At 45.0% G+C, this 144179-nt stretch overlaps 1 protein-coding gene across 1 annotated transcript; it reads left to right on the top strand.

Moving 5' to 3' along the window:
• The first annotated feature begins 41353 nt into the window (after positions 1–41353).
• LOC141051189 (uncharacterized) lies at positions 41354–143097 on the top strand. Its single transcript, XM_073548053.1, has 14 exons — positions 41354–41539; positions 45963–46118; positions 46248–46427; positions 46510–46633; positions 46715–46812; positions 47011–47098; positions 59474–60422; positions 73123–73258; positions 111921–112067; positions 112197–112376; positions 112459–112582; positions 112666–112748; positions 112879–112969; positions 141269–143097. Exons 2-14 carry the CDS (start codon positions 46035–46037, stop codon positions 142063–142065), a joined length of 3081 nt encoding a protein of 1026 aa, XP_073404154.1. The 5' UTR covers positions 41354–41539; positions 45963–46034; the 3' UTR covers positions 142066–143097.
• The last annotated feature ends 1082 nt before the right edge of the window (positions 143098–144179 follow it).

Genomic DNA, 144179 nt, shown 5'->3' with positions numbered 1-144179 from the left:
AACACAAACACAGACAGAAAGATAGGCTGAGCAAATGATGGGGCCCAACTAACTAGATAGGAAAGGACAGAAAAGATGCTGGCTGCAATCACGCAAAAAACCCTGCCAAAAATAATGTCCAACACGTCTGATAGAAAAGGCCCTGAAGTCACTAGACTTCAAAATCACTATATCAGCACTCAGGTATATTCTGAAGACAGAGCAAAGAGATCAACTGATCAGAGACAAAAATGGAGTTCAGCCCGTCCCAACCAGGGCAGGCTGAACACAAACACTAAGTAAACAGACAAAATCTCATGGAAAAATAGCAGAGCAAAAACTTAGCTTTTAGTAGACAAGAACTAAACTGGATGCCAGAGCTCAGAGCAGAAAGGATCACCAGCAACCCTGCAGGACGTCGGCTGCCTTATATCCACTCAGAAATTCCGGATATCCAAACACACTCCACCTGTTCAGATGACAGGTTCTTCCTATCCAGATCAATTTCACTACCTCCTTTCACCAGCAGAGGGAGTTCATCAGACATCAGAGGTGAGGGAGAAAATGAACTCATAACAGTGCACAGCCTCGGCCGGTATCGTACACACGTCAAATTTTAATGTAGGAGAGACGGAGTTGACACCTCCTGATAGTGCACAGCCTCGGCTGGTATCATGCACACATCATATTCTAATGTAGGAGAGATGGTGAGGACACCTCCTGATGGCGCATAGCCTCGGCCGGTATCATGCACATGTTATATTCTAATGTAGGAGATGGTGATGACACCTCCTGATGGTGCACAGCCTCGGCCAGTATCATGCACACATCATATTCTACTGTAGGAAAGATGGTGACAACACCTCCTGATGGTGCACAGCCTTGGCCGGTTTCATGTACACGACATATTCTAATGTGCGAGAGACAGTGACGACATCTCCTGATGGCGCACAGCCTCGGCTGTTGTGAGTTCATTTTCCCCTTCATTACTGAGGCCCGAGGAACTCCCTCTTCTGGTAAAGAAAGGTAGTGAGCCTGATTATCAAACACCTGAGGCTGATTATGATGACTGGCTGAGTGGAGTTACTGACTGGATATAAGGCTGCCGACGCCCTTCTGCCCTGCGGGTGATTTCTCTGTGGGATCCTTGGAGACCAATCTGAATTCCTGCTCCTCTAAAGCTAAGTTTGCTGCTCGGCCTTTTGCTTTGGTGCTTTGACTTTGTTTTGCTTTGTTTTTCTGGATTTCTGCCCAATAGGGAAATGTTGGCCATGAAATGGGCATTTGAGGAGTGGAGACATTGGTTGGAGGGAGCTAAGCATCAAGTCGTGGTCCTCACTGACCACAAGAATTTGATTTACCTAGAGTCGGCTAAGCGCTTGAACCCTAGACAGGCTAGGTGGGCCTTGTTTTTTTACACGTTTTGATTTTGTGGTTTCTTCCTGGAACAAAGAATGTCAAGGCAGACGCCCTCTCTAGGAGCTTCTTTGCTGATTCTCCTGTGGTGACCAAGCCTGCTACCATCTTAGGCGAAGGGGTAGTTCTTTCTGCCATCTCGCCCGATTTGAGACGTGCTCTGGAAGAGTTCCAGGAGGACAAACCTGAGCGTTGTCCCAGTGGAAAGTTGTATGTTCCTGACCAGTGGAAGAAGAGAGTGATGTCTGAAGTTCATTGCTTTGCTTTGGCTGGTCATCCAGGTATTTTTGGTACTAGAGATCTGGTGAGTCGGTTTTTTTGGTGGCCCTCCTTGTGTCGTGATGTCAGGAATTTTGTGCAGTCCTGTGGAACGTGCTCCCGGTCTAAATCGTGTTCTCGCTCTAGTGGGTTGTTGATGCCTTTGCCTGTCCCCAAGAGGCCATGGACCCATATTTCAATGGATTTCATCTCTGATATGCCTGTCTTTCAGAGGATGACTGTTATTTGGGTGATTTGTGATAGGTTCTCTAAGATGGTTCATCTTGTACCACTCCCTAAGTTGCCGTCTTCCTCTGAGTTGGTGCCCCTGTTTTTACAACAGGTGGTTCGTTTGCACGGGATTCCTGAGAACATTGTATCTGACAGAGGAGTCCAGTTTGTGTCTAGATTTTGGAGAACTTTCTGTTCCAGGCTGGGAATTCAGTTGTCCTTCTCCTCTGCTTTTGACCCTCAGACCAATGGGCAGACAGAGAGAACAAACCAGACCTTGGAGTCATATTTGAGATGTTTTATTTCTGCTGATCAGGATGATTGGGTTTCATTTTTGCCCTTGGCTGAATTTGCTTTAAATAATAGAGCTAGTTCTGCCACTTTGATGTCACCTTTTTTTTGTAACTTTGGGTTTCATCCTCGATTTTCTTCAGGGCAGGTGGAGCCCTCTGCCTGCCCAGGTGTTGACACTGTGGTGGAGAGAATGCACCAGATCTGGGACCAAGTGGTGGATAAGTTATCTCTCTCCCAGGAAAAGGCCCAGCGGTTTTCCAACCGACATAGGACCATTGGTCCCCAGTTTAAGGTTGGTGATATGGTGTGGTTATCATCAAAAAATATTGCTATGAAGGTGGCTTCTCCTAAGTTTAAGCCTAGATTTATTGGACCTTACAAGATTGTGGAGATTATTAATCCGGTCTCTTTTCGTTTGGCTTTTCCTGTCACATTTAAAATCCATAATGTGTTCCATAAATCTTTGTTGAAGAGGTTTGTTGAACCTGTTGTTCCGGGGGTGGCACCTCCAGACCCTGTATTGGTTGAAGGTAACATGGAATATGAGGTAGAGAAAGTACTGGATTCCCGTCTGGCTAGACGGAGACTCCAGTATTTGGTTAAGTGGAAGGGTTATGGTCAGGAGGATAATTCCTGGGTCTCTGCCTCTGATATTCATGCCAAAAAATTGGTGCGTGCCTTTCATCGGGCTCACCCTGATCGCCCTGGTGGCATAGTTTAGGGTTCGGTGACCCCTCCTCAAGGGGGAGGTACTGTTGTGAGTTCATTTTCCCCTTCATTACTGAGGCCCGAGGAACTCCCTCTTCTGGTAAAGAAAGGTAGTGAGCCTGATTATCAAACACCTGAGGCTGATTATGATGACTGGCTGAGTGGAGTTACTGACTGGATATAAGGCTGCCGACGCCCTTCTGCCCTGCGGGTGATTTCTCTGTGGGATCCTTGGAGACCAGTCTGAATTCCTGCTCCTCTAAAGCTAAGTTTGCTGCTCGGCCTTTTGCTTTGGTGCTTTGACTTTGTTTTGCTTTGTTTTTCTGGATTTCTGCCATTCCCTGCTGGGGTGTGCTGAATTCATTTAGCTCTGTCTTCTGAAAATACCTGAGTGCTGATTTAGTTTTTGAAGCCTAGCTGCTTCAGGGCCTTTTTCATATCAGCTGTTGGCTTATGTCTTTGATAGGGTTTTGGCAGATTGCAGACAGCAGCCTTCCTGTCCTTTCCTATCTAGGTAGTTTTGGGCCCCGTCTTTGCTCAGTCTATCTTTCTGTCTGTGTTAGTATTTTCATCTTGCTTCACCGTCATTATATGTTGGGGGCTACCTATTGCTTTGGGGTCTGCTCTGGGGCAGTTTAGATTTCCCCTTTCTTTAGGCCTATGTAATTCTCCGGCTGTGATCGAGGGGTCTAGGGCTTCGTAGGAACCCCCCACGGCTACTGCTAGTTGTGTTGATAGGTTCAGGGGTCTGCAATCTGATAGTTGCCAACTTCTCTGGTTTTCTGGACTTAGCTTGTATTTCTGCTTTTGCCTCCTACGGTGACTCATTCATAACACTCGGCCACTGCCATTCACACATCAAATACTAATGCACGAGAGACGGTGACGACACCTTTTGATGGTGCACAGCCTCGGCCAGTATCATGCACACGTCATATTCTAATGTACGAGAGATGGTTACAACACCTCCTGATGGTGCACAGCCTCGGCCAGTATCATGCATAAGTCACATTTTAATGTAGGAGAGACGGTGACGACACCTCCTGATTGTGCACAGCCTTGGCCAATATCATGCACACGTCATATCCTAATGTAGGAGAGATGGTGACGACACCTCCTGATGGTGCACAGCCTTGGCTGGTATCATGCAAACGTCATATTCTAGTGTAGGAGAGATAGTGATGACGCCTCCTGATGGTGCACAGCCTCCGATGTTATCATGCACACACCATATTCTAATGAAGGAGAGACGGTGACAACACCTCCTGATTGTGTACAGCCTTGGCCGATATCATGCACACGTCATATCCTAATGTAGAAGAGACGGTGACAACACCTCCTGATGGTGCACAGCCTTGGCTGGTATCATGTACACATAATATTCTAATGTAGGAGAGATAGTGATTACGCCTCCTGATGGTGCACAGCCTCCGATGTTATAATGCACACGCCATATTCTAATGAAGGAGAGATGGTGACAACACCTCCTGATTGTGCACAGCCTTGGCCGATATCATGCACACGTCATATTCTAATGTAGGAGAGACGGTGACGACATCTCCTGATGGTGCACAGCCTTGGCTGGTATCATGCACACGTCATATTCTAATGAAGGAAAGACGGTGACGACACCTCCTGATGGCACACAGCCTCGGCCGGTAACATGCACACGTCATATGCTAATGTCGGAGAGATGGTGACAAAACCTCCTGATGGTGCACAGCCGTGGCCGGTATCATCTACACGTCATATACTAATGTAGGAGAGATGATGACAACACCTACTAATGGTGCACAGCCTCGGCCGGTATCATGCACACGTCATATTCTAATGTAGGAGAGAAGGTGATGATTACTCCTGATGGTGCACAGCCTCGGCCGGTATAATGCACACGTCATATTCTAATGTATGAGAGATGTTGACACCTCCTGATGGTGCACAGCCTCTGCAAGTATCATGCACACGTCACATTCTAAGGTGGAAGAGATGGTGACGACACCAACTGATGGTGCACAGCCTCGGCTGGTACCATGCACATGTCATATACTAATGTAAGAGAGATGGTGATGACACCTCCTGATGATGCACAGCCTTGGCCGGTATCTTGCATTCGTCATATTCTAATGTAGGAGAGATGGTGACGCACAGCCTCGGCCAGTGTTATGCAAACATCATATTCTAATGTAGGAGAGACTGTGACGACACCTCCTGATGGTGCACAGCCTCGGACGGTATCATGCACACGTCATATTCTAATGTGAAAGAGACAGTGACGACACCTCCTGATGGTGCACAGCCTCGGACGGTATCATGCACACGTCATATTCTAATGTGCAAGAGACAGTGACGACACCCCCTTATGGTGCACAGCTTCGGCCGATGTGTGCAGGCATAACTTCAGCTGGTAAAAAGGCAAAATGAGCAATTGTAAGTACACAGTGTTATATAATATGTTGATTTCCATATATTAAAAGAATAACAATTTTGATAGGAGGAGTGTATCTTTAACTACTTAGATGCAGCAATCAGTAGAAACCATTGCATCTAAGCAGTTTCCATAAATGAATATACAATATAAGAGAAGAAACTTTGTAAAATATCTGGGAAATCAGTTTATTTTATACAGGTGGCATTTGTGCAGATTTATCCAAGTGCCATACTTTTCAAAGTGCCAGGGCAGTTAAACATGGCAGTGGGACAGGTGAGGAGACAGGTAAGTGTTAAATATACTTATTTTGTATAAGTTATTTATTCAGGTCTCTTTACCAGATGGGATACTCTAAAGAAAATGTCACAATGTTTCTTATAAAAACTGTAGTGGTTTCTTGGATTGTCCACCAAAAAGCATCATTGCAGCAAAACTAAAATTGGTGAAATAGTTACGATGAGATTGTCCATTTTTCCACATCAATGCTTGTTCCCCATCTTTCCTGGGATCCTGAATGGTCTGTCTGTGTCAATAGCATGGATATCAGCTGTTCAGCGTTGTACAACCTGATGTCCATCTGGTGTCTGTGTTAAGTGTGTGCCCCCCTTTCCTGTGGGTCACATGGGTTATATATGTCCCACATAGCACGTGTTCGCTCATATCCTGACTCTGCATTTAAATATTATAATAAAACCACTACAAAGTTGCACTGGTTAAAGCTGCACCTCTTACACAAAGAACAACTCTGCACAGTCGTCAGCAACCCTGGCACATGCTGCAAACACGTTTTCTCCTGCGGTGCTCCAAGTGCACCAAACATCTGTGGAGAAAATCCAGTCTGGCAGAAGATTTCATCCATTATAAGTTTATGCTTAAAATATACAACCTCGCCCTTCATTTCTCTAAACAAACCTACTTCAACACCCTTATCACCGCACTAGCCAACAATCCTAAACGATTCTTTAAAACTTTTCATTCTCTCCTCAATCCAAGAATACAGGTTCCCACCACTGACCTCAGCGCTTACAATCTGGCCAGTTATTTCAAAGAAAAAATTGACCATATTCAACAGGAATTTTTTGCCTAACCCTTAGGCTACTTTCCCACATCAGGTTTTTTCCGACAGGCAGGATCCGAATATTTTTAGAAAATCCGGATCTGGCAAAATCTGCCGCCGGAACCAGTTTTCTCTCATTGAATTGTAATGTGACGAACGGGGGTCCCGCTGCCACCAAAACGCGAGGGACAGCGGACCCTGTGTCACCAATATGTCACAATCCCACCACTGATACGGGTGCATCAGCGGACGGAGGGACGCGACACACTGCCGGCACACGGCTATCACAGGCACAGTGGGGGCTTATCTTAGTTATCCCACCACTGGCATCATGTGACAAAAATGCAGCAAGCTAACCTTGCTCTAACAATTTACCGCAGGGGGGTTATTTTGGATGCCCCACCACTGCTAACAACCTTCCAAGAACTGCGGGGATTTATGTATATCCCACTTTCTCAGTTCCACTTTGGAACTCGCAGCTCTCCAGCGCCCCCTTACCCTCAGGTCAGTCAGGGAACTGCACCTAGGATAATTAGTCGGACGGGCTGCTTGTTGTGCACGGACAATTAGGCTACCGCAGTAAGGGAATTATCAATGCTGTGGCCGCTGCCCCCTTTAGCAATATAAGACCCTTCTGTCCTGCCAACTAGCCTAATCAATTGCACACACCACGCTGCCACCATCCACGCTTTTCTAAATTCACAAAGTTAAATTAAGAGGGTCTGTGGCAAACCCCTGAAATCAGTAGCGATTATCTAAAAGAGGCGCATAGTTCATTTCTTAGAGCAAGGAGACAAACTGATAATTTTACGATTTATTCCCAAAAGGGCAGTGATTATACAGATAAAAGTTGCTATAAAGATGAGACATTAAATATGTACAAATGCAAATATAAAACAAAGTGGATAAAAGAACAGAAAGTAACACTCATATGTGTTCAGTCGGTATCAGGCGGACCATGCGGCTTGGGGGATGGGCAGCAACCAAACGTCCCAAGACATGGGGTAGGTCTGTTCAGCAACAGAACTCCAGCACAGTGGCTCAGTGGTTAGCACTGCACCCTTGCAGCTCTGGAGTCCTGGGTTCGGATCCCACCAATGACAACATCTGCAAGGAGTTTGTATGTTCTCCCTGTGTTTGCGTGGGTTTCCACCGGGTACTCCGATTTCCTCCCACATTCCAAAGACATGCTGAATTTAGATTGTGAGCCCCATCAGGGACAGTCATGAAAATGTGTGCAAACTGTAAAGCGCTGCAGAATATGTTAGCGCTAAATAAAGATTATTATTATTATTAGTGCCGGATAGCGCTGCATGGCCTTCCGTTTCTTCCGGTTTTCACCGGATCCGGCTAAAATTTTCATTCCAGCGTCTAGAAAAAACGTCTCAAGTAACGTTTTTTGTCTTCGGCGAAAAACCGGACAGCGCCAGATCCGGCGCTTCCAACTTTTTCTACAATGCAAGTCTAAGGGCGGTGAATGTGTTGGATCCGGAAAAAGACAGGTCCGGCCAACGGATCCAGTTTTTTTTAAGTCTGAGCATGCTCAGATCCAATTAGCCAGCCCCCAGGAAACAGATAAACAATGTCAGTGGGGCTAGACGGATCTGGCGTAAAAACAGATCTGTTTTATCAGTTTTCCACAATTTACGCCAGATCCGGTTTTTCTAAAAATAACCATATCCTGTCTGTCGGTAAAAACCTGATGTGTGAAAGTAGCCTTAATGTTATGCATTCTCCTCCCTCCTGCACTGCATCTAGCTCACTGTCTTTGAATCCATCACGGAAGAAGTAAACAAGCTCCTTGAATATTCTCACCCTACTACCTGACCGAATTCCCTCACCTTCCCTTCAGTCCCTTACCCCGGCTGTCCCCAGTCACCTAACTAAAATATTTAATCTCTCCATCTCATCTTGTTTTTTTCCCTCATTTAAACATGCCATCGCATACACCCATTACTTAAAAATACAACCCTTGACCAGAATTGCGCTGCTAACTACACACCTGTCACTAATCTTCCTTTCATCTCTAAACTCCTGTAACGCTTGGTCTACAACCGTCTAATCTGCTATCTCTCAGAAAACTCTCTTCTCGACCCCAAACGATTTGGTTTCTGCTCTTTACACTCTACTGAAACTGCGCTCACTAAAGTTTCTAATGATCTACTAACAGCTAAGTCTAATGGTCACAACTCCCTACTGATTTTCCTGTATCTATCTGCAGCATTCGACACTGTAGATCACCAGCTTCTCCTCACTATGCTCCGCCTCAAAGATACCATTCTCACCTACTGTAGTTCTCCTTCTACCTCAGTGACTGCTACTTTATTGTATCTTTTGCTGACTCCTCTTCCATTTACTATTGGGGTTCCTCAGGGTTCCATCCTAGGCCCCCTCATTTTCTCCTTATGCACTGTCCATATTGGACAAACCATCAGTAGATTTGGTTTTTATTACCATTGCTATGCTGATGATGACCAATTAATACACCTCTATTCCTGACATCACCCAGGCATTACTACAAAATACCAAGGACTTTCTTTTGTCTGTAACATTGGGTCCTCACTTATCTAAAACACAATTTGACAAAAACTGAACTCCTTGTGTTTCCTCTCTCCACTAACCTATCTATGCCCAATATTGCCATTTCCATATGTGGTTCTACCATTAATCCCCTGCAACAAGATGCTGTCTTTGGGTCACTCTTGATTCATATTTTACATTCACCCCCTACTTGCATTCACTCGCTCACTCATGTCTCCTACATCTCAAAAACATCACTAGAATTCAAACTTTTCTTACATTTTGCCTCTGCAAAATAGTGTTGCTCTTATTCATTCTCATCTGGACTATTGCAACTCTCTACTGATCGGTTTCTTACTAAACTCTTCCGCGTACACCCGGCTTCAGAGACTCAATGTACTGCGGGAAAGAAGGTGCGTGCCTGTGAGAGATTTATATAGCACTGGTGATGATGCCGGTGCTTGTAAGTCATGTTATCACATAAGGGTATGATAACTTGCTAAGCGGGCAGTCTATTCTGGGGACACTGAAAGTAAGAAACTCAAATTGTGAAGCTGAACGAAATTTATTGGTTGCTTAAAATTTTTGTGGAAAGTCAAAAACTGAAAAGTGCGGTGTGCAATATTATTCGGCCCCTTTAATTTCAGTGCAAACTCACTCTAGAAATTCATTGTGGATCTCTGAATGATCCAATGTTGTCCTAAATGACTAATGATGATAAATATAATCCACCTGTGTGTAATCAAGTCTCTGTATAAATGCACCTGCTCTGTGATAGTCTCAGGGTTCTGTTTGAAGCACAGAGAGCATCATGAAGACCAAGGAACACAACAGTCAGGTCCGTGATACTGTTGTAGAGAAGTTTAAAGCCTGATTTGGATAAAAAATGATTTCCAAAACTTTAAACATCCCAAGGAGCACTGTGCAAGCGATCATATTGAAATAGGAGTATCATACCACTGCAAATCTACCAAGACCCAACCATCCCTCTAAACTTTCATCTCAAACAAGGAGAAGACTGATCAGAGATGCAGCAAAGAGGCCCATGATCACTCTGGATGAACTGCAGAGATCTACAGCTGAGGTGGGACAGTCTGTCCATAGGACAACAATTGTTAGGCGTTGGATTTCTGTCACTGCACAGTGAGAATCCCGAACCTTGCCTCTGACGGTCTCCCATTCCTCTCCAGCTGCAGAGGAGGTTGCTCAGCAAACTCGTCGGTCCCAGCGCTCTGCCCAGACCAGCTCCGTGGGTTTGTTTGCTGCTGCCACCTCTGGCACAGCTATGGCAATCCATGCTGCTCAGCAGCGAGATTGTCCAGGGAGCATGCCCGTGGCGTGATCTCCCATTGGAGATTGAAGGTCACGTGCTCAGGTCCTGCTCGTGTTCGGATTGGCCCATCCGAGAAGCAAGGAAGGTCCCGGATGCTCGCGGATGTAAAAGGTTCGCATGGCCGCTCGGCCATAATTTCAGACTATGAGGAGTGAGTGGTGTATGCACGTATGAATGTCTCTGGTGACTGACTCATTAAGAAACCCCTACCGTTGGTACGCATGTGTTGTGCAGCCTAGCCTGCTAGCGCCCAGGCTTAGGTGTAGGTAGGTCAGAGTTGGAGTCAGGCTTTAGTCCACACCAGTGACTCGGCACGCCTCAGTGTGAGTGCACCACACTCCATAGCCAGTGTCTTTAGCGGCGCTCGTGGCAGCGACGCTGTGCACTCAGTGTGCCTAGAGAGACTCTAACCCCATGTCCTTGGGGTAGAGTTCTGTGGCCGTTCACTGTGCGCTCTTTTGGCCAGGCTCTGTTTGCTAAACAGGCTCCGGCATTTACTTTCAGCGGTAGTGCGGCTCTGTGAGTTAACAGAGTTTGCTACTGTTCACATTGGGTGACGTAACCCACGTGTGACTGTTTTCACACCACTTAAGTCTCCCACCATTATCTAGCAGCAGCATACCACCTCTGCACGGTGGACCTCGGGCTGCGAATGCACCTACTACTATTTTATAAGTTGGTGCGTTCTGCCAGCCATAACAACAATCAGTCGTACACTGCACAAATCTGGCCTTTATGGAAGAGTGGCAAGAAGAAAGCCATTTCTCAAAGATATCCATAAAAAGTGTAATTTAAAGTTTGCAACAAGCCACCTGGAAGACACACCAAACATGTGGAAGAAAGTGCTCTGGTCAGATGAAACCAAAATCGAACTTTTTGGCAACAATGCCAAACAATATGTTTGGCGTAAAGGCAACACAGCTCATCACCCTGAACACACCATCCCCACTGTCAAACATGGTGGTGGCAGCATCATGGTTTGGGGCTGCTTTTCTTCAGCAGGGACAGGGAAGATGGTTAAAATTGATGGGAAGATGGATGGAGCCAAATACAGGACCATTCTTGAAGAAAACCGGTTGGAGTCTGCAAAAGACCTGAGGCTGGGACAGAGATTTGTCTTCCAACAAGACATTGATCCCAAATATAAAGCAAAATCTACAATGGAATGGTTCACAAATAAACGTATCCAGGTGTTAGAATGGCCAAGTCAAAGTCCAGACCTGAATCCAATCGGGAATCTGTGGAAAACTGCTGTTCACAAACGATCTCCATCAAACCTCCCTGAGCTCGAGCTGTTTGCCAAGGAAGAATGGGGAAAAATTTCAGTCTCTCGATGTACAAAATTGATAGAGACATACCCCAAGTGACTTGCAGCTGTAGTCGCAGCAAAAGGTGGCGCAACAAAGTATTAAGATAAAAGGGCCGAATAATATTGCATGCCCCTCTTTCATTTCACTTTCTTAAATTTCATTCAACTTCACAATTGTGTCCCACTTGTTGTTGATTCTTCACCAAAAATTTACATTTGGTATCTTTATGTTTGAAGCATGATATGTGGGAAAAGGTTGAAAGGTTCCAGGGGGTGAATACTTTCGCAAGACACTGTATTTCAACAGTTCATTAGTCTGGGGACACTAATGCCACATCGACTAATCAAAGACTTCTTTTACATATCGTAAAGAGACTTTAGAAATACTTTTTCTAAAGATCTGTATATGTGTTTAATGTAATACAGAGACTGTTAGTCAAGGTATTTTGATATGTAGACACAACTGCTGGTGGTTCTGGGGACTTGACAGGTTCCCCTTAAAGGGAAGTTAGCGTGTTTGTAGATCATTAATAAACCAATGTAATGTAGCATTACATGCTGTTATAACCAAGTTTTGATTGAATTTGAAACATTTTGTGTGTTATAGGAGTTTAAAGAAGGCACTGGGGCTGACATCTTGCTTTCACAGCAGCAGGACACTTTCAGTGTCATAATACGGCACCACATGGTCATAGGAGACCACAGACTGACACCGACCCTATCAAAATGGAGAAGTCACTGCTGTGAACTGTTGTTTCGGGGTATTGCCCTTCATCAGTGTGGAGTAAGAAACTGGCTAGTAGGAGCAATGTGTGAACCGAATCAGAAGAAAGACCCGAATTTTTGGTCAAAAAATGTAAAAATTAAATAAAATATGTATAAATAATAAAAAAGTCATGAAACATATAAAAGATTAAAATACCTTTATTGAGTAATAGTAATACAAATACATATAAAAAAGGTGTGTGCTCAAAAGAATTTTAGATTATATATACACCTATATAGGTTAATAAAGCACAGCGTTCCCCATTGATAAACAGCTATATTTTATCCCTCTATACATTGGCTCCTTAATGGAGTGACATAAAATATACGGAGCCCATATAGGCTCAAACAAGTGTCTGTGCATAGAACCATGTGGTGATGCAATTAAACAGTCAACAATGAAAGAGAAACCAATATGATGGTATAAAGTGCAAAAAGTGCTAAATCCAAAAATAAGGAGGTGAATATGGGGAAAAGGAGGGAAGAATAGAGGTTATATACCTTAGAGGAACGCTGCTGGATGAGCTACACAGGCCCGACGTACGTTTCGGAATGAATCCTTCGTCAGGGGGTGGAGTGTATAATCACAGATCTCCCTAAATACTCCTGTGCAAGTAACATGTGGGAGGATTAAACCTATCACGGCGCGCGCGCCGCCATATTGGCCGGAACATAAACCCGCCCTCCCGTCATGTGACCGGTAACCTAGTAACAGGATGCCAGACACAGACGCAGGAATAGGGAAGCCGGAACTCAGGCTGCGCGTGCGCACAGGCCATCCACTCACATGGTATAAGCACGCCTCCAAATGCGGAAGGGTAACTGGATTAAGCGGCGCATGCGTAGCCAGCAAAACAAGAGGTACCCGACCATGTCCGAGAAGCCCAAAAGGGGATTCCGATGCATGTGTCGAGAAACACCGAGTCCCTAGCCGCGCACGCGCATATCCAGCTCCCAAACAAATTTTTTTTTACAAAAGAGTATATATATATGCATACTTACAAAAAAAACATAGCAATAAATATATAAAAGCCACATAATAGAAATATATCCATATGCATCTGAACTGCTTCAATCGAAGAATACCGTTATAAATCCATATACAAATAATAATAGAATGACAGCAAGTATAAAAATAATATGTTATCACATATTATAGTGGTGTATAGTACATACATTAAAGGTGTCAGGAATGGATTATCATTCAAGAGTACAAAAACAAGGAAAAAGAAAAAGAAAAATAATAAAGAATATGAAAAAATATATATAATATTAATAATAATAATAAAACAATAATATAATAATAAATAATGATGAAAAAAATAAAAATAAATAATAAAAAATAATAAATAATGAATAATAATAAATGAATAATATAATGAATAAATAATGAATGAATAATTAATTAAATAAATCTTCTTCCATGGATTTGCACTAGGCATGATGAACAGTCACAGGTATGTATTTCTTCATGCATCAAATAATTCCGGATCGTCTTTCATCACTCAAACCATAAGAAGGGAAGAAACATAGTTCCTTAATAAAAGAAATATAAAATATTAGTGAGACATAAGGAAAGGAGGGGTAAGAAGGGAAGAAATGGGTAAAGCAAGGGGGGTCCACAAAATTAAAAAATAATAAAAATAAAAGAATAAAAATAATATAATAATATATTATAGTTTACAGAAAAGGCGCAAAGCTAAGATTTTCGTTAAGACCTAGAGGTGAGACTGTTTTGAGGCTCCAAATCCACTTAGCTTCCAACCGTGCTAAAGGGGCACTTATTCTACCACCTCTAATGTTTGGTTTTACCATATCAATGCCAATTATCCTCAATTCGTTGGCGTTGCAGTTGTGGAAAAGTTTAAAATGTTTCGGTATGGTTTTCAATGTATTTATATCCTCAATTTCCTTTGCCGCTAAAATTCCCAAGACATGTTCCCGAACCCTTACCTTTAGTTGACGGGTTGTTAGTCCAACGTAGATTAGGGAACAGGGACAGGTGGCATAGTAGACAACCGCTTTGGTTGTACAAGTTATTGTATGAGTGATTTTATACATACTTGAGCCATCCGAACTAGAAAATGTCTGGGCTTGATCAATATTGGAACAAGCCACACATTTACCACAAGGTTTACAACCCCACGCTGGTTTGGAATCCAAAAAGGACATTGACTGGATTGGTTCTGGAACATAGTGGCTTTTAACTAATTTGTCCCCCAAATTTACTGGTCTCCTATAGGTTACGCTTGGTTTGGATCCAATATAATGAGATAAAATTGGATCAGTATGTAGTATGGGCCAAGCTTTTTCCAACAATTTTATCATCATTTTCGTCTGACCATGATATTGGGTAATATATCTTATTTTCCTATCAGATGTTGGTGGTCTCGAGGAATATAGAGCCTGATGTCTTGATACATTTTTTGCTCTATTGAATGCCCTTTTCACAGATCTGTGGCTATAGCCACGATCAAGAAATCTAAGTTTAAGATCATCCGCTTGTTTTAAAAAGTCTTCCTCATTTGAACAGATCCTACGTAATCGCAGGAACTGTCCAATGGGAATAGATTTCACCAAAGCTGGGGGATGCGCTCAAGTTGCGTGAAGGAAAGAATTTACTGAGGTACTTTTCCGAAATAAGTCAGTCTGTATGCAATTCTCCATATCTCTTTTTACTTTTACATCCAGAAAGTCAATCACATCTTTATCAGATTGATATGTGAGATGTATGTTCATAGCATTATCATTTAAAGTTAAAATAAACTCTTTAAGTGTTTCAACAGATCCCTGCCAGATCAAAAATATGTCATCAATGTACCGCGTCCAGAAGAGAACGCAGTGCATTGATGACAAACGATCCGACAAGAAAAGGTCCCTCTCCCACAGCCCCAGGAAAAGATTTGCATAAGCCGGTGCATAAGATGCGCCCATCGCTGTGCCCTGGAGCTGCAGGTAGAAGGACCCTTTGAAAAGAAAAAAATTGTGAGACAGTGCAAATGATAAGAGTTGCTCTACAAATTGACTCATAGATGGAGACATGGTTGAGAATTGCAAGTAAAATTTAGTTGCATTAATACCATCAGAGTGAGCAATATTCGTGTAGAGTGATTCAACGTCACACGTCACAAGTAATGTGTCCACACCAATATATAATCCATCAACTTTTTTAAAAAACTCATTTGTATCTTTAGTAAACGAGGGTAATGTTTCTACTAGTGGTTGTAACTTGGAGTCTATAAATTTATTGACATTTTCCATAAAGTTCCCACACCCTGAAATAATGGGTCTACCTGGAGGGATATTTTGGTTCTTGTGAATTTTGGGTAGCAGATAAAGGGTGGGAATGGATGGTTCATCTATCTGTAAGGCCATAAAGAGTTCCTTTGATATAGTGCCATTATCCCTTGCATTACTTAGGATGGACACCAATTCAGATTGATATTTAATCAAGGGATTGAATGTCAGTCTTCTATAGCACGTGGCATTTTTAATTTGCCGAAATGCTTCATTCTCATATAGTGATTTTGGCCAAACCACCACATTCCCACCCTTATCTGCAGGTTTGAAAACCACATCTTTCAGATCCTGTAACCCCTTAAGACCCAGCCTTTCTTCTCTACTTAGATTATTATTGCTGGGATAACGTGGTATTTTTTCAAATTCTTTACTCACTGTCTTAACAAAAACATCAATTACTGGACATGATGATAATGGTGGGAATTTCCGAGAACGTGGACGAATTGATTCAGGGATCTTACCTTTCTCCAATGTATTATGATCATTAGCCAGATTATCAAGAATATCTAGCGCCTCTTGTTCCGCCTCTGTAGGGAACAATTGAAAAATAGTCTCGTCATGAAAATGCCGTTTAAATAATAATTTCCTTGCAAAGAGGTTTAAATCTTTGATTGCCATAAACTGGTCAAAGAATGGAGTAGGACAAAACATGAGACCTTTATTGAGCAAATTAATTTCAACAGGTGAAAAAATGTGAGTACTCAAATTGATTACCTTAAGATTATTGTCAGGAGTATATCTAATAAGTCGTTTCATCGGTTGGTACCGTACATCACGTTTTCTCTTGGGTGTAGAGATAATAGAGGTTGATACAGAGGCGGAAGTAGAGGCACCAGAAATATCACTCACAGATGGATTGGAAGACATAGATGGATTACGATTATGTTGACGGTCACCGTTACTCTCATTAGTTGCATTTTTACGCCATCTGTACACTCTACCCAAATTGAAATCTCTTTGATCCCTCATCAATTTATTGCTCTGATTAACTTGTATATCCTTAATCCATTGTTCGATATGTTTATCCAATTGTAGACCAATCAGTTGCAATTGGTCTGCAGATAAATTGGCTTTCGCACTAATATATGCCTCTTCAAGGGCCTTATCAATCTCAGCCAAAGAGTTGATGTTCAATTTAATTAACAGCTCCATAAGTTTCTTAGACGTATCATTACAAACGCTTTCCCAGTTTGAAATAAATTCTTGGTCACTCACTATAAAAGATGGAGTGACATGGACTCTCAGGCCTCTGGGAATTAATTGTCTCTCAATATAGTTTTCCAAGAAAGCCCGATTCCACCAAAAGCGGATTCTTTTATGTGTCAGATTCTTAATCACATTAAAAACAGAATTAAATTGTGAACCACTTGTCACCATTGTTGTGGTACCACTATTACAAAAGACTTCTTTGACACGTCCTTGCCAGGATAATTCCCTGGCTTTGAAATCCATATTCAGGTAGAAAAACCTGTGCAAAACACAGACAATTAGTGATAACTCAGATTAACCTGATTTTGAAGCAATACCACAAAAAACACGATAAAAAATATAACAATAAATAATAGAATGGTTATAATTCCATTAATATACCATTTTCAACGTGTATAAGTGTATGCCGCTGGAAGAATGGTAGACCATTCGAGAAAAGATTTGTGAACCGAATCAGAAGAAAGACCCGAATTTTTGGTCAAAAAATGTAAAAATTAAATAAAATATGTATAAATAATAAAAAAGTCATGAAACATATAAAAGATTAAAATACCTTTATTGAGTAATAGTAATACAAATACATATAAAAAAGGTGTGTGCTCAAAAGAATTTTAGATGATATATACACCTATATAGGTTAATAAAACACAGCGTTCCCCATTGATAAACAGCTATATTTTATCCCTCTATACATTGGCTCCTTAATGGAGTGACATAAAATATACGGAGCCCATATAGGCTCAAACAAGTGTCTGTGCATAGAACCATGTGGTGATGCAATTAAACAGTCAACAATGAAAGAGAAACCAATATGATGGTATAAAGTGCAAAAAGTGCTAAATCCAAAAATAAGGAGGTGAATATGGGGAAAAGGAGGGAAGAATAGAGGGTATATACCTTAGAGGAACGCTGCTGGATGAGCTACACAGGCCCGACGTACGTTTCGGAATGAATCCTTCGTCAGGGGGTGGAGTGTATAATCACAGATCTCCCTAAATACTCCTGTGCAAGTAACATGTGGGAGGATTAAACCTATCACGGCGCGCGCGCCGCCATATTGGCCGGAACATAAACCCGCCCTCCCGTCATGTGACCGGTAACCTAGTAACAGGATGCCAGACACAGACGCAGGAATAGGGAAGCCGGAACTCAGGCTGCTTGTGCGCACAGGCCATCCACTCACATGGTATAAGCACGCCTCCAAATGCGGAAGGGTAACTGGATTAAGCGGCGCATGCGTAGCCAGCAAAACAAGGGGTACCCGACCATGTCTGAGAAGCCCAAAAGGGGGGGAGCAATGCCTAGTAAAAGACTGAAAAATGAGAATGAATGAACTCATGGAGATCAACATCCAACACTGCAGAGACACCATCACATGTTTCTCAACGCAGTGATTCTAGAGCAATGCCCCCATCCCTTATGGGAAATATGCAAAAACATGCAAAACACAAACCGCGGAGACACCATCACATGTTTCTCAACGCAAGCAATGACTAGCCAGGTCTTTCCCCGGGAAGGAACAACCACGGGAAGGGCAGTCTCCAATGAAGGTAACCACCTATGCCAAAACATTGTATCCATCCACAGACAACTGTTTCGGGGTATTGCCCCTCATCAGTGTGGAGTAGGAAACTGGCTAGTAGGAGCAATGCCTAGTAAAAGACTGTGAAAAATGAGGATGAATGAACTCATGGAGATCAACATCCAACACTGCAGAGACACCATCACATGTTTCTCAACGCAAGCAATGACTAGCCAGGTCTTACCCCGGGAAGGAACAACCACGGGAAGGGCAGTCTCCAAGGAAGGAAACTGTTGTGAGTTCATTTTCCCCTTCACCGTCGATGTCTGATGAACTCCCTCTTCTGGTGAAGGAAGGTAGTGAGGCTGATTACCAAACACCTGATCTGGTAGATGATGACTGGGTAACAGGAAATTCTGACTGGATATAAGGCAGCCGATGCCCTTCTGAGTCGCTGGTGATTTCTCTGCTGGATTCTTGGAGACCAGTCTGATTCCTGCTTCCCAAAGATAAGTTTTTGCTCTGCTATTGAACTTATTAGTGTTGTTTTGTTTACCTTGTTTTTTGGAGTTCAGCCATCCCCGGTCGGTGGTGTGCTGAGTTCCATTTTTGTCTCTGATCAGTTTGTCTCTTTGCTCTGTCTTCAGAATTTACCTGAGTGCTGATATAGTCTTTTTGAAGTCCTAGCGACTTCAGGGCGTTTTTCCTATCAGACGGTTGGGACATTTTTTGGTAGGGTTTTTTACGCATTGCAGACAGCAGCTTTTCTATCCTGTCCTTTTTAGCTTGGGCCCCATCGTTTGCTCAACCTTTCTTTCTATCTGTGTTAGTGTTTTCATCTTGCTTCACCGTCATTATATGTTGGGGGCTGCCTATTGCTTTGGGGTCTGCTCTGGGGCAGTTGAGATTTCCCCTTTCTTTCTTTAGGCCTATTTAGTTCTCCAGCTGTGTTCGAGGAGTCTAGGGCATCGTAGGAACCCCCCACGGCTACTGTTAGTTGTTGTGGATAGGATCAGGGGTCTGCAATCCGATAGCTACCAACCTCTCTGGTTTCCCTGGACTTAGCTTGTATTTTTGTTTTTTCCTCCTTCGGTGACTCATTCATAACAGGAAACCATCTATGCCGAAACATGGTATCCATCCACAGACAGCTGTTTCGGGGTATTGCCCCTCATCAGTGTGGAGTAGGAAACTGGCTAGTAGGAGCAATGCCTAGTAGAAGACATGAGAAACATGATGGTGTCTCAGCAGTGTTGGATGTTGATCTCCATGAGTTCATTCATCCTCATTTTTCAGTCTTTTACTAGGCATTGCTCCTATTGGCCAGTTTCCTTCCTACTCCACTCTGATGAGGGGCAATACCCCGAAACAGCTGTCTGTGGATGGATACCATGTTTTGGCATAGGTGGTTTCCTTCATTGGAGACTGCCCTTCCTGTGGTTGTTCCTTCCCAGGGAAAGACCTGGCTAGTCAGTGCCTTGCGTTGAGAAACATGTGATGGTGTCTCCGTGGTTTGTGTTTTGCATGTTTTACATATTTCACATAAGGGATGGGGGCATTGCTCTAGAATCACTGCGTTGAGAAATATGTGATGGTGTCTCCGCAGTGTTGGATGTTGATCTCCATGAGTTCGTTCATCCTCATTTTTGACTGCTTTGAACTGGGCACGCCTCTGTGGGCTGCACAATTCACAGTAGTGGGAGTGTTCTGCTGCCATTTTCATGAAGCCCTCAGATGTGCTAACATAAGCAGTACTGTTTCCAGCAGAACAGATCCTAGATTGACAGGAGTAAAATGCAGGAGAAAATCAAGGGCAGAGTATCAGGGACTGCAAAGACATCAAGGAGGAACAGAGTACCATCAGCATTATTTGAGAAGAAGCTGTGATTCATCCCTCAGTAAGGTAAGGAGCTGCAGGTCTGCAGTGAATGGCCGCATTGTGGAGGGGGTGAGAGATACATGTAATCTGGGTGAGAGAGACATATGAAGTCTGATGGGAGAGATACAGTAACTGCTGATGATAGCAGATCACAGGGCAGTCACCCACAAACTGGTGCTACCATGTGATGCTACTTTCATTCTGCCCCAGGGATACTAGAACACCCAAAAGGGGGAGAGAAATGGTGATGTCAGAAATTACTGCCCCAATTTCTCCAACTAACAATAAAGCTGGTAAGTCTTACTATAGCTGCTTGAGGTCTAAAACGGAAAATGCTCCCCCTAGTGGTAATTATATATATTTTTTAAAAATTATATATTTTTCATATAGAAATGTTTGCAAACAGTGCAAACATTGCATTAATACATTTAACTACTATTTTAAGCTTAATTTCACAAAAAACTACAAGAAAATTGGTGACACCTTCCCTTTAAGTGTCCAAAATAAGGCAATGTTTAAATAACTAAAATGAAGATTCCAAAAATCAATGGAGTTCTTTTAATATGGTAGAAGCTACCAGGACAGAAAAATGCCACCATATGAGGCAACAGAGTACAGATTGAGGGCGGATTCAGGAGCTAAGGCAAGGTACATGGGTTCAGCATCTTCATCATCAGAAATAGTCCGGGGAACAGGGCGAGCTAAGGCACCCCTAGTGTTAGGGACAGGGAAGGAGCCCCTGGTCCTGGGACACCCAACAGAATCGTGACAGTCATTAGGGATATTGTCATCTTTTTCTCCCAATTTTTTACCACCATGGCAAGACTTCCAATTATAAAACCTCTGCCTTTTTTTCTCCAGTCCTCCCATCTATCCTGCTGTCTTGAGGGGGTTTCCTCCAGATGAATCTTCTCTTCCAAAAGGACTTCTTGATGGCTGGAAAGGACAGATAAGGGAACCCTTTCTTGATGTCCTCAGCCTTCTCCAGAACCTTATTCAAGGCTGGGCCAAACAGATATTCTCCCTCACTTGAAATGGAACATAACTTTGATCTTGCCTGAATATCTACCAGCGAGCACTTCAACCAGAGGGCCCTAAGGGTCGCATTTGAAAGTGCTGCTGAACTGGTAGCTAGTTGTACAGAGTTTGGGATTGTGAATAAATCATTGTCCCTAGCCACCTTCTCCTTCAACTGTTCTAGGCAATCTAAACAGATCATCAAAGATCTCATAGTACATGTTGCTATAACTGCTTGTTTCAGGCCTCTAGCTGAAGTTTCCCAAGTACCCTTGAGAAAAGTGGCTTTCTACGATATGGGATCTTTAGCATCCCCATATGTTCAAAGGGAAGGGCAGATTTTTTTAGGCGCTTTCATTATGACCACATCAAGCTTTGAAGCCTTAGCCTAGACGGACAAGGATATTCATCAAAAGGATATTTCCTTTTACACAATGGGGGGAAGGGAGCCTCTCTTCTCTAGGCTCTTCCACTCCTGAGCTAGTGCCTGGATCCTTACATTAAGAGGAAATGTTCTATGTTTCCTTTGATCTAGGCCCCCAAACATGATATCTTGCACAGACTTTTCAGGTTTTGAATCAACTATCCCCATTGTGGCTCTGACTGCTTTCACTAATTTATCAGTATTCTCTGTTGTGAAACAGTGAAGCCCTATATTGCTGTCTGATGAAGAAGCTGAAGCAGAGGAATCTGAGAAACCGTCATTATTTGACCTACTGAAAGCATCTGACTCATAATCATTACCTAGCCCTTTCTTTTAAAGCCCCCGTTACACACTGCGATATCGCTAGCAATATCGCTGTAAAGTCACCGATTTTGTGACATAGCAGTGATATTGCTAGCGATATCGCTACATGTGATACTTACCTCCGACCGGCTCCCCCGCTGGTTATCGCTGGTCACCCGAGAAGGTCCTGGATCATTTCTCGTTGGCCACTTCCTGCTGGGCTTCCTGTGGCGCCGACGAGCGACGCGTGGACGCGGGCGGGAGGACGTCAGGATCGCCGTGTCTGACAGGTAAGTAGCGACCCCCGACCCCAGCGATGTCGCTGGTGAGATCTGCCTGTGTGGCAGTTCACTAGCGACCACTTAGCGATGCACCAGCGATCCATATCGTTGTCGGGATCGCTGGTGCATCACTAAGTGTAACGGTACCCTAACTCTGATCCTCTCTCTGGGTCAGGGATCTCAGGAAATCTTTAACTTCTGCTCTAATGATGGACCTTAGCTCAGTGGCAAACTTAGTGATCTCTTCTGCTACAGTTTGCACTATACAGGACTGGCAAAGTCTTTTTTGGTAGGATTTGGCAACCCCATTTTACAAAGTGCACGCTCCTTGTGCTTAGATTTTGACACACATTTCTTTCCCTGACATTTCTTTCAATTTACTGTTGCTCTGCTGACTGTACTTGCTACCCCTCGCAGTGGCACGTCTATCACCTGCATGGCTCTCGCCGCCACTGCCACGGGCTCAACGCCGCTCCACCTGTTCTTGGGGCTTTCCATGTTGCTGCTGCAGCACCTGCTGCTGCTCTGTGCGTAGCTCCATCTTTTTGGAAGGACAGCCGAAAGCGCCAACCAAGTGGCCCTACCTCACCTAAATGGAGGACCTGTCTGCTATTACCCACCCTTCCAGACCGCTTTTGGTCTCCCAGGAAGTTCTGGGTACTATGTCTCCTGCATGGGTGTCATTTTGGCATGCCTCTCGGAGTGCTTGTCAACCAGGTGTGCACGTGCACAGATAAAGATGCGCAGGAGACCACCACCAGTATGATGCCGCTACATGCGCCTGCACACTGGTGAAAGTCCCCCTGGACCGACTGTGGTGCTTCCAGGGACCCTACACTGGCTGACATTTCAAAGCTGACATCAACCCCCTAAACCATTACCCCGATTGCCACTGCACCAGGCCAATCAGGAATAGCCGAGGCATAGCGCCAGAAAAATATAAGCCTGCAGCTGTTTGGTTTCCCTTAGCTGTTATTAAAAATAGGGGAAACCCAAAGTCACTTTTTAAAAATTACTTAATAGGTTTAATAAGGCTAAACAACCTTTAGTGCCACGTGAAAGGTACTAATAGGTGGTAATGTAGGGGGCTTGTGAAATTATATGTCTACAGGACATCTATCTTATATATTCTATATATCTTTCCTATATTTCTATTCTATGTATTCTACATATCTATTCTATCATTCTGTTCTGATGCTTCTGGCTGTGAATTTACTGTACTTGGCTGATGAAATGTCAGCTTTTCTTTGAGATGTGTGATTAAAAATCGCAGAGTACACGCAAGGTCCTTGTGCTGTGCAATTTTTTTCCCCTACCCATAGACATGCATTGGCGAGTGCAATCCGTTTCTAGCATCCACTTACAGCATACTGCAATTTTTTCCACAGTCTGATTAGAGAGGAGGAAAACCTCGCAGATGAACACTGACTCATTTACTAACACTGGTAAGAGTTCAATGCGCTATTTTCTCGCATTGCACTTGTCTGATTTATATGTCCTAAAACTCTGCATACACGCCAGAGAAATTAACATGTTGCGGATTTAAAACTCGCACCACAGGTCAGTTTACAATGAGTATAAAAATAAAAGAAAATGGGCATGTGATTTCTACAAATACCATTGACTTTGCTGTGCGGCACGGTGGCTCAGTGGTTAGCACTATTCCGCAGCACTAGGTTTCTGGGTTCAAATCCCACCAAGGACAACATCTCTAAGGAGTCTGCAGGTTTTCCCCGTATTTGCCTGGGTTTCCTCTCACGCTCTAAAGACAATCTGATAGTTTAGATTGTGAGCCCCAATGGTCACAGTGATGATGTCGGTAAAGTACTGGGGAATTAATGGTTAACATAACTAAAGCGCTGTTATTGATGCACATCCACATCACAGGTAATGGTGCTGATGACGTTCTACCTGCATACTCCGGCCAAGGATGTGCACCATCATGAGGTGTCGTCACCGTCACTCATACACTTGTGCTTGCTGCTTGAGAGACTTTAAGGACCATATACTCCAAGTGAGGGCTGCTGAGGGAGAAAGGGTTGTCTTTAGGCACAGGGCAGCAGGTAAGTACATAGTTAAACACAATATCATAGTTGAAATCAACAGCGTAGTTTTTATGCTTTTATCTGTACAGTTTATCCCCATTGAATACGCGCTCCATGGAATATGCGAGCCGGTGGGCATCTTGTGATATGTATGTACGCCTTGAACAGCCATTTGAGGGTGAATAAGTCTGGACTCAATGTCACTCAGGAGCATTGCAAACCTGGAAATAAGTGTCGAGAAGGTGTAAGGGGTAAAGTGCCAGGGAGTTCAGTCCTGATCTGGAGCAACGTAGTAAATATGCCTGTTAAGCTGATATTAGGATTACAAGCCCAGGACTGGGATCACTACAGCAGGACGTTGCTCCTACCAACCATGAAAACGATTGCTGTAGGAAGAAGGAACATAGGAGTGCAGCAAGGGACAGACAGATATTGGAGGTAGAGGACTCTATAATTAGGCGTACAGACAGGGCATCTGCCGCTGAGACCGTGAATGCCGAACAGTGTGTTGTCTGCCAGGTGCTCGGGCTCGGTATATTGCAGATCGGATAGGCAGATTGCTGGGAGGGGCTGGGAAAAACCCAGCAGTCATGATACACATCGGTACCAATGAAAAAGTAAGAGGGAGGTGGAAGGTCCTTAAAAACAATTACAGGGAACTAGGACAAAAACTGAAGGCCAGGACCTCCAAGGTGGTGTTTTCAGAAATACTGCCGATGCCTCGAACGTCACTAGAAAGACAGCATGAGCTTAGGGAGATAAATAAGTGGCTTAGAAATTGGTGCAAGAAGGAAGGGTTTGGGTTCATGGAGAACTTGGCCGACTTTTCTGCCGGCTACAGGCTCTACGGTAGGGACAGGTTGCACCTCAATGGGGAGGGTGCAACTGTGCTTGGGGGGAAAAAATGGTCAGACGAATGGAGGAGCTTTTAAACTAGGATCTGGGGGAGGGAGGGTAGATGTGCTAAAAAGGGGATAGATAGAGTAGATAGAGTGAGACAATTGGGATCATTGAAGATTTAGGGGGGCTGAGACATGCAAGGAACGGTGGCTCAGTGGTTAGCACAGCAACCTTGCAGCGCTGGGTGTTGTGAGTTCATTCTCTGGTTCACCAGTTGTGAGTTCTCCTTCCAGACTCACTCTGGTGGTAACAGGAGGTAGAGAGGCTGATTTGATCGGTGGAGATCTGCCACCTGAGAATGAGGATGACGATTGGATCTCAGGAGTCTCAGATTGGATTTAAGACAGCCGACGCCCTATTCAGTTGCTGGTGATTCCTTCTGGCTTGTAAGCGCTTGGTTTTCAGCTCCAGTCATCTAAAGCTAAGTTTTTCTTCTATTGTTCACACTTGATTTTGTTGGTCTATTCAGTTTTTTGGTGTGGTCAGCCAGCCCCTGCTGGGGGCTGTGCTGAATTTCCACTCTTATTTATCAGTATTTTGCCAATTGGCTTTTTGTCCCTTACTAGTTCGGTCTCTTTTTGCTCTGTCTCAGAATATTTCAGAGTGCTGATATAGTGGGAGAAGTCTAGTGACTTCAGGGTTAATTTTGCTATCAGAAGTGTTGGATATGATTTTTATAGGGTTTTTTGCAGGTTGCAGACAGTGTCTCTCCTTTCCTTTCCTGTCTAGTTAGTTTGGGCCCCATCATTTGCTCAGCCTATTTTTCTGCCTGTGTTTGTGCCTTCATCTTGTTTCACCGTCAATACATGTGTGGGGGCTATCTATTCCTTTGGGGTCTGCTCTGGGGCAGTTAGTTTTCCCTTTTCTTGCTTTAGGCTTATTTAGTCCTCCGGCCGTGACGAGGCGCCTAGGAACATCGTAGGCACGCTCCACAGCTGCTGCTAGTTGTGTGGTAAGATCAGGGATCTGCAATCTGCATAGTTACCAACCTCTCTGGTTTTCTGTGACTTAGCTTGTTTTGTTTTTTTTTCTCCTCGGTGACCCATTCATAACAGCTGGGGTCCTCGGTTCAAATCCCACCAAGGACAATTACATCTCTAGCTGGTAGATGAACCGACCAGGGAAGGTAACCTGCTGGATCTGGTTCTGTCAAATAAAACAGATACAATTTCAGATCTACAGGTCAGGGAGCATTTAGGATATAGTGACCATAATATGGTAAGATTCAAAGTAATTTTCAATCCAACGTTCAAAAGGGGAAATGCAAAAACCTGGAACTTTAGGAAAGCTGATTTCAACAATTTAAGGGAACAGCTTACTCATGTATGGGCATGTTTAAGGATATACTACTAGAATCCTGTAGAAAACGTTTACCGTCTGGTAATGAAATGTCCAAGAATAAAAAGAAACCATTATGGATAAATAAGACACCACAAAGTTTAATCAGACTAAAACAAATGGCATTCAAAATCCTGAAGGCCGAGAATACGGAAAAAGCATTTCAGGAGTATAACGATCTAAGAGAGCTAAGTAATGTAATAGACAAACCTTTATTTCTTATATTTAGGGACTCTATAGCGACGGGGTCTATTCCACAGGACTGGAGCATAGCAAATGTGGTACCAATATTCAAAAAGGGCTCTAAAGTGAACCTGGAAATTATAGGCCAGTAAGTCTAACCTCTGTTGTTGGTAAAATATTTGAAGGGTTTCTGAGGGATGTTATTTTAGATTATCTCAGTTAGAATAACTGTTTATCTCCATATCAGCATGGGTTTATGAGGAGTCGCTACTGTCAAACCAATCTAATCAGTTTTTATGAAGAGGTAAGCTATAGACTGGACCAAGGTGAGTCATTTGATGTGGTATATCTTGATTTTTTCAAAGCGTTTGATAATGTGCCACAAAAGAGGTTGGCACACAAAATGAGAATGCTGGGTCTGGGTGAAAATGTGTGTAAATGGGTAAGTAACTGGCTTAGTGATAGAAGAATATTTAGAACTAGCTGAAGAGCCCGGCGCTGCCCGGGCATAGTAACTAACTGTGGATAGTTATAACAAATTATAATTATCCTCCATCCCATAGTCCCGTGCCCATATACCCATCATACATATCCACGATCCCATAGGCCCGTGCCCATATACCCATCATACATATCCTCCATCCCATAGTCGAATGCCCATATACCCATCACACATCCTCCATTCCATAGTCCCATGCCCATATACCCATCATACATATTCTCCATCCCATAGTCCCATGCCCATATACCCATCATACATATTCGCCATCCCATAGTCGATTGCCCATATACCCATCACACATCCTTTATCTCATAGTCCCATGCCCATATACCCATCATACATATCCTTCAACCCGCAGTCCCGTGCCCATATAACCATCATACATATCCACGATCCCATAGGCCCGTGCCCATATACCCATCATACATATCCTCCATCCCATAGTCGAGTGCCCATATACCCATCAAACATCCTCCATCCCATAGTCCCATGCCCATATACCCATCACACATCCTACATCCCATAGTCCCATGCCCATATACCCATCATACATATTCGCCATCCCATAGTCGAGTGCCCATATACCCATCATACATATCCTCGATCCCATAGTCCCGTGCCCATATACCCATCAAACATCCTCCATCCCATAGTCCCATGCCGATATACCCATCAAACATCTTCCATTCCATAGTCCCATGCCCATATACCCATCACATATCCTTCATCTCATAGTCCCATGCCCATATACCCATCATACATATCCTCCATCCCATAGTCCCGTGCCCATATACCCATCATACATATCCGCCATCCCATAGTCCCGTGCCCATATACCCGTCATACATATCCTCCATCCCATAGTCCAGTGCCCATATACCCATCACACATCCTCCATCCCATAGTCAACCATTATGACATCATAATGAGCGGTGGGGCTTGCAACCTATGATGACATCAGCGTCGCCATGGCAACCATTATGACATCATAATGAGGGGCGTGGCTTGATACACACACTTTTCCCCATTATGTAGATAGGGGCAAAATTGTTTGGTGAATTGGAACGCGGGATTAAAATTTCACCTCACAACATAGCCTATGACGCTCTCGGGGTCCAGACGTGTGAAATTTCAAATTTTGTGGCTGTAGCTGCGACAGTTCGGATGCCAATCCCGGACATACACACACACACATACATACATACATACACACACTTGAGCTTTATATATTAGATTGAGAGTCCTCAGTGGTTGATACCTTTCAATGGCTATGTGAAAAGATGGTAACACATTGCAAGCTTTTGAGACTGCTCAGGTCTCTTCTTCAGGCTAGACTAATACAACATCTGAAGAATCACATATTTATATACAAAACAGCACAGAAATAACGCAATAGATAAGGCAAGTGATGTAAAGCAGAATTGTCATCATGGGAGAGGATAAACATAAATATTGGAACAGTTCATAGATAAGGAGTGTGAAAGTTTTATTGCCCTCTGATTGGGGTCTGGTTCTGTATTGTGTGATGACCCCAGAAGGTCTGAAGAGCAAATTCCTTAATTGATGTAAAAAGACATAAATCCATGCGACACATTCATTCCTGCACAGAGTGTGTCAAAAGTTGTCATAAATTTATACTCCCAGACTCTTCTGTCTCTCTGAGACATGAAGTTACCTTTTAATACAAGTAATTTAAAGTCCATCATACTATGACTGGGGATACAAAAATGTTTTGCCACAGGTAGATCCATTCTTTTTTCTCTTATTGTGTGGCGATGAGAACTCATCCTTGTTCTCAGTTTTTGCCCGGTCTCCCCCACATACAGACCCCCAGTTGGACATTTAGTACAAATGATTAGGTACACCACATTCGATGTGATGCAGCTGAACATACCTAGGATATTGTAGTCCTGATGTGAATTGGGGATCTTTATCTTGTCCATGGTCATTATAAATGGACAGGTTATAAATTTTTTTTCTGGTTGCAAGGAAAGGTTCCTGCAGCTGTTGGGGAGGACAGTGAGCTTCTGACAATGATGCTTCTTAAATTTGGGGGCTGCCAAAAACACAGCAGTGGGGGGTCTGGAAATATGGATTATAATCGAGCATCTTTTTGTAATAAAGGTTGTAATTTCCGTGCAGCTCCTCTTAGCACCTCCAGATTTGGATTATAGGTGACCACTAGAGGCACCCGGTTATTTTCATCTTTAGCTTTGCAATGTAGCAGGTGATTCCATGATATTCTGGTGGCTCTTGTAATTTGGTTTTCAATTTCAATTGTTATTGGATGGTAGCCCTGATTCAAAAAGGTCTTTCTGAGGCGACCAAGGTGTTTGTCTCTATCCATGGGACTGGAACATATACGAATATATCTGATGGCTTGGCTGTAGACAATAGAGTTTTTTATGTGTTTTGAATGGAAACTGTCCCATTTAAGGTATGTTGGACGGTCGATTGGCTTCTGATACAGGGATGTCTCTATTTCATTGTTCTTTAGCTTAGTGATGGTGACTAAAAAGTTAATTTCAGTGCTGGAGTTGTTGAGTGTTAAGTTGATGGTGGAATTAAATTGATTAAACTGCTCGTGGAACGTCTTTAGCTGTTGCTCAGACTCCGTCCAGATGATTAAAATATCATCAATGTAGCAGTAGTAGGCCAGAGGCCTGATGGGACATGAGGACAAAAAGTCGCTTTGAAACTTGGCCATGAAAATATTTGCATACTGTGGAGCCATTTTCCTTCCCATAGCTGTGCCAGTCTGCTGTAGACTGATCTTGTTGTCAAATTCAAAGTATTTGTGGGTGAGGATAAATTTTGTGAGTTTCACCACAGAATTTGCATCATTCCCGGTGTTTTCCATTAAGTCTTTGCAGGCATTTAATCCATCCTGGTGTGGGATATTAGAATACAAAGATTCCACATTTCCTGGCTTAGTGATAGAAAGCAGAGGATGGATATAAATGCTATATTTTCTAACTGGGTCATTGTGACCATTGGGGTACCGCAGGAGTCGGTGTTGAGACCTATTCTCTTCAACGTATTTATTAACGATCTGGTAGAAGGTTTACACAGTAAAACATCAATATTTGCAAAACTATATAAAGCAGTCAATACAAAAGAAGATACTATTCTGCTCAGGGCTGTGGAGTCGGAGTCGTGGAGTCGGAGTCGGTGCTCATTTTGGTGGAGTCGGAGTTGGAGTCGGTATAAAATGGACCGACTCCGACTCCTAAAATATATAATAAATTGGGTACAGTAGTTAAATGCAGAATATGCTGAATATTTTTTCATAGGAATTTGGGAAAGTTATGAAATGTCCTATAAATGACTGTTCTAGTCCTGATCTAAGGCTACATTCACACACAGCGTTTTTCCTGCATTTTTTGAGGATACGTTTTTCAGTTGCAAAAGCAGATCAGCTTTTTAAAAAACCGCATCACCTGAAAGGTTTTTGAGCTCATAGATAATGTTTTCAATAGCAAAAGCAGATTAGAAATCTGCTCTATCTATATATCCATTTATCCATATCTGTCTATCCATATCATATCTGTACCAAAAAGAATGAAAGCCGGATAGCACACAGACTAACACTCCTTTTTTTTAGCACCAGTCAGGTACACCTCATAGCTGCCCAAAAGGACGCCCAGGACAGGCATTGCTCGTCTTCAGTAACACATCAACATCAACTGATAGTTGGAATAAATAGACTGCATTCATCACCACATCTTCCTAAGGTGCAGGCTTTATTTTCAAGTGTAGGGGTGTGAAGTATGAGGTTCTGCAGCAGCTGAGGTGTGCAGTATGAAATTCTGCGGAACAGTATGAGATTCTGCCCCCCCCCCCAGGTTTGATCCTGGCTACGCCCATAGTGTGAATGTAGCCTGAGGATCTAGGCTTTATCTTAGCCGAGATAAGTCATAGTGTGTGTGTGTGTGTGTATGTGTATGTGTATATATATATATATATATATATATATATACACACACAGTACAGACTAAAAGTTTGGACACACATTCTCAATCAAAGCGTTTTCTTTATTTTCATGATTATGAAAATTGTAGATTCACTCTGAAGGCATCAAAACTATGAATTAACACATGTGGAATTATATAATTAGCAAAAAAAGTGTGAAACAACTGAAAATACTGTATGTCTTATATTCTAGGTTCCTCAAAGTAGCCACCTTTTGCTTTGATTTCTGCTTTGCTTTGCACACTCTTGGCATTCTCTTGATGAGCTTCAAGAGGTAGTCACCGGAAATGGTTTTCACTTCACAGGTGTGCCCTGTCAGGTTTAATAAGTGGGATTTCTTGCCTTATAAATGAGGTTGGGACCATCAGTTGTGTTTTGCAGAAGTCTGGTGGATACACAGGTGAGAGTCCTACTGAATAGACTCTTAGAATTTGTATTATGGCAAGAAAAAAGCAGCTGAGTAAAGAAAAACGAGTGGCCATCATTACTTTAAGAAATGAGGGTTAGTCAGTCCGAAAAATTGGGAAAACTTTGAAAGTATCCCCAAGTGCATTGGCAAAAACCATCAAGCGCTACAAAGAAACTGGCTCACATGAGGACCGCCCCAGGAAAGGAAGACCAAGAGTCATCTCTGCTGCGGAGGATAAGTTCATCCTAGTCACCAGCCTCATAAATCGCAGGTTAACAGCAGCTCAGAATAGAGACCAGGCCAATGCCACACAGAGTTCTAGCAGCAGACACATCTCTACAACAACTGTTAAGAGGAAACTTTGTGCAGCAGGCCTTCATGGTAAAATAGCTGCTAGGAAACCACTGCTAAGGACATGCCACAAGCAGAAGAGACTTGTTTGGGCTAGAGAACACAAGGAATGGACATTAGACCAGTGGAAATCTGTGCTTTGGTCTGATGAGTCCAAATTTGAGATCTTTGGTTCCAACCACCATGTCTTTGTGCGACGCAGAAAAGGTGAACGGATGGACTCTACATGCCTGGTTCCCACCGTGAAGCATGGAGGAGGAGGTACAGTCATGGCCAAAAGTATTGACACCCCTGCAATTCTGTCAGATAATATTCAGTTTCTTCCTGAAAATGATTGCAAACACAAATTCTTTGGTATTATTATCTTCATTTAATTTGTCTTAAATGAAAAAACATAAAAGAGAATGAAGCAAAAAGCAAAACATTGATCATTTCACACAAAACTCCAAAAATGGGCCGGACAAAAGTATTGGCACCCTCAGCCTAATACTTGGTTGCACAACCTTTAGCCAAAATAACTGCGACCAACTGCTTCCGGTAACCATCAATGAGTTTCTTACAATGCTCTGCTGGAATTTTAGACCATTCTTCTTTGGCAAACTACTCCAGGTCCCTGATATTTGAAGGGTGCCTTCTCCAAACTGCTATTTTTAGATCTCTCCACAGGTGTTCTATGGGATTCAGGTCTGGACTCATTGCTGGCCACCTTAGAAGTCTCCAGTGCTTTCTCTCAAACCATTTTCTAGTGCTTTTTGAAGTGTGTTTTGGGTCATTGTCCTGCTGGAAGACCCATGACCTCTGAGGTAGACCCAGCTTTCTCAAACTGGGCCCTATATTATGCTGCAAAATTTGTTGGTAGTCTTCTGACTTCATAATACCAAGCACACGGTCAAGCAGTCCAGTGCCAGAGGCAGCAAAGCAACCCCAAAACATCAGGGAACCTCCGCCATGTTTGACTGTAGGGACCGTGTACTTTTCTTTGAATGCCTCTTTTTTCTCCTGTAAACTCTATGTTGATGCTTTTGCCCTAAAAGCTCTACTTTTGTCTCATCTGACCAGAGAACATTCTTCCAAAATGTTTTAGGCTTTTTCAGGTAAGTTTTGGCAAATTCCAGCTTGGCTTTTTTATGTCTCGGGGTAAGAAGTGGAGTCTTCCTGGGTCTCCTACCATACAGTCCCTTTTCATTCAGATGCCGACGGATAGTACGGGTTGACACCGTTGTACCCTCGGACTGCAGGGCAGCTTGAACTTGTTTGGATGTTAGTGGAGGTTCTTTATCCAACATCCGCACAATCTTGCATTGAAATCTCTTGTCAATTTTTCTTTTCCGGCCACATCTAGAGAGGTTAGCCACAGTGCCATGGGCTTTAACCTTCTTGATGACACTGCGCACGGTAGACACAGGAACATTCTGGTCTTTGGAGATGGACTTGTAGCCTTGATATTGCTCATGCTTCCTCACAATTTGGTTTCTCAAGTCCTCAGACAGTTCTTTGGTCTTCTTTCTTTTCTCCATGCTCAATGTGGTACACACAAGGACACAGGACAGAGGTTGAGTCAACTTTAATCCATGTCAACTGGCTGCAAGTGTGATTTAGTTATTGCCAACACCTGTTAGGTGCCACAGGTAAGTTATAGGTGCTGTTAATTACACAAATTAGAGAAGCATCACATGATTTTTCGAACAGTGCCAATACTTTTGTCCACCCTCTTTGTTATGTTTGGTGTGGAATTATATCCAATTTGGCTTTAGGACAATTCTTTTTGTGTTTTTTCATTTAAGACAAATTAAATGAAGATAATAATACCAAAGAATTTGTGTTTGCAATCATTTTCAGGAAGAAACTGAGTATTATCTGACAGAATTGTAGGGGTGTCAATACTTTTGGCCATGACTGTATGATGGTGTGGGGGTGCTTTGCTGGTGACACTTGGGGATTTATTCAAAATTGAAGGCATACTGAACCAGCATGGCTACCACAGCATCTTGCAGCGGCATGCTATTCTATCCGGTTTGTGTTTAGTTGGACCATCATTTATTTTTCAACAGGACAATGGCCTCAAACACACCTCCAGGCTGTGTAAGGGCTATTTGACCAAGAAGGAGTGTGATGGGGTGCTACGCCAGATGACCTGGCCTCCACAGTCACCAGACCTGAACCCAATCGAGATGGTTTGGGGTGAGCTGGACCGCAGAGTGAAGGCAAAAGGGACAACAAGTGCTAAGCATCTCTGGGAACTCCTTCAAGACTGTTGGAAGACCATTTCTGGTGACTACCACTTGAAGCTCATCAAGAGAATGCCAAGAGTGTGCAAAGCAGTAATCAAAGCAAAAGGTGGCTACTTTGAAGAATCTAGAATATAAGACATATTTCCAGTTGTTTCACACTTTAATTATATAATTCCACATGTGTTAATTCATAGTTTTGATGCCTTCACAATGAATCTACAATTTTCATAGTCATGAAAATAAAGAAAACTCTTTGAATGAGAAGGTGTGTCCAAACTTTGGTCTGTACCGTATACATGTACATGTATACAGTGTATTACATATTTACAATTTATTACAGTTTTTTGTGTTCTAAAGTTGTATTCCAATAAATAGATATTATGTTCTATCTAAATATCTTGATTATTGGATCATAGAAACGATTAAATGTCTGATGTTCACATTGTACTACAATAAATTTTTCACTTAAATATACAGTGGGGCAAAAAAGTATTTAGTCAGTCAGCAATAGTGCAAGTTCCACCACTTAAAAAGATGAGAGGCGTCTGTAATTTACATCATAGGTAGACCTCAACTATGGGAGACAAACTGAGAAAAAAAAATCCAGAAAATCACATTGTCTGTTTTTTTTTCATTTTATTTGCATATTATGGTGGAAAATAAGTATTTGGTCAGAAACAAAATTTCATCTCAATACTTTGTGATATATCCTTTGTTGGCAATGACAGAGGTCAAACGTTTTCTGTAAGTCTTCACAAGGTTGCCACACACTGTTGTTGGTATGTTGGCCCATTCCTCCATGCAGATCTCCTCTAGAGCAGTGATGTTTTTGGCTTTTCGCTTGGCAACATGGACTTTCAACTCCCTCCAAAGGTTTTCTATAGGGTTGAGATCTGGAGACTGGCTAGGCCACTCCAGGACCTTGAAATGCTTCTTACGAAGCCACTCCTTCGTTGCCCTGGCGGTGTGCTTTGGATCATTGTCATGTTGAAAGACCCAGCCACGTTTCATCTTCAATGCCCTTGCTGATGGAAGGAGGTTTGCACTCAAAATCTCACGATACATGGCCCCATTCATTCTTTCATGTACCCGGATCAGTCGTCCTGGCCCCTTTGCAGAGAAACAGCCCCAAAGCATGATGTTTCCACCACCATGCTTTACAGTTGGTATGGTGTTTGATGGATGCAACTCAGTATTCTTTTTCCTCCAAACACGACAAGTTGTGTTTCTACCAAACAGTTCCAGTTTGGTTTCATCAGACCATAGGACATTCTCCCAAAACTCCTCTGGATCATCCAAATACTCTCTAGCAAACTTCAGACGGGCTCGGACATGTACAGGCTTAAACAGTGGGACACGTCTGGCACTGCAGGATCTGAGTCCATGGTGGCGTAGTGTGTTACTTATGGTAGGCCTTGTTACATTGGTCCCAGCTCTCTGCAGTTCATTCACTAGGTCCCCCCGCGTGGTTCTGGGATTTTTGCTTACCGTTCTTGTGATCATTCTGACCCCACGGGGTGGGATTTTGCGTGGAGCACCAGATCGAGGGAGATTATCAGTGGTCTTGTATGTCTTCCATTTTCTAATTATTGCTCCCACAGTTGATTTCTTCACTCCAAGCTGGTTGGCTATTGCAGATTCAGTCTTCCGAGCCTGGTGCAGGGCTACAATTTTGTTTCTGGTGTCCTTTGACAGCTCTTTGGTCTTCACCATAGTGGAGTTTGGAGTCAGACTGTTTGAGGGTGTGCACAGGTGTCTTTTTATACTGATAACAAGTTTAAACAGGTGCCATTACTACAGGTAATGAGTGGAGGAAAGAGGAGACTCTTAAAGAAGAAGTTACAGGTCTGTGAGAGCCAGAAATCTTGATTGCTTGTTTCTGACCAAATACTTATTTTCCACCATAATATGCAAATAAAATGAAAAAAAAACAGACAATGTGATTTTCTGGATTTTTTTTTCTCAGTTTGTCTCCCATAGTTGAGGTCTACCTATGATGTAAATTACAGACGCCTCTCATCTTTTTAAGTGGTGGAACTTGCACTATTGCTGACTGACTAAATACTTTTTTGCCCCACTGTAAGCAATATATGTGGGAGTCAGAGTCGTGGAGTCGGAGTTGGAGTTGGAGTAAGGGAAATTGAGGAGTCGGAGTCGCAGGTTTGGCTTACCGACTCCACAGCCCTGATTCTGCTATAGATGGATCTGGATAAGTTGGAAACTTGGGCTGAAAGGTGGCACATGTGGTTAACAATGATAAATGTAAGGTTATACACATGGGAAGAAGTAATCAATATCACCATTACACACTGAACAGGAAACCACTGGGTAAATCTGACATGGAGAAGAACTTAGCGATCCTAGTTAATGATAAACTTACCTGGAGCAGCCAGTGCCAGGCAGCGGCTGCCAAGGCAAACAGGATCATGGAGTGCATTAAAAGAGGTCTGGATACACATGATGAGAGCATTATACTGCCTCTGTACAAATCCCTGGTTAGACCACACATGGAGTACTGTGTAAAGTTTTGGGAACCGGAGCTCTGGAAGGATATAATGGAACTAGAGCGAGTATAAAGGAGGGCGACAAAATTAATAAAGGGGACGGGAGAACTACAATACCCAGAGAGACTAGCAAAATTAGGATTATTTAGTCTAGAAAAAAGACAACTGAGGGGTGCCTCCCATCTTCTTATGATCGCCGCCATCCTGCTTGCTTCTTGTGGCTGATACGACCCTGAATCATTCACATATGCTCCCCGGCATCGCACTCCTGGGCAGGTGTACTTGTCTGCCCTGTTGAAGGCATAGCAAAGTACTGCAGTACGCAGGTGGCGGAAAAGATAAAAGAGCCCCGGCACCTGCAGTCCTTAGCTTTGCCCTCAACAGGACAGAGCAAAGTACGCTTGCGCAGGAGCGTGAGGCCGGGGAGCCCGTGTGGATGATGCAGGATTGCGTCATCTACGAGAAGCAAGCAGGAAGGCGGTGATCATAAGATGGTAGACGCCAGACCAAGACCTGTGACACCCCTTGGACCGGACCGCTCCGCAGGCAACTATAATAAAACTTTTTTTTCAGTTCCAGGTCTGGTTAGGGGCTTATATGCAGCATTATAGAATGCTGTATATCAGCCCTGAAAGCCAGTGGCCTCATCTTATATCGGCCAAAACTGCTGACAGGTTCACTTTAATTTAATGACAACATGCAAAATAGGTGGATAAAGGTTGAACTTGATGGATATGTCTTTTTTGAACCTATATAACTATGTAACATTAGTATATGACGTGTGCATGATACCGGCCGAGGCTGTGCACCATCAAGAGGTGTCACGTCTCTCCTACGTTAAGACTATGACATGTGCATGATACCGACTGAGGCTGTGCACCATCAGGTAATGTCTTCACCATCTCTCCTACATTAGAATATGACGTGTGCATGATACCGGCCGAGGCTGTGCACCATCAGGGGGTATCGTCACTGTCTCTCGCACGTTAGAATATGACGTGTGCACGATAACCTCCGAAGCTGTGCGCAATCAGGGGTATCGTCACCGTCTCTCCTACATTAGAATATGACGCGTGCACGATACCGGCCGAGGCTGTGCACCATCAGGAGGTGTCGTCACTGTCTCTTCTTCATTAGTATATGACGTTTGCATGATACCGACCGAGGCTGTGCACCATCAGGAGGTGTTGTCACCGTCTCTCCTACATTAGAATATGGCATGTACATACCGGCCGAGGCTGTGCACCATCAAGAGGTGTTGTCACCATCTCTCCTACATTAGAATATGACGTGTGCATGATACCAACCGAGGCTGTGCACCATCAGGTGTCGTAACTGTCTCTCCTACATTAGTATATGACATGTGCATGATACCGGCCGAGGCTGTGCACCATCAGGAGGTGTCACGTCTCTCCTACGTTAGACTATGACATGTGCATGATACCGACTGAGGCTGTGCACCATCAGGTAATGTCTTCACCATCTCTCCTACATTAGAATATGACGTGTGCATGATACCGGCCGAGGCTGTGCACCATCAGGGGGTATCGTCACTGTCTCTCGCACGTTAGAATATGACGTGTGCACGATAACCTCCGAAGTTGTGCGCAATCAGGGGTATCGTCACCGTCTCTCCTACATTAGAATATGACGCGTGCACGATACCGGCCGAGGCTGTGCACCATCAGGAGGTGTCGTCACTGTCTCTTCTTCATTAGTATATGACGTTTGCATGATACCGACCGAGGCTGTGCACCATCAGGAGGTGTTGTCACCGTCTCTCCTACATTAGAATATGGCGTGTACATACCGGCCGAGGCTGTGCAACATCAAGAGGTGTTGTCACCATCTCTCCTACATTAGAATATGACGTGTGCATGATACCAACCGAGGCTGTGCACCATCAGGTGTCGTCACTATCTCCTACATTAGTATATGACATGTGCATGATACCAGATGATCGTGCAGATGACATCATAGGAACAGCTCAGCTCTGTAGGCAGAGAGGCACCGTTAACAATCTTCCTGATGGAGCGAATGGAAACTTTCACAGGTGTAGTAGAGAAAATAGGAGATATTTTGGGCCCCTCCATTTTACCTCAGAAATGAGTTGGTCTCCAATAAAGAAACATCCATTCTGGGAAATTGCTGCAAAAGTTATAAGACTACTAACGTCCTAAAAACAGACAGAGCAATGGGGGTGTAAGAGGAAAACTGGGAATGTCAAGGGGGCACAATACACACGGCTCTGCTCCGTACACCTCGTACACGGCTCTGCTCCGTACACCTCGTACACACATGGCTCCGCTCCGTACACCTCGTACACATGGCTTCGCTCCATACACTCCATACACACGCGGCTCCGCTTCGTACACCCCGCTCCGTACACCTCGTACACGCGGCTCCGCTCCGTACACCTCGTACACATGCGGCTCCGCTATGTTCATCTCGTACACACACGGCTCCGCTCCATACACATTGTACACACACGGCTCCGCTCCACACACCTCGTACACACATGGCTCCGCTCCGTACACCTCGTACACACGAGACTCTGCTCTGTACACCTCGCGCACACACACGGCTCCGCTCCGTACACCTCGTACACACACGGCTCCGCTCCGTACACCTCGTACACACACGGTTCCGCTCCGTACACCTCGTACACACGCGGCTCCGCTCCTTACATCTCGTACACACATGGCTCCGCTCCGTACACCTCGTACACACACGGCTCCGCTCCGTACACCTCGTACACACAGGGTTCTGCTCCGTACACCTTGTACACACACGGCTCCGCTCCGTACACCTCGTACACACACGGCTCCGCTCCGTACACCTCGTACACACATGGCTCCGCTCCGTACACCTTGTACACACGTGGCTCCGCTCCGTACACCTCGTACACACACGGCTCCTCTCCGTACACCTCGTACACACAGTTCTGCTCCATACACCTCGTACACACACGGCTCCGCTCCGTACACCTCGTACACACATGGCTCCGCTCCGTACACCTCGTACACACACGGCTCCGCTCCGTACACCTCGTACACACAGTTCTGCTCCGTACACCTCGTACACACAGTTCTGCTCCGTACACCTCGTACACACACACGGCTCCGCTCCGTACACACAGGGCTCCGCTCCGTACACCTCGTACACACGCGGCTCTGCTCCGTACACCTTGTACACACGGCTGCACTCCGTACACCTCGTACACACACGGCTCCGCTCCGTACACCTCGTACACACGCAGTTCCGCTCCGTACACCTCGTACACACGCGGCTCCGCTCCGTACACCTCGTACACACACGGCTCCGCTCCGTACACCTCGTACACACAGTTCTGCTCCATACTCCTCGTACACACACGGCTCCGCTCCGTACACCTCGTACACACGCGGCTCCGCTCCGTACACCTCGTACACACACGGGTCCGCTCCGTACACCTCATACACACAGTTCTGCTCCGTACACCTCGTACACACACGGCTCCGCTCCGTACACTTCGTACACACACGGCTCTGCTCCGTACACCTCGCACACACACGGCTCTGCTCCGTACACCTCGCACACACACGGCTCCGCTCCGTACACCTCGTACACACACGGCTCCGCTCCGTACACCTCGTACACACGCGGCTCCGCTCCGTACACCTCGTACACGCGGCTCCGCTCCGTACACCTCGTACACACACTGCTCCGCTCCGTACACCTCGTACACACACTGCTCCGCTCCTTACACCTCGTACACACAAGGCTCCGCTCCGTACACCTCGTACACACACTGCTCCGCTCCGTACACCTCGTACACACACGGCTCCGCTCCGTACACCTCGTACACACACTGCTCCGCTCCGTACACCTCGTACACACACTGCTCCGCTCCGTACACCTCGTACACACACTGCTCCGCTCCTTACACCTCGTACACACACTGCTCCGCTCCGTACACCTCGTACACACACTGCTCCGCTCCGTACACCTCGTACACACACGGCTCCGCTCCTTACACCTCGTACACACACGGCTCCGCTCCGTACACTTCGTACACACACGGCTCTGCTCCGTACACCTCGCACACACACGGCTCCGCTCCGTACACCTCGTACACACACTGCTCCGCTCCGTACACCTCGTACACACACGGCTCCGCTCCGTACACCTCGTACACACGCGGCTCCGCTCCGTACACCTCGTACACACACTGCTCCGCTCCGTACACCTCGTACACACACGGCTCCGCTCCGTACACCTCGTACACACGCGGCTCCGCTCCGTACACCTCGTACACACACTGCTCCGCTCCGTACACCTCGTACACACACGGCTCCGCTCCGTACACCTCGTACACACGCGGCTCCGCTCTGTACACCTCGTACACACGCGGCTCCGCTCCGTACACACACGGCTCCGCTCCGTACACACACGGCTCCGCTCCGTACACCTCGTACACCTCGTACACATGCGGCTCCGCTCCGTACACCTCGTACACACACGGCTCTGCTACATCCACCCTGTAAACCCCTCCTGACCCCACACAGAAACTTCCCCTCATCCAGCACCATGACAACCAGCACAGCACAGTCCTGCATACACTGAGGCCCCTGATCATGTGACCCCTGACTCCTCCCCTCCTGTGACCTCATCCCAGGTCCTGTGCGCACAGAGCAGCCATATATCTAGGGTTGTGGCTAAATCCAACACTGCTTCCAGCTATCAGGTTTGCAATGAAGGAGGAGACACAGCCCTTTCCGGTAACATAATTTCCTGACATGGTCACATGGGTATGACATTACAAAGGTCCTTTAGTCCACTTCGATTTAACATCTACCCTACCATAGATGTGTGCGGCTCTGCAGGTGGAGGTAGGTGCTGGAGAGGAACCCTTACTGGGTACAGGGGACAGTAACCCCTTCGGCGCTGAGTGCTATTCTATTGTCTTCTAGAAATCCTGATGTTTTTGTTCCTTTAACTCTTGAGAGATACATACGGCCCAACTATGGAAAACAGAAAACATTGAAACGCATTTTTCTCACACAGTAAATGTTCCCCCAGTACTGCCATCCCCCCACATACAGTATAATGTTCCCACAGTACCGACATCCCCCGCACACAGTATAATGTTCTTACAGTACCGCCATCCCCCACACAGTATAATGTTCCCCCAGTACCACCATCCCCCCACACTGTATAATGTTCCCACAGTACTGCCATCCCCCACACACAGTATAATGTTCCCACAGTACCGCCATCCCCCCACATACAGTATAATGTTCCCACAGTACCGACATCCCCCGCACACAGTATAATGTTCCCCCAGTACCACCATCCCCCCACACACAGTATAATGTTCCCCCAGTACCTCCATCCCCCCACACTATGTTCCCACAGTACCGCCATCCCCTCACACACTGTATAATGTTCCCACAGTACCACCATCCCCCCACAGTACCACCATCCCCCCACACTGTATAATGTTCCCACAGTACCGCCATCCCCTCACACACTGTATAATGTTCCCACAGTGCCGCCATCCCCCCACACACAGTATAATGTTCCCCCAGTACCGCCATCCCCCACACACAGTTTAATGTTCCCCCCAGTACCACCATCCCCCACACACAGTATAATGTTCCCCCCAGTACCACCATCCCCCACACACAGTATAATGTTCCCCCAGTACCACCATCCCCCACACACAGTATAATGTTCCCCCAGTACCACCATCCCCCACACACAGTATAATGTTCCCCCAGTACCGCCATCCCCCACACACAGTATAATGTTCCCCCAGTACCGCCATCCCCCTCACACAGTATAATGTTCCCCCAGTACCGCCATCCCCCTCACACAGTATAATGTTCCCACAGTACCGCCATCCCCCTCACACAGTATAATGTTTCCACAGTACCACCATCCCCCACACAGTATAATGTCCCCCCATTCCCGCCATCCCCCCCACACACCGCATAATGTTCCATCAGTACCGCCATCCCCCACAGACAGTATAATGTTCCCACAGTACCGCCATCCCTCCCACACAGTATAATGTTCCCACAGTATCGCCATCCCTCCCACACAGTATAATGTTCCCACAGTACCGCCATCCCCCACACATAGTATAATGTTCCCACAGTACTGCCATCCCCCCACATACAGTACCGCCATCCCCCCCACACAGTATAATGTTCCCCCATTCCCACCATCCCCCCACACACCGTGTAATGTTCCCACAGTACCACCATCCCCCCACACAGTATAATGTTCCCACAGTATCGCCATCCCCCACACAGTATAATGTTCCCCCAGTACCGCCATCCCCCCACACACAGTATAATGTTCCCACAGTACTGCCATCCCCCACAGTATAATGTTCCCACAGTACTGCCATCCCTCCCACACAGTATAATGTTCCCACAGTATCGCTATCCCCCCACACACAGTATAATGTTCCCACAGTACCGACATCCCCCCACACACAGTATAATGTTCCCACAGTACCGCCATCCCCCCACACATAGTATAATGTTCCCACAGTACCGCCATCCCCCACACACAGTGTAATGTTCCCACAGTACCGCCATCCCCCCACACAGTATAATGTTCCCACAGTATCGCCATCCCCCCGCACACAGTATAATGTTCCCACAGTACCGCCATCCCCCCGCACACAGTATAATGTTCCCACAGTACCGCCATCCCCCCACACAGTATAATGTTCCCACAGTATCGCCATCCCCCCACACACAGTATAATGTTCCCCCAGTACCGCCATCGCCCCCACACACAGTATAATGTTCCCACAGTACTGCCATCCCCCCACATACAGTACCACCATCCCCCACACACAGTATAATATTCCCGCCATCCCCCCACACACCGTGTAATGTTCCCACAGTACCACCATCCCCCCCGCACACAGTATAATGTTCCATCAGTACTGCCATCCCCCACACACAGTATAATGTTCCCACAGTACCGCCATCCCTCCCTCACAGTATAATGTTCCTACAGTATCGCCATCCCTCCCACATAGTATAATGTTCCCACAGTACCGCCATCCCCCACACATAGTATAATGTTCCCACAGTACTGCCATCCCCCCACATACAGTACCGCCATACCCCACACACAGTATAATGTTCCCCCATTCCCGCCATCCCCCCACACACCGTGTAATGTTCCCACAGTACCACCATCCCCCCCACACAGTATAATATTCCCACAGTATCGCCATCCCCCACACAGTATAATGTTCCCCCAGTACCGCCATCCCCCCCAGCACAGTATAATGTTCCCACAGTACTGCCATCCCCCACAGTATAATGTTCCCACAGTACCGCCATCCCCCACACACAGTATAATGTTCCCACAGTACCACCATCCCCCACACACAGTATAATGTTCCCACAGTACCGCCATCCCACCACACACAGTATAATGTTCCCACAGTACCGCCATCCCCCCACACACAATATAATGTTCCCACAGTACCGCCATCCCCCCACACACAGTATAATGTTCCCACAGTGCCGGCATCCACCACACTCAGTATAATGTTCCCCCAGTACCACCATCCCCCACACACAGTATAATGTTCCCACAGTACCACCATCCCCCACATACACATACTGTGTCCAGTTTTGGGCTCCACATTTTAAAAAAGACATCAACAAACTGGAGCAAGTTTAGAAAAGAGTGACCAGAATGGTGACCGGTCTGCAAACCCTGTCTTATGAGGAAAGGTTGCAGGATTTGGGAATGTTTAGTTTGCAAATAAGAAGACTGAGAGGAGACTTAATAGCTGTCTACAAATATCTAAAGGGCTGTCACATTGTAGAAGGATTAATTTTATTCTCATTTGCACAAGGAAAGACTTGAAGCAATGGGATGAAACTGAATGGGAGGAGACACAGATTAGATATTGGAAAAAACTTTTGACAGAGTGATCAATGAGTGGAACAGGCTGCCACGAGAAGTGGTGAGTTCTCTTTCAATGGAAGTCTTCAAACAGAGGCTGGACAGACATCTGTCTGGGATGATTTCGTGAATCCTGCTTTGAGAAGGGGGTTGGACCAGATGACCCAGGAGGACTCACTCCTGTCCAGGTCAGTTGTACCTGGTGGTTGAACAGGAGGCCGCAAGTTCTATACATTTTGACGTCCCCGGTGCGGCTTTTGATTAGCCCGGGCAAATTCATCTGTGCGTCATGCTCATCGCCAGTTGGGACATAGGGATTTATTTTTTGTTCATTCCTTCACAGTTGTAGCCGACTGGAGCTTCTTGTTTTTATGAAAGCTTCACTATATGACATCTGGCACTTTACCGTCAGTAAGGCCGTGTTCATACGTTGCACAAATACTGTTTTGTTTTGTCTTTTATACCAAACTTTTGTCCGCACCAAACTATACAATAGCACACAGCAGAATTTCTGTGCAAAGAAAGCAACAGAAAAAACGCAGCACTTATGCTTCGTGTGAGTCAAAATGTCCAAGCAAAGTGGATGTGATTTCATGATAACGCTGCCCACGGTACATCTAAACATGCCGATATACTTTGTAGTACTGGTGCATTTTTTCTTTCTTTGGCTTCTATGTGGAGCCTGAGAAAAACACATGCAAAAAAACCCACTGTTTCATTTTAAGTGCACCATCAAAGCTTTTCTGTACTGTTATGAAGCGGCATTTTTAACGCTTTTTTATCTACACCAAAAAATAAATTGCCACAACACTGTCGATGTACAGTAAGTTTGAAATTTCTCCTGTGTGTGAATCGAACATAATATCTAATACGATAGAAGATTACAGCCGGGGGAAGACGGGAAACATTCATACAGGCGGCCGGTGGTGATGGAGTCAGTGACGGACTCTCGCCAGATATGTAGAAAATGCCGTAGTAGAAAATGCTTTTTGTGTGTGTTCTAAAACAGATAGGATTTATTAGTAGAAGAAAAAATGAATACTGGAAAATACTAAAAATATTATTACTCACATTTAAGACCCCCTCACAACTCCTGTACCACCCACTGCTGGGTCACCTACTTGTCTCTGAATTTTCTCTTCACATAAGATCTCTACAGCCAACCAGCGACCGAAGCAGTGACGAAAATAGCCAATGAATTGGGCCAGCTGTTGACAATTCAACTAATGTTGCAGCATATATATGATCTGAGAATACAACATCTACACGTTATATCTCCTCATATGTTTCCCCTTATTATCTCCAGTAATTGAGTTATTGCATGGGATTGTTTATGATGTTACATTTTCTCATCTTCTCCCCATTCAGGTCCCTACAATATTCAGTCTTGTCAGTGGAGATCTTCTATAAAAGAGAACTTTCTTGATTGACCCATCAAGGATGGATAGCCATAGAGAGAAGATGGACAGAGACAAGAGGGTATTACACCTCACCCTAGAGATCCTCTTCCGGCTTACTGGAGAGGTGAGAGATTCTGATGACGTCACATTACATCATTCTTATCTATGGGAATAACATACGGACAGAACTGGAGAGGTGAGGACTCTGGAAATGTCTGTAGTGAGATTTATTAATGTGTCTCTCCATAACCAGGATTACACAGTAGTGAAGAAGACCTCTAGTGAGCACTGTCAGGCCCCTGTGTCTGAGGGATGGGGAAGACGCCTGAGCCCAATCACGGGGCCTCCACCTCACCCCCTGATACATGAGGACATCAATGACCAGAAGATCCTTGAACTCACCTACAAGATGATTGAGCTGCTGACTGGAGAGGTGACACTGCTGGGAATGCTGGGACATTATACAGCAACCCTATGCAGGGATCATGGAGTGACAATATGATTGTATGTGTCAGGTTCCTATGAGGTGTCAGGATGTTGCCATCTATTTCTCCATGGATGAGTGGGAGTATTTAGAAGGACACAAAGATCTGTACAAGGACATCATGATGGAGGTTCCCCAGCCCCTCACATCACCAGGTAATAGACAGGACAAAACACACGGCCTATAATTATCTGTATGTAAATAATGAATTAATTCCCTGTATGTGTTTCCTCCAGATCTCTCCAGTAAGAGGACAACACCAAAGAGATGTCCCCGTCCTCTTCTTCCTCAGGACTATAAACAAGAAAATCCCGATGTTCCTCAGGATCATCAGGTAGATGGAGAGAAGGTGTCATGAGATCTCCCCTATGATGTGTAGACGGCTGTGAAGGTCTTGTACTCAGTCTTGTTTTATCCACCAGTATTATATGTTTTATACTTGTGTAATGAGAACGGTGGAGATGGCAGGATTAGAGCTGATCATAGATGTGACTTCTCCATCTGTCTGTGACTTTTACAATATTTGTTTCAGGGTGAAGATCTGACCATTAATACTGTAGAGACATATGTGAGTGGTGATGAGTGGTGTAAAGTGGAGATTCCTACATATGACTACCCAGGTGAGTAGTAACCACTAAACCTAAAGAAATTACAGATTCTTCTCAGTCACCGGCTGTCCCTGCTTTATTGGTGATGTAGTCTGGCCATTTCACAATCAAGCAGTCACCATTCTGCTAAACCCAAACTGTCCCCATTACTTTGGGCATTGCAAGTCACTTTGTTGGAGTCGGACCTGTTCTGGCCAGAGCTAACAGCCCGGAGAATGCACCCTGCTACCTGAAATTAGAAAATGTCCATTCCTAAATATCTAAACTGCAAAGCCAAATGACAGCATACGTAGAATGTGCTGACAACATATCATGTGACGAAAGATATAATATGTATTGTGGGCCTTGCTTTTATGACGAGACACCAGTCCAAGTCCTTTTAATTTATATACTCAAATATAAACAGTAGACACATACACAAAATACATATATATATGTTATTATTATTATTTATTGTTATAGCGCCATTTATTCCATGGCGCTTTACATGTGAGGAGGGGTATACATAAAAACAAGTACAATAATCTTAAACAATACAAGTCATAACTGGTACAGGAGGAGAGAGGACCCTGCCCGCGAGGGCTCACAATATGTTCACAATCCTCTTGCAATAGGACAAGCTGGATGGCAATACAAGTGCTAGTAATATCCCAAAAGTAATAGGAATGAAAAAATAACTTTTTACCATGCCAAAGGAGTTGAAAAGAAAAGTCTTAAATAAGGAAAAGAAGGGCTCATTTCTGGCTTTACTAGCAAAGGGATACAGTGGGCGTCATGTTGCGTCCATCATTAAAATTTCTAATATGGCAGTCCATTACAACAAGGTCAAGCAGCTGTTAGGCGTCGGATTCCTGGGACTGCACAACAGGAATCCAGAGCCGTACATCCAGCGGTCTCCCATTCCCCTCCGACCGCTCAGGGACCTGCTCAGCAATCCAGGTGTCCTGCTCAGACTCGCTCTGTGAGCCTGGATGTTGCTGCCACCTCTGGTGCAGCAATGGTAGTGCAACCTGCTCTGCAGGGAACCGCTCCAGAGGCTAAGTCCTCTCGCCGTACTGCTGGGCATGCCCGCAAAATGACCTCTCAGTGGAGAGCAGGGGTCACATGCTCAGGTCCTGTGTCGGATCTGATTGGTCCTTCCCAGAGTATTGGAAGGTCCTGGAAGCGCATGCCTATAAAAAGCCCGCATGGCGGCTCGGCCATGCGCTAGTCTAGACTATTCTGCTGTGTGTGAAAGGTGATGGATGCATGTGTCTGGTGACTGACTTATTTGAAACCCCCTTCCCTCTGATATTACGAATGGTGACAGAGTGTTGGTTATAGTCAGTTCCAGGTAGTGGCAAGCTAGGCGCCACTGTACTTACCGCACCTTACACTAGCGTCCGTCAATGTCCGGCTCTCCGGCACCGTCGCTTAGCGGCTACAGTCACCGCCGAGCTGCAGTAGCAGCATCTATTGGCGTTTGCGGCTGCGACGCCACACGCCGGCTGGCCTGTGGAGCAAAAAGGTCCAGCGTTCCTTTCTCTTTTATATTAGGGCGTCTCTGTGTCCTAAACAGAGTCTGCCTTAACTACCTCGGGTGACGTTAACCCGAGTGCTCTACTTCGCCATCTAGCGAGTTTGCCATTTTCCAGCAGCGGTCTTTACACCTACCGCACGGTGGACCCCGGGCGGCCAACGCACCTCGTATTATTTATATTAGGGACGGCGGAACGCACCAAACAGCAGCAGACATTGGGGACAACAAAGCTACAGACCGGCAGAGGGCGAAATCAACTCTTCACTGACCGGGATGACCGTCATCTTATTCGAATGTCACTCAGCAACCGCAGAATGACATCAAGTGACCTACAAAAGGAATGGCAAATGGCAGCTGGGGTGAAGTGCACAGAAAGAACAGTTTGTAACAGGCTCCTAGAGGCAGGGCTTAAGTCCTGTATAGGTAGGAAAAAGCCTTTTATCAATGAGAACCAAAGGAGAGCCAGGCTGAAGTTTGCCAAAGACCATAAGGATTAGACTGGAGTAAGGTAATCTTCTCTTTTTTAGTCTAATTTTCAGCTTTGCCCAACATCTGGTCGCCTAATGGTTAGAGGGAGACCTGAAGAGGCGTACAAGCCACAGTGTCTTGCACCCACTGTGAAATTTGGTGGAGGATCTGTGATGATCTGGGGATGCTTCAACAAGGCTGGAATTGGGCAGGTTAATCTTTGAGAAGGACGTATGAATCAAGCCGCATACAAGGTTATCCTGGAAAAACAGTTGATTCCTTCTGCTCAGGCAATGTTCCCCAACTCTGGTGTTTCCTCCGCTACCATCTGCTGAATGCATGGCTGGCAAAGTCTTTTCCCATAGGAATCAGGTAGTAGGGCTCCACAAACAGTGGACTCCTTGTGCTTAGTTTTAGTGGTACATTTCTTCCCCTAACAGAAAAATAAGGGGAAAAACACATCACCTAGCGAACTTTCACGAAGATCACTTGCCAGCGACGTGTAACTGAATGGTACCGCAATACGCGGGGGACATCTCTCAGCCGAAGGATACTCCTTAGGGGCTGGAGACTCATCCAGTCTGCTGGAACTGCTCTGACTGGACCTCCTGCATCCCTACGCGGTCGTGGCTTGGTTTCTCTCACATGGGGCTTCTCAGTGAGCTGTTGCTGCTGCATAGGCGAATGCTGCTGCACCTGCTGCTGCTACTTTGGTGACTCCATGTCCTGGCCAGAATATGGGTCTAGAAGCACCTGGCTCTTGTCCCGGCTTCCTTAAATATTTCCGGCTCCTCCTCCAATCTGGTAGCACCTCTGACCGGGGCCAGCGGGTCCTCCATGTGGTCTGCCCGGTGTTTCCAATATACTACTGCCGGCTGTGCCCCTACCCCCACGACCGCGACCCAGCACATGCACGTGCGGCGACCCCCCCCCCCCCCCCCCCCTCCTTCACCTGGCTTAAACCCTTGACCCCTGCAGTCCAACCAGCGGCACTCAGCCTCCAGGTGCCACTGCCCACAGCCCCAGGAACCACGCCTCCAGACTCACAGTCGCGGCCGCCGTCTCTCCCGGCATCGCCCCGGCCACGTTCCAATGTGCACCCCAGCCACATCATCAAGGCACACCCCGACACGTCACCCGGGCGCGCCCTCGACCTCACCGCACATGCACCCCTGCCACATCACCTAGGCTATCTCAAGGGCTGTCACATTGTAGAAGGATCATCTTTATTCTCATTTGCACAAGGAAAGACTAGAAGCAGTGGGATGAAACTGAAAGGGAGGAGACACAGATTAGATATTAGAAAAAACTTTTTGACAGAGTGATCAATGAGTGGAACAGGCTACCACGAGAGGTGGTGAGCTTTCCTTATATAGAAGTCTTCAAACAGAGGCTGGACAGACATCTGTTTGGGATGATTTAGTGAATCCTGCTTTGAGCAGGGGGTTGGACCAGATGGCCCAGGAGGTCCCTTCCAACTCTATGATTCTGACCACGTCACCGAGGCTGCGCCCTGACTGCGTCACCGAGGCTGCGCCCTGACTGCGTCACCGAGGCTGCGCCCTGACTGCGTCACCGAGGCTGCGCCCTGACCGCGTCACCGAGGCTGCGCCCTGACCGCGTCACCGAGGCTGCGCCCTGGCCACGTTACTGAGGCAGCGCCAGAAACCACAACGCACGCCACTGGAAGCCCATAGTGCACCCCACCGCATTCTGCCACCGGGCACGCCTGGCCACCAGAGGGATCACTACCGCAAGCCCAGACGTGGCCCCAGAGGCCGTACACCACCATGGCTGCATACTTACCTACACCCTGGCGACGGACAACCTTCAAGCCAGCTCTCCTACCCGGAGGTTGCTTGCCTGCCGTCGCTCACATGTGCACCCACTGTGGCGCTTCCAGCACACCGGACAGGCTGAGGCAGGGGACCCTCGCTGCCTGAGCAGGCCAGCCGGGCCTAGGTATATCTTCAGTCTTCTACCTTCCACAGGTATGTCTGAAGAGATTCATCTGTCAGGGACAGGAAACCAACTAATGCGGGAGAGATGTGCTGCCCTTTTATGTCTGTAGGTTTTATGTCTCTGAAAGGCGGATCCGCTCTCTCATTGGTGCTGTCATGGGAGAATGAGTAAACCACAGTTATTGCCCAAGGGTCTTAAAGAGTTAAAGGGGCAGCAACCATATTGTCGCTAAGGTGAGGCAACATAAGTCGCTCTAAAGTCTGTAATTATAGCAAGGGCTGTTGCAGAAGTAAGTGGGACCTCGTGAGAATTACCTCACAGTTAGACTGAGTGCAACTTTCAGGATTGAAGCTGCTGAGGCTAAGTGAAAGCTGAGCTCTGATTGGTAGATGTGGACAACTGGAACAGTCTGACTTTGAGGCAGACACACACTTTCTTATATATATATTCACCTATTAGATCTCTAATCTTTGTGAGGTGATTACTAAGGGTCATAATACTGTTCTTTTTTGTTTTGTTTTTTTTTTAAATGCTGCCCAAAAATTGACAATTTATTGAACAAATTAATCCAAAAGCTAAGAAAGCAAAACTGTCTCAAACAGATGAGACGTGAACAACATGAGTCTCGGTTTGAAAGGGAATGGATGAGACAGGCTAAATCAGGGGAAGCTGAAACATTCAACAATAAATTAGGTGGGCTTTCATCACTACAGGAATGCCAAACATGTGGACGCTAAATGTGGTTTAGGCATACTGTGGGGCTCAGAAAGGAGGGGGGCATTTGGATTTGGGAGCGCAGAATATGCTGAATTTCTTTTGGAGGTTGGGGAGCCCTTTAGCTTTTCAAGAGCCTTTGTACTACCTTTAATGCCATTAATACCAGAAGCCACCTATAGTTTGGTTAACAGATGACAGATCTGAGTGGGGACTTGCTTTTATTGAGAACGTTTTACATAATGTTTGTGATCACATTTATCTGGCGCTCTACACTGAGCACTTACTCGAAGTTTACATCTAAATCTCTGAGTTATGTGATTCAGATGAAACCCCTGAGGGATCCATTCACTATAATGAGGCAGTCGTCTGGCCTCTGTTAAGTGTTGTCCTTCTTTCCAGAAGTGCATAAAACTGTGGCTGATGACACTTTTATGCATGCTTCCAAAACTGACAACACCGTATCATAGGCCAGACGGCGTCCATAGTGTCCCCATCTGCCTCATTATGGGGAATCTTCCACCAAATGCTGACAATAAGTAATTTTACCTTCTGTAGCCAGTTTACAGGGTTTGCTAGATATCATCTCTTGCTTGTAAGAAAAACGTCCAGGGGGGGCGTGGCTATGCCGTGAAGAGGAGAGGACGCTAGCAAGGAGAGCTCACTATCCTGCTAAATCCTGGTCCCTGGACCCCTTCCTGGCAACTCACTTTCAGCTGGCCGGACCCCTTTGGACACCGGGACCCTCTTGGGACTTCTGTGGCAGGTCTGGAGATGGCTTCTGGGAGCGGGCGGCAGGGGAGATAGAGACGGGCGGCTGGTTCCCCACGAGAAGGCGGCCATCTTGGGCGCGCGCAGCTCAGCTGCTGAGAGCTGCAGCGCCGGCCTCCATTGCTGCACTGCTGCCGGGCAGTGAAGAAAACCAACTAATAGCCTGAGGGAGTGCGCGGTGAGAGCCCTGAAAAAGTGGGCCCCGCGTGATAACCCCCTCTCCCACTATCCACTCACTGTGCCGGCTGGCGTTATTAGTAAGGGAGGCCCTGTGCACCCTCCCTCACTGCACCTGCCTCTGTGGGGCCCCCCTCTCTCCCCGGGCCATAAAGACCTGAATTGTCCCTGGCTGCCGTCCTTATAAAATATCAGGCATCCCTCTGTAGCCTGAACTGCAATTAACTGTTGCCAGCCCGACTGTGATTCCCATCTGTAGTGGGTAATACCCGGACCACACGCCTCTGTTGTTTCATCAGACCGCACTGCAGACAATCATGAGCCGACTAAAAGGATCGGGAGCGGCGGCGGAGAAATTGAAGGAGTTTGCTAGACCGGACCCCGCTGAATGTGCGCGGCATAATAAGAGCACGTCATCTCAAGTTCAGCGCAAAAATCGTCATCCTGGGGGTGAAGAGGAGACAGAACAGGAGGAATTGACCCTTAAACAAGCATCTGAGCAGTTGATGCAGGCTATCTCATTGACCAGGACATCCCTGACGGAGAAAATTGAGGATGTTTACACGGAGACTCCGTCAGGATATGCAGGCCATGAAGGGACGCATCACGGAGGTGGAGACAAGGGTGTCCAAGGTAGAAGATACCATTACACCTATGGAGACTAAATTAACGAAGGTGGTGGGCTCCATCAATGCTTGGAAGCAGAAGGCGGATGATTTAGAAAACAGAATGCGTCGGAACACTATCCGTATTGTTGGACTACCTGAGCGTTTGGAAGGTCATCATCCTGAGCAGTTTTTGGAGGATTGGCTTAAGACCTTCCTGGGAGACGAATTCTCCTCAACGTTCGCTGTTGAAAGAGCTCACAGGGTCCCTACACGACCGCTGCCTCCGGGGGCCTCGCCTCGACCATTTCTAGCACGCCTGCTCAGTTGCAAGGACAGAGATACTATTCTGCGTCTTGCACGCCTGAAAAGTCCTATTCAACAATGCTGTCGTTTCCATCTTTCCGGATTTCTCCATGGAGCTGCAGAAGCAGCGGGCGCAGTTCATCGAGGTCAAGAAGCGACTCAGAGACAGGAACATTGTGTATTCGATGATATATCCAGCCTGGCTCCGGGTTGTTCATGAAGGTTCCTCCGTATTTTTTACAGATCCGACGGAGGCGACTGAGTGGCAGCGATCCCATAGGGGGTCCCCTACGAAAGAATCCTAATGTGGCGGCTGTTACTTCAGATCCTCTTAATTAATGGTCTAATTGGAGCTCTCTCGGCGAGTTCCCAGATACCAGCTATACCGGACGCTGTACTCAGTGATGGTATCCCCCGGTTTCTCTTTTAATTGGGGCGTAAGACTGAACGCCTATATTATTAGGTTTTTGTTTTGCTTTCTCTTTTTCAAAAGTTTTAATTTTTTTATAGTTGTTTAGATGGAGGCCGCAGCCGACGCCAAATTCTGTTATCTGTGTGGGATCTCTGCACTTGGTTCGGGCACCATTATGCATCATATCCAGATGGAGGGGTATGGGTTCTGAGCTGATTTGTATGACCTGGAATGTAAGAGGCATAAAAACCCTCCGAAAGAAAATTAAGGTGTTCTCACAAATTAGACACTACCGTCCTCACATTGTGGCTTTGGTAGAGACGCACCTGACCAGAGATACGGTTCGGTGGGTACAGAAACCGTGGGTGCAATGGTTTATACATGCTTTTCACACTAGCTACTCAAGGGGAGTCCCACTGTTAATTCATAAAGATGTTAGGTGGGAGGCCCGGAAGGACCCCGAGGGGCGATTTGTGTTTGTTTATGCACTGATTAACTCTCAGAAATATGTCATTCTTTGTATCTATAATCTACCTCCGACCAATATATCAATTATCCAGAAGGCATTAAGCTTCGCTTTAAATTACCCAGACGCACATGTCATCTGTATGGGAGATGTTAATCTGGTCATGAATGGCCATCTTGACAAATTGAGACTGGGTGATGGAATACAGGATGGGGTCCCCCCCCCCCCGAGCACATCCCAACTGCCACAATTCATGGCGGGTAGTGGGTGGCTGGATCTATGGAGAGTGCGCCATCCAGAGACCAAGGAGTATACTTGCCATTCCTCGACTAAACGCTCTTTGTCTCGCATAGATTACATTTTTGGGTCCAGCAGTCTGGCGGCGTGGGTGGATGATATTAAACATGAAAGCAGGGGGATCTCGGACCATAGTCCAGTTATTCTCAAGCTTAAATATGGGCCATTGACTAAAAGGATAACATGGAAGCTGAACCCTTTTTGGCTGAAGTTGATAACACCCCCTGATAGAACGATAGATCAGTTACGTTGCTTCGTCTCGTCCCACTCCGAACCCCGAAATATTAATGTATTTTGGGATGCTCTTAAAGCCTATTTGCGGGGTTGTCTATCCTCCACGATTTCTCACATTAAACGGGTGACGTCGGAGGAGGATGGCGAGATGGAGCGACGTCTGAAAGACTCGGAGGCAGCCTATATATCAGATCAAACTAACAGTAATAGGGTAGAGTGGCTGACTGCTCAAAGGTTATATGCTCAATACACTGACACCAAGACGAAACGTAAATTATTTTTTGCCCGGCAGTCTTATTTTGAAATGGGGAATCAGGCGAATAGATCTCTGGCTTACTTGGTACGACAGCATAACACAACTAATACAATTCTACAGATCCGTGATTCGGATGGTACTTTGGTTTCCTCAACTGAGGAGATACTAGGGTGCTTTTCTGATTTATTATGGTTCATTGTACAATTCTAAGACTGATATGGACGGCCCAGAGTGTCTAAATTATCTGTCAGATATAGAGTTTCCTACGCTAAGTCCTTCCCAACAGGCCTTTATGGATGCTGAATTTACTTTGGAGGAGGTGGAGGATGCCATAAAAGACATGGCCTCCGGGAAGGCCCCTGGGCCGGATGGATTTCCTGTGGAATTGTATAGGAAATACCAGGATATACTGGCGCCCCTTTTGTTGACAGTGTTCCGTGAGATTTGGGAGGGGGGATGCATGCCGGAGTCCTTTTATGAGGCCAATATAATAGTTCTAAAAAAGGAAGGGAAGGACCCTTTAGATTGTGGATCTTACAGGCCTATATCACTAGTAAATGTGGACTATAAAATTCTTACAAAAATTCTGGCCAAAAGAGTGAACTCGGTTATATTATATCTTGTACACCCTGATCAGACGGGTTTTATGCTGGGTAAGAGTACCTCAATAAATATCAGACGTGTCCAGTCAGTGGTCCAATATAGTTCTCTGGTATCAGATAATGAATGGGCATTGGTGTCGCTGGATGCGGCCAAGGCCTTTGACTCGCTTGAATGGCCGTTTCTCCATGCATGTTTGCAGAGATATGGATTTGGTGATAGATTTAAAAAATGGGTCAATGTTCTATACATGAAGCCCAAGGCCCGGGTCATCGTCAATAACTCCATATCTGAATCATTTTCATTGCATAGGAGAATTCGTCAAGGGTGTCCCCTTTCCCCGGCTCTTTTTGCTCTTGCTGGCAATTCGTATAAGATATTGCTGGTATAGAAATAGCGGGTCAAACAGATACCATAAGCCTATATGGTGATATTTATGGACAAAGCGGAGGAGACCCTGACAAGAGTGATCACTACCATAAATAAATTCAGTAAATATTCTGGCCTATATATAAACTGGGAGAAGTCTGCTTTGATGCCTCTTTCCCATGCTCCAATGCCACGACTTGAGACTCTCTCCTTACTGCCCATTGTAACCAATTTTAAATATCTGGGTGTCCATATCTCTCAGGGTAGCAAATTTGATCTGCAACTCAATATACAACCATTGCTGGAAATGGTCAAAGGTAAATTTGCGATTTGGGGTAAACTTCCACTGTCTGTAGCCGGACGTATTAATTTAATAAAAATGATATTACTCCCTAAGCTTAGCTACTTTCTACAACATACTGTGGTGGTGGTGGCCAAATCCTTTTTTGCTAATCTGAACTCCCAAACCACATCCTTTATTTGGGGGAAAGCCAGGCCTAAACTTAAACTAACCACTCTACAGAGGCCAAGGGGGGAGGAGGGGCAGCGTTACCCGATTTCTTTTTATATTATCTAGCTGGACAGGCCAAGGCCATAAGTACATGGATGCCTGGAGGTCATCTCCCGAATTCTGAGAGTCATCTACTTCATGCTGCACAGATTAGTTGCCCACTGGGTTTTTTAAAAATGAAGAAAATAAATGTCTTGAAACTGCTACCTCTACTTCGTTTGGCACGATCGGTATGGAGACAGATTAAGGGGGCGGTCAGATTTTGGGATATTATTGCTGAAATGCACCTATGGAATAATGACTACCTCCCGGTTCTACGTGAACATCCATCCGCCGAGTTCTGGGCTCAGTATAGTGTCTTTACGATAGGTGATCTGTACGATCATGGAACATTGGTATCCTTTGAGTAATTACAAGTTAATCGCAGTGTCCCGAGATCCCAGTTTTTCCGTTATTTACAGCTAAGATCAGCTCTTCAATCACACATGAGATGTATGGGTATAGATAATGCCATCTCGTCTTTACCTCTGATAGGGATTCTCAAATCACAGGGCCCTCAGGGTCTCATCTCCTCTCTATATACATATCTGTTGTCAGTGGGGACAGAATGTGCTTTGGAGTCTGTTAAGAAGAAATGGGAGAGGCTCATCCCAGATACACAGGGGGAAGAAATCCTGGAGTCACCAATCTGGGTGTCTCCGTCTGCCAACAACAGGATGATAGATTAATAATATACAATTGTATCATATTTGACTCCAATACGACTCTTTAAGATGGGCCGATACCCATCATAGGAATGTTTGAGATGTCATTCAATGGATGCAGACTTTATTCATATGATCTGGTGATGTCCTGTTGTGCAATACTGGAGGGAGGTGACATCATTATTAACATCCCTGGTACAGACCCTTGTTCCCCCTTGAACCACTGATCTGTCTGTTTGGAGTGTGGGATGAGGAGGCATGGGGCCATTATGTTGGGATTTTTCTACGGGAGACACTGTTCATGGCACGGAAGATAGTGGCGTTGCGATGGATGGGGAGCTCACCTCCTTCTCTTGGGTCCTGGATCACTTTAGTAAACTCGATTATTCCATATGAACGTACACTGTACCAAAATAGAGGATGCCCGGGTAAATTCACAAAGATTTGGGAGAGGTGGAACTCCTCTCACCTCACCTTGCAGAGCGGAGATGTCGCACAGTAAACTACTCACTGTATAGAAGTAGGCTGCGGAATAGTTTGTTTTGGTAGATGCAGGTAGGGTTTAGAAGCTAGGCAGGTTTTATTGCTGATATAATAACACAACACCACGGTGATTTACTTGATATTATGTTTGCTTTATTTACACACAATTGACACACATCATGTCTCATCTATTCATGTTATTTGAGCATATATATGTTTTGTATCAAACTTAATATCTTGTACTAAATGTTTGTGTGATATAACTGCTTATGGTTTAATAAACGAATTTAAAAAAAAAAAAAAAAACGTCCAGGGGGGGGGTGTTCTGGCATTGACATGAGAACTGGTCGTTTCCTCCTCACTAGTTTCACTTTCCATAGATCACTGTTCAGCGTGTGTCTGGGGGAGGAGCAGCTGGGTGGTCCGGCTTTCTGCAATGAGGTTGCTAGAGGGGGAGGATTTGTTACTGTGTGTGGAGGGATAGGCTTGTTCATGTGGTCGGGGAGGGCCTGTAGCTATGGAGGGTGGGGTTGTTGCTATAGAGGGCATGTTTTTAGTAGAGTAGGAGGAAACAACCAGTTCTCATTTCAGTGCCAGAACACACCCCCCCTGGACGTTTTTCTTACAAGCAAGAGTTGATATCTAGCAAACCCTGCAAACTGGCCACAGAAGGTAAATTACTTATTGTCAGCATTCTGCAGCCCAAATATGCACTGAGATTATGTGAAAAGCCCGGACAACCCCTTTAATGTTGATGATTATGGCTTACAGTCAATGAAAACCCAATGAAAACTTTAAAATCTAAAATGTTGGCCTACTGAAATGAATGTTCAGTAAATGCACTCAATACTTGGACGGGGCTCTTTTTGCGTCAATTACTGCATCAATGTGGCGTGGCATGGAGGTGATCAGCCTGTGTTACGCTAGGTTCACATTGCATTAGAGCATCCATTTCACGGATCCGTTAAACGGATGCGCTAGCGCTGATGTCATATTTGACATCTTTTGTGCCCTAGCGCCAACTGTATGCGTTAACGCATGGTAGCAGCTAGTTACCATACGCTACCATGCTTTAGCCCATACAGTCTATGCTCAGCGAACGTGTCCGTTCGCTGTGCACTAGTCCCGACGCACCCAAAAACGCTGCAGTCCGCGTTCGAGGGTGCGTCATGAAGTAACACATCATCGCTAACACATGCCAATTTTGGCATGCGTTAGGATGCACTACTGTCATTGTGGGCAATGGGTGCGTTATCGCATCCGTTACATAACGTTAGTGCCGCTATGTAACGGATCCCGTCAGCGCATACCCCCTAATGCAATGTGAACCCAGACTCCTTTTTATATTCATTACTCGAAACTAGCATCTGAACATTATGAATTGCTCGATTCGAGTAACGAGCATCTGAGCCTTTCAGTTCTTGCTCAACTGTACTACATAACTTGCAATTTCTATGTATATTTTAGAAATGTTATACAAATATATTTTTAATGGATATTTTATTAAAAAATAATAATCTTTATTCTTGACAGATGACTGTACCTGGAGATCACAAGGACAAGGGACATCTGAAATTTTTAAATCAGAAGACCTTGAGAACACACAAGACATAACTGAAATGTATGCAATTGCTCCAGATGCTCCTTTATCCTTTCACAGCAAAGAGCTATCATCTGATCCTTTTGAACTGGTCAAAACTTCTAATTCATCACGAAATATTAAGAAAAATAAAAGTTACAAAAGAGGCAATACAAATCAAACTGCTTTTAGAGCAAAGAAGCTATTATTAAATGCAGAAAATAGAAATAATTTTTCCCTCAAAATGTCTTTTGTTACTTATAAAAATATTCACACAAATGAGATAAGATTTTCTTGTTCACAGTGTGGGAAATATTTTAACCAAAAAGCAAAACTTGTAAGACATGAGAGAGTTCACACAGGAGAGAAGCCATATTCATGTTCAGAATGTGGGAAATGTTTTAATCAGAAATCACATTTAGTTGGCCACCAGAGAACTCACACAGGGGTGAAACCATTTTCATGCTCCGTTTGTGGGAAATGTTTTGCAGAGAAATCAAGTCTTGTTTTACACCAAAGAACTCACATAGGGGGAAAGCCTTTTTCATGTTCAGAATGTGGGAAATGTTTTGCAGAGAAATCAAGTCTTGTTTTACACCAGAGAACTCACACAGGGGAGAAACTTTTTTCATGTTCAGAATGCGGGAAATGTTTTCCAGTGAAATCACGTCTTTTTAGACACCAGAGAACTCACACAGGGGAGAAGCCATATTCATGTTTAGAATGTGGGAAATGTTTTAATCAGAAATCACATGTAGTTGTCCATCAGAGAACTCACACAGGGGAGAAACCACATCCCAAAAAGATACCCAGTATTTCTTCCTCTTTTTTCCTGATGCCCAATCATAGTGATCTGCCATTCATGGCAGTTTCTTTAAATCCACAATCTCCGGGTCAGAACAAATGACTTTAATAAATAATAAATATGTTCATGTTGTAAGTTTCAATTTCCTCTACAATCTAATCTTTTTTTTGTAGGATAATATGGTGGAATTCTTTTTCTTAGATGCTCTTTCCATGCTAAGTATAGTAGATTTTTCACCATTGTGAAGAATATGGGGCCTATACTTTCTTGCAAATCAACTATCATATACAGTTCAAAATTATAGTCTTACAAAATGTGAAGCTGAGACAGGAAAGCATTCTCTGTAGGTGGCCGAGCTAAATGCACGCCTTCAGCAGATAGCTGGGATAGCCATTCCTGGCAGGATGGATCACTATTGAGAGTGTAAAGCCAATTAACTGATGTAATGATTCTTCCAGCCAGACGGGAGCTGTCATTTCATAAGGAGTTATGGACTTAGGATACATTCTTGCTGTGTACCACTTACATTTTCAAGATCTCGGGAACGGGCCGATAGTCCCCGGGTTCTCGACCCGTTCTACCACCCAGGGGTAGTGGAGATACATAGAACAGCTAGTAGAAGCCAGGTAGCAAAGCCGTGTTTGATCTCCAAGTGTAACGGGGACTCGGCAGGATCTGATGGTGCCAAATCAGCCACCTTATGACCTTCCATAGAGAAGTTATCCATCATAGGTTTTGGAGTTTGAGCTGCCAGAGAAAGTGAGAGGGAAACTAGGGCCATCCTGGGGGACGGGGAAGGAAGTGACTAAGGGTTTAAGGGCACTTGTGATCATGTGGGCCTTTGTTCTATGCCAAGGGAGGTCACGCCATGCAGCGTGTTTGAAGAAATCGGAAATGGGTGGACCCCACACATCCCATGTGGTTGCCAGTATCCAAGGGCTGAACATCAAGCCAGTAACTGACTTTTGTATCATCGGCTTATATCTTTTGTATTTCATCTGTATTTGCCTATAGGACCATTGTATATGTATAATGTTTGTGTATATAGTGGACTGTCTAGTGTGCCTTTAAGGCAATTAAATATAAACTGTATAGAAGGACAATATATGCAATACCACATATACAAGTAGAAACCAATTGTTGACAATAATGGGAAATCCTTATAAAGGAGTCTAGTATATGCTAGATGAACACAAAATAAAGTAAGGTGCAATTTATTTAATAGTAAATGGGTTGTAACCACAAGACAGTGTTTTCAAAGCAATTCACATGTGAAACAATAAATGCTAAATAAGGTACACTGGTAAAATGATCAAGTCCGTAGATTATTTCCCGACGAACAGGTCTTTGAGGGGAGATATGCATCATTGGGGGTACTAGTTTCGGGGATGTGAGCTCAGAAAGCATTCTCCAGTACATATAGTACTAAGAGAGTTATTAGGCTATTCCAGGACCGAATTTTATGAGCAGTCAAAAGAGATGGATGGGAATGACTGCTCACATATCCCCCCCAGTGGCGTGGCTTGTCAGAGAAAATGGAGACCGAGTGACTCATTCAGTGTCCGAGTCTGGAGATGTGTGGATCTCCTGTGTATTGGTCTGTGCTAAGGCCTAAAGAACTGGACACTATCCTGAGACGGTGGACCCCCAGTATTGTATGGACGTTTTACTTTGTGTTTTCACTTTTTTTGCCACAAAAGGTTGTTCTTTTGTTTGGATCCCTGAGCGGTATATACAGTCTTAACACCTTTGCAATATCGGGCGTATATTTATGCCGATGCCTGACTCCCTCCCTTTGATGTGGACTCAGGCGGTAAGCCCACATCTTTCCCAGGACATGTCAGCTGTTTTGAACAGTTGACATGTGCCCACGGGTGGAAACGCAATCTGAAAGCGGCAGTTAACAAGTGCTTCCGGCAATCGCCGCACACCGGTGACCCGCGTCAAGTGATCGCGTGTCACCGGTGTGTCGGCATGACAACCGGAGGTCTCCTGGAGACCTCTATGGTTGTCAGTTCCGGATTGCTGTGAGCGCCACCCAGTGGTCGGCAGTCAGCAATTCTACTACATATCAAAGCCAATCGAGTTGTGGCAGCTTCTAGTCTCCTATGGAGACTATTGAAGCATGCCAAATGTAAAAAAAAAAAAAGTGTTTAAAAATATTAAAAAAAAAAAAAAAAAAATTCAAATCACCCCTTTTGCCCCATTCAAAATAAAACAACAAAAATAAAATAAATTCATACACATATTCAGTATCAAGGGTAGTCTAAGGACGGTCAAAAAAGTGTCAGCCGTGCGTGGGTTAGGGGGGAGTGCAGCTCCAGCAGGGCACCTCAAAACGAGGAAAATTATGGCAGTTCGGTACAACCGGTCAAGAAGGAGCACAAAAAAATGGAAGTGGGGATTTAAAAGGCTTCTTTATAATGTTGCTGTGATTTTTTAACTATCAGCCATTTTCCATTGGCTATTGTTCCTTTAAATACCTCCCCTTCCCCCTGTGATCTGTACTGCCACCTGAGGAAGACGGATTATTCTGTTAAAACGCGTTGTGGATAATAAAGAAGCCTTTTAAATCCCCACTTGCATTTTTTTGCGCTTCTTCTTGACCGGTTGTACTGAACTGCCACATATTATTATTATTATTATTATTTATTATTATTATTTATTATAGCGCCATTTATTCCATGGCGCTTTACATGTAGGGAGGGGTATACATAAAAACAAGTACAATAATGTTGAACAATACAAGTCATAACTGGTACAGGAGGAGAGAGGACCCTGCCTGCGAAGGCTCAGAATCTACAAGGGATGGGTGAGGATACAGTAGGCGAGGGTAGAGCTGGTCACGCAGCGGTTTGGTTGATCGGTGGTTACTGCAGGTTATAGGCTTGTCGGAAGAGGTGGGTCTTCAGGCTCTTTTTGAAGGTTGCGATGGTAGGTGAGAGTCTGATATGTTGTGGTAGAGAGTTCCAGAGTAGGGGTGATGCACGAGAGAAATCTTGTATGCGAATGTGGGAAGAGATAAGAGGGGAGTAGAGAAGGAGATCTTGTGAGGATCGGAGGTTGCGTGCAGGGAAGTACCGGGAGACAAGGTCACAGATGTATGGAGGAGACAGGTTGTGGATGGCTTTGTATGTCATGGTTAGGGTTTTGTACTGGAGTCTCTGGGCAATGGGGAGCCAGTGAAGGGATTGACAGAGGGGAGAAGCTGGGGAATAGCGGGGGGACAGGTGTATTAGTTGGGCAGCGGAGTTTAGAATAGATTGGAGGGGTGCGAGAGAGTTCGAGGGGAGGCCACTGAGCAGGAGGTTGCAGTAGTCAAGGCGAGAGATAATGAGGGCATGGACTAGGGTTTTTGCAGATTCTTGGTTGAGGAATGAACGGATTCGTGAAATATTTTTGAGTTGAAGTCGGCAGGAAGTGGAAAGGGCTTGGATATGTGGTTTGAAGGAGAGATCAGTATCAAGGATTACCCCGAGGCAGCGAGCTTGTGGGACTGGGGAGAGTGGGCAGCCATTTACTGTAATGGATAGGTTCGTTGGGGTGGTCACGTGAGATGGGGGAAAGATGATGAATTCTGTTTTGTCCATGTTAAGTTTCAGAAATCTGGTAGAGAAGAAGGATGAAATAGTGGACAGACATTGAGGGATTCTGGTTAGCAGGGAGGTGATATCTGGTCCAGAGATGTAGATCTGTGTGTCATCAGCATAGAGATGATACTGAAAGCCATGAGATTCTATAAGCTGTTCCAGGCCAAAGGTGTAAATGGAGAAGAGGTCCTAGGACTGAACCTTGTGGGACTCCGACAGATAGGGGGTGAGGTGAGGAGGTGGTGTGTGAGTGGGAGACGCTGAATGTCCGGTCTGTTAGGTATGATGAGATCCAGGACAAGGCCAAGTCTGTGATGCCAAGGCATGAGAGGGTCTGTAATAGTAGGGAATGGTCCACTGTGTCAAAGGCAGCCGACAGGTCCAGGAGGAGGAGGACAGAGTAGTGTCGCTTTCTCTTGGCGGTTAAAAGGTCATTGGTGACCTTAGTAAGGGCAGTTTCGGTGGAGTGGTGTGACCGGAAGCCAGATTGTAAGCGGTCGAAGAGGGAGCAAGAAGAGAGATGGGAGGACAGTTCAAGGTAGACGTGTTGTTCCTGTAGCTTGGAGGCATAGGGGAGAAGTGATATAGGGCGATAGCTAGATGCAGAGGATGGGTCAAGAGAGGGCTTTTTGAGGATAGGTGTGATTGAGGCATGTTTAAAGCTTGAGGGGAAAACACCAGTTGTTAGTGATAGGTTGAAGAGATGGGCTAGGGTTGGGATGAAGACTGTGGCGAGGTTTGGGATGAAGTGGGAAGGGATTGGGTCAAGTGCACAAGTGGTGAGATGTGATCTTGATAGTAGAGTGGAGAGTCGATCTTCTGTAATGGTGGAGAAGTTGGTTTTGGAGGTGGAGGGCTGGGAAGACGGGAGAAGGGGCTCTGGGGGTTGTTGACCAAAACTGTCTCTGATGTTATCAATCTTCTGCTTGAAAAATGAGGCAAAGTCTTCAGCTGAGATGAGTGGGGAGCGAGGAGGTGCTGGGGGACGGAGGAGAGAATTGAAGGTGTTGAATAGCTGTTTAGGGTTGTGAGACAGGGCGGATATGAGCGATGAGAAGTAGGTTTGTTTAGCTGTGGCGAGTGTGGTCTTGAAAGTAGTGAGAGACTGTTTGAATGCGATGAAGTGCTCGTTGGAGTGGGATCTTTTCCATCTGCGCTCAGCAGCCCTGGAAGCTCGCCTCAGTTCTTTGGTCAGGCTGGTGTGCCAGGTCTGTCTGTTGATTTTGCGAGCTTTGGTATGTGTAAGTGGGGCAGCAGATTCCAAAGCTACAGCTATTGTGGTGTTATATAGAGCAGCAGCATCATCCGCATTGTGTAAGGAACTTATATCTGTGAGAGGGAGGAGGGATTCAGAGAATGAGTGTAGGTCAAGGTGTTTAAGATTTCTGCGAGGGTGTGAAAGTTTGTGGGGTGGGGATTGTAGACATGGAGTGGAGAGGGAAGAGAATGTGAGAAGGTTGTGGTCAGAGAGAGGAAGAGGTGAGTTAGAGAGGTTAGATAGGGAGCAGAGGCGGGTGAAGATGAGGTCCAGTGTGTGGCCATCTTTGTGGGTGGCTGTAGAAGACCATTGAGTGAGGCCGAAGGAGGAAGTGAGAGATAGAAGTTTAGTGGAAGCTGAGAGGGAAGTGTCAATGGGGATGTTGAAGTCGCCCATGATGATAGTAGGGATGTCCGCGGAAAGGAAATGGAGTAGCCAGGTGGTGAAGTGGTCAAAGAAGGTGGTGGCAGGCCCTGGGGGCCAGTAGATGACAGCCAGTTGGAGGTTGGAGGGGGAGTAGATGCGCACAGAGTGCACCTCAAAGGGAGGGAGGGTAACAGAGGGTGGCAGTGGGATTGGGGTGAAGGAGCAGGTATCTGACAGGAGAAGACCAACTCCTCTGCCATGTTTGCTGGTGGGGCGGGGAGTGTGAGAAAGGTGGAAGCCACCATATGAAAGTGCAGCAGGAGAGGCTGTGTCAGAAGGGGTGAGCCAGGTTTCGGTGATGGCGAGGAAGGAAAGTTTGGTAGTAACAAAAAGATCATGGATGTAGGAAAGCTTGTTGCAGACAGCGAGCGTTCCACAGAGCTCCTGTTAGTGGGACTGGGGATGCGGGGGCTGGGTGAATGGGTATAAGGTTGGAGTGGTTACGGAAGGTTGTGATAGAGCGTGGATGGGAGGTAGAAATGACTGTGGGAATGTGGTGAGGAGGACCAGGATTTGGAGAGATATCACCAGCAGTGAGAAGGAGCAGAGAAAGTGTTAGCAGGTGGGAGCAGGAGAGGGCATGAGGGGGCTGTCTGTGTTTGGAGACAGAGGATTGTATGTTAAGGAACAGTTTTGAGGAGGAGGCGAGGTGGATGGGGAGGATGGAAGAAGAGATGAACAGTTCCTTACAAGGAGTAGGGATTAGGGGAATTAGCAGAAAGTGAAGGATTATTGGGGTGAAAGTGAAAACAAACAAACATTGTTTACAGTGACTGTGTACAGTTACCTTCAGTTCCCTTCTGGTTCAATTCTGGTTTTAATTCTAAAATTTATCTTCACACTTCTAGGACACACTTATAGGAATCACTGCAGACTGAAGTCTATGCAGACTTGAGCTATGCAATATATGTACAACTAAGTGCAGTCAGGTGTGAAGCAGAGAGGAGTGGTCTCTGCTCATCTTGGTCGCACCATTAAGAGTGGACCAGATGCATATGATCAAGCCAGAGTAAACAAGGTCATAAATACCACTGGGGTAAGCTGGGGTTAGCTGAAAGGCATACCATGCGAATGCTAGGTGCAGAGGCAAGTCTATGTGCAAAGCTGGGTGATGCACTGTGTGTCCTTCATAGACAGACAGCAGGAGAGCAGGAGAGCTGGGTGGATGAACATACCTGTCGGAAGAATAGAGATGCTTGTTAGAGTGCGATGGTGGCAGGTAGCACACATATTCGGTATCATCACGTTCAGAATTTCCCTATCAATAAAAAAAGGATTAACCTGATCACTGAATGGTTAATGAGAAAAAATTACGTTTTTTTTTTGGTCGCCGCGGCATTGCATTAAAATGCAATAAGGGGCGCTCAAAAGATCGTATCTGCACCAAAATTGTATCATTAAAAACATCAGCCCGGCACGCAAAAAATAAGCCCTCACCCAATTCAAATTAAAAAAAAATGGAGGCACTACGGGTATCGGAAAATGGCGCATTTTTTTTTTTTTTTTTAAGCAAAGTTTGGAATTTTTTTTCACCACTTAGATAAAAAAGAACTCAGACATGTTTGATGTCTATAAACTCGCAATGACCTGAAAAATCATAATGGCAGGTCAGTTTTATTATTTAGTGAACCTAGTAAAAAAGCCAAACAAATAACCAGTGTGGGATTGCAGTTTCACTACACTTGGAATTTTTTTTCCCATTTTCTAGTACTCGACATGGTAAAACCAATGGTGTCGTTCAAAAGTACAACTCATCCTACAAAATATAAGCCCTCACATGGCCATATTGATGGAAAAATAAAAACGTTATGACACTGGGAAGAAGGGGAGTGAAAAACAAAAACGTAAAACCAAAAAAAGCTCCTGGGATTAAGATGTTAATAAACCTGCTTGGAAATTTTCATGAAACCGCTTCCCATGCCTACCTTAAACCGCAGCACAGAGAGTACAAAACCCTACAGTTGGTGGAGAATGCTGGCACGAATCCCAAGTGGCAGTCTGATTGACGCAGTGATACCGCATGTCCTGAGTGAGAGCGACTGCAGTAGCAAAAGCCAACAACATTGAGGATTTGATAAAGCAACTGGTTCACCCTAATCTCCAGCAGCAACAGATATGGCAGCAGCAGCAGATGCAGCACAGGCAGCAGATGAAACTCCTAGCTGAGGCAATCCGTGGCAGTGCAACCGCTATACCCAGATGATGACTCACACGTGAGGACCACATCATATTTGAAGTCACTTTGAGGGGTCTATATGATAGAAAATACCCCAAAATGACACCATTCTAAAAATTGCACCCCTCAAGGTGCTCAAAACCACATCAAGAAATTTATTAACCCTTCAGGTGCTTCACTGGAATTTTTGAATATTTAAAAAAAAAAATGAACATTTAACTTTATTCACAAAAAATTTACTTCAGATTCAATTTGTTTTACTATACCAAGGGTAAAAGGATAAAATGGATCCCAAAAGTTGTTGTACAATTTGTCCTTAGTACACTGATACCCCATATATGCAGGTAAACTACTGTTTAGGCACATGGCAGAGCTCGGAAGGGAAGGAGCGCTGTTTGACTTTTCAATGCAAAATTGGCTGGAATTGAGATCGGACGCCAAGTCGCATTTGGAGAACCCCTGATGTACCTAAACAGTGGAAACTCCCCACAAGTGACACCATTTTGGAAAGTAGACCACCTAAGGAACTTATCTAGATGTGTGGGGAGCACTTTGAACCCCCAAGTGCTTCACATAAGTTTATAATGTAGAGCCATAAAAATAAAAAATCATTTTTTCAAAAATGATCTTTTCGCTTCCATTTTCCTAAGGGTAACAGGAGAAATTGGACACCAAAAGTTGTGCAATTTGTCCTGAGTATGCTGATACCCCATAAGTGGGGGTAAACCACTGTTTGGGTGCATGGCAGAGCTCGGAAGGGAAGGAGCACCGTTTGACTTTCTCAACGCAGAACTGGCTGGAATTGAGATCAGACGCCATGTCGCGTTTGGAGAGCCCCTTATGTGCCTAAACAGTGGAAACCCTTCAATTATAACTCCAACCCTTACCCCAACACACCCCTAACCCTAATCCCAACCCTAACCATAATCCTAACTCTAACACACCCCTAATCCCCCAATCGTAACCGTAATCCTAACTTTAGTGCCAACTCTAACCGGAAAATGGAAATACTTAAAATTCTTTTTGATCGCGTGTTATTCCACTTTTTGTTCGGCAGTATGATTAATTTTTTTTTGCCTTTTTTTAATGGTGTTCACTAAAGGGGTTAACTAGTGGGACAGTTTTATAGGTTGGGTCGTTACGGACATGGCGATACTAAATATGTGTACTTTTATTGTTTAGAATTTTTTTTTAATTCAAATATTTATTTATTTATTGATGGAATAAATATTGATTTTTTTATTTTTTTAAATATTTTTACAATTTGAAAATTGTCTTTATTTAATTCTTATTTTTACACTTTATCCTACCATGGGACACTCATTTTGTGCAGGCTGATCGCTTCTATAGCATGCAGATCTGCATGCTATAGAAGCTGTCAGCGCTGCAGTTTCTATTACACTAACCTGAGAGACGTCCTGGTCATCATTGCGCATGACAAGAAGTCTCTCAGGTCTGGAGACCCAGATGTCATCATGACGACATGGGGTCTCGATGGCAGCGATCGGAACCCTGCGTCATGCCGCGGGGTCTCTGATCCAAAGGCAGAGGGGGCTGTTAGTCCCTCTGTCGGCTTTGGAACGCTGCGATCATTTTGACACCCAGCCTTGGTCAGCTGCGTTTCCCCCCGTGTGCGCGACTGAGCGCACATGCTGTACTATCCCATCCATGGTCATACTGGCCCAGGGCACATGGACGGGATAGTACGTCCAATGCAGAAAGGGGTTAAGGCTAGAGAACAACCTCTCTACACTAACTTAGGTTGGTGGCAAAGCAGTACCCACATGGACAACATCTCTAACAATTTCAGGGTGTATAAGAATTGCCTCGTGCACAGTCAGTTTTGATGAACGATTGAACCCTTCTACTTTTTTTAGAACAAGTGAAAAATGTTGCTGAAATATGGTCAATTTGTTTTCTATGGGAGTGGAATCTTTTTCCCTGTGGCCACGCTTTGCCTGCTCCATGTTGTCGAAAAACTTTTCGAAATCAAACTCCTCACCTAATGAGGATGAAGAAACGGCAGCAGCAGCACTGGCAGGACCTGAGTCCTCTTGCTCTTGGCCATCCTGTAGCCCACTCATTCTAACTGCTACCTCAATCAGAGATTCTTTTCCTTTAGTAAGCTGTTGATCATCCTGCAATATTTGATGACTCGGGTCCACATACACAGCTGCCAGAATTTTATTTTCTAATAGCAGTGTCTCTCTCCGTTTCATTGAAGCAGCTATGCCATCTGCGATTAAACCTCCTCTTTGGGACAGGCAAAACAACAAGTTCTTCCACTCCTTTATAAAAATGCCAGGAGTTAAATCCTCAGCTTGTAACTTTTTAGTCACTGTAAATGGGTGATGAAGCAATTCCTTCAATTCAACCACCTGTGTCCATTGACCTTCATGTAGTGTTACCTGAGGGTTGGTCATATCTATAAGGAAGGGTTTCAGCTCAAGCAATCACTCAATCATTAAATAGATGCTGCCCCACCAAGTGGCTTGAACCACAATTGTCCTTTTTCCAGCATGTCACTGCAAGATGGAATCAATTTTAGGGGTTCTGGCGGCAATAGCCAATTTCCTCACTTTGCTAATCAGAGTTCCAGCATGTCCCTCTTGCAGACTATCTCTTATTGCCAGCTGCAGCTTGTGCACAACACAGTGCATGTGATGAATAGGAAAGAGGTGTGAAGCAGCTTCGACAAGATCATCTAATTGTAAAGAATCATTTTACTGTTCTTCTGTAGTAATATCTGTTTGCTCCTCCATTATGGGAATAGGACTGTGGCCTTCCATCTCCAACATTCTTAATGTGAAATGTTCTTATGGCTGCTGTTCACCTTCATTATTCTCATTCATCAGTTTAATTGTAGTCATGTTTGAAGCATTATCAGTTACAATAGCAAGAAACTGATTTTTTGTGAGTTCATAATCTTGCAAAACTTTTTCCATTAAGGTTTGGAGATACTGGCTTCTGCGTCTTAGTAACAATTTTTTTGTTGTCACAAACATATCGAAGGTTGATAGCAAAATAGTTCACTCTGTGACTAGTGCAGGCATCCATTTTAAGAAACAAAAGCGTTTCTCGAGTATTTTAAGATCTTCCTTTTGTTTAAGGGCTTCTTCAATCACTAATTTTCTAATACTTTCTCTTTCCAGAGAAACACCAAGTTTGTGGGCCATTGCTCCATTAAGAGCTGTAAAAGCTGGTCGTGCAAGTAATGATAATGGTACACCGTCTTTCACAGAAAGCTAGATTAGCTGTCTATTAAACACATCTGCTGTCATTGTTACAGTAACTTTGTCAGATCTTGTAACTTGAACTTTCCTCCTCCTTTGCCTGGTGGGAAGTGCTGGGCTCTGGTTTCTTGGTGCTGCTGTGATCTTTTTCAATCACAGCTTTGTAAACTTCTGGGTGTCAGCATTGTAAATGTCTTTTTAGATTGGAAGCTCTTGAAGGAACATTTTTATCACTGCCTGAATATGCACTGATTTTGGCATCACAGCATTTGTTTTCATCTGGGTCACTTATACACTGACACACAAAATGTTTTTTTATCTTGAGTCACTGTGAAATGCTCAAATACAGCTGACTTCATAAGATGCTTCTTAGACATTTTGTAATTATGTAAATTTGCTCTAAAAATAATTTTGTTCTGTAAAAAAAATAAGTTATACTGAAATTCTTGCAAGAATAGAGAATCATGCACTGTATAATTTGGGATAGAAATAAAACAATCTTTGCATAAATCAATAGGGCAGATGATAAGTATAAAGTTTGTAAAATATGTTAGATAGCTTTACGTTGAACTTTCAATGTCAGGCTTGTCTCAGGGTACAGCTCACTAAATGCTTCACATCATATTTCTTCACAGTCTATGAAGAGGGGAGGAGGGAGGGAGTATGTTTGTGCTGAATCATATTCCAGAACACACACACAAATATATATGTCCTCATCGATCCTGTTACTGTATTTCTGAATTTGAGATGATAGAGTTTTTCCCCTTATATTTTATGTATAGTGTATATAACAGAGCAGCTAATTTCTTCAAACAGGAGCTAAGAGGAAAAACAAACTAAAGCATCAAGCACACAGAGACAACATCTACTGGACTATTGATTTATTGATTTATGCAGTTTATTGAAAATTTAGATATGCTTTAAGAAGTGCTTACCTTAATCCTGCTTTCTTGTTCACTCCAGAAATTCTGAGATGAATGCTGGCATTCCTTCCCTGTGTGTTTATTTTTTCCCCTTATCTGTAGAGGAGGATCGTCACTACTTATGAACATAAACTGCAGCACAGATTCATCTCAGTTAAAAGTCTAGACCTTAGATCAGGAAAAGGACAGACATTTATAGGACATTACATAACTTTCCCAAATTCTTCTGAAAAAAATATTCCACACAAACTGCATTGAACTACTATACCCAATTTATTATATATTGTTGGAGTCGGTCCATTTTGTACCGACTCCACGACTCCACAGCTCCACAGCCCTGGATCTGAATGCAAACTCCTGCCATGCACCAGGGGTAATATATGTCATGCAATGTCCATGTAATAAAATATGTGTGAGCAGCACAAAAAGAAACCTATGGAAGAGAATAAAAGAACATTAAAATAACATCTCTTAAGGCTACCAGGGACATCCTTTATTCTGCCACTGTAGCCAGCACCTCATGCTAAGGAATAATTTCAAAATTTTCAAATATTTTGGAAATAGTTATTTTTTTGTAAGTTGGCATAAGGTGGCAACACTGTTTCTTTCAAATTCCATATATTTCCAAGATGGCAGAGGGTTGCATGTGAACACCTACTATTCTTACTGGAATCATACAGTAACAGGCTACATTGGTAAGTGGATTACTATTAACTAGCAACATGCATAACTTAAGTTCAATAAATATAAAAGACGTACTGTTAGGAAACCAAAATACTATAATATCTTTGGTTCTGAAAGATTATTGTTTACCAGAAATTTTGCACATATCCATTGTAGACATTTTCTTAGCAACGTAAGTTACCAAAAAGATAAAAAAAATTTGTAGGATTGAGAACTAAGCATAAATTAAGTTGTAACTTGCAGAGTTCTTATATTGCATAATGTATTAACTATTCACTAAGTTTCATGTTGCAGCTAAAAGTTTCACAGTTTCTGTATGAAGTAAACTTATTGTAATGTAAGTTACCATCAGCTTTGTAACGTAAGTTACTTCAGCTTTGTAACATAAGCTACCTGCCTTTCAATTTTTGGACAACACTTACAGTCAGCTTTTTGAAATAATTAAACACTATCATAATTTTGATGTGCATTTTACTTGATATTATAAGGTCATTCTTTGTATTTTTAGAGTCACAATGCCATTAACGCCAGCTGAAAAGATGAAGAGACGACGTGAGAAGTTGAAAGAAACAGGAGGCTATGAACAGTACAAGATAAAAGTCAGAGAAGCAGTTAAAAAATCCAGAGAGAAGAAAAAGATTGATGTTAGTGCTATGTCGAAAAAAAAAGCAGGAAAAAAATAAAGAAGAAGAAAGGATGAAGGTTCGTGCAAGGGTTAGGAAATGCAGAGAACTGAAGAAAAGTGTGAAACAGATTCACACCAGTGCCATACAAATCAGCTAATTCCTTAGGCAAAGCAACTGCGAAAGTGAGGAGGTTACTTCCTACCAGCACACCAAGAAAGAAATGTGGAGTAAAAAAACTTTTTGAGTCATTTTGTGGACCTAAAGAAAGTACAAGTTCTTCATCCAAGAGAGTAGGACCAACAGCATCGAAGCCCAGTACTGCAGATACAATCGCATTACTTTACGAAAGAGATGATATAAGTAGAGCTTCCCCAGGTGTAAAAGATGTTGTGACAGTGCGCTCTTCTGATGGTTCCAAGAAAAAAGTGCAGACTCGGCATCTGTACCTATCACTGTTGGAAACATACGCAGTTTTTGTTGAAGAACATCCTGATATTGAAATTGGCAAAAGCAAATTTCGTGCTCTTTGTCCACAACATGTGTTTCTAAGGCTAGTTTCACATTAGCGTTTACGGCCGCAGCGTCGGGCTGCGCAAGGCCGCCGCTAAACCCCGCCCCCTGCCGCGTCTCCGCCCGGGTGCTCCGCCTACAGACACATGACGCTGCATGCGTCCTGCGTCCCCTATCTTTAGCACTGGGGATGCAGGCCGTGCGCAGTATGTGTTTGGCGGCGCATGCGTCCTTATGACGCTGCGCCGACCAGCACAAAACGCAACAGGTTGCAATTTGGTGCGCTCGGCGCAGCGTCAAAAGGACGCATGCGCCGCCAAACGCATACTGCGCACGGCCTGCGTCCCCAGTGCTAAAGATAGGGGGCACAGGACGCATGCAGCATCATGCGTCCGTAGGCGGAGCTACCGGCGGAGGTGCGGCAGGGGGCGGGGCTTAGCTGCGGCCGTAAACGCTAATGTGAAACTAGCCTAAGTAGTAAGATTCCACACAATGCATGCCTGTGCAAATACCATGAGAATCTTAAGCTTGCTATTGAGGCCTTCCGTAAAATATGCAACGTTTCCACCTTATGGCCTTAAATTTATTGACTCTTTTCTTTGTGAAATACCAAATGAGAATTGTTGGTTTTCAAAGTGTGAAAGATGTAAAGGAAACCTTATGTTTAAATTAACTTCAGAGTTAGATGTCCGTGAGATTCCTGCTGAAGTTTCATGGCAAGAATGGAGAGATGTTAATGGGACTCTAATGAAAACATGCAGCGAAGGGACTGTTCAGAATTTGTGCGATCATATTGAATCTATGTACCCTCAGTTCCTTGAACATGTTAACATAAAGAGAGCACAAGCAGATTCATACACTCAAGAGTGCACAGTCAGCCTTATCAGAAAGTTTTGATAACGCTCTTTGTATTATCAATGTTGACTTTGCAGAGAACTTTACATGTTTCTACCAGGACGAGATTGAGAGTGCTCACTGGCAGCAATCCCAGGTCAGGATTTTTACAGTTTTTTGCGCAGTGCATCGTGCGCGTCCATGCGCATGCGTCATGCGTACCTATGTTTAACGTGGCGTGTGCATGGTCTTGCGTTTGCACGCGTTCGTATGCGTTTTCGTGCACATGCGTTTTTTCAAGGTGTGCGCCTAGGCACGCCAGATGCAAACTGTTGCATTTTTGGGTCCACCGAATGGCGTCAAGAAAACGCATGCGCATGCTTGTGCACGGAATGCTGCAAAATAACCCATTACAGTCTATGGGAACGCAGACTGTTTTTGGCGTAAAAATGTGTAGACACTGGTTTTAAACACTAGAGAACGAATGCGCATAAAAATGCAAACACATGCAAAAACGCACGATGCGCTGCGCAAAGAAACGCTAATGTGAAATTAGCCTAAGCAGTTGTGCAAAGCTCTGTGCTCAGATAGCTTAACTCACACAAAGGACACAATTATTGCATACATCGACATTCTTCTTGAAAATCTGCCTCCAACAATCAAAACTGTTTATTTTTGGTCTGATGGACCTTCATCTCAATTCAAAAACAAATTTATTGTTGCTGCTATTCAAGGGTTTAATGAGAAATATAAAATGAACATAATTTGGGATTACCTCGCAACGTCTCATGGCAAAGGTCCTGCAGATGGAATAGGAGCTGTCGTGAAAAGGCGTGTACGAGAATCCATCATGACCAGGAAGGAAATTGTCCATAATGCAACTCAGTTTGTCAAAGCTGCAAACAAACTGAAGAATGTAGAGGTCCTAGATATAAGCAACGCTGAGATTGATTACAGAATTTTGGCTCTGGATTTAAAGCACTTGGTAAGCAATGCAAAGCCTGTTGAAGGAATTTCCAAATTTCATGCCATAGGGTATTTTGCAGGCAAATTTATTGGCTTTAGAACCACTAAAAACATGGTCTATTATAATGCTAATAACTGCAAGTACCCTGATATTGAATACAAAGTTGATGACTAGGTGGAAGTAATGTATGATGGCAGAAAGTATCGTGGAGTGGTTACTGAGGTTGCACGCAATGAAAGTGAAAACCATGGAACTCTGTGGCAAGAAAAAAAATACCTGGAAATGGCCATCTAAAGATGATGAAATTTATTATGATGTCTGTCAAATTTTAAGAAAGGTTGATCCTCCCCTGAAAATGGGTTCTAGGGACATTTGGGAATTTTTTGATTAGCCAAGAAGTTAAATGAGCAGTGAGCAGTGTTGGGTGCAAACGCAGTGTGGGGTGCAGCACGCAAGCGACCCATAAGCAAAGCATCACAGAAGCTAAGCATCAGGAAAACGGCAGTTATACATGGCATGGAATTAACATTCATCTTCTCTCTTCTCTCTTCACACAGGCAATCAACTGAGCCACCCTGCATGTATTTACTCCATTCACTGCTAGCAAGCAGCCTGAATGGTATAACTTCACACTTCTGCTACGTCTCTTTTCTGCTGCAATATATCCAAATGGTAATCAACTGAGCCACCCTGCATGTATTTACTCCATTCACTGCTAGCAAACAGCCTGAATGGTACAGCTTCCCACCTCTGCTGCCTCTTTTTTCTGCTTCAATATATCCAAATGGTACAACTCCATACTTCTGCTGCTTTACCATTTTGCTGCATATTTTAATGTGCTTGCTAAAGCTTTAGTATAATTCATTTGTTGCACTGTATGTAATACTTACTGCTTAAAGGGCCATTTACATTTAGCGATGCACCAGCGATCTGACTCGGTCAGGATCGCTGGTGCATCGCTAAATGATCGCTAGTGAGCTGTCACACAGGCAGACCTCACAGTGATGCAGCAGCGACGCAGCGCACGATACTCACCTTTCATACACAGCGATCCTGACGTCCTCCCGCCCGCCTCCACGCGTCGCTCGTCGTCACAGCAGGAAGCCTCAGCAGGAAGCGCCCAACGAGAAATGGAGCCGGACATTCTCGCACGATCAGCGATGGACAGCGGGGGAGCCGGTCGGAGGTAAGTATCACACATAGCGATATCGCTAGCGATATCTCTATAACGTCACAAAATCAGTGACGTTATAGCGATATCGCTAGCGATATCGCTATGTGTAAAACCCCCTTTAGATCCGTGACTGGGGCCTCTCTAGATCTTATCAGGTTGAAGGTGCTATAGCATATTGACACAGCCTGGTCTAGTGCCTTTGATCATCTAACCATCCCCTGGTGTGCTGGCCCCAGCTGCCAAATTATACCCAACCAGCTCCCACAATCCCTTTCTCCTGACCCTGTAGTGTGGTCTATATATGTAGTAGTTCCTAAGGGCAAGCACGCAGTGTGGGGTGCAGACTCAGTGTGGGGTGCAGCACGCAAGCATCCCATAAGCAAAGCATCACAGAAGCTAAGCATCAGGAAAATGGCAGTTATACACGGCAGTTAGTCAGGGCAGGAGTCAGGTAACCCACACTTTGCTTTCCCCTTTAACCATGTGCTTCATTTCTATCCTCCTGTGTTCCCTTGCAATCCACATTCACCACCCTATCCCCCCCCTCCATCACGACTCATACACATCAGCCCCTCTATACTTCCCTTTCCCATGTACAGCTCCCATGCACTCCTCACCTTCCTGAGAAACCTCAGCCCATCTTGCCCATACAGATCGCAGAAAAAAACTACTTACAATTCAACAACTATTTGCTCTTTATCTTCCTACTCCTACTGATTTCAGGGGATATCTCCCCCAACCCTGGTCCACCATCCCCCAACCTCAACCCCTACCCTACCTCATATCGAAACTATAATAATCTTATTAATATTACTTGCACTCCCTCATCTCCATCTTTTAATTGTGCCCTCTGGAATCCACGGTCTGCTTGTAACAAGCTTCCTTTCCTACACAACTACTTTCTGAACAACTCTCTTAATCTGTTGGCCCTCACTGAAACCTGGATTCAGGATTCTGACACTCTCTCCTGCTGCCATTTCCTATGGTGGCTTACAATGCTCTCACTCCCCGAGACCCACAAACAGACATGGTGGTGGAGTCGGCATACTCCTGTCCCCACAATGCACTTTTCAGGTCATCCCCCCAGTTCCATCACTCTTATTCCCTTCTTTTGAGGTCCACACCATCAGGCTCTTCCGTCCCCTCTCCCTCAGAGTAGCGGTCATATACTGGCCCCCAGGCTCACCCACCCACTTCCTTGACCACTTTTCGGCCTGGCTGCCGCACTTCATGTCCTCAGAACTTCCAACCCTTATCCTGGGAGACTTCAACATCCCCATTAACAGCCCTACTTCCACATCTGCATCCCAGCTTCTATCACTAACCACCTCTCTAGGCCTCTCACAGCTTTCAACCTCTGAGACACACAAGGACGGTAACACCCTTGATCTGGTCTTCGGCCGGCTCTGTTCAATCTCCCACCTAAACAAATCACCGCTTCCACTCTCAGACCACAACATTCTCTCCTTCACAAATCCTCGCCCACCCCAGCTCACTCCTACCTACCACACAGTCAGAAATCTACAAGCCATTAACCCTCAGACACTTTCAGACTCCCTACACTCATCACTGTCCCCAATCTCCTCTTTTTCCTGTCCTAATCTGGCTGTTGATCACTACAATGACACTCTTAGAAGCACCCTTGACCAAGTAGCTCCCCTCACCCTCAGAACCTCCAAGCACAGAGTAAAACAGCCCTGGCTCACTTCGCAAAATCAACTTCTCCAGCGATGCTCTAGGAGTGCTAAACGCCTATGGAGAAAAACCCGCACCCCAGAAGACTTCATCCACTTCAAATTTATGTTAAGAACCTATAACGCTGCCCTTCACCTCGCCAAACAGACCTACTTCACCAACCTGATCTCCTCACTAGCCAACGACCCCAAGAAACTTTTTGACACTTTTCACTCCCTCCTCAGGCCAAAAGCACAAGCCCCTAGCACAGACATTTGTGCTGATGATCTGGCCTCCCACTTTACAGAAAAAAATAGATAATATCCGTCAGGAAATCTGCTCCCAACAACCAAGTGCTGTGACTCCCATCCCTTCCTGCATCTCCCCTGGCTCACTTTCCACATTTGATCCCATCACAGAAGAAGAAGTCTCCAGACTCCTCTCTTCTTCTCGTCCGACTACATGCACTACTGACCCCATTCCCTCACATCACCTCCAGTCTCTCTCCAGTCGTCACAACCCACCTGACTACAATCTTTAATCTCTCCCTCTCCTCGGGCATTTTCCCATCCTCCTTCAAACACGCCATCGTTACTCCATTACTAAAGAAACCTGCTCTCGACCTATCCTGCACAAACAACTACAGACCAATCTCCAATCTCCCCTTCATCTCTAAACTTTTGGAGCGCCTAGTTTACTCCCGCCTTACCCGTTACCTCTCCACTCACTCCCTTCTAGACCCTTCACAGTCCGGCTTCCGCCGCCTACATTCGACTGAAACTGCACTCATCAAAGTGACCAATGACCTTCTGACAGCAAAACGTAACGGTGACCACTCTCTGCTCATTCTTCTTGACCTATATGCAGCTTTCGATACTGTTGACCTCCATCTTCTACTCTCTAGGCTCCAGTCACTAGGCATTAAGGACACTGCTCTCTTCTGGTTCTCTACCTATCTCTCTGACTGCTCCTTCAGTGTTTTGTTCTCTGGCTCCACTTCATCTCCTCTTCCTCTTGCTGTCGGGGTACCTCAGGGCTCAGTCCTTGGCCCCCTTCTCTTCTCTCTCTACACAGCCCCAATTGGACAGACCATCAGCAGATTTGGCTTTCGGTACCATCTTTATGTTGATGACACACAACTATATACGTCTTCCCCCGACCTTACCCCCTCTGCACTACAGAACGCCAGTGACTGTCTGTCCGCAGTCTCCAATATCATGTCCACTCTCTATCTGAAACTCAACCTCTCCAAAACTGAACTTCTTTTGCTCCCGCTGTCTACTAACCTCCCTAAATCTGACATTTCCCTCTCCGTGGGTGGTACCACAATAACTCCCCGGCAGCAGGCGCGCTGTCTGGGTGTTATGTTTGACACCAATCTCTCCTTCACATCCCATATACAATCTCTTGCCCGCTCTTGCCGCTTACACCTAACGAACATCTCTAGAATCCGCCCTTTTCTCACCATGGAAACAACAAAAACCCTCACTGTAGCATTGATCCACTCCCGCCTGGATTACTGCAGCGCCCTATTAATTGGCCTCCCCGTCACTCGACTATCCCCTCTCCAGTCCATACTTAATGCAGCGGCCAGGGTCGTCCATCTGGCTAATTGGTACTCGGACGTGTCCACTCTTCGTCAGTCATTACACTGGCTGCCCATTCATTATAAGATCCAATTCAAAGTACTTGTTCTCACCCACAAAGCTCTCCACGGTGCGGCAACCCCCTACATCTCCTCCCTCATTTCTGTTTATCGGCCTTGCCGATCGCTGCGCTCTGCAAACGACTGTCGACTAACCTCTGCACTAATCTGTACCTCCCACTCCCGACTCCAAGACTTCTCCCGTGCTGCTCCTATCCTCTGGAATGCTCTACCCCAAGAAATTAGGACTAACCACAATTTGCATAGTTTTAGGCCCTACCTCAAAACATATTTGTTCAGAGCGGCTTATCACGTTCACTAATCAAAGTCATTCTATGTGTAAGTGTGCGTGTATAGCCCATTCACTATCTCCATCCATCCTTCACTCCCTCAAGATGGCTGGACCTTCATTGTAAATATACAATTATAAATACACACCTGTACTTTGTATCTCCCTCACCTCATGGTAGATTGTAAGCTCTCACGAGCAGGGTCGTCTTTTTTCGTCTTATTTTATCCTATTTTGCTTTAATTATTGTATTGTTAACGTTGTTACTTATGACTTGTGTTTTGAAACTGTTAGACTGTAAAGCGCTGCGGAATATGTTGGCGCTATATAAATAAAGATTATTATTATTATGAGCACAAATTTTCATCCGTGTTGAAGTTCTTCATTAGCTGTATCTGAATTCATTGGACTGGACCACATATGTAGGCCTAGATTAAAATTTAGTCTACATTATGTAATTGATCAACGGTCATATTGTAATCAATATTTCCACTCTGCAAAAATGTTGACAACTGAAGTATGAATATTGATTGATTTACATGTATATACTAAATTTTAGTCTACATATGTAGTTCACACCGATGAATTCACATGCAGCCTATGTTTTGTCTACATAAAGTTTGCCTTCTCAAATGTGAACACTGACAAAGATGAACACACTCTTTGCTTTGCAACGTAAGTTACTATATTGTGTTGTAACGTAAGTTACCTACATTTCTTGTAATAAAAACTGTTGCATTTAACATGAGAGGTTAAAATAAATTTATTAAAGTTTCTTGGACTATGGTATTTTAATACGATAAAAATAGTGCTTCTCCCGTGTTTACCAGAACAGAAAATTTGGCAGTCTCATGATATGGACAATTGCCTTTCCTTTTTGTGTAACGTAAGTTTCCAAGTAATAACACTGTATTTTGCATTTAATTTGTATTGCTGAAAAATCAAACTGTGTTGAAATCTATTGAGACGTTTAATGTAAAATATACATTCACTCATTTTTGTGCCTGCCTTCAAAGAACAGTCTGTAGCCATTATTAACTCAGTTTTTGGCTTGTGAATGTAACATAAGATACCATGGAATGGCCCTAAAGATACCTATTTTTTGGGATCCAAAAAGTCCCACAAAACTGGAGGGGGGGGGGGTGATAATTATCTCAAAACAGATGTCCAGAGCGGAATCCAAATGGATCTTTACTCTGGACAGCATGGTTCCAGCGGGACTAAACCACAAAATTCAATAATGTGCCTTTTGAATCAAATAAATTGAATGGAGATCTGAGGTTATTAAAAAAAGCCCTTTTTTATAGAATTTATCAGATTATTTATGGTTAGGGTGGTCAAACAATTTTTCTAGCAATTATAATGTCTGAGTTATTTCTATACCCAGGATCAAACCTTAAAATCCTGATTTAATTCTATTGTTCATGTTTATAGAGATTTAAGTACATACGGTATATATTGCATGTCTTCTTCCACCCTTTATTTTCTGGTATATCAGGGCTATAGAGGAGGGGGCTGGAAGCCAGGGATTCCATCTCAATACCATTATCAATAGCAATTTATATTCCTATTCTTTCTTGATCTCATTACCTATCTACAGTGTATCTAGTGACAGGATAATACTAGGGAGAGTCGCCACGAGCAGGGTCGCCTATCTCGTATCTTAGGGTGCCAACATCCGATGGTAGGTAGTCACAGCAATAGGTTTAGAATAAGGTTATACTGTTTTCTTTTTTTTTTTAGCTGTGTCAATTTATTTACTAAATTTAATATTACACAGTCATACATCTGAACTGGTTTTTTTGTTTGGTGTGTTTTTAGATGTTCTAATAAATACTTTTTAAGTGATTCTATGTTCACAACATTGTCACTCTTTGGTGGATCATTTATTGTTCAACAGTGTATGGAAATACCATCTTTTTTTTCCCGGGAGGCCCCTGAACATTTCTTCCTGAACCGGTGTTCTTCTCTTCCTCTACTTCCATGGAATTTCTTACCACAGTAAGGAATTCTTCCATATTTTTCAAACGAAAAATAATATTTTTTATTCTCCTGGGCTACCTTTGGGGTTAAGGTTAATGCCTCCTCTCCCAGTAGTTCTTCCACCATGGACATGTGATCCTCCTGGGAATCTAAGTCTTACTCCTCCTCTAGGCTAATTTCCCTCTTCTTATAAAACCTACAAGATAAAAACTGAGCAAAAACCCTGCTGTAACTAAGTAAATAAAAAGCAAAAAGTGCATTTAAATAAGAGTTTTTAGTAATACTTTTATTTTATCAAAAAATAGTATAAAAGCCATCCCACCACAAGGTAACTGTGATCAGGACAATCCTACACTGTCTAATATTAAAAACCTTACCATTTGTCAATGTTGATGTCAGTGTGTGAATAAGGGCAGACAAAAGGACTGGGCCCAACCAGTGGAAAACCAGTCTGGGGAATCCTTATATACAATTTCCAGCTCAGGAGAGGGAGGCCACACAGAATGAAATAATACAAAAAGAAAATCACAAAGATTGAGCTTGACTTGAGTTGGTACATCTGCAGAACATAAACCACCAAAAGCCTTATTCTATAATAACCGACAAAAACCTCCAGCCATGCAGCATAAGCTATATGCGACAATGAGTGCTAGTCAAGGGCTAGCTTATATAGGAGGTGGGAGTGGCTAATACTACAGTGCACAGCTGAGAGCCTAAAGGCTCCAGAAGCTCTCAACTGAGCAGATTAACCTTAACCCCTGCACTGCCAAAAGAAATTTACATCGTTTAATAAGAAGGTGAAGTGCTTCTAATCAGTGCAGGAGTAGGAGAAATCACACCCTGAGGTCTTTTGGCTCCTTTCCGTCACGGTAAATCTGTGACAGTGCCCTTCTGATTCTTTTTTTTTTTAAACCGTCTTTATTGAGTGTAATACAAAGTATACATATAATTTCCAATAACATAACAGAAGAACATTTATGCAATATTATTAACATTAGACGGCATTTTTCAAGGCAGGGATAGTCCCCTGAGGGGGACATTTTAGACTTAACCTCCGGGGAGATGTATGCTCTATGAAATATCATAAGAGACATTGTTATGTAAATGTCATATGGTAATATAGAGTTAATACGCAGAGTGGCTTTCAAAAGGTCATTTACTCAACAGTTCGTTAATTGAGCAACACATTTTCCTGGGCTTTAGTGAAGAGTCTGACCAATGTATAGAAGGCTTTAATGATTTATATATAAGACTCATAGAATAAGTTCCCATTTGGGCTTTAATGGATATTAAATTTAGAGGGTGTGTTCTAGCATCATCCGGTATGTCTCGCAATATTGAACTAGTAATGTCTAATTTGAGAGATAGTAAAATTGTCTTCTGTAAGGATTGGGTATTTGAAAACCATGTCCTCTAAGGTAAGAAGGCATTGATTATTTGTTAGCGTATCTCGGACCAATCTACACCCATTGTTTCCAAGCACCTTGTAAATGGGAGGTGACTTGCCTTGTAGAAAAGAGGGGTTACCTTGAAAGGAAAGAAACATCGAGATGTGGGGGACAAGACCGCTAACTCGTCTAACTTGACGCCATCCTAAGATTACCGACCATAATAGAGGAATATCTCTAACCTCCACTGGAATTTCAGCATTTTGTAGGTGAAGCAATGCTGGGAGGCTGAAGGGTCTACACATGGCCTCATCTATTGGGGCATTAGTGAAGTGATTAAAGGCGTATATCCAATCAAGGGAATGGCGAAGAGCAGCCGCTATACTGTAGAGGCGTAAATTTGGGAGATTAAGTCCACCTAAAGATTTGGTTTGCTGTAGCTTAAAAACACTAATTCTAGAGCCCCCTTCTGAGCCCCAAATAAATTGGCGGAAGGCTAGTGTCAGTAGCAGAAGCGTCTGTAATGGAAAGAGTATTTTAGGGAAAGAGATCATTTTAATTAGATGGGCTTTACCTGCAAAGAATAATTTAAGGGATTTCCAGGATTGAATTTCTTGTATAACTACAGAAATAAGAGGCTGAACATTTAATTTAAAGATATCATGAGGATTTGATGGTAGGTCCATGCCAAGATAACGTAAAGAATTTCTCCCCCATTGAAAGGGAAAAGGGAACGGCCACCGTTTCCGAGCAGTTTTAAAAGTAGCTAAAGCATGAGATTTATTAAAGTTTATACGATATCTCGAAACTGCTCCAAATTCATTAAAGGCATTCATTATAGAGGAAATGGATTCCTTAGGATTGGATATCATGAGTAAGATATCATCAGCAAATGCCAACGTTTTAAGTGTATGGTGACCGACCCCTATGCCCCCAAAGGAAGGGATCATCTCCAGATATCTTAGTAAGGGATCAAGGGCAATATTAAACAACAAAGGTGACAGAGGACAGTCCTGCCTCGTCCCCCTGAAGATGGAAAAAGGGGTTGACTGGATACCATTAAGCCAAATCAAAGATTGGGAGTTAGAGTAAATTGTGCGTATAAAATTAAAAAATGTAAAGCCAAACAGTCTATACTTCAGAGTTCTGATAAGATGAGACCAAGACATATGGTCGAAAGTCTTATCAGCGTCGAGGCTGACCAGTATATTCTGCTTGGCCCTAGTCTGATAACTATGTGGGATGGCCGCTAACGCCGTCCTGATATTGTAAGAGAAAGACCGACCATGGACAAAGGCCGTTTGAGATGAGGTAAGAATATCAGGAAGCATAGACTGTAATCTATTAGCCATGATTTTGGTGAGAAATTTAAAATCAATATTTAAAAGGGAAATCGGGTGGTACAAGGCAGGGAGAAGCGGATCTTTGTCTGGTTTTAGAAGTAATGACAGACAGGCTTCATTAAATCTATCCGGCAGAGAACCCGAGTCCAAGATATGGTTAAAAAGAGAAGTGAGGTGTGGAGTAATTAAGGGTTGTAACATAAAACTCTACCGAGAACCCATCCGGGCCAGGGGCTTTATGCAGTTTTGAAGACTTAATGACTGATCTTACCTCCTCAGAAGAAATTGGTTGGTTTAGGAGCTCCCGCTGAGAGTCAGGAAGCCTTGGTGGACAAGCCTTGTGTAGGAATGCATATCCATCCTCCTGAGAGTCCAGAGATGGGCCATAAAGATCTGCATAAAAGTCTCTAAAAACAGCACAAATTTGGATTGGGTCACGAGTGATAGAGCCATCGGGTAAGGCAATATTGGGAACCCTAGTAGCCGCTTTGAATGGCTTCGTTAAAGATGCCAGGAGACGGCCTGGTTTGTTACCCCAACGAAAATAACGTTTACGTTGATGAGCTAATTGGTTGTGTGCCTGCTCATGTAATAGGGTATTTAAATTTTGTTTAGCTGTCAGGTAAGCCTCTCTGGAGGAGGGAATATTTTGTAATTTAAAGTCTCTATATGACTGACTGAGTGAGCTGGTCTAGGCAAGGCCGCAAGCTTTTTGTAGATGGCTCCAGATACTACCAGGATGGACGCTTCTACACTGGATATGCAGTAGTATCCTCACGAGGTAATCAGAGCTGAACCACTCAATCCTCACATTTGCAGAGCTGTAGGCACTCACTGAGGCGTGCAGAGCTGCTGCAGGTCAGGCTATGTGCCCACGTAGCGTTTTTCAAGCGATTTTTTCCTGAGCAGAAACGCATGCCCTTGCCAGGGAAAACGCATGCGCTTTTTGACACGCGTTTTTGACAAGATTGTCAAGCGTTTTGACATGCATATTCCCATGCGCTTTTGCCCATATAATTGATGGTATGCGGAATCGCGGGCGATTCCGCAAAATTAATGAACATGCTGCGTTTTTTACCGCTAAGCGATTCCGCAGCGGTAAAAAATGCACCATTGGCACAACATGTGCGTTTTCTATTACAAATGCATGGAATGCTTGTTTTAAGCGTTTCCGCGGCAGAATCGCGCGTTTAAAAACGCCGCGGAAACGCTTAAAAAACACTACGTGGGCACACAGCCTAAAGTCGCTAACATTTATTATTATGACCCTATCTGGAGAAGCAGAGTTTTTCTTACATGAGCTTTGTAAGCCCATTAAAAATGCAGAGCTGGTGAAACAATTAATGAAGGCACTGATGTTACCAGTCCAGATTGGCATAATAAAGGTGAACGCACTCACAAAAGTGGCAGAGGGCAACAGAAAGGCAGACAAGGCTGCTAAAATAGCAGCAATGCCGCCTAGGCAACAGAGGATGGTGACGGGCAGTCGGCAAGTTGCAGCCACGGTGAGCCTAGATGACCTGAAAAGCCTCCAGCAACATGCTGCCCAAACAGAGAAGGAACACTAGGGGAAAATGGAGCTGACCTAAACTCAACTGGAGTATGAGAGAGTAAAGATAAGTTGTGTTTACCGTGGTCCCTGTTCCCAATAATGGCACAAGTAACACATGGCCCCACTCATGTCTTAAAAAGTCACGTGTGTACCCTGGTAACTGCCTTCTGAATCATTCGTAGTTTCAGTTACATAGCTGCATAACCAGTGCAGTTCTTCCTATCTGTGCATGACACAACCCAGGTAAAACAGTAGAAGCCCCTAAGAAAGTGACACCAAGGCCTCTCTATTCGTTTCAGAGACTTAGTTTATCAAATGTTGTCCATACATAGAAGAGCTGGCACTTCATATTATAATATTTAAACAAGGACTCGGACTTACATACAGTAGCCGATGAAGAGAACCAGGAGGTGAGATATAAAATAAATTTTTATTTAGCATAACGTTAAAATATTACATAGAAAAAACCTATAAAAAAACAGAGTGCCCAGAAAAGGGAAGTGTATACCATCAGTAATATATGAGAGATGGAGGTATAAATATGCTCATATTGTAAGCGATTACAGATACCCAGCACAATACCAAGGTGCCTGACCGTAAACTGATATGAATCAAGGCTTATTATACTTTTATCTGATGTTAAAGAGTCTATGGATATCTGACCCTGCAATTGATATTGTGATGACTCCAGACTGTCATTCCTTATCCAGAGTGATATTTGTCAAATTCGCCATCTGGTCACTAAGCGTGTGGACAGAATCCATACAGGCAAAAAAGAAAAATATCGGCCAGATGTAGTGTGATGCTGAGTCACTTCTCACGGACAAGTTGTGTGTCAGTATAGTCAAGGAGTCCAAGGTCAAAAGCCAGGAGGGTATGTCATAAACAGTGGAAATAGACAAAGATGTAGCCAGGAAATGGAACGGAGGTCAAAATACTAGGATGATAGCAGATCAGAACAAAGGCAAAGGGGGTTAAACAGACGGAGGGTAAGAACTAGGTCCATGGTCAGGCAACAAAAGATCATCAAACAAACACTAGGCACAGGATAAAGGATAAATCAACGACACTTAGCTGAAGCTATATCTGGCAGAGGTCTGGAATTAACAGCCCAGCTAAGTGGCAGGTTAATCACCTGGGACAATGAACACCTGGAGACAGCCAAAAACCTCCCAGTCTCAGATTGGGAAGCCGAACCGTCAATCAAAACACTGACAGCTCAGCACGTCCCTGCACCAGACTAGACATTGAGCTATCAATCAAAAGCATTGATGCCTTCAGCATGCCCTTGAACCAGATTGGACAGCTGAGCCACCAGTAACTGCACCCCAGATACACTGGGGGGATGGAATCGTGACATAAAGAACATGGAAGGAGAAAAGCCAAAGGACTGTTAGATCTGTAAACATAGTGGGCTATGTATCTGCAAGGATTGCCTTACTTAGCCTTACCTCTGGAGCCATGGGAGGTATTAGCACTAGTGAAGAGCGAGTATACTAGTTGCTCAGGTTTTGCCGAGCATGCTTGGGTGTCCTCCGAGTATTTTGGCGTGCTCGGAGATTTAGTTTTCGTCGCCTAAGCTGCATGATTTGCGGCTGCTGGCCAGCCTGGATATATGTGGAGATTCCCTAACAAACAGGCATTCCTCACATGTATTCAGCCAGTCCAGTAGCCACAAATCAAGCAGCTGCGTCGATAGAAACTAAATCTTCGAGCACGCCAAAATACTAGGAGGCCACCCGAGCAACGAGTATACTCGCTCATCACTAATTAGCACCACACTGCATACACAATGAAACCTGGTCTCAATCTAGGTTTTGAGGAAAAGATGTGCCTCGTGACATGTCTAAAAAATTGATTATGTTCAGCTGGGTCACTAATCCCTGGTTCCAGTTAAATATAACATGACCAAGGAGACTCTTGGGGGGTAATACATTCTCCTTTTTAAATCTAACCATCTGGTTTAACGGCCTAGCAGGTTGGATTTCTGGCATTGTACAGACTTGTATGCAGATCTTATTGTTTTGTTTATTGCTCTATGTAGCCGTAAAAACAATGATATATGTAATACTCAAGATATTGAATAGTGTATGTGTCAAAAGATCTAGTGCTGAATCATCTGTAGTGTATTATAGACCAAATATAACCAGTGCTGAAGGGGAAGTAGGTGTCACATAGGGTGGATGGACAAGGCAGGTGGTAAACTCCCTTATTACTAGACCCATGAGACCACCTAACACCATCTAGACACCATCTAACCCTGTGGCAAATGTTATACCATTTACAAAGGGTGGAAATTGATATAGAAGGGTGAATGTTTTTCCTCTCTATTCTAGATTTTGTTTAGGACAACTAACCTTATCGTCTCATCGTCAAGGTCTCATACTTATCTAATACTTTATTTTCTCGTATGTAATGTTTTCAGGTTCTGCAAAAATGGTGTTATGGGTGCATGATGAATAAAAGTTATCATCACCTGAATAACAGAGGGGCGGCGGATGGAGATTCCTAAATGAGAATTACATTGTCTGGAAATGGTATAAGAAGTATTCACAGAAGAATAAAAAGAATTGTTTTGCTGACAACGAGTGTGCATTATTTTCTCCGAGCGCTTTGGAGGGCATAATCTCTTAAATCGGCCTCACTGGCGATCTGGCATATCTTACTTTGGGTCAGAGCAAAACAGCAACAACAGATGCATTACATTATACCTGTCTGTGTGACACTGACATAGGCCTGTTAGACCATGCTTCTGGCATGGTCTAACAGGTTACTATACACACGTGGTCAAAATTGTTGGTACCCCTCATTTAATGACACAAAAACTCAGAATGGTCACAGAAATAGTTTGAATCTGACAAAAGTAATAATAAATCAAATATTGATGAAAATGAACAAATAAAAGTCAGACATTGCTTTTCACCCACGCTTCCACAGAATGTAAAAAAAAATAAAACTCATGAAATAGGCCTGGACAGAAATGATGGTGCCCCTGAAAATAATGTGACAAAAGGGACATGTTAAATCAAGGTGTATCCACTAATTAGCATCACAGGTGTCTACAATCTTGGAATCAGTGAGTGGGCCTGTATAGAGGGCTACAGATACTCACTGTGCTGTTTAGTGACATGGCGTGTATCACACTCAACATGGACCAGAGGAAGCGAAGGAAAGCGCTGTCTCAGGAGATTAGAAAGGAAATTATAGACAAACATGTTAAAGGTAAAAGTTATAAGACCATCTCCAAGCAGCTTGATGTTCCTGTGACTACAGTTGCACATATTTTTCAGGAATTTAAACTCCCTGGGACTGTAGCCAACCTCCCTGGACCTGGCCGCAGGAGGAAAATTGATGACAAATCAAAGAGATGGACAATACGAATGGTAACAAAAGAGCCCAGAAAAACTTCTAAACAGATTAAAGGTGAACTTCAAGCTCAAGGAACATCAGTGTCAGATAGCACCATCCGTCGTTGTATGAGCCAAAGTGGACTTCATGGGAGACAACTAAGGAGGACACCATTGTTGAAAAAAAATCATAATAAAGACAGGAATTTGCCAAACTACATGTTGACAAGCCACAAACCTTCTGGGAGACTGTCCTATGGACAGATAAGACAAAAATGGAACTTTTTGGCAAGGCACATCAGCTCTATGTTCACAGACGGAAAAATAAAGCATATCAAGAAAAGAACACTGTCCCTACTGTGAAACATGGAGGAGGCTCTGTTATGTTCTGGGGATGCTTTGCTACATCTGTCACAGGGTGTCTAGGATCTGTGAATGGTACAATGAAATCTCAAGACTATCAAGGGATTCTAGAGGGAAATGTGCTGCCCAGTGTCTGAAAGCTTGATCTCAGTCACAGGTCATGGGTCTTGCAACAGGATAATGACCCAAAACACACAGCTAAAAACACCCAAGAATGGCTAAGAGGAAAACATTGGATTATTCTGAAGTGGCCTTCTATGAACCCTGACCTAAATCCAATTGAGCATCTTTGGAAAGAACTGAAACATCGTGTCTGGAAAAGGTAACCTTCAACCACGAGACAAATGGAGCAGTTTGCTCTTGAGGAGTGGGCCAAAATACCTGTAGAGAGGTGCAGGAGTCTCATTGACAGTTACAGGAATCGTTTGATTGCAGTGATTGCCTCAAAAGGTTGTATAACAAAATTTTAAGTTAAAGTTCCATCATTTCTGTCCAGGCCTATTTCATGAGTTTTATTTAAAAAAAAAAAATTTTGTGGAAGCATGGTTGAAAAGCAATGTCTGACTTTCATTTGTTCATTTTCATAGATTTTTGATTTATTATTATTTTTGTCAGATACAATTTATTTCTTTGACCATTGTGGGTTTTTTGTCATTAAATGAGGGGTACTAACAATTTTGACCATGTTTGTAGCTGCCCAAGAGCAGACCCCAAAGCAATAGGCAACCCCCAACATATAATGACGGTGAAGCAAGATGAAAACACTAACACAGATAGAAAGACAGGTTGTGCAAACGATGGGGCCCAAGCTAACTAAAAAGGACAGGACAGAAAAGCTGCTGTCTGCAATCCGAGAAATCCCCTGCTAAAAATATTACCAACACAACTGATAAGCAAAAAGGACCCTGAAGTCACTAGACTTCAAACCCTATATCAGCACTCAGAATATTCTGAAAGCAGACCAAAAGAGAACACTGATCAAGGAAAAAGAATCCAGCACACCCCCAGCCGGGGATGGCTGAACTCAGAAAGCAAGGAAAACAAAACCAAAACTAATAAGTTCAATAGCAGAGCAAAAACTTATCTTTGGGAAGCAGGAATCAGACTGGTCTCCAAGAATCCAGCAGAGAAATCACCAGCCACTCAGAAGGGCGTCGGCTGCCTTATATCCAGTCTGAAGTTCCCGTTACCCAGTCAAAGTCCACCTGATCAGGTGTTTGGTTTCTTTCATCCAAATCAGCCTCACTACCTTCCTTCACCAGAAGAGGGAGATCCTCGGACACAAAAGGTGAATGAACAGATGAGCTCACAACACACGGGGCTCCGCTCCGTACACCTCATACACACTGCTCTGCTCCATACACAGGCAGCTCCACTCTGTACACCTCGTACACACACGGCTCTGCTCCGCACACCTCGTACACACGCGGCTCTGCTCCGTACACCTCGTACACACGCGGCTCCACTCCATACACCTCGTACACACGCGGCTCCGTTCCGTACACTTCATACACATGTGGCTCCCCTCTGTACACACACGGCTCTGCTCCGTACACCTCGTACACACGCGGCTCCACTCCGTACACCTCGTACACACGCGTTTCCGCTCCGTACACCTCGTACACACGCGGCTCTGCTCCGTACACCTTGTACACACGCAGCTCTGCTCCGTACACCTCGTACACACACGGCTCCGCTCCGTACACCTCATACACACGGCTCTGCTACATCCACCCTGTAAACCCCTCCTGACCCCACACATATGGGTCACCCTCCGTCCCAGGGCTGTTGGGTACTCGGTACCGGGCCGGTGTCAGTGAGATGTGTCACAGCGGCGGTGACCAGGTCCGTGGCCCTGGGCGCCCAAATCAATGGTAGTTTGTAGTTAATGTAGTTTAAGTGGAATGGGATAGTTCGTGACGCCACCTGTGGTGTTTGGCAAGCAAGATGTTAAGGCAATGCTGCGTGCAGATCCTCTGGGGCTGTTGGTGTGTTGCAGCATAGATGGTGTAGCTCCCCACAGGTGAAGCTGTAACCCCAGGGCAGTGTATAGGCACAGGCGGTGTGAGGAATGTTGGTACCCAGATGTAGCAGTGCTGGCGGCATTGGCGCACAATTGAATGGAAGACACCAGGGCTTGTAGTTCCAAAGCTTTACTCACAGTTCGTGGTACACACTGGTGCCTGCCTCCGTGCCGTGTCCTCCGGGGCAGAGACTCAATCAACCTCCCGGGCAAGTCAGGCTTCTCCTCTCCAACACTCCGCCAACATGTACCTTTCCTGAACGACTCCTCTATTGCGCCTTTTAGTGTGAAGAGCTCCAGTACCGTGGTACTCTGAAGTTCCTCCTGTCAGATGTTCCTAACAACTCTCCTTGTACGGCAGACAGCTGTAGCCTACTTCGGGGACTCCCTTTATCCTGAGTCCCGGCTCTCTATACAGATGCTGTTGTTCCCCAAGTCTTGGATGGGAGTAGTGCATTTACAGCCAACTACCTCACCGGTGTCTGCTGCAGAACCATAAGTGTCCATACAACCTCGGGGACCGGGCCCCGGCCTTGCGCTGAGAACCTATAGGCAGGGTTCCTCTTCCAACCCACAACTCCTCTCTGTTCTGCTACTCCTTCGTTCCGCGCTGTTTCTTCTCTCTCTTATGGAAGCTTAGGTTGCAGTTCTACGTTTTTCTCCTTCTGTTCCTATCCCGTGCCAGCTGGCTCAGATCACTGAGGCAGCTGCAGCACTCCTTCCTCCATCCCTCCTCCAGGGATCTGTCCTCAGACTCTCCAGACTGACTGACCTCCAGAATGACGTGCAATTCTAAACTTTCCCAACCTTTTATATATCTCAACTCCACCCACCTCCCAGCACATCTCGTGTTACGAAGCAAGGACCCACGAAAGGTGCTCTGCTATCCTCTAAGCATGGAGCCGCAGTCTGGTCCATTGCTGAACTATCCTGTGTGTGGGTGCAGGTGTTGGAGAGTAGAAAGGAGTTCACAACTTACCTAGTTGGTGGGGCACTACACCTTAGGAGAAGGTGCAGTACCCCTGTGGCGACTGAGCACAGCAGAGTCCTGCATACACTGATGCCCCTGATCATGTGACTCCTGACTCCTCGTACACACACGGCTCTGCTCCGTACACCTCGTACACACGCGGCTCCACTCCGTACACCTCGTACACATGCGGCTCTGCTCCATACACCTCGTACACACGCGGCTCCGCTCCGTACACCTCGAACACACGCGGCTCCGCTCCGCACACCTCGAACACAAGCGGCTCCGCTCCGCACACCTGGTACACACACGGCTCCGCTCTGTACACCTCGCACACACGCGGCTCCGCTCCGTACACCTCATACACACGCGGCTCCGCTCCGTACACCTCGTACACACGCGGCTCCGCACACCTCGCACACACAATGCTCCGCTCCGTATACCCCGTACACATATGGCTCTGCTCCGTACACCTCGTACACACATGGCTCCGCTCCGTACACCTCGTACACACACGGCTCCGCTCCGTACATCTCGCACACACACGGCTCCGCTCCGTACACCTCGTACACACACGGCTCCGCTCCGTACACCTCGTACACACACGGCTCCTCTCCGTACACCTCGTACACATGGCTCCGCTCCGTACACCTCGTACACACACGGCTCCGCTCCGTACACCTCGTACACACACGGCTCCGCTCCGTACACCTCGTACACACACGGCTCCGCTCCGTACACCTCGTACACATGGCTCCGCTCCGTACACCTCGTACACACACGGCTCCGCTCCGTACATCTCGCACACACACGGCTCCGCTCCGTACACCTCGTACACATGGCTCCGCTCCGTACACCTCGTACACACATGGCTCCGCTCCGTACATCTCGTACACACACGGCTCCGCTCCGTACATCTCACACACACACGGCTCCGCTCCGTACACCTCGTACACACACGGCTCCGCTCCGTACACCTCGTACACACACGGCTCCGCTCCGTACACCTCGTACACACACGGCTCCGCTCCGTACATCTCACACACACACGGCTCCGCTCCGTACACCTCGTACACACACGGCTCCGCTCCGTACACCTCGTACACACACGGCTCCGCTCCGTACACCTCGTACACACACGGCTCCGCTCCCTACACCTCGTACACACACGGCTCCGCTCCGTACATCTCGCACACACACGGCTCCGCTCCGTACACCTCGTACACATGGCTCCGCTCCGTACACCTCGTACACACATGGCTCCGCTCCGTACACCTCGTACACACACGGCTCCGCTCCGTACATCTCACACACACGGCTCCGCTCCGTACACCTTGTACACACGGCTCCGCTCCGTACACCTCGTACACACACGGCTCCGCTCCCTACACCTCGTACACACATGGCTCCGCTCCGTACATCTCGCACACACACGGCTCCGCTCCGTACACCTCGTACACATGGCTCCGCTCCGTACACCTCGTACACACATGGCTCCGCTCCGTACACCTCGTACACACACGGCTCCGCTCCGTACACCTCGTACACACACGGCTCCGCTCCGTACATCTCACACACACACGGCTCCGCTCCGTACACCTTGTACACACGGCTCCGCTCCGTACATCTCGTACACACACGGCTCTGCTCCGTACACCTCGTACACACACGGCTCTGCTACATCCACACTGTAAATCCCTCCTGAGCCCACACAGAATCTTCCCCTCATCCAGCACCATGACAACCAGCACAGCAAAGTCCTGCATACACTGAGGCCCCTGATCATGTGACCCCTGACTCCTCCCCTCCTGTGACCTCATCCCAGGTCCTGTGCGCACAGAGCAGCCATATATGTGGAGTGCGGCTCTGCAGGTGGAGGTAGGTGCTGGGGATTCTCCATTACTGGGCACAGGGGGACGTAACCCCTTCACTGCTGAGACTATTTTGGTGCTTTTACTTTGATATAAAAATAAAGATTATTATATAGCACCAAACTTTACAACTCAGAGGTTCATATAATATTGGACAAACAATCAGTAGATTTGGGTTCCAGTATCATCTCTATGCTGATGACACCCAATTATACACTTCTTCCCCTGACATCACCCCTACCCTAATTCAAAATACCAAGGATTGTCTGTCTGCTGTCTCTAGCATCATGTCCTCCCTCTATCTGAAACTAAATCTCTCTAAAACTGAACTTCTTGTGTTTCTCCCCTCTACTAACCTCACTCTACCTAACATCGAAATAACCCTGGAGGGTTCAACCATAACTCCCAAGCAGCATGCCCGCTGTCTTGGGGTCATATTCGACACTGAACTTTCCTTTACTCCGTACATCCGATCACTCAGTCGCTCTTGTCACCTGCATCTTAAAAACATCTCCAGAATCCGACCTTTTCTCACCTTTGAAACTGCTAAGACTCTTACTGTCGCTCTTATTCATTCTCGTCTGGACTACTGCAACTCTCTTCTGATCGGTCTCCCTCTTACCAAACTTTCTCCTCTCCAATCCATCTTGAATGCGGCAGCCAGGGTCATATTTCTGTCCAGCGGCTTCACCGATGCCTCCATCTTGTGCCAGTCATTACACTGGCTACCTATTCGCTACATGGTCCAGTATAAACTCCTCTCTCTCACCCACAAAGCTCTCCACTGTTCTGCACCGCCTTATATCTCCTCTCTCATCTCTGTCTATCGCCCTACACGTTCCCTCCGTTTTACAAATGACCTAAGACTAACATCCCCTGTAATCCGTACCTCGCACCTCTGTCTCCAAGACTTCTCTCGTGCTGCACCAGCTCTCTGGAGTGCACTTCCCCAGACGATCAGACTGATACCTAGCCCCGACCTATTCAAGCGCGCTTTGAAAACCCATCTCTTCAAACAAGCCTACCACATCAACTACTCAGCAAACTAACTTTGCCCTGTTCCCTCCTTCCAAATATTATTCTGAATCTGCACCCTACTATTCATCTGTCTCCACACCCTCCATGCACACGATAACTGCACTTGATACTTGTCTATTGCACTTAAACACACGGGCTGATGACCGGATCATGCAGCTTTATATGAAAATCCCTATTATAATTGCCAGACCTGAAATAACAAGCATTTCTCACCTACTGTGTCCCCCCATTTCCTTGTAGATTGTAAGCTTGCGAGCAGGGACCTCACTCCTAATGTCACTGTTTGAATTGTCTTAACTTGTATTGAATTTATTGTCTGTACATGTCTCCGCTAAGGCTAAGTTCACACGTAGCGGAAATTACCGCGAGAGTTCCGGAATTCCATTCCGCGGGAAAATCGCATTTTAAATTCCCGCGATTTTCCAGCGGAAAAACTAGCATTTTGCAAGCGTAATTAGCTTGCAAAATGCTAGCGTTTTCCAAGCGATCTGTAGCATCGCTTGGAGAACTGATGATGACGTCGCGCGAATGACCACGAGACTTCGCGATCCCACGAGAACGGACGCCATCGCAGGCATTTTCGCAAAGGCTTACTGGGAACGAGAGCGTGGAGAGAGGTGGGAAGGCTGCGCGGGACGTCAGAAGGTAAGAATAACACCATTTTTTATTTTAAATTCTATTTTTTACAGGGATATGGTAACCAAAGCCCGGAGGACAGTCTCCTCTCCTCCGGACCGTGGGTACCATCCGCAATTGTTCTGCTTACTTTTCGCATGGTGTGCACAGCCACATGCGGGAAGTAAGCGGAACAATGCAATCCTACTGGTGCGGGATCGCCGCGATTCCGCAAAATTAATGAGCATGCTGCGTTTTTTACCGCAAAGCGATTCCGCCGCGGTAAAAACCACAGCATTAGCACAGCATTGCGGAATCCCATAGGAATGCATGGGATGCTTATTTTTTGTGGCAAAATCACGCGGTTAAAACCGCCACGGAAACGCTAAAAAAGCACCACGTGTGAACTCAGCCTTAATTGTAAAGTGCTGCGGAATATGTTGGCGCTATATAAATAAAAACTATTATTATTATTATAATACAGTCATAAGTAGCATAGTTAAAGATAATACAATAGTTAATCCCTTTCTGACATCAGGCGTAATAGTACACAGATGCCGGACTCCCCCCCCCCCCCCCTTTGATGTGGACTCCGGCGCTGAGCCCACATCTTTCCTGGGACATGTCAGCTGTTTTGAACAGCTGACATGTGCCCGGAACAGCCTCGGGTGGAATCACGATCCACCCACGGCTATAAACCCGTTAAATGCTGCTGTCAAACGCTAACAGCAGCTTTTAACATGCATCGCGTGATCGTGGGTCACTGATGGGTTGACGTTGACATCCAGAGGTCGGCGCTCATAGCAAATAATTCAGCTATATATAGGCGAACTCATCATATCCTGTATGTAGCAGAGCCGATCAGGTGTGGCTGTTGCCCGGGGTGAACAAACAGTTTTGATATCATCCCTGAGCATTACAGCCTCTTATATGGGATTCTTGTTATTAACATATTAGGTATCGCCGCGTTCAGAATCGCTCGATCTATCAATAAAAAAAAAATTAACCCGATCGCTAAACGGCGTAACGAGAAAAAAAGTAAAAACGCCAGAATTACTTTTTTTTTTTGTTGCCGCGACATTGCATTAAAATGCAATAATGGGCGATCAAAAGATCGTATCTGCACCATAACGGTATCAATAAAAACCTCAGGTCAGCACACAAAAAAATAAGCCCCCACCCAACCCGAGATCACGAAAAATGGAAACGCTATGGGTCTTGGGAAATGACACAATTTATTTTTTTTTTAACAAAGTTTGGAATTTTTTTTTTTCACCACTTAGAGAAAAAAGAACCTAGACATGTTTGGTGTCTATGAACTCGTAAAGACCTGGAGAATCATAATGGCAGGTCAGTTTTAGCATTTAGTGAACCTACTAAAAAAAGTCAAACAAAAAACAAGTGTGGGATTGCACTTTTTTGCAGTTTTTCTTGTTTTCTAGTACATGATATGGTAAACCCAATAGTGTCGTTCAAAAGTGCAACTCGTCCCACAAATAACAAGCCCTCACATGGCCATATTGATGGAAAAATATAAAAGTTATGGCTCTGGGAAGAAGGGGAGCGAAAAACCAAAACGCAAAAACGAAAATACCTCTGGGGGTTAAGGGGTTAAAACAAAAATAATGATGCCCCTGCTCTTCAGAGCTTGCAATCTACAATGAGGTGGGGGTGACACAAATTACAATGGCTTATTTACAATGATGGTCCACCCATCTTGAGGGAATGGGGAGAGATAAAGGCTGCATGAGATAGTCACCATAGATGAATATGACTCAACTAGTAAAGACAGGAAACACAATTTGCTCACACAGTATAATGCCCCTCTAATGGACCCCACACAGTATAGTATTACCTTAGTACCGCCATCCCCCCACACACCGTATAATGTTCCCACAGTACCGCCATCCCCCCACACACAGTATAATGTTCCTACAGTACCGCCATCCCCCCACACACAGTATAATGTTCAATGTTCCCCCAGTACCGCCATCTCTCCCACACACAGTATAATGTTCCCACAGTACCCCCATCCCCCCACACACAGTATAATGTTCCTACAGTACCGCCATCCCCCCACACACAGTATAATGTTCCCACAGTACCGCCATCCCCCACACACAGTATAATGTTCCCCCAGTACCACCATCACCCCACACACAGTATAATGTTCCCCCAGTACCGCCATCTCTCCCACACACAGTATAATGTTCCCACAGTACCCCCATCCCCCCACACACAGTATAATGTTCCCCCAGTACCGCCATCACCCCACACACGGTATAATGTTTTCTCAGTACCACCATTCCCCCACACAGTGTAATGTTCCCACACTACCACCAGTCCCCACACACAGTATTATTTTCCCACCGTACTGCCATCCCCCATACACAGTATGATACTACATGGTGCCCCCCACAGTCTGGTACCACACACTCCACTGGCTAATAATTACTCCCTTAGCCCCATTCTTAACATCTGTACAGCTGATCCTGAGACATATGAGATAATCACCACACGATAGTTGTGTAGGATAATAGAGGTAATAAAGTCGTTGTGGCCGGGATTTCCCCAACATTGTGCAGGAGATTGTTTTCACTATAGTGATGTATATTACTTATTGCTAAAACTGATATCTGTGCTTTTTCTTCACTCACAACCGTTTTTTTTAATCTTTTCTCCACAACTCTCATTAGTGCGATCATACAACATAGAAGCCTCTGATTGCTCCGGTGATGCACTGTACTACTGTAGTGTAAGGGGCGGACAGGACTGTAGTCATGGCCAGAGACAATGAAGACACTGAAGCATCTGTGTCCTGACCTTCCCTCACAGAAAACTGTAATCCACTGCTCAGCGTACCTGCGTCTCTAGGTTCAGTTTCCCCTGGGCACTTCCCAGGCGGCGACGACCCTTCTTCCAGGCGACCTCCAGTAATGGAGACACAGTTCAGAATAACTTGAACGTTTTCTTTACTTAGAATTTCACACATTATATCCACAGTTGGCACATCATGGAATTCAAATTCAACTTCACTTGCTTCCTCAGCTCTCCCTACTTTGCTGACGCTTCTGTGCGGCACACGTTCAGAACAGACCGTCTTAGACTGCTTCCCAGCTTCTTCCTGGCCTAACCTCTCCATGATGACAATTCCTTCTGCCTGTTTCGCCCCAGACTTGAAATAATCCGCCACCCTATTTAGTTGCCTCTGGAAAAGCATCCGGCCCGTCTGTACCGTTCACTGCGAAGCTTCATCTTCCTTTTGTTCCTCACTCCAACTGACTCCCGCTCTAAAGGTGTCCACCAAGGCTATGAGTTGCCACATCTTCCTTCTACTGTACTGCACTGATGCCCAGTGGCCGTGGATAACGTGGGCTGTAGCTGCTTATCGTTGCATGGCTGCCGAGCTGTCCTGGGCCTATAGCCCATGTGGACACTTCAGGCACCCTTGCCCCGTCTGACTAACTTTCCTTCTGTGCTAATCTTAATTCCCGGCAACCCCTCCTACACTTAACCCTATACTACCTACTAACTGTTCTGTATACTAGATTGCCCCCCTCTAGTGTCCAACTAAGAGCACTATGCTTTCCCTATACTTCACACAAAACAGTGAATATTATCACATTATATAGATTGAAGAACATGTAGACAAAGCAATGGTAATACCCAGAAGGGGTAGCAGTACCAATAAACAAAAAGGCATAAATACAGCAATGAGCATTATTAACTTAACCCCGTTACAGTAGTGCGGTGTATTATCCCTGCCTGTCAGTGTTATGCTAATGGCCTCATACACATTAGATAGCTGTCGGCCAAACGATCATGCGGCTTATGGCGATCTCTCCTGACTCCCGCACATATATTAAATAGCTGTCGGCCAAATGATCATGCGGCTGACAGCGATCTCTCCTGACTCTCCCATACACATAAACACTGTGGTTGAACGAACTTTCCTGTGGTCTGTATGAGAGAGCTGCTGGCAGATTCCTGTTGCAGAGGATTATTTCCAGAGAGAACCAAAGGATCGACCTCTGTAATTTATCATAACTGGTAACAACCCTGCCGGCATAACTTCATGGCCACCCATCCCCCACACACCAACTTACTCACTGCTCCAGGCCTTGCTGTGTGTTCTGTCTGCTGCCGGCTCCATGTGGACCTCTTGCTTCCTGCCCGCTCTCTGCATGCTTCCTGGCTGTGAGCATATGGGGGCGGCGCTAGAACTCTCTGGTTCTTATGGAATCAGGGTGCACCTGTCTAATGTGTCCCTGGCCAATTACAAAGAGGCCTCTAGTATTTAGGGCAGCTCCACCCGATGGTAGCTGCCTGAGTAAAGCTTTAACTCAGTGTCTTGCTGCTGAGTAAGCCAGGTCCTGTCCTATGTTTCGCCTTCTCTGGAGCCTTTATTCCTAGTCTCTGTGTCTCTGTACCTTGCCTAGTACCTCTGTCCGCCCTCCAGGAGGCAGAATATCCTGATCCCTGTGCTATTATTCCTTGCCTTGTCTTATCGTGTTCTCTGTGTCTTTGTTCTAGCCTTGTCTTGTACATGTCCTCTCTGCTCACCAGGAGGCAGTATTTCCTGGTCCCTGTGTCTTTGGTCTTGTGCCTTGTCTCGTACAGTCTCCTTCACTGCTCCACCCACCATCTGTCTTACCTCTGTCTCATTGTCTGTGGCTCTTTTCCCTGCTGAGTCTTTTCTTTTGTCCTCCCCGTCTGCCTGTGCTCCGCACTCCTGCGGTTCTGCCTGTGCTCCGCACTCCTGCGGTTCTGCCTGTGCTCCGCACTCCTGCGGTTCTGCCTGTGCGCCGCACTCCTGCGGTTCTGCCTGTGTTCCGCACTCCTGCGGTTCTGCCTGTGCTCCCACCCTTGTGGCTCTGCCTGTGCTCTGCACCCTTTCGGCTCTCCTCCTGTGTAAACAGGTCCAAACCTGTTCTGTCATACTTCACACCTTTCTGTCAGTACCCATAGCTGCACCTCCTGTGTGAACAGGTCCAAACCTGTTCCTTCATACACCGTTCCTTCCTGCCTGTACCAGTACCTGCACCTAAAGAAAAAAAGTGGAGTAACCATAAACCACAATAGAAGTATAAGAAAAATGAAAAATAAATCTTTATTAACACATCTTAAAACAGTAGCAAACATTTATAAACACATAATAGAGGTAGATATAGAAGGAATAATCCCAGTGTAGCGCAAGGTAAACATCCCTACACATAAAGTGACAGCAGGCAAAAGAACCATATGCTACAGATATAATGAAGCTTAGTCTAAGCACCAAAACATATTGTACAGCTTATCCAGAGACAATGTCTCTATATACCTATAGAAACCGGGTGCTCTATATAGCGTAATGCTAGGATTATATAAGCAGGTACTGGCTCAAGGGAATATGTCAATCAATTCTGGGATCATACCCGATATCCATAATGTTCATGCCACTTACCCATAGGGGAATATTACTGCAGGGAGGATACCGCGCTCAACCCCGACGCGCGTTTCGCCTCGGCTTTCTCAAGGGGAAGTGCCTATCTATCCTCAAGCACCCATATATAAATGCAGCGTTCCAGATGTTACTAATTAAAAGCGGCGCATGCCCAGTGTAGCCGCATGGTATTCGCGCGATGACCCGCCGCCATCAGTTAGACATCACCGCTAGACATCATCAGCACGCGCGCGGCCCACAAATATGATGGCCGGAGCATCGCGACCAATGTCGGGCACACCGCGCATGCGCACAGGATCAGCGCCATATTCTCGGAGACACTGCGGGTGGCCATAATGGTGGGGTCTGAACGGATCGTTAAGCTGCACACAAACAAAATACAAGAAGGAGAGAGGGGGACATCATAATAAGAAAGAAATCCATAGTTACTAGAGAAAAAGTCCAAAAAAGTCCCCAATATATACTTGTAGTAATATACAGCCAATCAAGAAAACGGTATAAACAGTGCCATGAATATGACACCATATAAAAAGGGGACAGTAATGCAAATATACAAAAAAGGGTTATTATGCATCGAAATAATTCTAAAATAGAAACAGGTTACACTCCAGATCATACATATAAATGGCAATTATGATACATATAATTAAATATTAGGATGCAATGGATATCATAATGTATAATACTACAAAGCATCATACAATCATCATTAATTTAACAGCACAAAAGTGTAGATTTCTTCTTTGATGTCTAGACATAACAAGATCAATAATATATGAAGAAGGAACACACCACCCCCCCAACCCCCCCCACACACAACTCCCCAAATAATGGCAGTTCTTCAGTGTAGCATGGGAAGTTGAAGATGTCAAAACACATTGCTTTGTTTGTCCTCTGGGTATCTAAGTCAACCATATTTCACAAAATTACAAGCAGTATAATTTCCCAGAGAAGACGACTGCTGATCCAAATAGTTGTAAAAAATGTTGTGGAGCCCACTCTTCCGCATTCAGACATGGATGCCAGAAATAATACTGTGAAATAAACTAGAAAAAACAGACACAAAAGAATTAAAACCAAATTAAAAACACAACATGGACACAGACAGATATATAATCAAACCACAACGGAAAAAAGGGTGGACTAAATCATAACCAAGATCGCTAAGATCCCAATGGATCTTGAGGAATAACCGTAATACTTTGGAACCCAAATTGAGGTCTAATTCGACCAATCCCTAATTGAGAAAAGGAACAAAGGTATTGGTTTCATTCAGGCCGGCAGGAGCTAAAGTATCTAAAGTCACGATCCACCTGCACTCATGTTGTGCAAGGATCTTCTTAACATTGCCCCCACGAATGCCACAATCAATCCTATCAATCCCACGGACTGATAAGCCCTTAGGGTTAGCACTATGAAACAATTTAAAGTGCTTCGGAAGTGTTTTTAAACAGGAAATATCCTGAATGTCTCTAGATGCCATTATGTCCCTGACATGTTCGCGTACCCGAACTTTAAACTCCCGTGACGTAAGTCCAATATAGATTTTGTTACAAGGACAAGTGGCATAATACACCACATTTGATGTGTTACATGTAATATAACTCTTTATAGAGAAAGTCTTTTTTCCATCAGACTTAGTAAAAGATGTAGTTTTACAAATATTCGGACACACAACACATCTCCCACAAGGGAAACATCCGTGTATACGGGAACCACGAACTGCTGGTATTGTGGGTACATAATGGCTTTTTACTAGATGGTCTTTTAAATTCCAGCTCCGTCTAGGAATGATTCTAGGCCGTGATGGCAAATGTGTGTAAAATGGGCCAACATTTATCAAAGATTTTCCGCATCCGATCCCACTGGCAGTTAGATGTGGACACAAAACAGATAGTATCCTTAGTTTCATCTTGCCGGGTGTTGATGGATTTAGCCAATAGATCATTACGTGAGGCCTGCTTGGCCCTCCTATACCCCTGTTTGATGCATCTATTACTCTATCCTCTAGCCTTAAACTGGTGCCCCAAATCCTTAGCCTGTTGCTCAAACATTGTTTCTGTAGAGCAAATACGCTTTGTTCTTAAAAATTGCCCAATAGGGATGGCACGAATAATTGGTGGAATGTGTGCAGAAGACGCGTGTAGTAAGGAGTTCACCGCTGTTCCTTTACGAAACATCCGTTTGAATCAGGCCTACCGAATCGACCCTAATTAAGACATCCAGGAATTCAATACTAGATCTATGCCATTTATAGGTAAATTTAAGATTAAAGGTATTCAAATTAAGACAGTGCATGAATTCCTGGAGGTCAGATAACGACCCTTGCCAAATGGCAAAGACGTCATCGATATAGCGGTGCCAGCACTGCACATGGTTAACGGCAAGCGTCCCGCCCCCATAGAAAACCTGCCTCTCCCAGAAACCAAGAAACAGGTTAGCATAGGACGGGGCGCAAGCCGCACCCATGGCAGTGCCGTGCCTCTGCAAAAAGAACCGGTCCTTAAAAACAAAATAATTATGAAACAGGACAAATTCTAGAAGTTCCATGAGAAACTCACACCAATGGCCATCTTGACTCGTCATCTCCAAATAAAAACGCACTGCAGCCAGTCCATCCACATGGTTAATGGACGTATACAGTGATTCAATATCAATAGCCACAAGGATCATGTCATCCTCCAGGGTAATCCCATTGATCTTATTCAACAAATCGGTGGTATCCCTGACATAGGAGGGCAGCGTCTCGACAATAGGTTTCAGATAATAATAAATTTACATGTCATGTCGCATAGCCCCCCTATGCCAGCCACAATGGGACGACCCCGGGGGTTGACCGGATCCTTGTGGACCTTGGGTAACAAATAAAAATTTGGCACCCTAGGATTCCTGGTCATGAGTCCATCGAAAAAATTTTTAGGGATCAAACGCGACTCAAATGCATTAGACAATATTCTCTCCAAAGACTGAGCAAATGATGTGGTAGGGTTATTTGTTAGCTGTTGATAGGTTTCCTTATTTTTTAGCTGCGAAAAGCTTCTTTTTCATATTTATCGATGGGCCAGATCACAACATTTCCGCCCTTATCTGCAGCCTTGATAACCACATCATTAATCTGTTGTAACTCCTTTAATGCTTGTCTTTGTTTAAATGACAAATTGTCCTTATAGATATTCGTAGGAATCTTTTTGAATTCCTCAATCACCATTTTGCAAAATATCTCAACTTGTGGGCATATCGATAAGGCAGGAAATGTCGTAGATCTAGGCATCACTATTTTTGGGAACATACCTGTAGGTTCCATCTGTTGTTCTCTCAACACGGTCCTCAAGGGCCAATAGTGCTTGGTGCTCAGTGTCATCATCCACACCTGTATGCAGACGACTTCTAGAATTTGTCCTGTTTCATAATTATTTTGTTTTTAAGGACCGGTTCTTTTTACAGAGGCGCGGCACTGCCATGGGTGCGGCTTGCGCCCTGTCCTATGCTAACCTGTTTCTTGGTTTCTGGGAGAGGCAGGTTTTCTATGGGGGCGGAACGCTTGCCGTTAACCATGTGCAGTGCTGACACCGCTATATCGATGACGTCTTTGCCATTTGGCAAGGGTCGTTATCTGACCTCCAGGAATTCATGCACTGTCTTAATTTGAATACCTTTAATCTTAAATTTACCTATAAATGGCATAGATCTAGTATTGAATTCCTGGATGTCTTAATTAGGGCCGATTCGGTAGGCCTGATTCAAACGGATTTGTTCCGTAAAGGAACAGCGGTGAACTCCTTACTACACGCGTCTTCTGCACACATTCCACCAATTATTTGTGCCATCCCTATTGGGCAATTTTTAAGAACAAAGGGTATTTGCTCTACAGAAACAATGTTTGAGCAACAGGCTAAGGATTTGGGGCACCGGTTTAAGGCTAGAGGATATAGTAATAGATGCATCAAACAGGGGTATAGGAGGGCCAAGCAGGCCTCACGTAATGATCTATTGGCTAAATCCATCAACACCCGGCAAGATGAAACTAAGGATACTATCTGTTTTGTGTCCACATCTAACTGCCAGTGGGATCGGATGCAGAAAATCTTTGATAAATGTTGGCCCATTTTACACACCGATATCACTTTGGCAGCACATTTGCCATCACGGCCTAGAATCATTCCTAGACGGAGCTGGAATTTAAAAGACCATCTAGTAAAAAGCCATTATGTACCCACAATACCAGCAGTTCGTGGTTCCCGTATACACGGATGTTTCCCTTGTGGGAGATGTGTTGCGTGTCCGAATATTTGTAAAACTACATCTTTTACTACGTCTGATGGAAAAAAGACTTTCTCTATAAAGAGTTATATTACATGTAACACATCAAATGTGGTGTATTATGCCACTTGTCCTTGTAACAAAATCTATATTGGACTTCCGTCACGAGAGTTTAAAGTTCGGGTACGCGAACATGTCAGGGACATAATGGCATCTAGAGACATTCAGGATATTTCCTGTTTAAAAACACTTCCGAAGCACTTTAAATTGTTTCATAGTGCTAACCCTAAGGGCTTATCAGTCCGTGGGATTGATAGGATTGATTGTGGCATTCGTGGGGGCAATGTTAAAAAGATCCTTGCACAACATGAGTGCAGGTGGATCGTGACTTTAGATACTTTAGCTCCTGCCGGCCTGAATGAAACCAATACCTTTGTTCCTTTTCTCAATTAGGGATTGGTCGAATTAGACCTCAATTTGGGTTCCAAAGTATTACGGTTATTCCTCAAGATCCATTGGGATCTTAGCGATCTTGGTTATGATTTAGTCCACCCTTTTTTCCGTTGTGGTTTGATTATATATCTGTCTGTGTCCATGTTGTGTTTTTAATTTGGTTTTAATTCTTTTGTGTCTGTTTTTTCTAGTTTATTTCACAGTATTATTTCTGGCACCCATGTCTGAATGCGGAAGAGTGGGTTCCACAACATTTTTTACAACTATTTGGATCAGCAGTCGTCTTCTCTGGGAAATTATACTGCTTGTAATTTTGTGAAATATGGTTGACTTAGATACCCAGAGGACAACATAGTAACATAGTAACATAGTTATTAAGGTTGAAGGGAGACTTTAAGTCCATCTAGTTCAACCCATATCCTATCCTAACTTGCCCTAACATGTTGATCCAGAGGAAGGCAAAAAAAACCCATGTGGCAACAGTAAGCTTCACATTGGGGAAAAAAATTCCTTCCCAACTCCACATACGGCAATCAGACTAGCTCCCTGGATCAACGCAATATTAAGGAGACTAGTGTATATACCCTGTAATATTATACTTTTCAAGAAAGGCATCCAGTCCCTTCTTAAATTTTAGTAGTGAATCACTCATTACAACATCATATGGCAGAGAGTTCCATAGTCTCACTGCTCTTACAGTAAAGAATCCGCGTCTGTGAGTATGCTTAAACCTTCTTTCCTCCAGACGTAGAGGATGCCCCCTTGTCCCCGTCACAGGTCTAAGAGTAAAAAGATCATTAGAAAGGTCTTTGTATTGTCCCCACATATATTTATACATTGTAATAAGATCACCCCTAAGCCTTCGATTCTCCAAACTAAATAACCCCAAGTGTAATAACCTGTCTTGGTATTGCAGACCCCCTAGTTCCCTAATAACCTTGGTCGCTCTTCTCTGCACCCGCTCCAGTTCAGCTATGTCTTTCTTATACACCGGAGACCAGAACTGTACACAGTATTCTAAGTGTGGTCGCACTAGTGACTTATATAGAGGTAAAATTATGTTCTCCTCATGAGCATCTATGCCTCTTTTAATGCATCCCATTATTTTATTTGCCTTTGCAGCAGCTGCTTGACTCTGGCCACTAAATGTGAGTTTGTTGTCCACCCATACACCCAGGTCTTTTTCAGTGACTGTTTTGCCCAGTGTTTTACAATTAAGCACATAATTATACAACTTGTTCGTTCTACCCAAGTGCATGACCTTACATTTATCCCCATTAAAGCTAATTTGCCATTTATCAGCCCAAGCTTCTAGTTTACATAAATCCTCCTGTAATATAAAATTGTCCTCCTCTGTATTGATTACCCTGCAGAGTTTAGTGTCATCTGCAAATATTGAAATTCTACTCTCTATGCCCCCTACAAGGTCATTAATAAATATGTTAAAAAGAAGCGGGCCCAAAACTGACCAACTGACTGACGAACAAAGCTTAATGTGTTTTGACATCTTCAACTTCCCATGCTTCACTGAAGAACTGCCATTATTTGGGGGGTTGTGTGTTGGGGGGGGGGGTGGGGGGGTGGTGTGTTCCTTCTTCATATATTATTGATCTTGTTATGTCTAGACATCAAAGAAGAAATCTACACTTTTGTGCTGTTAAATTAATGATGATTGTATGATGCTTTGTAGTATTATACATTATGATATCCATTGCATCCTAATATTTAATTATATGTATCATAATTGCCATTTATATGTATGATCTGGAGTGTAACCTGTTTCTATTTTAGAATTATTTCGATGCACAATAACCCTTTTTTGTATATTTGCATTACTGTCCCCTTTTTATATGGTGTCATATTCATGGCACTGTTTATACCGTTTTCTTGATTGGCTGTATATTACTACAAGTATATATTGGGGACTTTTTTGGACTTTTTCTCTAGTAACTATGGATTTCTTTCTTATTATGATGTCCCCCTCTCTCCTTCTTGTATTTTGTTTGTGTGCAGCTTAACGATCCGTTCAGACCCCACCATTATGGCCGCCCGCAGTGTCTCCGAGAATATGGCGCTGATCCTGTGCGCATGCGCGGTGTGCCCGACATTGGTCGCGATGCTCCGGCCATCATATTTGTGGGCCGCGGTGTTTTCACAGCGCACGCGCGCTGCTCACTGATGGCGGCGGGTCATCGCGCGAATACCATGCGGCTACACTGGGCATGCCCCGCTTTTAATTAGTAACATCTGGAACGCTGCATTTATATATGGGTGCTTGAGGATAGATAGGCACTTCCCCTTAAGAAAGCCGAGGCGAAACGCGCGTCGGGGTTGAGCGCGGTATCCTCCCTGCAGTAATATTCCCCTATGGGTAAGTGGCATGAACATTATGGATATCGGGTATGATCCCAGAATTGATTGATATATTCCCTTGAGCCAGTACCTGCTTATATAATCCTAGCATTACGCTATATAGAGCACCCGGTTTCTATAGGTATATAGAGACATTGTCTCTGGATAAGCTGTACAATATGTTTTGGTGCTTAGACTAAGCTTCATTATATCTGTAGCATATGGTTCTTTTGCCTGCTGTCACTTTATGTGTAGGGATGTTTACCTTGCGCTACACTGGGATTATTCCTTCTATATCTACCTCTATTATGTGTTTATAAATGTTTGCTACTGTTTTAAGATGTGTTAATAAAGATTTATTTTTCATTTTTCTTATACTTCTATTGTGGTTTATGGTTACTCCACTTTTTTTCTTTAATTGCATGCTACTGGGAGTACTCCACTATTATCCAATCAGTCCTAATTTTTGGTGGGGGAAACTATGATTGTTGTCTAACTGGTTCCTGACCACGTTTTATAGTTATGAAGGTTTTGAACTTGTTTTCAGTACCTGCACCTGTTGTGTGAACAGGTTTCTACCTGTTCCTTCATATACCACTCCTGCCTGCCCCGTGTCTCAGCCGTGCCTGCCTGCCCCGTGTCTCAGCCGTGCCTGCCTGCCCCGTGTCTCAGCCGTGCCTGCCTGCCCCGTGTCTCAGCCGTGCCTGCCTGCCCCGTGTCTCAGCCGTGCCTGCCTGCCCCGTGTCTCAGCCGTGCCTGCCTGCCCCGTGTCTCAGCCGTGCCTGCCTGCCCCGTGTCTCAGCCGTGCCTGCCTGCCCCGTGTCTCAGCCGTGCCTGCCTGCCCCGTGTCTCAGCCGTGCCTGCCTGCCCCGTGTCTCAGCCGTGCCTGCCTGCCCCGTGTCTCAGCCGTGCCTGCCTGCCCCGTGTCTCAGCCGTGCCTGCCTGCCCTGTGTCTCAGCTGTGTCTGCCTGGGTACCAGCCCTGCCCACCTGCCTGCCTGTCAGTTGCAGCTGTCCAAGTGTCTTCTGTCCCCCAGTGGGATCAGAAGCCACAGCCAGACACCACCCTGGAGTGGCACCTGCCGCACAAGCCTGACCTCACCATCAGAGGCTTCAGCGAAGACCGAGGTAGCTGTCTTAGTCACGCCCCTTCCAGGGTAGTCTGGTTTGTGGCACAGTGGGGCCTTAACCCCCTCGCTTGTGCCAACCAGCCAAGGCGCCAGCATGACATAACTTATCCATTACTCACCTATCATCTGTCAGGAGGCCTCCATATACATTAGGCAGCAGACGATCCTGCTCAGATCAGAGGTTTTACCTGATTTTAATGTAATGTGTACGGGGCCTAAGAGGTATCTACTTACACTCTGCCTCTGGCAGGGACTAATAGACTTTCATATGTTGCAGGCACAGAGGCCTTGTTTCAGCCTCGAAGTACCATAACAACCCAGCAGCACTCAACGACGGGGGGCATTAGGCCGAAGGAGCCATGTAACTCTGACATAGTTAATTTCAGAAGAAGCAAATAATTAAACATCCGCGATTATCGGTACAGCTATACCCATACCATCCATGTGGCAAACATGAGCGTTATAGTGCCAAAAAGAGTTAATTTGTTTTAATCTAATGTTTGGCATTTGATAAAGAGGAGCACGATGTGTCTTGTGCTTTTTTCATGGTTTTTACAAAAATTGTTCCTGACAATTTTATCTTGTAATATTTTAACACCAGCCTATTTTCTTATTTTCTTGTAATATTGGGAAACCTAAAGGGAAAATGTCATTAAAAAATAATACCCAGAGCAACAAAAACAATTTAAAAATGCCACAACACTGTCCATGTAGACTTTATAACCTTTATTGCTGTAGGTTACAGATTACTCCTGTCCAAGGTGTTTTTCAAAATAAAAATGCCTCCAGCTTCTGTGTGTGAATCAGACATGAGATCTAATACAACAGAAGATTGCAGCCCGGGGAAGACGGGAAACATTCATACAGGCGGCCGGGGGTGATGGAGTAAGTGACGGACTCTGGCCAGATATGTTTCTAGAGCCGTAGTAGAAGATGAAGATGTCGTCCTCACCATGAAGTAGTTATTCCTCATGTCACGTGTAATGAATATCTCCTGCAGTATTGCTAATGCCGATTCCAGTGTCGGGAAATGAGACGAGAATTAGCGTTATGGGAGATGAGTCTATGAGGAAAGTATTCAGCTGCCGACTCTGAGGAAGAAACTGCTTGTTGTGTGTGTGGTCTAAAATATATAGGATTTATTAGTAGATGGAAAGAAGAAAAACTGAATATTTGAAAATAATAAAAATGTTAATACATTGATGATCCCCCGCAACCCCTGTGCCACCACTGCTGGGTCCCCCACCAGTCTCTGTATTTCCTGGTCTCATGTGTTCTCTACAGCCAATCAGTGGCTGAAACAGTGACCAAAATAGCCAGTGAATGAGACAAGCTGACTGTCACCAATTCCCCTAATGTTCCAGTGTATAGATAATCATGTTTCTTATTATCTGCAGTAATTGTATTATTACACAGGATTTTTTATGTTGTTACATCGTCATCTTCTCCCCATTCAGGTCCCTACAATATCGGATCCTCTCGGAGATCTTCTACATAAGAGAAGTTTCCTGATTGACCCATCAAGGATGGATAGGAGCAGTGACAAGATGGCGGAGAGGATATTTCACCTCACCCTAGAGATCCTTTTCCGGCTTACTGCAGAGGTGAGATATTCTTATGACGACACATTACATCATTCTTATCTATGGGAATAACAGATGGACAGAACTGGAGAGGTGAGGACTCTGGAAATGTCTGTAGTGAGATTTATTAATGTGTCTCTCCATAACCAGGACTACACAGTAGTGAAGAAGACTTCTACTCAGCGCTGTCATGACCCTGTGTCTGAGGGGTGGGGAAGACCCCTGAGCCCAATCACAGCGCCTCCACCTCACCCCTTGATAAATGAGGACATCAATAACCAGAAGATCCTAGAACTCACCTACAAGATGATTGAGCTGCTGACCAGAGAGGTGACACTGCTGGGAATGCTGGGACATTATACAGTAACGCTATGAAGGGATCGCGGGATGACGGTATCATTGTATGTGTCAGGTTCCTATAAGGTGTCAGGATGTCGCCGTCTATTTCTCCATGGAGGAGTGGGAGTATTTAGAAGAACACAAAGATCTGTACAAGGACGTCATGATGGAGGTTCCCCAGCCCCTCACATCACCAGGTAATAGACAGTACCAAATACACATGGCTTATAATTATCTGTATGTAAAGAATGAATTCAGTTCCTGTATGTGTTTCCTCCAGTTTTATCCAGTAAGAGGACAACACCAGAGAGATGTCCATGTCCTCTTCTCTCACGGGACTGTAAACAAGAAAATCTCAAAGAGGTAATTTACATATCCACCAGTATTATATGTTTTATACTTGTGTAATGAGAACGGTGGAGATGGCAGGATTAGAGCTGATCATAGATGTGACTTCTCCATCTGGCTGTGACTTTTACAATATTTGTTTCAGGGTGAAGATCTGACCCATATTAATGCTACAGAGACATATGTGAGGGGTGATGAGTGGTGTAAAGAGGAGATTCCTACAGATAACCGTCCAGGTGAGTAGTAACCACTACAGTTGTGGCCAAAAGTATTGACACCCCTGCAATTCTGTCAGATAATACTCAGTTTCTTCCTGAAAATGATTGCAAACCCAAATTCTTTGGTATTATCTTCATTTAATTTGTCTTAAAAAGAATTGTCCTAAAGCCAAATTGGATATAATTCCACATCAAACATAAAATTGGATATAATTCCACATCAAACATAAAAAAGAGGGTGGACAAAAGTATTGGCACTGTTCGAAAAATCATGTAATGCTTCTCTAATTTGTGTAATTAACAGCACCTGTAACTTACCTGTGGCACCTAACAGGTGTTGGCAATAACTAAATCACACTTGCAGCCAGTTGACATGGATTAAAGTTGACTCAACCTCTGTCCTGTGTCCTTGTGTGTACCACATTGAGCACGGAGAAAAGAAAGAATACCAAAGAACTGTCTGAGCACTTGAGAAACCAAATTGTGAGGAAGCATGAGGAATCTCAAGGCTACAAGTCCATCTCCAAAGACCTGAATGTTCCTGTGTCTACCGTGCGCAGTGTCATCAAGAAGTTTAAAGCCCATGGCACTGTGGCTAACCTCCCTAGATGTGGACGGAAAAGAAAAATTGACAAGAGATTTCAACGCAAGATTGTGCGGATGTTGGATAAAGAACCTCGACTAACATCCAAACAAGTTCAAGCTGCCCTGCAGTCCGAGGGTACAACAGTGTCAACCCGTACTATCCGTCGGCGTCTGAATGAAAAGGGACTGTATGGTAGGAGACCCAGGAAGACCCCACTTCTTACCCCAAGACATAAAAAAGCCAGGCTGGAGTTTGCCAAAACTTACCTGAAAAAGCCTAAAACGTTTTGGAAGAATGTTCTCTGGTCAGATGAGACAAAAGTAGAGCTTTTTGGGCAAAGGCATCAACATAGAGTTTACAGGAGAAAAAAAGAGGCATTCAAAGAAAAGAACACGGTCCCTACAGTCAAACATGGCGGAGGTTCCCTGATGTTTTGGGGTTGCTTTGCTGCCTCTGGCACTGGACTGCTTAACCATGTGCATGGCATTATGAAGTCTGAAGACTACCAACAAATTTTGCAGCATAATGTAGGGCCCAGTGTGACAAAGCTGGGTCTCCCTCAGAGGTCATGGGTCTTCCAGCAGGACAATGACCCAAAACACACTTCAAAAAGCACTAGAAAATGGTTTGAGAGAAAGCACTGGAGACTTCTAAGGTGGCCAGCAATGAGTCCAGACCTGAATCCCATAGAACACTTGTGGAGAGATCTAAAAATGGCAGTTTGGAGAAGGCACCCTTCAAATATCAGGGACCTGGAGCAGTTTGCCAAAGAAGAATGGTCTAAAATTCCAGCAGAGCATTGTAAGAAACTCATTGATGGTTACCGGAAGCGGTTGGTCGCAGTTATTTTGGCTAAAGGTTGCGCAACCAAGTATTAGGCTGAGGGTGCCAATACTTTTGTCTGGACCATTTTTGGAGTTTTGTGTGAAATGATCAATGTTTTGCTTTTTGCTTCATTCTCTTTTGTGTTTTTTCATTTAAGACAAATTAAATGAAGATAATAATACCAAAGAATTTGTGTTTGCAATCATTTTCAGGAAGAATCTGAGTATTATCTGACAGAATTGCAGGGGTGTCAATACTTTTGGCTACGACTGTAAATGCAGATTCTTCTTAGTTACTGGCTGTGGTACTCCAGTGTATTACGACCATATCACAATCATGCAGTCACCAGGACAGTGTTGTTATTTCTCCTAAACCTATGTTTCTTGCAGATGAGTTTTGTTTAGTTCTTATATATAGACCATTTGCATCCATTCTTCTTTGGTAATTTGAAAGACACTGGAGAGTGTAGGTGGGAACGACCATCTACACCTCCTGTGTGCTGTCCTGAGGGACTTCCTGGAAATCAGATTACTGGTAGGTCCAATTACCATTTTGGGATCTACTGAGTCTATTTAGGACTTTTTTACAGCATTCTAATATGCCATAAAGGAGGTCTTATGGTAGTGCCCACACTTTATATGGGAAAACCTGATGACGGGTTCAGTTTAACCCCTTTACTCCTAAAGCCTGTTTTTTCAGTCACCCATGACAGCACCACGAGAGAGGGATCGGCCCTTCAAGGACAGAAAACCTTCAAGATAAAAAGGGCATCATCTCACTCCGCATCAGCTGGGTTCCTGTCCTTGATTGGAAACCCTCAGTAAGATCGGCGGTGAAGATTGAAGAGGATGCGCCTGGGTCTGGGATGGTCAGGGTTTTGGCAGACATTGGTCTGCTGCAGCCGTCACCAGGTACCAGTAGCGCCACAGAGGTCCCTGTGGGGTGCCCTCCTGTTGCCCAAGCTGCTCGGGAGCACATCGGTGCTCCAGGTGAAATTGGTTGAAGAGAATGCCTGGGCCTGGGGCAGTCGGGATTTGGCAGACTGGGGTCTGCTGCGGCCACCACCAGGTGCCGGAGCGCCACGGAGGTCCCCATGGGGTGCCTTCCCTGAGAGGTTATGTGCGGGCTGGTGCGCAGTCCATGCTGCCAGGACGCATCGGCATGCCGGATGAAGAGAACCTGATGGTGTGGCAGTGCTTCCTCCGTTAGCGCTAGCGCTGGCAGGCTGGGATGGAGCGCGCACCGGAAGTCGCAGCCGAATAATGCGCTGGTCAGCATCGTGTACCTGAAGTGGATACGGATGACTGATGGCTTTTGGAGGAAGGGGCGGTACCAGAGGCTGTGTGTGCTGGCCGGCGGTTCCACGTGAGTATAAAAGGCAGATGGTGGCATCAGGATGGAAGCTCAGCAGTCGCCTGAGCAGCTTCAGCCACCATGTCAGCAGGAGCAATAAGAGTTGTCCCAACAGCCAGAGAAAAGACGCCTGTCATGTCCTCATGAGAGAAGGCAGCAGGCACCCTAGCAGCCTCATCCGGCCAGCAGCAGTGGGGGCCACTCGGGCAGCGCACGGGGTACAGCAGATGGCCGTCACAGTGCCAGGATGGAGAAGTCTACAGTCTCCAAGGGAGATCTTTCTGATGTCATCCAACCTCCGAATCTGGTACCCATATAAAGCGTCCGAGTGGTGAGTGATCCACGAGAAAGTACAGCAGACTAATGTCCGGTTTTCTTTCTCTTTCCTCTCTCTTGTTGTCTTTCCTCCGTTCTCTGTTATTTTGTGCGGCGGGGGATAGGGGGTCCCTAGGAAGTGCAGGTCCAAATAAAATCATAGGGAGTGCCCCATCTGCGGACAGCAGATGGCGAGGTCTTGAACAAAGAGACTTTGCCAGGACTGTATTGAACAAACATTCTCAGAGGAGTCCCCTAACTTCTCGGCCAATCTGAGATCCTTGATTGAGTTGCAAAAGACTATCAGTGCACTAGACCCTCCAGAGGATAGATGGGGTAGGGAAGCGAAGAGATCCAAACTCTCCCTTTCAACACCCGAAGAGTCTTCAGGGTTTGTGGAAGAGTACCAAGGGGATTCTGACCAGACCTGTTCATCAGATAGCAGCGCAGAGGACAGTCACTGCTTCCTTGTAGAAGGGACGGATAGGCTGGTGAAGGCCACACGATCCACAATTGGTCTGGTGAATCAGAAAACCAAAAAATTTGCACAAGATTTAATGTTTGGGGGCCTGGGGCAGAAAAGGCGCAGAACCTTCCAGGTGAACGAGCATATATAGAACCTCATTAAGAGGGAGTGGGAAAGACCGGATAAAAAGGGACAAGGTTTGGCCTCCCTTAAAAGGAAGTACCCCTTTGAAGAGGAAGCTTCTTCCTCTTGGTATAAAGCCCCAAGACTGGATGTAGCAATATCCAAGATTTCAAGGAAATCTTTTCCTTTTGAAGACTTGGGGTCATTATAAGAGCTGCTGGACAGAAGGATTGATAGCTTCCTTAAAGCGGCTTGGGAGTCCTCAGCAGGGGCCTTAATGCTGGCCATCGCAGCCACATGTGAGGCCAGATCTCTAAGCAGGTACCTAGAGAGATGATCCTGGTGTCAATACCAACCCTCAAAGGGGCAGCGGCGTTTGTTGTGAGTTCATTTCCCCCTTCACCATTGAGGTCTGATGAACTCCCTCTTCTGGTGAAGGAAGGTAGTGAGGCTGATTGCCAAACACCTGAGCTGGTGGAGGATGACTGGGTGACGGGAGTTGCTGACTGGATATAAGGCAGCCAATGCCCTTCTGCCTCGCTGGTGATTTCTCTGAGGGATTCTAGGAGACCAGTCTGATTCCTGCTCCTCAAAAGCTAAGTTTTCTGCCTTGCTTTTTGCATTTGTGTTTTGGTTTTATTTTGCCTTGCTTTTCTGGATTCTGTCATTCCCTGCTGGGGTGAGCTGAATTCCTTTGTGTCTTTTTGCTCTGTCTTCAGAAAATACCTGAGTACTGACATAGTCTTTTTGAAGCCTAGCATCTTCAGGGCCTTTTTCCCTGTCAGTCTGTTGGCTCTTGTGTTGATAGGGTTTTTGGAGGATTGCAGACAGCAGCTTCTCTATCCTGTCCTATCTAGTTAGCTTGGGCCCCATCATTTGCTCTGTCTATCTTTCTATCTGTGTTAGTGTTTTTTCTTCTTGCTTCACCGTCATTATATGTTGGGGGCTGCCTATTGCTTTGGGGTTCTCTAGGGTAGTTTAGATTTCCCTTTCTGTCTTTAGGCTATGTAGTTCTCCGGCTGTGATCGAGGGGTCTAGGGCACCGTAGGAACCCCCCACGGCTACTGCTAGTTGTTGTTGATAGGTTCAGGGGTCTGCAATCCGATAGCTGCCAACTTCTCTGATTTTCTGGACTTAGCTAGCATTTCTGTTTTTGCCTCCTACGGTGACTCGTTCATAACAGAATCACCAGCCATACCGCAGATCCTAGGGTACTCAATAGCAGGAAAGAATTGTAAAAAAAAAAAAAAAAAAAGTGTGTATATTTTTTCCTCTATATCTCTGAGGCCGTAGGGGGAATTTTTTTTTCTCTCAATGGAGATAAAGCAATTGTCTGATCGTGTGGAGCAGCTCGCTGCGGAAGTGTGGGGAATTTCCGCCTACCTTGCTCATTCACATGCTGCTGAACCAAAGATCCCTACTCCTGATGTGTTTTTTGGGGATCGGTCTAAATTTTTGAATTTCAAAAATAATTGTAAATTATTTTTTGCCTTGAAGCCTAACTCGTCAGGGAGCTCCACGCAGCAGGTTAAAATTGTCATCTCTTTGCTGCGTGGCGATCCCCAGGATTGGGCGTTTTCTTTGAAACCAGATGATCTTATTCTGACTAATGTGAACGCATTTTTTCAAGCCTTGGGGTTGTTGTATGACGAACCTAGTGCTATTGATCAGGCTGAAAAGACCCTGTTGGCATTGAGCCAGGGTCGAGATTCTGCAGAATTGTACTGTCAAAAATTCCGAAAGTGGGCGGTCCTTACTACCTGGATTGATAATGCCTTGGCAGCTCTCTTTCGGAAGGGTTTGTCAGAAGCCGTAAAAGATACTATGGTGGGATTTCCTGTTCCCTCTGGTCTTGACAATTCTATGTCATTAGCCATTCAGGTTGATCTGCGTTTACGTGAACGCAGGACTGCACGGGAGGTGTTGCCACCTGTTGAACAAGTGTCTGAACCTATGCAATGTGATAGAGTTTTGTCCAGGGAGCAACGTCAGGAGTTCAGAAGGCGTAATAAGCTGTGTTTTTTTTGTGGAGATGCCGCGCATATTATTTCTGTCTGTCCTAAACGAGAGAAACGTTTTGTACACATGTTTTCTGTGGCTGGTGTTCAACCTAAGTTTCTTCTGGCTATTACTCTGATCTGCTCCCTGTCCACATTTTCTGCCAAGGCTTTTGTGGATTCGGGAGCAGCCCTGAACCTAATGGACTTGGATTTTGCTAAACGTTGTGGATTTCCTATGACACCTCTGCGGACGCCTATCCCTTTGAGGGGGATTGATGCTACTCCTTTGGCGAAAAATAAACCTCAGTTTTGGACCCAGGTGGTAATGCGGGTTGCCCCAGACCATCAAGAAAATTGCAGATTTTTGGTGTTGCATAATTTGCATGATACCATTGTTCTAGGGTTTCCCTGGTTGCAAATTCATAATCCAGTTTTGAATTGGAAATCTGTGTCTGTGGTGAGTTGGGGTTGTCTGTGTGCCCTTAGTGAGGCTCCGGTTTTTTCCACCTCTCCCCAGTCACATGATGTTCCTGACTATTTGGCGGACTTTTATGATGTATTTAGTGAGAATGAGTCTGCGTCTTTGCCTCCTCATAGGAGTTATGACTGTGCAATTGAACTGAGCCCGGGGTGTAAATTTCCCAAGGGTCGGCTCTTCAATTTATCTGTACCCGAGCACGAGGCTATGCGATCCTATATTAAGGAGGCGTTGGAGAAGGGTCATATTAGACCATCCTCTTCACCATTAGGTGCTGGGTTTTTTTTCGTGGCCAAAAAGGGTGGTTCATTAAGGCCTTGTATTGATTATCGTGCCCTCAACAAAATTACTATTAAATATCAGTATCCGTTACCCCTGATTTTGGATCTATTCTCCAGAGTTAAAGGTGCTTGCTGGTTTACCAAGCTTGACCTCAGGGGGGCATATAATCTTATCCGCATTAAGCATGGGGATGAATGGAAGACGGCGTTTAATACTCCAGAGGGACATTTTGAGTACCTGGTGATGCCTTTTGGGCTCACTAATGCTTCTTCTGTCTTCCAGTGCTTCATGAACGACATTTTCCGAGACTTTGTGGATAAATTTTTGATTATCTATCTGGATGATATTTTGATCTTCTCCAAGGATAGGGATTCTCATGTGGAACATGTTCGGACTGTGTTCCGGATCTTGAGGGAGAATTCCCTGTATGTCAAGGGATCGAAATGGCTTTTTGGGGTACAGAGGATTTCATTTTTGGGATTTATTTTGTCTTCGTCAACTATTGAAATGGACCCGGCCAAGGTACAGGCCATTTATGATTGGGTTCAGCCCACTTCTTTGAAGGCCCTTCAGAAGTTTTTGGGTTTTGCTAATTTTTATCGGAAATTTATAGCAAAATTTTCTAGTATTGCCAAACCATTGACTGATCTGACTAAGAAGGGTGCTGATGTGTTGAATTGGTCTCCGGAGGCTGTTTCTTCCTTTCAGGAGCTGAAGCGAAGATTCACTTCTGCCCCGGTTTTGCGGCAACCTGATGTCTCACTCCCGTTCCAGGTAGAGGTGGACGCTTCTGAGATTGGTGCAGGAGCTGTTTTGTCCCAAAAGGATCCTGTAACATCTAAAATGAATCCCTGTGCTTTCTTTTCCCGAAAGTTCTCCCCATCTGAACGTAACTATGATGTGGGGAATTGGGAACTGTTAGCCATGAAATGGGCATTTGAGGAGTGGAGACATTGGTTGGAGGGAGCTAAACATCAAGTCGTGGTCCTCACTGACCACAAGAATTTGATTTACCTGGAGTCGGCCAAACGCTTGAACCCTAGACAGGCTAGATGGGCCTTGTTTTTTACACGTTTTGATTTTGTGGTCTCTTTTCTTCCTGGCACTAAGAATGTCAAGGCTGACGCTCTTTCTAGGAGCTTCTTGGCTGATTCTTCTGTGGTGACCAAGCCTGCTACCATCTTAGGCGAAGGGGTAGTTCTTTCTGCCATCTTGCCCGATTTGAGACATGCTCTGGAAGAGTTCCAGGAGGACAAACCTGAGCGTTGTCCCAGTGGAAAGTTGTATGTTCCTGACCAGTGGAAGAAGAGAGTGATGTCTAAAGTTCATTGCTCTGCATTTGCTGGTCATTCAGGTATTTTTGGTACTAGAGATCTGGTGAGTCAGTCTTTTTGGTGGCCCGCCTTGTCTCGTGATGTCAGGAATTTTGTGCAGTCCTGTGGGACTTGCTCCCGGTCTAAACCTTGTTCTCGCTCTAGTGGGTTGCTGATGCCTTTGCCGGTCCCCAGGAGGCCATGGACCCATATTTCTAAGGATTTCATCTCTGATATGCCTGTCTCTCAGAGAATGACTGTTATTTGGGTGATTTGTGATAGGTTCTCTAAGATGGTTCATCTTGTACCACTCCCTAAGTTGCCATCTTCATCTGAGTTGGTGCCCCTGTTTTTCAACAGGTGGTTCGCTTGCACGGGATTCCTGAGAACATTGTATCTGACAGAGGAGTCCAGTTTGTGTCTAGATTTTGGAGGACTTTCTGATCCAAGCTGGGAATTCAGTTGTCCTTCTCCTCTACGTTTCACCCTCAGACCAATGGGCAGACGGAGAGAACAAATCAGACCCTGGAGTCGTATTTGAGATGTTTTTTTTCCGCTGATCAGGATGATTGGGTTTCATTTTTGCCCTTGGCCGAATTTGCTTTAAATAATAGAGCTAGTTCTGCCACTTTGATGTCACCTATTTTTTGTAACTTTGGGTTTCATCCTCGATTTTTTTTCAGGGCAGGTGGAGCCTTCTTCCTGCCCAGGTGTTGACACTGTGGTGGAGAGAATGCACCAGTTCTGGGACCAAGTGGTGGGCAAGTTATCTCTCTCCCAGGAAAAGGCCCAGCGGTTTTCCAACCGACATAGGACCATTGGTCCCCGGTTTAAGGTGGGTGATATGGTTTGGTTATCATCAAAAAATATCGCTATGAAGGTAGCTTCTCCTAAGTTTAAGCCTAGATTTATTGGACCTTACAAGATTTTGGAGATCATTAATCCGGTCTCTTTTCGGTTGGCTCTTCCGGTCACATTTAAAATCCATAATGTGTTTCATAAGTCCTTGTTGAAGAGGTTTGTTGAACCAGTAGTTCCTGGGGTGGCACCTCCGGACCCTGTATTGGTTGAAGGTAACATGGAATATGAGGTAGAGAAGATACTGGATTCCCGTCTGGCTAGACGGAGACTCCAGTATTTGGTTAAGTGGAAGGGTTATGGTCAGGAGGATAAATTCTGGGTCTCTGCCTCTGATATTCATGCCAAAAGATTGGTGCGTGCCTTTCATCGGGCTCACCCTGATCGCCCTTGTGGCGTGGATGAGGGTTCGGTGACCCCTCCTCAAGGGGGAGGTACTGTTGTGAGTTCATTTTCCCCTTCACCATTGAGGTCTGATGAGCTTCCTCTTCTGGTGAAGGAAGGTAGTGAGGCTGATTGCCAAACACCTGAGCTGGTGGAGGATGACTGGGTGACGGGAGTTGCTGACTGGATATAAGGCAGCCAATGCCCTTCTGCCTCGCTGGTGATTTCTCTGAGGGATTCTAGGAGACCAGTCTGATTCTGAGTACTGACATAGTCTTTTTGAAGCCTAGCATCTTCAGGGCCTTTTTCCCTGTCAGTCTGTTGGCTCTTGTGTTGATAGGGTTTTTGGCGGATTGCAGACAGCAGCTTTTCTATCCTGTCCTATCTAGTTAGCTTGGGCCCCATCATTTGCTCTGTCTATCTTTCTATCTGTGTTACTGTTTTTCTTCTTGCTTCACCGTCATTATATGTTGGGGGCTGCCTATTGCTTTGGGGTCTGCTCTGGGGCAGTTTAGATTTCCCTTTCTGTCTTTAGGCTATGTAGTTCTCCGGCTGTGATCGAGGGGTCTAGGGCACCGTAGGAACCCCCCACGGCTACTGCTAGTTGTTGTTGATAGGTTCAGGGGTCTGCAATCCGATAGCTGCCAACTTCTCTGATTTTCTGGACTTAGCTAGCATTTCTGTTTTTGCCTCCTACGGTGACTCGTTCATAACAGGCGTTTCTAGCTGATGCCTCTGTGGCTTCAGCAAGATTGGCAGCTAGGTCAGCAGCATTATCCAATGCAGGTCACAGAGCGGACTGGCTGAAAGGTTGGCACAGGAGGACATACAAGCAAAGACCAAGCTTTGTTCCCTCCCCTGTGAGGATAAATTTCTGTTTGGTCCGGCCCTGGACGAGATTCTTGAAAAAGTTGGGGATAAAAAGAAAGGGTTTCCCAGTGCACCCTTTTCGGATCTTCGGGGCTTTTTTCATTGAGGTTGCTATGCCTGCAGGAGACCATTCAGAGACCAGGACAAACCGGAGGAGCGACCGAAGAATAACTAAGGTTCTTGTTCCCGCCAGCTAATGTCAGTGGCAGACCGGTTATTAGCAAGAGCAGAAAAGTATTTCCTCTCATTATCGGTCCTGCATATCAAAGGGGCAGAAAATGTCAGGGCAGACTTAATGAGTCGCAATCAACTAAGTCAGGGAGAATAGTCCCTGAAGGACAGTGTGTTCATGCAGATAGTAGAGCTTTGGGGTCGTCCCCGCTTAGATCTTTTTGCCTCCAAAAACAACAAGAAGGTCCAAAAATTCTGTTTGCTGAATCCAGGAGACAATCCTCACATAGTGGACGCTTTCAGGATGAAATGGACCTCAGGACTATTCTATGCCTTCCCTCCAATATGTCTCGTCCCGGCTGTCTTGAGAAGGATCCGAGAAGACAAGGCAAGGGTCATCCTGATAGCTCTCTTTTGGCCGAAAAGGCTGTGGTTTTATTGGCTGAGGACAATGTCTGTGTCGGATCCGTGGGTCCTTCTGAAGAATCAAGACCTTCTTTCCCAGGGGTCATCTTTCTCATATCTCCCGGCTGCATTTAACAGCCTGGAATTTGAGTGCAATTTTAGAAGAGAAGGGTTTCTCTGCTAGGTTAATTTCTAACCTGCTCAGTAGCAGGAAGTCGATAACCACTAAAATCTATGGAGAACGTGGCGAAAGTTCCTATCCTTTTCAGGAACAGGACTGGGGGGGTGGGGGTTTCCGGTTACATCGATACTTAGGTTCTTCCAGAAAGGGCTAGAATTAGGCCTCTCTGTGAGTACTCTTAAGGTTCAGGTCTCGGCCCTGGGGGCGCTGTATAACACTGAGGCTAGTTTCACATTTGCGCTTTTGAGTGCAGCGACGGCCTGCGCAGGGCCGCCGCTAAGCCCCGCCCCTGCCGCTCCTCCGCCGGTAGCTCCGCCTACCGGCGCATGATGCTGCATGCATCCTGCGTCCCTTATCTTTATCACTGGGGGCGCAGGCCGTGCGCAGTATGAGTTTGGCGGCGCATGCGTCCTTTTCACGGTGCGCTGAGCGCAACCAAACTGCAGCAAGTTGCGTTTGGCGCTGGTCGGCGCACCGTGAAAAGGACGCATGTGCCGCCAAACGCATACTGCGCTCGGCCTGCGCCCCCAGTGATAAAGATAGGGGACCCAGGACGCATGCAGCGTCATGCACCGGTAGGCGGAGCTACCGGCGGAGGTGCGGCAGGGAGCGGGGCTTAGCGGCGGCCGTGCACAGGCCGTCGCTGCACTCAAAAGCGCAAATGTGAAACTAGCCTAACCTAGCAGGGAATAAATGGGTCTCCAGGTTAAGGCCTGTAGTAGAGTGAAATCGGTCCCTACGTATAGAACCCCTCCATGGGATTTAATTTTAGTTTTAAATGTGCTGATAGAGAGCCCTTTTGAGCCGCTGCATTCAGCCTCGGAAAAGCTAATATCGCTAAAAACACCCCTACTGGTGGCGCTTCAGCCCGCAGGATTAGTGACATACACGCCTTATGAGCAGACCCCCCCTTACACTCAGATTATGGAAGACAGGGTGATTTTGAGATTAGACCCAGCATGATTCCCTAAAGTGGTTACCAGATTTCATAGGTCACAAGAGATTGTATTGCCATCCTTTTGTTTCAATCCCAGCAATCAGAAGGAGGAGAGGCTACACACTCTACATGTTAGAGTTCTGTTGGTGATAGAACCCTGGAGAAATCAAAGGGCCCTATTTGTATCTTTCCAGGGAGGTAGGAAGGGATTTAGAGTGTCTAAGCAGACCTTAGTTAAAGAGGCGATCAAGCTAGCCTATGTTAGTGCAGGCCGGGCCATTCTTGAAGGTTTAAAGGCCCATTCCACAAGAGCTGTGGCTGCATCCTGGGTGGAGAAAGCTCCTCTATTGACCAGATTTGCAAGGCAGCCACATGGTCCTCTCTATCCACCTTCTTTAAGCACTACAGGATGGATCTATCAGCCTCCTCTGACCTCACATGGTGTGTTAGCACCACGTCGGCTTCCCGGCGTGTCAGCACCACGTCGGCTTCCCGGCGTGTCAGTTCACTCACCCGTGCTGCAGTTGGCCCCTCTCTTCCTCATGCTCCCAGCAGCACTTCCAGCCGGGTCTCTGGCCATGCTGTAAGGGCACGCGTGCATGTGCTCCCGTCCTCTTAAAGGGCCAGCACGTGCACTTGCTATTTCCTCCCGAGCCAATGGTTTTGAGGCATTATATATGTATTGCTTCCTCTCCACTGGTTAGGTGCCTGAGCAACCTTCCTGTTTCAGTCTATTTTGTGTAAGGTCGCATACCAGTGCAAGTCCTGCCTGTTGTACACTAAGTACAAATTCTGCCCGTAGTACTCCAAGTACAAATCCTGGCTGCTCCTGCCTGCTGTACTCCAAGTGCAAATCCCGCTTGCTGCACTCTGAAGCAAATCCCGCTTGCTGCACTCTGAAGCAAATCCTGCATGCTTCACTCTGAAGCAAATTCTGCTTGCTGCACTCTGAAGCAAATTCTGCTTGATGCACTCTGAAGCAAAACTTGCTAGCTGCACACTGGTACAAACTCTGTCTCTGACACAAACTCAGTCTGCTGTACTCTGATACAAACTTGGTCAGCTGCACTCTAATACATGCTCTGCCTACTGCTCCATCCAGTCTGTCCTTCTGGTCCAGCTGCTGCCCTGCTCTGCCCTGGAGTGGCACCTGGCATTCATCAGGAGCCAAGTCTAACCTCACTATCAGAGACTCTAGTAGTGAATAGTCAGGTGATCGCTTAGTCACGCCCCTCCAACCTCTCCACGGTCTCTGGCACAGTGGTTCCACAAACCACAATCGTGACATGGTGCTGTCATGGGTGACTGAAAAACACATGAAAAAACACGGATATTACTTACCGGTAATGTGTTTTTTTTCATAACCCATGACAGCATCCTTATATTCTTTCCCTATGTAATCACTTTTTTTGGCTCTGGGAGTCTTCAATTGTTCATTCAATTCCTTGGGGTTTTGATGGTTAAGAATGACTAGGAATATATATGTATGATTTATGTTGTGTACACTAACCTGGGAGTTTCCACTCGTGCTCTTTGAACCAACTGATACGGAGGGAGGTGCCGCCCTTTCTCCCCTCTCTGGTGGTGCAGTCATGAGTTACGAAAAATCACATTATCGGTAAGTAATATCCGTGTTTCACCTTCATGACCAGGCAAAATTTTACATTTCTAACCAGTGTCATTTTATGATGTTATAACTCTGGTACGCTTCAACGGTTCCCACTGATTATGAGATTTTTTTTCGTGATATATTGTACTTCATGATAGTGGTAACATTTGTTCAATATGACTTGCGTGTGTGATAAAAACCGGAAATTTGGTGAAAATTTTTGCAATTGTAAAACTTTTTATTCCCTTAAATCAGTGTTATGTCACACAAAATAGTTAGTAAATTACATTTCCGACAAAATTTACAAAACCTTTTTTTAGGGAACACATAACATTTGAAGTGACTTTGAGGGGTCTATATTACAGAAAATACACAAAAGTGACACCATTCTAAATACTGTACCCCTCAAGGTGCTCAACTAATGTCACCAATGACCTATTAACCGCCAAGGCCAAGCGACACTACTTTGTCCTCCTCCTCCTGGATCCTCCTCCTGGACCTGTCCTCTGCCTTTGACACCTTGGACCTTTCCCTATTACTACAGACCCTCTCATCTCTTGGCATCACAGACTTGGCCCTATCTTGGATCGCGTCATACCAAACAGACCGGACATTCAGTGTCTCCCACTAGCACACCACCTCCTCACCGCACTAGGACAGCTCATAGAATCTCACGGCTTTCAGTATCACCTCTATGCGGATGACACACAGATCTACATCTCTGGACCAGATATCCCCACCCTACTACCAGAATCCCTCAATGTCTGTCTGCTATTTCATCCTTCTCCGCTAGATTTCTAAAACTTAATAGGGAAAAATCAGAACTCATCATCTTTCCCCCATCTCACTCAACCCCCCGCAACGGACCTATCCATTAAAGTAAACGGCTGCCCACTCTCCCCAATCCCACAAGCTCGCTGCCTCGGGGTTATCCTTGACACTGATCTCTCTTTCAAACCACATATACAAGCCCTTTCCACTTCCTGCCAACTTCAACTCAAAAATATTTCCCGGATCTGTACATTCCTCAACCAAGAATCTGCAAAAACCGGACTACTACCCCTAATATCCCACATCATCCCGTCAGCCAGAGCCACCGGACAACTACCACTAATATCCCACATCATCCCATAACAACCGCCGGACTACTACCCCTAATATCCCACATCATCCGTCAGCCAGAGCCACCGGACTACTATCCCTAATACACAGGGGATCCCTTTAAGAGAAGCCTGGCATCAGAACCAGAGCGCTGAGTGGATTTGCCATGACTTTCATACCAATGATCCCTTTAATAGAAGCCTGGGGTGAGAATCAGAGTGCTGAGGGATTTACTCTAACTTCCATACCAGAGATCCCTTTAAGAGAAGCCTGGGGTCAGTACCAAAGAGCAGTTTGGATTTGCCCTCACTTCCATACCAGGGATCCCTTAAAGAGATACCTGGGGTCAAAACCAAAGCGCTGGATGGATTTTCCCTGACTCCATACCAATGATCCCTTTAATAGAAGCCTGGAGTCAGAATCAGAGCGGTGAGGGATGTACCCTAACTTCCATACCGGAGATTCCTTTAAGAGAGGCCTGGGGTCAGTACCAAAGCGCAGAGTGGAATTGCCCGAACTTTCATACCAATGATCCCTTTAAGAGACCCTGGGGTCAGAACCACAGCGTTGAGTGGAACGATCCTAACTTCCATACCGGAGGTCCCTTTAAGAGAGGCCTGGGGTCAGAACCAGAGCGCTGAGGGATTTGCCCTAACTACCATACCGGAGATCTCTTTAAGAGGGAAGATGTGCCTATTGGATGGAGGATATGTGATGGGTATATGGGCACGGGAGAGGGGGATTAATTTCTTTCATGTGCTTTCTGCTCCTTTCTGGGGGCAGACAGTGGCTGGGAGCTTATGTTCCCGGGGATGTTAGATTTCTCCCACCCAGTCAGTGTCTGCTGAGGTGTTGTTGAGTGGGAAAACTGTTGCTCATAGCAACCAATCACAGCTCAGCTTCTTTTAAACAGCTCTGGTGCAATGAAAGATGTTTAGTGATTGGTTGCAAGGAAAGCTGTTGCTCATAGCAATCAATCACAGCTCAGCTTTTTTCAATTTCTCCAGAGCATGTCAATATCCCATATATGGCTGAAAACTACTTTTGAGGCACAGTGCAAAGCTCAGAAGGGAAGAAGCGCCATATTGGAGTTCAGATTTTGCTTGACTGGTTTGAGGATGTAATGTCAAATTGGCAGAGCATCTGAGGTGGCAGAACAGCAGAACTTCCCCATAAGTGACTCCATTTTACAAACTACACCTATCAATGAATTAATCTAGGGGTGCAGTGACCATATTGACAACACAGGTGGGCACAGAATTTTATACCATTGGTCTGTGAAGAAAAAAATAATTGCATTTTTACCACCAAAATTAGCCCAAGATTTTACATTTTCGCACTGGGAAATGGGTAAAAATGGCACCAAAATCTGTCAGACAATTTCTACTGTATGTAGAAATACCCCATATGTTCAATACTGCTTAGCTATATGGTGAAACTTGGGAGAGAATGAGCTGTTGTGAACTCTCTTGATCTGACTTCTGAGTCGGGGCTCCCTCTGGTGGTTGTCGCGGGTAGTGGCGCTGATCGTATTGCAGAAGTCTATCACCTGAAGATGATTATTGGAAGTCATGGGTTACTGACTGAGAGGATTTAAGTGAACAAGCTTCCTTCAGTTGCTGCTGGTGATTTGTTTATCTTCCTGTGCATTAAGTCTGCTTTTTCCCCTCCTTGGTCTTGCATCATTCAGATAAGTTATTTGTTTGCTGGAATCTTTTGCATTTGATATAGTTTTGCCTTTCTCTGCTTTCTGCTTTGCTGCGTGGATTCAGCATTATTCCCCGTTGGGATTTGTGTTGGACCCCGCTCATTATCTTTTCTGTCCTGTCCTATCTAGACAGTTTGGGCCCCATCGTTTGCTCACTCTATTTTCTGCCTGCATTTGTGCCTCATCTTGTCTCACAGACAATATATGTTTGGGGGCTATTTCTTTGGGGTTCTACTCCGGGGCAATTTAGCTTTCACCTTTCTTGTTTTAGGCTTAGTTAACTCTGACTGTGCCGAGGTGTCTAGGGCATTGTAGGCACGTCTCACGGCTAATCCTAGTTGTGTTGTGCTAGTTGTGTTGTTAGGTTTAGGGGTCTGCAATCCGCTAAGTTGCCAACCTTTCTGGTTTCCTGGTTGCTTAGCTAATTTCTCGTAATCCTCCTCGGTGACCGAATCATAACAGAATCACCAGCCCAAAACTGTAGACTCTAGGGTACTGTAAAGAAGGAAGGAATTTAAAAAAAAAAAAAAGTGTCAGAATTTTTTGTATATTTTTTTACTCTTTTTCTCTGGGGACCGTAGGAGGATTTTTTCTTTAATGGAGACTAAGCAATTGTCCGATCGTGTTGATCAGCTTGCTGCTGAAGTTCGGGGAATTTCTGCCTTTCTCGCTCATTCGTCTGCTGTAGAACCAAAAATTCCTATTCCTGATGTATTTTCTAGGGATCGATCTAAATTTTTGAACTTTAAGAATAATTGTAAACTGTTTTTTGCCTTGAAACCTAACTCCTCGGGGAACTCGGTGCAGCAGGTTAAAATTGTCATCTCCCTGTTGCACGGCGATCCCCAGGACTGGGCTTTTTCTCTGACACCTGGGAATCCTATTTTGGCTGATATGGATTCGTTTTTCCAAGCTTTGGGGTTGTTGTATGATGAACCTAATGTTATTGATCAAGCTGAGAAAACCTTATTGTCATTGAACCAAGGTCAGGATGCGGCAGAGGTATATTGTCAAAAATTCCAAAAGTGGGCGGACCTTACTAAATGGAATGATGACGCCTTAGCAGCTCTCTTTCGGAAAGGTTTGGCAGAAACCGTAAAAGATGTTATGGTGGGATTTCCGGTCCCCTCTGGACTTAACGACTCTGTCACTAGCCATTCAAATTGATCGATGTTTACGTGAGCGTAAAACTATGCTAAAGGCGGTGCTGCCTTTTGAACAAACTTCTAAGCCCATGCAATGTTATAGGGTTTTGTCTAAGGGTGCAAAGTCCAAGAGTTTAGAAGGCGTAATAAGTTGTGCTTCTTTTGTGGGGACGCCTCTCATGCTATTTCTGTTTGCCCTAAGCGGGAAAAGTGTTTTGCCCACTCATTTGCTATGGGCACTGTACAGCCTAAATTCTTTTTGGCAGTTTCCTTGATCTGCTCCTTGTCTTCATTTTCTGCTAAAGCTTTTGTTGATTCAGGAGCAGCTCTGAATCTGATGGATTTTGACTTTGCCAAATGTTGTGGGTTTCCCATGATACCCCTGCGGACCCCAATTCCTTTGAGGGGTATTGATGTTACCCCCTTGGCGGAGAATAAACCCCAGTTTTGGACCCAGGTGATAATGCGGGTCGCCCCAGACCACCAAGAGAATTGTAAATGTTTGTTGTTGCATGATTTACATGACATTATTGTACTGGGTTTTCCTTGGTTGCAGACCCATAATCCTGTTTTCGATTGGAAATCTGTGTCTGTGGTGAGTTGGGGTTGTCAATGTGTTGTTAGTGACACTCCTGTTTTCTCCACCTCTCCCCAGTCTCATGATGTTCCTGATTATTTGGCTGATTTTTCTGATGTATTTAGTGAGAGTAAATCCGCGTCTTTGCCTCCTCATAGGAATTATGATTGCGCGATTGACTTATTGCCCGTTTGTAAATTTCCCAAGGGTCTGCTTTTCAACTTATCTGTACCTGAACATGATGCTATGCGATCTTATATCAAGGAGTCATTGGAGAAGGGTCATATCAGACCATCCTCTTCACCTTTAGGTGCTGTTTTTTTTGTGGCCAAGAAGGATGGTTCATTAAGGCCATGTATTGATTATCGTTCTCTTAATAAAATCACTGTTAAATTTCAGTATCCGTTACCCCTGATTTCTGCTTTGTTCTCCAGAGTTAAAGGTGCTAGTTGGTTTACCAAGCTTGACCTTAGGGGGGCGTATAATCTTATTTGCATCAAGCATGGTGATGAATGGAAGACAGCGTTTAATACTCCTGAGGGACATTTTGAGTACCTAGTGATGCCTTTTGGGCTCACTAATGTCTCTTCCGTCTTCCAATCTTTCATGAACGATATTTTCTGGGACTTTGTGGATAAGTTTTTGATCATTTATTTGGACGATATTTTGATTTTTTTCCAGTGATTGGGATTCTCATGTGGAACATGTTCGGACTGTGTTCCGGATTTTGAGAGAAAGCGATCTGTATGTTAAGGAATCAAAATGTCTCTTTGGCGTACAAAAGATTTCGTTTTTGGAATTCATTTTGTCCCTGTCTGCTATTGAAATGGACCCTGCCAAGGTCCAGGCCATTTATGATTGGGTTCAGCCGACTTCCTTGCAGGCCCTCCAGAAGTTTTTAGGTTTTGCTAACTTCTACTGTAAATTCATAAGTAATTTTTCTGGTATTGTAAAACCACTGACGGATTTGACCAAAAAGGGCGCTGATGTGGTGAATTGGTCTCCAGAGGCAGTTTCGGCGTTCCAGGAGCTTAAGCGGAGATTCACTGCTGCTCCGGTCTTACGGCAACCTGCTGTTTCCCTCCCATTTCAGGTGGAGATAGATGCTTCTGAGATTGGTGCAGGAGCCGTTTTGTCTCAAAGAGATCCGGTAACCTCTAAAATGAATCCTTGTGCCTTCTTTTCTCAAAGATTTTCCCCATCTGAATGTAACTATGGTGTGGCGAATCGGGAATTGTTGGCCATGAAGTGGGCTTTTGAAAAGTGGAGACATTGGTTGGAGGGAGCCAGACATCAAGTTGTGGTCCTTACCGACCACAAGAACCTGATCTATCTCGAATCAGCCAAGCGATTGAACCCTAGACAGGTTAGGTGGGCCTTGTTTTTCACATGTTTCAATTTTGTGATCTCCTTTCTTCCGGACACTAAGAATGTTGAGGCGGACGCCCTCTGTAGGAGTTTCTTTGCTGATTCTCTTGATGTGACCGAACCTACTACCATTCTAAATGAGGGTGTGGTTCTTTCCGCCATTTCACCCGATTTGAGACTTGCCCTGGAGGAATTTCAGGAGGACAAACCTGAATGATGCCCTATGGGGAAATTGTATGTCCCTGACCAGTGGAGGAGAAGAGTAATGTCTGAAATTCACTGCTTCGTGTTAGCTGGTCATCCTGGTATTTTTGGTACCAGAGACTTGGTGAGTCGGTCTTTTTGGTGGCCTGCTTTATCTCGTGATGTCAGGAATTTTGTGCAGTCCTGTGGGACTTGTCCACGGTCCAAACCCTGTTCTCGTTTTAGTGGTTTGTTAATGCCCCTGCCGGTGCCCAGGAGGCCATGGACCCATATTTCAATAGATTTTATTTCTGATCTCCCTGTTTCTCAGAGAATGATGGTTATCTGGGTGATCTGTGACAGATTTTCTAAGATGGTCCATCTCGTACCACTCCCAAAGTTGCCATCTTCTTCTGAGTTTGTGCCCTTGTCTTTACAACAGGTGGATCGTTTGCACGGTATTGCTGAGAACTGTCAGGAATACCACACTGTACTTGCTCACTGAGCCAGTGCGCATGTCCTGAGTACAAAAACATTGCTCAAAGATACCTGTGGAGCGGGGCAGCAGCGGTGACGATGCGTGCTTCAGACTATCAGGACCTGAAGCACGTGACTGCTGGGGGCGTGACCTAAGCTCCACAGAGCTAGGAGCTGCAGGGAAACTCCTAGAAAGGTAACTACGGGACAAGTTACGAAGGAGCATAGACAGGGACGTGAACCAGATCAAGCTGGGTCAAAGCACGAGATAGCAGGACAGTACCAAAGGGTTAAAAATGAGGATGAATGAACTCATGGAGATCAACATCCAACACTGCGGAGACACCATCACATGTTTCTCAACGCAGTGATTCTAGGGCAATGTCCCCACCCTTATGGGAAATAAGTAAATATATGCAAAACACAAGCCACGGAGACTCCATCACATGTTTCTCAACGCAAGCAATGACTAGCCAGGTCTTTCCCTGGGAGGGAACAACCACGGGAAGGGCAGTCTCCAATGAAGGAAACATCTATGCCAAAACATGGTATCCATCCACAGACAGCTGTTTCAGGGTATTGTCCCTCATCAGTGTGGAGTAGGAAACTGGCCAGTAGGAGCAATGCCTAGTAGAAGACTGTGAAAAATGAGGATGAATGAACTCATGGAGATCAACATCCAACACTGCGGAGACACCATCACATGTTTCTCAACGCAGTGATTCTAGGGCAATGCCCCCACCCTTATGGGAAATATGTATGTCTAACCAAAGGGTTAGACAGAGCGAATAGTCAGGATGTAGCAATAAATCAGAAAACCAGAACGGGCAATGGACGGTACAATAGGGACAAACTGTAACGGAGTAACAATAGCCAAGCCAGGAGGTCAGAACCGGAGAAGACAATAGTACCAAAACGAGTGACGGAGTACAGAGTGAGGGGACAGACCGGGTCATACACGGGAATCAAACAAGCAATGCAGTATACATGCACACCAGGGGGGTCAGAGACACAGCCAGAATAACAGTATAGCAGACAGGGAATCCTAGTCTGGAGTGAGTATAAATACCCCTCCCAGATCCAAAGAGAGGCCAGCAAAAGTTAACCCTGTGAGAACAGGACATTAACCATGTCCTAACCATGACAGTACCCCCATCTTAACGGGAGCACTGGGCCCCCAAGTTTCTCAGGGTATCTGGCATGAAAAGCCCGCACCAGTCGATCAGCGTGCACCGAACTGTCCGGAACCCATGATCGATCCTCAACGGAATATCCCTTCCAATGAATAAGGTACTGAAGTCTCTGGCGCACCCACCGTGAATCAATGATGCGCCCTACCTCGTACTCCAGTTGACCCTCTACCAACACTGGTGGAGCCACAGATGAGGGATCTTCTCTAACTGTCCCCACGGGTTTTAATAGGGACCTGTGGAAGACGTTAGATATTTTGAAGGAGGTGGGCAACTGTAATCTGTATGCCACCGTGTTGATCACCTCTACAATCTTGTATGGTCCAATAAATATTGGGCCCAACTTCATAGAGGGTATTTTAAGTTTGATGTTACAGGTGGACAACCAGACTTTTTCCCCCACTGTCAACGCAGGACCCAACCCCCCTCCTCCTGTCCGCAAAATGTTTGTACTTCTTCTGGGCTTTGGAGATGTTCCCCTGCACCTCCCTCCAGAGGGTTTTTAACTGTTGTTCCATCCCCTCGGCACCAGGGCAATCCGAATCCCTACGGGAAAATTCCCCAAACTGAGGAACAAACCCATAATTGACCTGAAAGGAAGACTTTCCGGTAGACTGATTAATACGACAGTTGAATGCAAATTCTGCCATGAGCTATACTTCACACCAGTCTTCCTGTCTGGAGGAGGCCAGGCATCTCAGAATCTGCTCCAACGACTGGTTGGCGCGTTCAGTCTGTCCATTGGATTCCGGGTGATAGGCAGAGGAGAATGACAACGTGACCCCCAACTTCATACAAAACGCTCTCCAAAACCTGGCCACAAATTGCTCACCCCTGTCCGACACCACGTTCACGGGCACTCCATGCAATCGAACAATGTGCTGTATGAACAAGCGGGCCAAGGTTTCAGCAGATGGTAACGCAGGTAATGGCACAAAGTGGGCTTGCTTAGAAAATCTATCAACCACTACCCATACCACTGAGTTGCCCTTGGAAGATGGAAGATTAGTGATAAAGTCCATGGACAGGTGTGTTCATGGTATATCCGGAATTGGCAAAGGCACCAATTCCCCGGCTGGCCGGACCTGAGAGCTTTTAGAGCGCGCGCACACCCTACAAGTATTTACAAACCTTTTTATATCAGTACCCATAGAGGGCCACCAAAAACCCCTAGCTACTGCCCCCCCGGGTAGCTGCAATACTAGGGTGTGCACTTAACACAGAATCATGAAATTCTTGAAGGCGTGTGAGACGGAATTGTTCGGGTACAAACAATTTACCTGGGGGTTTATTCCTGGGAGCTTGCGTTTGTACTTCCAGAATCTCTCTCTGTAACTCAGAGGAGATTTTGGCTACAACCACTCCCGGTTGAAGAATGGAAGAAGGAGGTTCTGGAGGGGACACAGAATCAAAACTTCGGGATAAGGCATCCGCCTTTACATTTTTAGACCCTGGTCGGAACGTGATGGTAAAATGAAATCGAGAAAAAAAAAAAAGTGCCCACCGAGCCTGTCTGGGGGTCAATCTCTTAGCAGACTTGATATAGGCCAGGTTTTTATGATCAGTGATGACCGTAATGGGATGAGCGGCCCCCTCCAAAAAATGCCTCCATTCTTCGAAGTCCAATTTAACCGCTAACAATTCCCTGTTACCGACATCATAGTTTCTCTTGGCCGAAGAGAACTTCTTAGAGAAAAAGGCACAGGGTTTGAGGTTAGTCAGGGTAGAGGGGCCCTGTGACAATACTACCCCCACCTCTGAAGCGTCGACCTCAATGATAAAAGGTCTTGACGAATCGGGTTGAACCAACACAGGGGCTGTGGTAAAACACTTCTTTAATGTAAGGAAGGATTTTTTTGCGGCCACGGACCAATTTTTTACATCTGCCCCTTTAAGAGTGAGGTCCGTCAAGGGTTTCATCACCTGCGAGAACCCTTTAATGAACTTCCTATAATAATTAGCGAAGCCCAGAAATCGCTGAAACCCCTTCAGGTCATGAGGCTGCACCCAATCGGTAATGGCCTGAACCTTCCCTGGATCCATGCGGAATCCCTCCCCGGATACAATTACACCCAGAAAAGACACTTCTTGCATAAAAAATGAGCACTTCTGCAGCTTAGCATACAAATGGTTCTCCCGGAGTCTCATAAGAACCGTACGTAAATGGTGTAAGTGTGACTGACTGTCCTCAGAGTATATCAAGATGTCATCCAAGTAGATGACTACATAACGCCCAATCAAGTCAGAAAAAACAACATTAATGAAGTTCTGAAAAACAGCAGGAGCGTTATTGAGGCCGAAGGGCATAACCAGGTTTTCAAACCGCCCCTCAGTTGTCAGGAACGCTGTTTTCCATTCGTCCCCCTCCCGGATCCTTATAAGGTTATAAGCCCCTCGTAGATCGAGCTTAGAAAACCATTTGGCCCCTGTGAGTTGGTTGCATAGATCAGGAATCAACGGGAGAGGGTACGTGTTCTTAACAGTAATTTTGTTCAGTTCCCGAAAGTCGAGGCATGGTCGCAACCCACCATCTTTTTTCTTTACAAAGAAAAACCCCGCTGCCACGGGTGAGACCGAGTGCCAAATATGCCCCTTGCGAAGGCTCTCTTTGATGTACTCCTTCATAGCTTGGCGCTCAGGCCCGGACAAATTAAACAAACAAGCCTTGGGTAACTTGGCTCCAGGTACGATCGATAGCACAATCAAATGGTCTATGTGGTGGGAGCGCCTCAGCCTCGCTTTCGGAAAGCACGTCTTCAAAGTCTCTCAGGTACTCTGGAATACCCTCCAGACCGACAGACGACACAGATATAGATCTTATCGGATTGACAAAAGGAACCGGGTTACAACACAGATCATTATCATTAAATCCCCATCGGATGATCTCCCCCTTCACCCAATCAATGAGAGGATTGTGGCGTTGTAACCAGGGCATCCCCAATACCAGTCATGCAGGCAGATTATTCATAATGAAACAACTTAACTTTCCACATGATTGGAACCCATTTTCATAGAAAAAACTTCAGACATAAAGCAAATTCCATCCCGGTTAAGAGAGGATGAATCCACAGCCACAATTTTAACAGGGTCTTTTAACCTGACTGTCCCTATCTTATAAGAGTCACAACTTGGGCATCAATCAGATTAATGGAGGAACCACAGTCAACAAAGGCGGTGGTCATAACAGGACCGCCAACAAGTTCCAATTCAACCTGGAGCACCATCTTTTTACATGAGAAAAAATGTACCTGGGAGTCTGGACAACCTCCTCGATTGTTGCCCAGACTCAGTCGTTTCTCTGATGGTTTCTCTGAAGAAGGGCAGGAGGGTCAATTCCTTTTCCAATGTCCAGAGGCGCCACAGTAAAAGCATAGTAGATTGTCTCTACGGTGCCTTCTCTCTTTCTCCTTAACCTAGACTGACCCAACCTCCATGGGCTCAGATACAGATGCAGTGTCACACAATTTGGGGTACAAGGGAGACTCTTGTTGCATCATTCCTCTAGCATGGAGTCTCCGGTCCATACGGACCGCCTGCATCATGGCATCCTCCAGGGTATCAGGGGGAGGATGTAATGCCAGAGCATCCTGCAGATGGTCAGACAGGCCCCTGCGGAACAACCCCCTCAGGGCGGTGTCGTTCCAGGATACTTTGGCGGTCCAACGTCTAAACTCTGAGCAGAACCATTCAGCAGAGTGCCTCCCCTGTGTCACACTCATCACCATATCCTCTGCTAGACACACTCTATCAGGCTCATCATAAATGTGCCCCAGAGCCTCAAAGAACAAATTCACAGACATACGTTCAGGAGCAGAGGGAGAGAGAAAGCCCATGCCTGTGGGGCCCCCCCGAAGTAGGGAAATGACGACCCCACCCTCTGGAACTCATCCCCGGAGGAGCGGGGCCTCAGAGAAAAAAAAAGCTTGCATCCTTCTCTGAACGACCTGAACTCCCTTTTTTCCCCTGAGAAAGGGTCTGGCAATTTGACCGGAGATTCTGGGGATGCCAATGACACGTCTCTTTCCCCAGCACTAGGAGTCCCTGCAGCGACAGCCCCCTGCACAGTATCCACCAACTGTTGCTGGCTATGGGCCATTGTGCGCTTTTACACATTAAGTTTGTGGAACATTTGGGTCAGGTGCTTGACCTGATCAGCCAAAGCTTGTATGGGATCCATGAGGATAACACACTTTTTTTTTTTTTCCTTCAGAGGAAATAAAACTGAAATGGTCAGCTATAATGTCAGGAACACCGCACTGCACTTGCTCACTGAGCCAGTGCGCGTGTCCTGAGTACAAAAACAGTGCTTAAAGATACCTGTGGAGTGGGGCAGCAGCGGTGACGATGTGTGCTTCAGACTATCAGGACCTGAAGCACGTGACTGCTGGGGGCGTGACCTAAGCTCCACAGAGCTAGGAGATGCAGGGAAACTCCTAGAAAGGTAACTACGGGACAAGTTACCAAGGGGCATAGACAGGGATGTAAACCAGATCAAGCCTGGTCAAAGCACGAGATAGCAGGACAGTACCAAAGGGTAAGACAGAGCGAATAGTTAGGACCTAGCAATAGATCAGAAAACCAGAACGGGCAATGGACGGTACAATAGGGACAAACTGTAACGGAGTAACAATAGCCAAGCCAGGAGGTCAGAATCGGAGAAGATAATAGTATCAAAACGAGAGACGAAGTACAGAATGAGGGGACAAACCAGGTCATACACGGGAATCAAACAAGCAATGCAGTATACACGCACACCAGGGGGGTCAGACACACAGCCAGAATAAGTATAGCTGACAGGGAATCCTAGTCTGGAGTGAGTATAAATACCCCTCCCAGATACAAAGAGAGGCCGGCAAAAGTTAACCCTGTGAGAACAGGACATTAACCATGTCGTAACCATGACAAGAACATTGTGTCGGACAGAGGAGTTCAGTTTGTTTCCAGATTTTGGAGAACTTTTTGTTCTAAACTGTAAATTCAGTTGTTCTTCACCTCTGCATTTCATCCTCAGACCAATGGGCAAATGGAGAGAACAAACCAGACTTTGGAAACCTATTTGAGATGTTTTTTATCTGCTGATCAAGATGACTGGGTCTCATTTTTGCCTTTGGCCGAATTTGCTCTAAATAATAGGGCTAGTTCTGCCACTTTGATGTCTCCTTTTTTCTGCAACTTTGGGTTTCATCCTCGTTTTTCTTCAGGGCAGGTGGAGGCATCGGCCTGCTCAGGTGTGGATTCAGTGTTAGAGAGAATGCAGCAGATTTTTGATCAAGTAGTGGATAAGTTGTCTCATTCTCAGGAGAAGGCCCAAAGGTTTGCCAACCGGCATAGGAAAAAATGGTCCCCGGTTTAAAATGGGTGACATGGTTTGGTTGTCCTCAAAAAATATTCCTATGAAAGTTGTGTCTCCAAAATTCAATCCAAGGTTCATTGGACCTTATAAGATTTTGGAAGTCCTTAATCCTGTTGCTTACCATTTGGCTCTTCCAGGAACGTTTAAGATTCACATTTTTCATAAATCTTTGTTGAAAAGGTTTGTAGAGCCAGTGGTTCCCATGGCTGCGCCCCCTGATCCTGTATTGGTTGAGGGTAATCTGGAGTATGAGGAGTTACTGACTGGGAGGATTTAAGTGAACAAGCTTCCTTCAGTTGCTGCTGGTGATTTTTTTGTCTTGCTGTGCATTGTGAAGTCTGCTTTTTCCCCTCCTTGGTCTTGCATCATTCAGATAAGTTATTTGTTTGCTGGAATCTTTTGCATAGTTTTGCCTTTCTCTGCTTTCTGCTTTGCTGTGTGGTTTCACAAGTTTAACAAGTTTGCTAGAGCCTGGTGACCTGGATGTCATCATGACATCAGGTCATCATGGCAACAATCGGGCCCCCGCGATGACTTCGAGGGAGCAGAGTTCATAGGGCAGAGGGTGCTCCCTCAATCTTCCTGCCTTGTAAATGCTGCGACCGCTAGCAATTGCAGCATTTAGGAAGTTAAAGCGCAGCTCCTTGCACTGAGTGCCGGTGTTGTCTTTCAGAATCAGTATGTCCAAGGTCAGTAAACACTTCCTTACCAGGATGTACATAAAGGTCTGATATTTTTACCTTCAATAGCCTGAAAGATATTTTCTGTTAAGAATTCTATCTACTATATAATCGTCTTATTCTGTCTGTCTGTAACGGAAATCCCGCGGCGCTGATTGGGCCCGCCCGGCCGGCCGCAACTAATCAGCGCATTCGAACAACGCCCGCTTCCGTCGGGTGCCCGGCCAGCCACGACCAATCAGCGCATTTAAACAACACACGCCTCTGTCGGGAGATCTGCGGGAGAGAGAGATATTCTAGAATACCCAATGCGTTAGAATCGGGCCACCATCTAGTGTTATATAAGAGCTTGTACTGGAGCCATCCATTGCAGTGTCTGAGAGGCCAGAAAATAAAGTCCTCCTGTATTACAAGAATAATTGAAGTTTAAGGACCAGAGTATTTTTCATTTTTGCACTTTTGTGTTTTCCTTGTCTTCCAAATCCCGTACATTTTTGTTTCTTTTCAACAAATATGTGTTAGTGCTTTTGTTATTGCTGGAAAAGTTGTAATTTTGAATGACACCATCCCTTTTACCTTATCATGTACTGAAAAACAGAGAAAAAAAATTCTATCTGCAACAAAACGGTGAAACAATGCAATTCTGCTATTGATTTTTGGGTTTTGCTCTCACGGCGTTAATTTTCTAGTAAAACATAATTGTACACATCAGACTCATTATTTATTACCTCTGGATCTACCAGTTTAGAGGTCCTTATCTTGGTTGGTCTTATTTTATGGCTTAGGGGTATGCGCCACTTAGCCGAGTGGATATTTTGTAGGTTAATAATTGTACACATCAGTCTGATTTACGGGGACACCAAACTTTGATAATTTGTTTGTTTTTTTTCTATGTACACTTGTGCTCAAAAGTTTACATACCCCGGCAGAATTTTTGCTTTCTTGACCTTTTTTCATAGAATATGAATGATAACACCAAAACTTTTTCTCCACTCATGGTTAGTGGTTAGGTGAAGCCATTTATTGTCAAACTACTGTGACAACATTCTGCCGGGGTATGTAAACTTTTGAGCACAACTGTAAGTAAAAAATTCTGCATATTGGGATAAAAATGTTGTTTTTTTATGTTGGCATTTTGTGAGACCCACTTATTAGGCAAGTTTTTATTGGTTTCATTTTGGCCTATATAATGTTTTTTCCTGTTCTATTATTCCAGTATTTGGGAGGCAGAGCAAACAAACATTGTCGAACATCATGCTCTGAGGTTTAATGTTTTGTCAGCTGATTTTGTCTACATAACTTGCAATTTCTATGTGTAATTTAGAAATGTTCTACAAATGCAAATTTTATTTAAAAACAGTCTTCTTTATTCTTGGCAGATGACTGTACCAGGAGATCACAGGGACAAGTGACATCTGCAATTTTTCATTCAGATGACTTTGAGATCACACAAGATAGAACTGAACTGAATGCCATTACTCCAGATATTCCATCATTCCTTCACAGCAAAGATCTATTATCTGATCCTTTTAAACAGGTCCAAACTTCTGATTCATCAAAGACTATTAAGAAAAATAAAAGTCACAAAAGAGGCATTAAAAATCAAATTGCTGTTACAGCAAAGAAGCCATCTAATGCAAAAAATAGAAATAATTTTTTCCTCAAAAGTCCCTCAAAATTTTCTTGTTCACAGTGTGGTAAAGATTTTAACCATAAATCAAGTATTAATAGACATCAGAGAGTTCACACAGGGGAGAAGCCATATTCATGTTCAGAATGTGGGAAATGTTATACAGATAAGTCAAGTTTTGTTATACATCAGAAAATTCACAAAGGGGATAAACCTTTTTTATGTTCGGAATGTGGTAAATGTTTTGTAGATAAATCAAATTTTGTTAGACATCAGAAACTCCACGCAGGGGAGAAGAACTTTTCATGTTCAGAATGTGGGAGATGTTTTAATCAGAATTCACATTTAGCTGTCCATCAGAGAACTCACACAGGGGAGAAGCCCTTTTCATGTTTAGAATGTGGGAAGTGTTTTGCAGAGAAATCAAATTTTGTTAGACATCAGAAACTTCACACAGGGGAGAAGCCATATTCATGTTCAGAATGTGGGAAATGTTTTAATCGGAAATCAGTTTTAGTTGTCCATCAGAGAACTCACACAGAGTAGAAATGCTTTTCATGTTCAGAATGTGGAAAATGTTTTAAATAGAAATCATATTTTGTTATACATCAGAGAACTCACACAGGGAGAAACCTGTTTTATGTTCAGAATGTGGGAAATGTTTTTCAGGGAAATTAAGTCTTGTTAAACACCAGAGAATTCTCACAGGGGAGAAGCCATATATTTTTACAAACTGCACAAGACAAAACATTAAAGGCTCTTTTGTGAGAAAAACGGACGAGTGCAATCTGATAAAAAAATGAATGACACTCTGAGCAATATTAATCCATGAGTCCCTGCTCATCTGCGATTTTTGTTCCCAACTCAGATCAAGCTGAAAAAAAAATTGATGCATGGTGCAATTGATCTCAGACGACACTCGCGAGTCCAAGTAAATAGTTGTGATAAAAAAAAATAAAAATCGCTCCACACTCGGACAATGCAAGTGCGGTCTGATTTTTGCTCACCCATGTTCTTGAAAACCCGACATTTCATCTGCCACGTACAGCAAAATCACAGCATGGCCCAACAGAATAGAATAGATATACAGGTGCTTCTTACAAAATTAGAATTTCATCCCGCAAGCGTTATATGATGGGTAAGAGTGGATACAAACTTCCTCCCCCTTGTTTTTCTGGTGATTGCTTGGCAGTTAGGCAATATGATATGGGTGAATTAGGGGTTATTCTGTAAGTGACCCACACTTTTGTGACTAATGCTATATATACCCTTGGTGACTTCAGCTTACCCCCTTCCCCGGGATAATTATATATGCCTTTCGGTCCTTATGATAATGGGGTAACTCCCTCTGCCCGAAAAATGTGTGACTAGGGTTCTTATAGACCATTTGGTGCAATTCTTACAACTGTTTCCTGTCTACTCTAATGAATATTCCTGCGTCGTCACACCATGGTTGCATCATTATCCACTGGTTTTAACTTATTATCTCACTTGGTATATATTTATATACACGTTTTGTAGATATGTGTTTTTGCTCTAAATTGTATTTAATAAAGCTTGTTGATATTTTTTGCATAAGCTTGGGCATTTTCTTTATTATTCACTAGCTGAAGAAGCCCGGCGTTGCCTGGGCATAGTAACCAACTGTGGTTAGTTATAACAAATTATAATGATTATATTGCACATAAAAACCGTGCATCTAATCCTATCCTGTGTGATACTGACTGCTGAGCCGTGTATCTAATACTTTTCTGTGTGATACTGTGTGCTGAGCTGCGTATCTAATCCTATTCTGTGTGATACTGACTTCTGAGCTGTGTATCTAATCCTGTCCTGTGTGATACTGACTGCTGAGCTGTGTATCTAATCCTATCCTGTGTGATACTGCCTGCTGAGCCATGTGTCTAATTCTTTCCTGTGTGATACTGCTGAGCTGTGTATCTAATCCTATCCTGTGTGATACTGACTGCTGAGCCATGTGTCTAATCCTATCCTGTGTGATACTGACTGCTGAGCTGTGTATCTAATCCTCTCCTGTGTGATACTGCCTGCTGAGCCGTGTATTGAATCCTATCCTGTGTGATACTGGGCTCCCCCTGCAGTCTGTGTCAGAGGGTGGTCTGTGTTGGCACGGTAATAAATTGTGTTATTTCCAGCTTTACAGAAGGACAATAACAGCAGAAAAATGATATGAATAATAGGCCTCAGTTACCACAACTGTCTACAAAGAAAACTGTTGCTGATAGCAACCAATCAGAGCTTATTTTTCAGCCTTTAAACAGTTCTGGGACAGAGTGGCGAGTTTTGAGTGGCAACTTTTATGTGGCATGGTTGTTGTATGTGTGGTGAAATGTGTGCTGAGGGTGGTATATGTTGAAGCACGTGGTAGTGTGTGGCGCATTTTGTGAGTGTGTTCATATCCCCGTGTGTGGTGTAGCAACTGTACTGTATATACTGTTTGGCGCCATCGCTCTCATTCTTTAAGTCGCCCTTGTTCACATCTGGCAGCTGTCAATTTGCCTCCAACACTTTTCCTTTCACTTTTTCCCCATTATGTAGATAGGGGCAAAATTGTTTTGTGAATTGGAACGCGCGGGGTTAAAATTTTGCCTCACAACATAGCCTATGACGCTCTCGGGGTCCAGATGTGTGACTCTGCC

The sequence above is a fragment of the Dendrobates tinctorius genome, unplaced genomic scaffold, assembly GCF_039654945.1.
Source record: "Dendrobates tinctorius isolate UK_male_01 unplaced genomic scaffold, ASM3965494v1 ptg000155l, whole genome shotgun sequence".
Classification (NCBI taxonomy): Eukaryota; Metazoa; Chordata; class Amphibia; order Anura; family Dendrobatidae; genus Dendrobates; species Dendrobates tinctorius.
The sequence above is the reverse complement of the archived record's forward strand: the minus strand, read 5'-3'. Positions and strand labels throughout refer to the sequence as shown.

What these genes read in the sequence shown, in the direction of transcription:
- LOC141051189 (XM_073548053.1), top strand. Translation starts at nt 46,035, where the DNA reads ATGGATAGCCATAGAGAGAAGATGGACAGAGACAAGAGGGTATTACAC. An exon ending in TTGAGCTGCTGACTGGAGAG is followed by an intron (nt 46,428 to 46,509) that starts GTGACACTGCTG and finishes TGTATGTGTCAG; the next exon opens with GTTCCTATGAGGTGTCAGGA. An exon ending in TCCTACAGATAACCGTCCAG is followed by an intron (nt 112,970 to 141,268) that starts GTGAGTAGTAAC and finishes TATTCTTGGCAG; the next exon opens with ATGACTGTACCAGGAGATCA.